The sequence below is a fragment of the Nicotiana tabacum genome, chromosome 9 (assembly GCF_000715075.1).
Source record: "Nicotiana tabacum cultivar K326 chromosome 9, ASM71507v2, whole genome shotgun sequence".
Lineage (NCBI taxonomy): Eukaryota > Viridiplantae > Streptophyta > Magnoliopsida > Solanales > Solanaceae > Nicotiana > Nicotiana tabacum.
Window position 1 is genome coordinate 117,194,733 of NC_134088.1, and position 127,552 is coordinate 117,322,284.

General features: G+C 37.1%; 6 protein-coding genes, 1 non-coding gene and 1 pseudogene across 12 annotated transcripts; 4 read left to right on the forward strand and 4 right to left on the reverse strand.

The window, feature by feature from the left end:
* The first annotated feature begins 31,551 nt into the window (after positions 1-31,551).
* On the forward strand, positions 31,552-34,549 carry LOC107809974 (actin-like). Of its 2 annotated transcripts, none has more exons than XM_075222113.1 (5): positions 31,552-31,760; positions 32,249-32,317; positions 32,887-33,280; positions 33,437-34,050; positions 34,332-34,549. In XM_075222113.1, exons 2-5 carry the CDS (start codon positions 32,258-32,260, stop codon positions 34,395-34,397), a joined length of 1,134 nt encoding a protein of 377 aa, XP_075078214.1. In that variant the 5' UTR covers positions 31,552-31,760; positions 32,249-32,257; the 3' UTR covers positions 34,398-34,549. The 2 variants fall into 2 exon arrangements, with proteins under 2 accessions (XP_075078214.1, XP_075078215.1); XM_075222114.1 differs by having other exon boundaries at positions 31,641-31,760; positions 32,252-32,317.
* Positions 34,550-38,214: 3,665 nt separating this feature from the next.
* LOC107795437 (U-box domain-containing protein 33-like) lies at positions 38,215-47,230 on the forward strand. The gene is made up of 7 exons (XM_016618074.2): positions 38,215-38,574; positions 39,546-39,664; positions 42,225-42,331; positions 43,575-44,160; positions 44,696-45,238; positions 45,523-46,245; positions 46,774-47,230. The coding sequence occupies exons 1-7, from the start codon at positions 38,286-38,288 to the stop codon at positions 46,966-46,968; spliced, it is 2,562 nt and encodes an 853-aa protein (XP_016473560.2). The 5' UTR covers positions 38,215-38,285; the 3' UTR covers positions 46,969-47,230.
* Positions 47,231-47,675: 445 nt separating this feature from the next.
* Positions 47,676-50,132, reverse strand: LOC107795438 (epsin-3). Of its 2 annotated transcripts, XM_016618075.2 has the most exons (4): positions 49,923-50,129; positions 49,623-49,745; positions 49,130-49,291; positions 47,676-48,478 (listed from the first exon to the last, which is right to left on the reverse strand). In XM_016618075.2, exons 1-4 carry the CDS (start codon positions 50,063-50,065, stop codon positions 47,917-47,919), a joined length of 990 nt encoding a protein of 329 aa, XP_016473561.1. In that variant the 5' UTR covers positions 50,066-50,129; the 3' UTR covers positions 47,676-47,916. The 2 variants fall into 2 exon arrangements, with proteins under 2 accessions (XP_016473561.1, XP_016473562.1); XM_016618076.2 differs by lacking the exon at positions 49,130-49,291 and having other exon boundaries at positions 49,923-50,132.
* A 5,005-nt stretch (positions 50,133-55,137) lies between these two features.
* On the forward strand, positions 55,138-68,031 carry LOC107795439 (xanthine dehydrogenase 1). 3 transcript variants are annotated; one of them, XM_016618078.2, is made up of 14 exons: positions 55,138-55,414; positions 56,715-56,814; positions 57,534-57,642; positions 57,786-59,294; positions 60,261-60,503; positions 60,581-60,895; positions 61,681-61,920; positions 62,515-62,799; positions 62,938-63,159; positions 63,681-63,842; positions 64,510-64,644; positions 66,394-66,630; positions 67,150-67,323; positions 67,628-68,031. In XM_016618078.2, exons 1-14 carry the CDS (start codon positions 55,279-55,281, stop codon positions 67,697-67,699), a joined length of 3,939 nt encoding a protein of 1,312 aa, XP_016473564.2. In that variant the 5' UTR covers positions 55,138-55,278; the 3' UTR covers positions 67,700-68,031. The 3 variants fall into 3 exon arrangements, with proteins under 3 accessions (XP_016473564.2, XP_016473563.2, XP_016473565.2); XM_016618077.2 differs by having other exon boundaries at positions 55,139-55,414; positions 67,657-68,031; XM_016618079.2 differs by having other exon boundaries at positions 55,274-55,414; positions 56,690-56,814; positions 67,657-68,031.
* On the reverse strand, positions 68,032-68,393 carry LOC142164512 (18S ribosomal RNA; annotated as a pseudogene).
* A 5,191-nt stretch (positions 68,394-73,584) lies between these two features.
* On the reverse strand, positions 73,585-73,691 carry LOC142164450 (small nucleolar RNA R71). Its single transcript, XR_012695219.1, has one exon. It is a non-coding gene; the product is annotated as a small nucleolar RNA R71 (small nucleolar RNA).
* Positions 73,692-75,460: 1,769 nt separating this feature from the next.
* LOC142164107 (uncharacterized) lies at positions 75,461-77,767 on the forward strand. Its single transcript, XM_075221284.1, has 5 exons — positions 75,461-75,670; positions 75,779-75,866; positions 76,782-77,070; positions 77,197-77,281; positions 77,477-77,767. The coding sequence occupies exons 1-5, from the start codon at positions 75,461-75,463 to the stop codon at positions 77,765-77,767; spliced, it is 963 nt and encodes a 320-aa protein (XP_075077385.1).
* Positions 77,768-105,989: 28,222 nt separating this feature from the next.
* On the reverse strand, positions 105,990-111,956 carry LOC107802741 (1-acyl-sn-glycerol-3-phosphate acyltransferase PLS1-like). Of its 2 annotated transcripts, XM_016626296.2 has the most exons (11): positions 111,689-111,956; positions 110,867-110,989; positions 110,105-110,144; positions 109,920-109,993; positions 108,968-109,027; positions 108,452-108,529; positions 108,205-108,363; positions 107,874-107,999; positions 107,300-107,392; positions 106,969-107,055; positions 105,990-106,873 (listed from the first exon to the last, which is right to left on the reverse strand). In XM_016626296.2, exons 1-11 carry the CDS (start codon positions 111,764-111,766, stop codon positions 106,658-106,660), a joined length of 1,134 nt encoding a protein of 377 aa, XP_016481782.1. In that variant the 5' UTR covers positions 111,767-111,956; the 3' UTR covers positions 105,990-106,657. The 2 variants fall into 2 exon arrangements, with proteins under 2 accessions (XP_016481782.1, XP_075078216.1); XM_075222115.1 differs by lacking the exon at positions 108,968-109,027.
* Between the last annotated feature and the right edge of the window lie 15,596 nt (positions 111,957-127,552).

Here is a 127,552-nt window from a genome sequence, read left to right on the forward strand (position 1 = left end):
TCATTAATGGTGTTTCTACACCCAACAACCCATTCTCTTGCTCCTAGATAAATTCTAAAACCTCAAATTGTTATAATCAATATCATTGTTCATCACCTATAAGATAAACAACACCCTTAATCAATAATCAACAACAAATAACCCAAATCCATATCCGTTCATGTTTTCTATCAAACCCATCAATTCATATCTCATGAACTTATAGTCTATAATCATTTAGCCAATGTTATAATCAATTAGAGGGTAAAGGTATTACCTTTTTGACGTTCAATCCTCTTGAATACGAGTTCTACGGTTTCTTCTCTCAACAATGATGTCTCAATCCAATATCTAATGATTTGAAGGGTTTATAGATGTTAATAATGTATTGAAGAATTGAAGTTAATTTAGAATCACTATTAGAACTCACCTTGGATGGTGGAGGGACCTTGGGGGAGTTAGGTTCGTGAGAGCTTCCCTTTCTAAAGCATGTTTTTGTGTTTTGGGGGTGTGGGAAATGAAGTGGGGCTTTAAAAAAGACCCCCCGGGCGCGCTCTAGCGCAACTAACGCGCAGAAAGGCAGTAGCATTGCCACAAGTGCACGGACGTGCACGGGACCATCCGGGCGCGCACCTGGCATGCATACTGCATATTGCTCAGTACAACGCACATAACATTTTGCACAGAGATCCGTTCAGGCTCCACAATATATCATTGGAAAGTTATTGCAAAGGGATACAACTTTCATGTTCGGAGTTTTCTCAAATTCCTTACACATTTTTCACTACATCCTGTTGCAAGACTGGCCTTTTGTAAATTAGTCGATTTTATCGAGTCTTATACACCTCACTCTCCATCTTTATTCTAAAATAACTATTTTCACCTATACTCATGCCGATAGAACTTCACATGTACAAAATATAACATTACTACTCACTTAACACATTCATACCTAAGTCGAATTTACGGGATGTTACAATACCAATATCATTTAGTTAAATTCCCCCCCTACACTCTTACTAACAATGGTAAAAGAGTTGGGGATTATTTTTAGCTCGTGACAGAAACTATTTATATTTCGTAGCCGCAAAAGTATATAAAATTTGTATATAGCATAATCAATGTATATATATACAAAATATATCCAAAAATATATATTTTCGGCTATTGTTCTAAGAACGGCTATACAATGACATTTTTCCAAAAGGATTTAAGCTTGATCCACTATTAACATAATTAATGTTTAAAGAATTATATCACTATAAACTGATTACAAGCAAATTTTTATGATAGAAATAATAGAAAACTGATAAGAATGTAAGTAATCTGTTGTAACGAATTAATCTATATTAATCGTATATAAAAAATATTTATACTATCAACTTAAATTCATGTTAAAATTTAAACCACTAATAATTGAAGAAACAAGGGCTTTGCTAAAAATATTTTAAATATCTATCCAGAAATTTCATAAATATCCATAATTAGAGTAGTACTATTTTGGCACCATTTACGAAAAATATTATTTTTCATAACCCTACCCCTAAAAGTACCGGATAAAATTCACAAATAGCCAAGTTTCATCCCCCTGTAATTGAAAAATATTCGATATCGTAAAGTTTTACGTGTAGTTTCAAACTCTATGACAGTGATTTATCCCTTTTTTTAGGAATTTACATAGAATACTATATTTTTAACACTTATTTAAATTTCCTACAACTACTATCACAAAATTACATACAATACAATTTGTTTTAAAATTTATAACTTTTCATATCCTTAATATATTTCTCTTGAGATTCTCTCACCTATACTATATCCTAATATATCTCTATTAAGATTCTCTCTCACCTAATAGTACATATCATACCAGTTTTTCCCCAATTTCGTCATTAGTGTATCGTATACTATATAGTTCTTATATCAACTATATGTTATATAATCAATATTTGCATACTGTGTATATGATACATTATATACTAGATATACTATTCGTAATATATATATCTCGTATAGTATATAATGTATAATTGTGTATTTTTATATTTATATAATATAAATTGTACAAATACGAATGTGTATCCTGATAGAATGATAATTATTGTATATTGTAACAATATACAATATATTATATACACATCTAAAATAAATTAACCTTTTTTTATACTACTTATGACATTACGAAGTATACTTTTTGTATTAAATGCGTTGTCTGAAAAAGTTTGATGGCTATCTAGATTTAGAATACACAAGTATTTTTTTTCTCTACGCAAAAATGGTGTAATTACTCGACGGGCACCTACTGAATAAGGAGATTGTAAATATTAGCTAAAAGGAAAAATTAATTATATATATAAACTATATATCGAATGACAACCTAAACTTGGTTTCTGATGGAAAAACAATGAAAATGAATTAGAATGCTAGCCAATTGTGTTCAAGTTTTTTTAGGTCAGTAATTATTTTATTTTGATATGCATTTAATTATGTTATCAGCAATATAAGGAATCTCCTTATTTTTAGCCTTTTATTCGCAGCAGTAATCTTGATTTTAGTATTGTAGATAATAAAATATTAGCAGATTAAGATAAATCCTAAATTCAAGACGACTCTTGAAATATTAGGAGTCTATTAAGGTTACTTGGTGGCTACTCCACTCAAACCCTAATTCATGGCTATAAATAAGGCTACATATGTCGTTCAAAGAGGATCTCAGAAATTTCATAAACTCCCGAAATATGCACAATAAAATCAAATATACAATCTCCGAAATTCCATTAAAATCTTGGAATATTCATTAAGAGATCAAAGGCATGTCAAATATGTCTTGCTTAAAGCTCTAGCAACATTCAAGATCCAAATGGAGTATTGCTACATGCTTCTTGATCATCAAATACATCAAGGAGATGCATATCATCATACGTTTGAGAAATACGCCCTTAAGGCCCTCAAATTACGGATAACAAATGGGAGGGAAGAATCAAGGGATAAATAAAGTTGTAACCCACAATGTTTATCAAAAAAATCCTTTTTTTTCTTTATAGTTATTTGTAATTGCAATTTTCTTTTCCTACGAAAATTCATTGCAAACAAATTGGCACGGACAGTGGGACCAGTTCTGCCCTTCATCTCTTCTTCCTGCAAATCAAAAACTACAAGTTTCAAGATTATGTGATGTGATGGTCAGGTACTTCAAGTCTTGTCTTCAAGTTTCAGAAAGCCTACACCTCGACAAACCTTGAAGTAGGGGCATTTGTAGACACTGAAATTTTAGCAGATCAAGATAAATCCTAATTTCAAGACGACTCTTGAAATATTATGAGTCTATTGGGGTTACTTGGTGGCTACTCCACTCAGACCCTAATTCATGCCTATAAATAAGGCGACATATGTCCTTCAAAGAGGATCTCATAAATTCCATAAACTCCCAAAATATGCACAATGAGATCAAATATACACTCTCCAAAATTCCATTAAAATCTTGGAATATTCATTAAGAGATCAAATGCATGTCAAATATGTCTTGCTTAAATTTCTAGCAATATTCAAGATCCAAATGGAGTGTTGCTACATGCTTCTTGATCATCAAATGCATCAAGGTGATGCATATCATCATACGTTCGAGAAATACACCGTTAAGGCCCTCGAATTACGGATAATAAATGGGAGGGAAGAATCAAGGGATAAATAGAGTTGTAACCCGCAATGTTTATCAATAAAATCCTTTTTTTTATTTATAGTTGTTTGTAATTGCAGTTTTCTTTTCCAACGAAAATTTGTTGTAAATAAATTGTCACGCCCAGTGGGACCAGTTCTGCCCTTCATCTCTTCTTTCTGCAAATCGAAAACTACAAGTTTCAAGATTATATGTTGTGATAGTCAGGTACTTCAAAGTCTTGTCTTCAAGTTTCAGAAAGCCTACACCGTCGACAAACCTTGAAGTAGGGGCATTTGTAGACACTGAAATTTTAGCAGATCAAGATAAATCCTAAATTCAAGACGACTCTTGAAATATTAGGAGTCTATTAGGGTTATTTGGTGCCTACTCCACTCAAACCTTAATTTATGCCTATAAATAAGGCTACATATGTTATTCAAAGATGATCTCAGAAATTATATAAACTCCCGGAATATGCACAATGAGATCAAATATACAATCTTCGAAATTTCATTAAAATCTTGGAATATTCATTAAGAGATCAAAAGCATGTCAAATATGTCTTGCTTAAAGTTATAGCAACATTCAAGATACAAATGGAGTGTTGCTACATGCTTCTTGATCATCAAATACATCAAGGAGATGCATATTATCATACGTTCGAGAAATACGCCGTTAAGACCCTCAAATTACGGATAACAAATGAGAGGGAAGAATCAAGGGATAAATAAAGTTGTAACCCACAATGTTTATCAAAAAAATCCTTTTTTTTCTTTATAGTTATTTGTAATTGCAATTTTCTTTTCCTACGAAAATTCATTGCAAACAAATTGGCACGGACAGTGGGACCAGTTCTGCCCTTCATCTCTTCTTCCTGCAAATCAAAAACTATAAGTTTCAAGATTATGTGATGTGATGGTCAGGTACTTCAAGTCTTGTCTTCAAGTTTCAGAAAGCCTACACCTCGACAAACCTTGAAGTAGGGGCATTTGTAGACACTGAAATTTTAGCAGATCAAGATAAATCCTAATTTCAAGACGACTCTTGAAATATTATGAGTCTATTGGGGTTACTTGGTGGCTACTCCACTCAGACCCTAATTCATGCCTATAAATAAGGCGACATATGTCCTTCAAAGAGGATCTCATAAATTCCATAAACTCCCAAAATATGCACAATGAGATCAAATATACACTCTCCAAAATTCCATTAAAATCTTGGAATATTCATTAAGAGATCAAATGCATGTCAAATATGTCTTGCTTAAATTTCTAGCAATATTCAAGATCCAAATGGAGTGTTGCTACATGCTTCTTGATCATCAAATGCATCAAGGTGATGCATATCATCATACGTTCGAGAAATACACCGTTAAGGCCCTCGAATTACGGATAATAAATGGGAGGGAAGAATCAAGGGATAAATAGAGTTGTAACCCGCAATGTTTATCAATAAAATCCTTTTTTTTATTTATAGTTGTTTGTAATTGCAGTTTTCTTTTCCAACGAAAATTTGTTGTAAATAAATTGTCACGCCCAGTGGGACCAGTTCTGCCCTTCATCTCTTCTTTCTGCAAATCGAAAACTACAAGTTTCAAGATTATATGTTGTGATAGTCAGGTACTTCAAAGTCTTGTCTTCAAGTTTCAGAAAGCCTACACGTCGACAAACCTTGAAGTAGGGGCATTTGTAGACACTGAAATTTTAGCAGATCAAGATAAATCCTAAATTCAAGACGACTCTTGAAATATTAGGAGTCTATTAGGGTTATTTGGTGCCTACTCCACTCAAACCTTAATTTATGCCTATAAATAAGGCTACATATGTTATTCAAAGATGATCTCAGAAATTATATAAACTCCCGGAATATGCACAATGAGATCAAATATACAATCTTCGAAATTTCATTAAAATCTTGGAATATTCATTAAGAGATCAAAAGCATGTCAAATATGTCTTGCTTAAAGTTATAGCAACATTCAAGATACAAATGGAGTGTTGCTACATGCTTCTTGATCATCAAATACATCAAGGAGATGCATATTATCATATGTTCGAGAAATACGCCGTTAAGACCCTCAAATTACGGATAATAAATGAGAGGGAAGAATCAAGGGATAAATAGAGTTGTAACCCGCAATGTTTATCAATAAAATCCTTTTTTTTCTTTATAGTTGTTTGTAATTGCAGTTTTATTTTCCTACGAAAATTCGTTGCAAACAAGTATAACTAGAATAACATGTAAAACTTGAAGTTGCACAATTTGTAATATCTAAAGTAGTAGTAGTTTATATAATTAACTTTTATAGATCTTGTATTTATGAAAGTTTCCCTTTATTTTTCAATAATAGGGGCTGAAAAGTGGCTAGCCCACATTACTAATAAAAAGTGGCTAGTCCGCGTTACTAATGAAAAGTGGCTAGCCCACATTTGTCATTTTGTACATTGGATTCATGGACCGGTACCACTTGAAATTTCAAGAGTGATATATAAAGTTGGGCTAGAAATTGACTCAACAAGAAAAAAGCAAAGACCTAATATTGGGTTAGACCAAACAGCACGATCCGAAATGTTAATCAAACCCTTTCCACTTCTGTTGCAAAGGTGGGCAAAAATCAGTTAAATGAAAAAAATGAAGATTTTTTTTTCAGTTGTAAAATAATAAAAGAGCTCTAACATGAGAAAATAAGGATGTATATTGTGGAAATTTAAATGATTTATTGAAAAACAAAAGAAAAACAAACAAAAATTCACCAAAAGCAGCAAGAAAATCAAAGTCTTTTGACTTTTTCTAAGTTCAATAAAATATAAAATATTCTTTTTCCAACTTAATAATTGTGTTTTCTTTATTAGTTTTTTATGGATATTTTCGAATCTAACGTGTAAATTTTATAAATATACCGCTTTGAAAAGGAAAAAAAAAAGAGAAAACAAAACTTCCTGTTTTTGTGCTTCTACAATAGTCCATTTAATGAAAGCGTGAAAATAGTATGGACTAGCCAGTTTTTGGACTAATAATTGAAAAATAGTCATAATTTACAAAGTCATTGAAAAATAGCCACTATTTTGCTGCAACACGAAAAGTTCTAGCATAATATACTGGAGATTGGAGCACCTGTATATGAATTTTCAGCGTATCATGCTGGACCAGTATATTATGCTGGAAATTCACATGTAAAAAATTCGAACTCCAGTATATTATGCTGGAAATTCACATGTAAAAAATTTGAACTCCAGTATATTATGCTGGAATATTTTTTGGAAATTGAACAGTGTTTTCGTTCATATTTATCTTTACATGAACAGTGGCTAAATTTCGATTACTTTTGAAATTGTGACTATTTTTCAATTATCACTTGTAAATCTGGCTATTTTTTAATTTCACCCAATGACAACTTTTGGATAGAAATGACACCAAATAGCCACTCTAAATTGCTGATATCTAAGAATTAGTCAATAATAACAACATACTCAGTGTGGTCTTACAAGTGGAGTCTGAGGAGGGTAGAGTGTACGCAGACCTTATCCCTGCCTTTAAGACGGCAGAGAGACTGTTTCCGGTAGACCATCGGCTCAAGACAGGGAGAGGGGAAGGGTAATAACAAGCAAACCGATCTAACAATCATTGACGGATCCAGGATTCCGAACAAGGGGGTTCAATATTATAAAGAAGTGAACAGTAAAAATTTCATCAAATGGGTTCATCGAAATTTGTTGAATCCAAATGTAATATTGTCAAATGGATGCATAAAAAAATTAAATCTAAATAGGAACTAAACTATCGTCGAAACTCATGCTAACGATATGTTGAAACGCACACGTACTAGCGATTTATGTTTTATTCTATTTTATTTGGATAGTAACATATTTGAGATTCTCGAAACAGCAGAAAGAAGACAATTAGTCTGTGCCCAGCAAGGGCACAAGCTTGTCGAGGGTAACAGATGCTTGCCATTTGGGCATTTATTACAAGTTTAGTCAAAATCTTATTACTTATCATTTAATTAATTTGGACGTGTTTACTCCATACTTATCATTATTTATAAACATTCTTTAATATTAATTACCTATCCGTTTCGCTTTACAATACTACCATGGCCGGCTGCAACTTATGGATTTTCATGTCAAAGCTTCCAACAAAAAGATACTACAGTTCATCGCATTAAGTTTTCGCTAAGCGTAACATCTGGTAAAGAGTCAAATCACATTGAATCTCATATATACGCAGCCTTATTTTATATTTTTATAAAAAGTTGTTTTTGCCGCTTAAACATGTGATGTTCATACGACAACATCATTTTACTATTGCGTCAAAGCTCCCTTCCGTCAAAGCTTTCAACACATCCGATCAAAAATAATATATTCGTATTAAACAAAATTATCATTTAGGATCTTTTTCTTTCTTTTGTTCTTCAAGTAGTTTTTTCCATAAGCTTGGTCAATCATAATTGATTTTACATTAAAAATCAGTCATGGAGTTGGTAGCCGCATATTACGTACGTGCCTCAAGAAAGCGAAAAAAAAAATACAATACTAATAAATTAATTTCTTAACAATTACTTATTCAAGTAATTATGGTTACATATACGTGATTAATGATGACACAAGGACAAAAAAACTACTTGGTTAGTGTTTAATAATTAAGATATATATCAAAAGATAAATTTTAATAAAAGAATGAGGACTGGCAAATTTTAATCGCTTATTAGACTCTCACTAATAGCCTATTTGGTCAAGCTCGAGAAATCAAACTTATTTTGAGAAGTGTTTTTTTTAAAAGTATTTTTGAAAAAAGTACTTTTGGAGAAAAGCAATTTGTGTTTGGTTAATCATTCTGAAAAGCACTTTTAAGCAATAATTTGTGTTTGGCCAAATTTTTTAGAAAGTGCTTTAAATATCAAATTACGAATAAGGACATGAATAAATTTACTTAATAGTTAATATTATAAGTAAATAAATAATCTTAAAAATTTATTATTACATGCAATAATTAAATCTTTTAATTTATTTAAGTAAAATATGAACAAAAAAAATTAAAAGTACTTAATTCTTTTAATATAAGTTAAATATATTAAAAATCATTCAATAAATATAAAAGCATTCACCCCTAAAGTCACTATATATTAGAAAGTTATCCTAAAAATAACAAAAAAATATTTATACATTAATATCCTAAGTATTAAGTTTAACGGTTATTTTGGTATATCCTATATTTTGTTAAGGCTATTTTTGGTAAGAAGAAAAGTCAAAACTGTTTCTGCTTCTGCTTTTGGGAAGAAGCTATTTTCTTCTGCTTCTTAGAAACTGCTTCTTCCCAAAAGTACTTTTTTCCCAAAAAAAGCTTTGCCAAACACCTCAAGTTAGGGGAAAAAAAAGTGATTTTGAGAAACCTAATTTATAAGAGAGTTGGAGACTTTACCGGGAGTTGGTTGTACACTTATTTTTGAAGTTTTCTCTAGAACATGATCCATATTGAAACCTAATTTAGTTTCTTAATTTAAGCGCAAAAGAATTATATAGATTAAGAGATAGTGTAAAAGTCTTACATTATTTGTGTATTTTAACTTATTGTGTCAAGTAATCACCTTGCATTTTCTAGTTTGCAATAATCGACTGCGGAGATTTTTACAATTAATTGGGTAAGTCTTTAGTATAGTTCCGTTGTCACGGTTAGTCGGTTATGCTATTTATTGGAGTAATCAATTAATCTCCTTGATGGTTAGATTGTAAGGAAGAGAGAACGATTATACTTTTTGAGTTAAAACGTTAGGAATCTTAAATCCCAAGAAAGCATCTAAAATAGTAGAGAAGTTCAGACATAGATTTAACGAAAAAATTAGCTCATTTTCAGGTTACTAAAGCTACTTAATATAAATGATTATATGTAATTATGTGTTAAGTTATCTTATCGGAGTAATATTTTTTATATTATTAATATGTAATAGTTAAACTCGAAGTTTAATTGGTGAAGTATATTTTCCATTTTCTTTTGCATGTGAAGACTTGCAAAGGAACTATTAGTACTAGTACATTTTAAAGTCACATGGCGTGGGTTATTGCAATAGTACTTTGCACCAAAATAAGAGGTTGTCTCATGTGATAAAAAGTGAAAAGAGTCTGAAAAGTTAATGATGAGTGCATGGGAAGTGAGGCCAACCATAAAACAACACTTAAAAACTTCCCTTTTTCCAATTAAACTATACTCTAAGATCTAAATTAAAAGCAATAAGTATTATTGTAACCTTGAAGTTAGGGAAAAAATATACTTCCTCCGATCCATAATAATTGATTATTTTATCTTTTTATTTTGGTCCAAAATAAGTGTTCATTTACTTAATCAAGAAGGAAAAAATTTTATTTTTCTAAAATTTGCCCTTATTTACATATTCAAATGTGTCAATGTAACAATTAATTAAGGTTAATTTAGTGAATATAACTTTTTTTCTCTAAAAATTTGTATTCTTTTTAATGAATATGCTAAAAGTAAAATGATCACGTAATGTGGACGAGTACAGTAGTATTTGGTTAAATTTCTGGCATAGAGAATATACTCTTTCACGGTTTTCTTTACTTCTATTGGCATTTGATGAAAACTATGCAGTAAAGGCATATTTGCGTCTTGGTGAAGTCAATGCTGTCTTTTGTGTTCCTCCATATCTTGGTAAAAGTCATATGCCAAAAATATATCTTTCATTTTTCTATTTTGTGAAACATTAAAAAAAAGAAGTAGGAAAAAAAGCAAATAAGATGCACCCTAATCAACCCTAAATACCCTTTCCGTTTCATTTTATGTTACAATATTTGATTGGATACAGAGTTTAGCAAAAATAAAATTTTAAAATTTAGGGTATTAAACATGGTGTGATATTTCTATACATTGCTATAGATATATGTGATTAACATTAAATCAAATTAGAGAATTTAAAGTTGGATTGTTTTCATATATAAAAATATGCAGAGAAGTATTTCGTATCCTATATTGTCTTCTTTAGCATGCACAATTGTAGAGATTTGTACAGTGCAAATTCAAAATATAGAATCAGCGGTTCACAATATAAAGTGATCTCATTATATGAATATATTTTAATTTTCTTACATAGCATACATAATTCGGGTTGAAGATTGAGTTCAGTTGAATTCATAGAACTCGCGTCCTAGATCTGCATCAGCTTGTGCAGATCCAGTTTTAGGGTTGCAAAGATTGACCATTCATGAACATATTAATGAAAAAATGAAAGTGAAAAGGAATATATTACTAGATTGGATGATAGAAATGAAGTAAATGGAATATACATGAGTAACAACATAACATCAATTGTTGTCAATACGGTTAATATATATGGAATCAAATTAAACAAAGTTACAGAAACCTGAGAATTTCCTTTTTCTTAATTAGTAGGGTTGAGTACACAGTAAAGATCTATCATATGTAAGAAACTAAAATAAAAACTTATAAAATGGAACTTTCTCTCCTAACTTTCTTGATTTTGTTACCAAGATCTGCTAATAAAGCTGGAGGAAACATTGATTTTACTTCATCATAAACATCAAGAAACACTCTTTGTTTTCTCTTTGTAATTTGAATTGACTTTGGCTTCTTTGGAGCTGGTGGACAAATCATATGTTTAGTATTACATTTTGGTGATGTTGGAATTTTCACTTCATCTTCTTTAACTTTCAAACAAGAATCCTTAACATCTTCAAATTCTTCTACTTCTTCTTTCTTGTCAACTTCTTGTTGTGTATGTTCTTGTCTTTGATCTTCTTGATTTTGAGTCACTTTTGTGTCTTCTAAATGTGAATTTTGACACCCATTTTGAAAATCTAAAATGGGTCTTGACAAGAAATTGCAATCGGTACTCGAGTTCGAGAGAAACATAAGGGAAGATGAATTGAATTGTGAGCACATGAATATGTTTTTGAGTGTAAAGTACAAGTCAATGAGGCAATTGAGGGGGAGAGGAATAAAGATATGGAAACAGAAAATAGATGACAAGAAGAAGTAAACTCAAAAAGATATTGAGTGATACTAGAGAGAGACTTTGATAGTGATGTCTAACTTAGAGAAATATAGCACCTTAGAAGAATGCAGGTACATATAGATATATAATATGAAAAGGGAGAAGGTGGAGAGGGAAGCAAAAGAGAATATAATGATGGGATTTAATCTGTATAAGCTAAGAATAACAATAACTAAGCTTTCATGCCAAACAAGCTGGGATCGGGACCGATAATATAAACAAGCTTACACAAGCAAAGTTATAACAGATAATCTATCTTATTTTTTAGATTATAATTAATTCTACATATTCTGAATGCTTATCTGTAATTATTTTTAAAAATAATTATAGCATAATTATGTTAATAGTGTGAAGCGGATCCTTGGATAAACAGTAAAGTTATCTTCGTATGACCTGTAGGTTATAGGTTCGAATTGTGAAAACATCCCCTAATGCTTGCTTTAGGGTAGACTGTTTACATCACACTCTTTAGGGTGCGATCCTCCGGACCCTGTGGGAACACAAAATATTTTAAGACAGTGTTAAAATATTTAAAATGGAGCAATACTAGTGAATTCTTTTTACTGGACTTTGTTGGAATTTAGCTTTTCCAACATTTTGGATGTGTGTGACCACCAAAAGGATGCGGTGGAACGAATGAGACTGTTCTTTCCTTAACTATCAGTCTCGAGTTCGAGTCTTGGGTATGGAAAAATCTTTGGTAGGCCCCCGAATAGGATCCTACTCGGTGCGAATTCGAATATAATCACGCTCCAATACGGGTACCGGACACCGGTGGAAAACTAAAAAACCAAAAAAAAAAACATTTTTGATGTGTGTGTGTGATAGGGAAATGCTAGAAGTTGTTCCTTGCATAATAGTCCTACTTCGGCGAAGGATCCAATGCAAATTTGCATCTTCATCTCTCTCTATCTTTATCTTTTTCTTTTCATTTTTAATTGCAATACAACTAAGTTCTTTTTTTTAATATTATAGGGACGGATTAGTCAGACATTAAGTAACTAATAAAATCTCAATTGCATCGCTTTTGTGATTTTTACGAAGTTCGATGCATCTAAGCACGTGCTTGCCTCACGCTGAAGCCATCTCATGTCAACTTAATTTTTCTTGGTATTATTATTTACGCAATTATGGATTTAAGTTATATATATATTATTAAAAAAACAAATTATTAGTGAATTTAATATGTTATAATATGTTATTATTTTATTTTTCAAGTTACTATATTGATCTTGCTATCATGTAATTTATCTTGCTGTTATGAGTTAACTTATAAAGGGCAGCTCAGTGCACAACGTATCTCGCGTTCACGCAGGGTCCGAAAAAGGATAACATCCTATGAGGGTGTGATGTAGGCAACTTACTCTGATGCAAACATCAATTACTGATTTCATTGCTCGAACCTGTGATCTATAGATCTGAGACAACTTTACTTTCGATTCAATGATCCCGTTCTAATTAACTTAACTTAATAATATGGAAAATTTATACGCGATTAGTGCACGGAACTTGAACCGTATTTATTCTCTTGCATTGGACAAGTACAAACATGTCTCTTATTTCCCCAACCTCTTGCAGCATGATGGAAATTAAACCAAAATTCATGGAATCTAAGAATTTTTCCAAAATTTATGGTACTTTAGGATCCATCAGAATATTGAGCCAACCTGTTCATCATCATTAATAATCCATAAAATAATGTTAATAATATTTTTAAGGTCTGATCATAGTACGTTAAAGGGATATATAGATGAATACTATTCTAACAAAGTTAGCAAATTGGATACATCATATATCCTCTTGCCTATAATCTTTTCTATTCAATTATTTTCACAAAATCTTAACATGACACCACGTTATGAAAAAGACCCCTCAAAGTAAAAGTTCAAGATTAAGGAAATAAGAAGAGATCGACCCTTTTCTTACTTCATTTTTGTGTCTAATGTTGTTAGTTTAGGGGCTGGTGAAAATGTTTTATAATCGAATTCAAGATGAAATCGCAAACTGCTCAAACTGAAAATAACAACCGATATATAATTTATGTATAATCTTTGTATAATATGCATAGAACCGTATATAATGAGTGAGTAATCTATGCATACCGGCTAAAAATAGTAAATGAATTTAATCAGCTGTTTATATAAAAATTCCAATAACTAATGTGTTCAAGTTCAACTGAAAATCACCGATTAATAAACACCCGATTTAAATTAATTCCACCCTCACCACCTTCACTTAGATCTTCTTCACAGATACCCTAAAAAACTTTCAATTTTACTGATAATAATAAAAAGATTTACTTAATAAAATATTTGATGACTATCTAACGATATTATTAGTGTTATTATATATATCCAACAGACATGCATCCATAACTGTAAACAACTTAAGATTGTCTAGTACCTTAGGCTACCATTCTAAACTAATTGAATTGGATGCTCTAATGACTGATTAATCTCATCAAATCTAATTAAGTCATTAATTTTCTGCCACGCTCCTTACTCACATGGCCCGCCGCTAGCGACACACAGCATGTCTATGTCGCATTTTGTTATGTAGAATGGGCAACACTAACATTCAACCACTCTTTCTCAAGGGCGGAGACACAATGCTGTTTACGGGTTCGGTCGAACCAAGTAGTTTTTGTTCAAATTCTGTATTTATATTAAAAAATTCAGTAAATATGTACAAAATATTAATTTAGAATTCAATAACTTAAAAGGTTTATAATCTCGCACCCATAAGGTTCAAATCCTAGCTCATCCTCTGCTCTTCCCATCACTCCTAAGAGTATTGTGATAAGATTTTTAACTTTGTGTGCAGTGACAATGTATAATTTCTCACAACTTAAGTAAGGCAAAGTCAAAATTTAAATTTGATGGATTAACTGGCCTTTAAGGTTCTTAGACTAATAAAATTATTGTGCTATTAAAATTATGGGTTCAGATATTACTATTTTTGTGATTTTTCATATACATATTTATATTTCACATATAAAAAATACTAAGTTCAGTCTATCCCCATCGTCCAAAGGTTATATCCACCTCTACCATTTAGGTTAAGCTCAGTGATTTTTGACATTGAAATATAGATATATGTAGGTGAAAACTCACTAATTTTCAAAAAAATTAAATTTTGAACCCATAATTTCAAAAGTCCAATGCTTTATTTTTAAAGAAAAAGGTTATGTTGAACTCGTCAAAGATAAAGCCTGAATCCACAAAGATTACTTACATTTCAATTTTAAAACATAAAAAATGTAGTAATAATCTGCTACTATATATATATGGGTGTACAAAGAAAATCGATAAACCGCACCAAACTGATAATTCGAGTCAAACCGTGAAAAACAAATCCGATGTGGTTTAGTTTGATTTGGTTTGGTATTGGAAAATAAAACCTGATCATAATTGGTTTGGTTTGGTTTTAACTAAAAAAGTCAAACCGAAACCAAACCAACCCGATAGTACATTTATATGATTTTTAAAAATATTTTATACATATAAATATTTATTGTAATATAATTTATAAATATTTCTTAAACTTTTTTACAGTTATATCTTTTAGCGTATTATTTCAAGTTTAGACTTAACATTCTTGAATGGTAAATAAATTTTATAGCTCATAAATATAGTAACTCAAACAAAGTTCAAATCAATACTAATGCTAACAAAAGAAATTCAATTCAATACCAGGAATGACGATAGTGTTGGATAATTATTTTAGTTTTACATTGGTTTATAATGAAAATGCATTATTTAGTTTATCTTTTTCTTTAGTGCTTAGTTATGTAATTAATATTAGTACTTATTAGCTATATCTATTTTAGCATGACCTATATATTATTTTTAGATTATGTTAATTTTTATTATGGCCTATTAATTAGCAATATTTATTTATGTAATTTAATTATTTTATCTTTGTTATTGAATATTTTAGTATAATGCTATGACTTATCTCATATTATTGTGTTAGTTTCTTGAAAAATAATTATATTGTTGTATTTTACTCGGACTTAAGAAATATTTGGAGTACAAATTACATATTTTATGCTATGACGACTTTACCAGAAAAAAATCCGAAAACCCGAAAATCTCGAGAAAAACCGAGATTGAAAAATCCGACTTTGTTGGTTTGGCTTGGTTTATAAATTTAAAAATCCGACACCATTAGTTTGGTTTGATAATTGAAAAATTCGAACCAACCCGAACATAATACACCCTTATATATATATATATATATATATATATATATATATATATATATATATATATATATTAGATTCTTTTATTTGCATGCATAGGATACTTGTCTTGCTAGCTATATGTTATATGCACGCTTAGGATTCTTGCCTTTATGCTTAGGCTTTTGACTTTTGTGACTTGGTTTTGGGAGAATTTTCTTGAATTTTGGTTACTCAAATAGTTGTTTTCCCATGATTATTGTCATCATCTCAAGAGACGAAAAAAATAATCATGGGGTTGTATGACTTTAAGTGTTTTTTTGTGAAAAGAGAGAAGAAAGTGGAGGGACCCTAATTTATAGTTGAGGGTTAGATATTGGATTGCTTGGATTTCAACATCATGAACGTTTGAGCCATGAGAGTCTGCAAAAAAGTAAGTACGTTTGGTAGTTTATACTCGAGCATTTTTGTGCCTTTTTTGCTCTTTCCGGATTTTGCATCATTTCCTTTTTCACTTGTGTTGGGGCGAATTTATAGAGTAGTTTACTAGACACGTGAACTTTTATATTATCAAGTCACTTAAAAGATAATAATTGTAAGTAATTACTCAATAAAAAGCTAAATTAGTAATTCTGAGAAATAAAATAGACAATCTGTTACAATCAGTTAAGTAACATTGTCAGTGTAAAATTTTAATTAGTGTGATAATGTAATGCAATGTGAAAGTATGGCTCTTCCTCACCCAAGGAAAAAAAAAAAGGAAATGAAAAGAGGTGTTCCTCTTTTAGAAAATTGTACTACTAAGTAAAGAAACTAAGGCCACGGTCATAACCACATAATAAGGAAAATTAATTGGAATCGAAGTTCCTAATCTTTTAGAAAATGTTACAAACTAGTCTCAGAGCAAATATATTTTTTAAGAAAAAAGAGGAAGTTAAGATTAAAATAATTGAACATACACAACCATATGAAGTGTAAAAAAAAAAGATTAAAAAGAGGATGTACGAGTACGACGCAAGCTCAAAGCTAGAAACTAAATAGTCCACCTTTGGCAAATTCTTTTTAGTTATTTAATTATGTGGAGTTGAATTTATGATAACTGAGTAATAATTAATGCGTAAAAGGTACACTAATATTTGTTTGATAACGTGGGGTATAATATATATATGATGGGGTTACATAGCAAAAAAGTGAGGAACATTTATACAAACTTACAGAGTGATATATTATAAGATGGAGACATAAATAATTGCATATGAAGGTCATGCTTAATTATATTGTTTCCTCTCTAATGATCAGTGTCCCTACCCCTCCCATCCTTAACAATCATATCACTCTCTCCCTATATTTCAACACCCCCTTGTCCTTTGCTTGTTTTTTTTTTTAACATAGTTCGGTGTCCGCTATCTGTATTGAGATTCGTTGGACAATCTCACATTTGGAGGATAACGTAAGGTCTCGAATACGAGACCTCTGATTAAGGATAAAGAAGTACTTACCACTCCACCACAACCTTTGTCGGTCCTTTTTTCTTTGTTGATCCTTTTCCTTGCTTTTCTAAAATGTACATTTTGAAAAGAACAAAATTTATACCATATTTGTAGATTATTCTATTTCACATTTGGTTGGATTTTTTATTCCAATATAAGCAATCTAAAAAATAAGGCAGTTAACTAGGAGTCTAGGACTACAACATGTTTACATCATGTTAAGATTGTTTCCACTGTCAAAATTGTGTAAGTTAAATCTTTTGAAAACTAGTTAACATATATAGACCTCTTCTCAGCATTTAGATCGATATCATCGGATGTGAAGCAAGGATTTCCAGTTTATTAGTTCAGGATTCTAATCGTTTTAAGCTTGGGTTTTAAATAATTAGTAATTTATATATATTCAATAATTTTTTTAAAATAAATACAGGGTTCGAACCAAAACTACTGGATTCGACTAAACCCGCTCCCAATATTCTAGTTCCGTCCCGAATATTATGCACTTAAAATATTTTAGAAGGAATGATCAAATGAGCAGCTAAAGGTCATCAGGTCACAAATATAAAAATGGATCCTGTAGCATTAATTAAAAGTTTAGCATCATCAAGTATTTTGCTTTTCCTTAAAAATACCGAATAAATAACATAGACACGGTACCAATATTTTTATGTTTTTAAATACCTAATTCCCATGGTTCTTTCTTGAATGAAGCAGATGACTAAAAAGAAGGAAAATAGTAGAATTTTTTTCCCTAATGAAAGTCAACTACACTTTCCTATAAAGAGATACTATTTCATTCTTTGTTTTGTAGAATAGAAGTGTATTTTGAGTTATCATGTTCCATCTAAAATCAGTTAAAGCAAATTCAAATTAATTTCAATTCATAAATAATTCACGTCACTTATTATTTTTTAGTGGCGAGAAAGGAGGTAGTCCCAGGGTAAGGGTAAGACTACGTACACATTATCTTTATCAATCTCCACTTGTAAAAATTATACTGAGCATATTGTTATTGTTATTGAAAGTTTGGAGGGAGCCTAAATATTATTTAACTAGATAGATTTTTTTTTCCTTCTCTTAACCCGTAAAAAAAATAGTTTTAATATATAAAGCATCATCGGATAGTCGGCATCTTTCAAATTGTGAAAACTTTATGACTTTATCTATGTTCTATCTTCGAAATAATTGCTAATTGGCCTCATTTCTGACTTGTTACTTGAGTTACTTCTCTCAGCTGGTTGAAATTGGAGGAAAATAGAACTCGCAGGAATAAAAGTAAAATATTTCTAATGGAATCTTCTTTATCTATGTTTCCATCTTTGAAATGATTGCTAATTGGCCTTATTTCTGACACATGACTTATTTACCTCTCAAGTTGGATATGTAAAATACAAAGAACAAATGTACAAACACATACTACCATTGCTAGGGTGTACATGGACAGATTTAATTCGATTTCAAAATCGAACTAAACCAATTATATCGGTTTGGATTGATTTGGTTTTGTCGAGTTTTTCGGATTTTTTTGTTATATGAATATTATTTCAATGTTACTTTGTTAAATTTTTTATAAGTAAATATATGTTTAGTAAAATTTTAAAAAAATGACATATATATGATCTATTAAAATATTCTTATGGAAGAATTTTTATGGTAACACATGATGATTATTTTTTAGTCGTCTCAGAATAATTTTACTTTGATGTACACTTTCAAGGTTAACCGAATTTAATAATTTAACATAAAAATAAATATGAACCTATAAAATGATGTGTTCTTTTTAATTTTAAATTATCGAAATACCATTTCAAATTCGAAAAAGATATAAGAATTTAATAGAGCTTGACATATGAATATGGAAGAACAAATAGATTGACACATTTTACTAACACTTGATAAGAAAGTGATCATACAACCCATTATTTAAAGTTAAAAAATATGGAGCACTTCATATTTAACTAAATATTACATTCCAAAATACCGTTAATGTCACAACCAAAACTGATGGGCCGCGACGGGCATCCGGTACCTTACTCAACCGAGTACCAACATAACGTATCTTTCGTATCATACTATCATAGGTAAATGAGCCGGAGAGGCTGTCGTGAGATAAGTAGAATAAAACATGAGGAAATACTCGACATTGGATGACCCAACATGTAATACAAACTTATACATATGACATATGGGCCTATAAGACCAAAATGATCACTTGTACGCTAAACATATGTCTACAAGCCTTTAAGAGTACATAAATATCATAAAGGTCGGGACAGAGCCCCGCCATACCAAACAATACATATTCAAATCATACTGACCAAATAGGCAACTTCGGAGCAAGTGCAGTTCACAAACACCTTCTGCTGAGCTGATAGCCTACTAGGAGAACTCTCAACCTGTCTATCGGGACCTGCGGACATGAAACGCAGCGTCTCCAGGCAAAAGGGACGTCAGTACAAATAAAGTACCAAGCATGTAAGGCATGGCAGTAGTATATAAAAGATATGAAAGAAACATGGAGTAAAGAACTCAACCTGAAATTCTGAATAGCTCTGTGAATCATGAAAATTTATAATGTCATGCATGTGCGTATAAATTCCATACCATGCATAGGTATATGCGTACATAACATCATCAAGCCTCTGAGGGCATCCCATCATATCATCTTAGCTACTGTGGGCAAAATCATCAACGTATACCAATTGATCAGGTGGTGGTGCGTATATAAAGTCATACCCTTTTTTCATATCCCATATACATATAATATACGCGTATATAACACCTTCTGGTCGTGGGTCAATGTACATGTATAAATGCATGAAATGCATAAGAAATACGTTAATAAGATTTCTCGAATATCATAAAATCAATATGCCTTTCGAATAAACTTTATCAAATATATATTTTTCTGAGACCCATGAACAAAGGATATAATAATAATTCACATGGGGAATCAAGAATATAGACACCCCTAGTATTTCTATGAATAGAGCCATTTATAAAAGTTGCGTATTTTGCTCGTTTCGTTTGTATCATTTGGATCATGCCGAAAAGAAAGAAGGGATAGCCTTAACATACCTTAACTTCGTTCAGTCCTTAATACCTTCCAAGAAATTCTTCAAACAACTCAATTCAATCTATCACATCATAAGGAGATTCAAAATTAGTGTTGAGTAAAGGCTAAGTCTGCAACTTAAACTAGTAGCTCGTTTACGTAAATTTGGGCAGCATCTCCCCTATAACTAGGCCCTCTTCCAATACCATATACCAACAACAACAAGAACACAACAATAACAACATGTAAGCATCATTTTTCAACCTTATCTCTATCACAATATACCACAAAATAGCCCACGCACCCTAATCACTTCATACATAAAACGACAACCAAAATAGTGTCAAACAACTTAAAAAAATATAACTTAATCGGTTTTTCCGCAACTTAAATCCGATTTTTTCCAAACTTCATATTTTCTATCCAAACATCATATATAGCCATATTATGACTTTAAAATCATTTAAATAATGATTAACAAGTCTCATATTCATTACGTCACATTGGGACACACAAGGTGTAACAATCTTACCCCCTTAGAAACATTCGTCCTTGAATGTTAAACTCCCAAATCTATAAAAATTTTGGCAGAGTCTCATCTGTAACGGTACTACTACCAACTTGTCACTCAGCAAACCCAACAATACAAAGCCACATAGGGCCACAATCATCAATAACATCAATGGCCTCACACGACTAATAACAGTAACTAACATAAGAATCAAGTACCATATACGTACCTAAAGGCTGTGATGTCTCAGTCTGATCCTCCTCCGGAAGTTGAAACAAGTGAGGATACCTAGTCTTCATTTCTTATTCAGCTTCTCGAGTCATCTCCTCCACATTATTGTTAATCCAAAGTACTTTAACCAAAACTACATCCTTAGTTCTTAATCTCTGAACTTGTCTATCTAGTATAACAATGGGAGCTTACTTATATGATAGTTGCTCTGTAACCTGAACATCGTCAACTGGAATTACTTTAAAGGGATCTCTAATATACCTACGGAGCATAGACACATGAAATACTAGATGTACAGACTCCAATTTGGAAGGCAAGTCTAATTCATATGCTACTTGGCCTACTCTGCGTATAATCTTATAAGGTCCAATGTACTGAGGGCTAAGCTTTCCGTTCTTACCAAATCTCATAATGCCTTTCATCGGTAATACCTTTAGGAATACCCTTTCATCTACCTGAAACTCCAAGTCTCGTCGTCGATTATCTGCATAGGACTTCTGACGACTCTGTACTGCTAATAGCCTTTCCCTTATAAGCTTAATCTTCTCAACTGCCTGTTGTACCAACTCTGGTCCTACTAACTTAGTTTCCTCAATCTTGAACCATCCTATAGGAGACCTACACTTTCGTCCGTAAAGAGCTTCGTATGGAGCCATCTGAATACTGGAATGAAAACTATTATTATATGCAAACTCAATAGGTGGAAGATGATCATCACAACTACTCCTGAAGTCCATCACACAAGACCATAGCATATCCTCTAGTGTCTGAATAGTACGTTCAGGCCGACTGTCTGTCTGGGGATGAAATATTGTACTAAGACTTACCTGAGTCCCCAATCCTTTTTGGAAGGACCTCCAGAAATTAGTTGTAAACTGAGCACCTCTATATGAGATGATAGATATATGGACACCATGAAGTCGTACTATCTCCCTAATGTAAAGCCTTGCATAATCCTCTACAGAGTAAGTAGTCCCGACAAACAGAAAATAGCTAATTTTGTAAGTCTAGCGACAATAACCCATATAGAATCGAACTTACGCTGGGTACGAGGTAAGCCTATGATGAAATCCATATTAATCACTTCCTATTTCCAAGTCGGAATATCTATAGCCTATAATAATCCACCGGATTTCTGATGCTCAATCTTAACTTGCTGACAATTGGGGCACTGAGCAACAAACTCTGTTATATCCTTCTTCATTCCGTCCCATCAGTATATTCCCCTGATATCATGATACATCTTAGTCGCTCCTGGATGAATAGAATAACAAGAATAGTGAGCTTCTCCCATAACCTGCTGGCGCAACCCTGCCACATTAGGAACACATAATCGACCTCGATATTTGAGGACTCCATCTCCTGTAATTTCAAATGGTGTATTCTCCTTTTGAGGGGATGTATCTCTGTAATGAGCTAGCACAAGATCCTCATACTGGCGTTCCTTCACTTCAGTTACTAAAGAGGATGTTGCCGTGTCCTAAATAGTAACTCCGGTATCACCCGAGTTCAGTAATCGAACTCTAAGACTAGCTAGCTGATGAATCTCATGGGCTATTCCACACTTCTCTGGCTGTAAATATGACAGGCTACCCATAGATCTACGGCTGAGGGTGTCGACTACTACATTCGCCTTCCCCGGATGGTATAAAATATCAACGTCGTAGTCTTTCAGTAGCTCCAACCATATCCTTTGGCGTAAATTCAATTTTTTTTGATTGAAGATATATTAAAGGCTCTTATGATCCGTATAGATATCAACATGAATGCCATACAAATAGCGCGTCCACATCTTTAGTGCATGAATCACCGCTAACTCTAAATCGTGGGTCGAATAATTCTTCATGTGCTTTCTTAGTTCTCTTTAAACATAAGCAATTATTTTTCATAGTCGTTCTGCCACTTGTTGCATGAATACATGGCTTATCTCATTGCCCACAAATACTGGAATTTCCTGTAACTCATATGATCTCAAATATTATCTTTTGATTTTTTTTTTCCCGTTCATTAGCCACGATAGGTGCCACTTTCTTATGGAGTACATACAATGTTGTTGTGAGACTGTTGTTACAATACTATTTCTTCATTATGTCATTATGCTTAAGTTGAAGCCTTCTTCCCTATTCCCTCAGCTAGTCTTTCTTTGTAGTACTTAAGAGAGACCCTTTGACTTCTGTAAAGCTGCGAGCTTATTACATCGTATACCCGAAAGAATTTTTGATGTTCTTACTCACCAATAATTATCCTTAATTACTTACCTCCGCACCCTTGTGCTCGTAAGGTTGATTCTGAACTGAAATTTTTTGACTGTCTTCTCAGTGGCACCATTTTCTTTTCGTAACATTTATGCGGTACCTTTAAAAACCCCAACTCCTATCTGAATATTTTTCAAGGATTACGATGTCATCATATTTGCGAGACCGAATTCCCTATGTTGGGTTTCGCTATGTTTATCTTGCACAACCTGCTGATTTGTCGGTACCCTCTTATTTAGCAATAGCTAGGCTCTTCCTGAATCAACTACTAACTATACGTTAGTCCATTGTCATATCTATATTCTGCGTAATCTCTCGTGGGTTATATCCTTTGTCTTAACTTACCCCGCACACTTGCTCCTTACGTATCCAATGTTCATTTGCACTTATTTATCAATAATATCTAGTGATGGAACCCTTACTGCCTCTCCCCGTCGTCATGCTTACATAATGTTCTGGAGTCGTATCATATCCGTAGGATCTGAATAAATGCAATCTCATTCCTTTCGCCTTTCTACCACCTTCTTCCTTTAATATTCCATAGTTACCTTAACCACATAACTCCGACTTAATACCATATCACACCATTTTCCCCCTTTAGGGGAGTACTAACATTTATTGCTATGAAGATTTACCTATAAATATTTCACCTCTTCATATTTGGCGTCTTTTCACATCTTCACGGACTCTTACTTGCCTTACGGTAACCCTTCTGTAGCAGGGATAATTTAATTTCTTACACATAAAGGTGACACCTAATGTAACTGTCACATTTAGTCCTTTAGCTTAACTCTGCTCACAACTCTTATTTTAGGGAAACGTCTTCCTGAATGACCTTTAAAGGTTATTCTTCTGTTGTCCATTCAATTATCGTCAGAATGTGACCTATAAAATTCTCACGATGTCAACTATTATCAAATCCTTCGGTCCCGAATTCATGTTAAGTTTATCGTATTCACTATCCCCTACTAATTTCTATTACTCCGGGGTCTAACTTTTCCTTCTCGTAATCATATATGAGTCACCAACTCATTTCTCGAAATGGGGACATGAATTTATGGCTTATACTCTTTTATTGTCTCAAGGCTTGTAGCTTCTTGTCTTTTCCTTCACTTGACAATAGAATCTGTAGTCTTGTCATGTTTTAACTTACCGTTATCACCCATATATCACATCTTACTCATGATACTTCATTTACTCTCTTCTTATTCTCCAGATAATATTTCTGTCTATCGCCTTATTATGAAAACTTCTTAAACATTCTTTCATTTTTAGCCCCCTTGATTTAACTCACTAGCTCTTCGGGTTACCTAACACTCTCTCTTTACTAGGGACGAGAGCCATACAAAGGTAAATATTTATCCTTTCTAGGATTCCAATGCCAATCTTCTCAAATTTTTGAACATTTTAGTAGTCATATCTGATTGTACTATTCTAGAGTGCACCATCTGGGTGTCTCACAAGGAGAACCATTACCACGTTTACAATATCCCTCAGAAATGCGAGCTAATGATAACAATCCATCCACAATTTTGGGTTACTCAAACCCAAGCTGGATGCTAATACCCCATCCTTCTCTTAAATTATATCTGTTAGCTCCCACAGGGCATAACTGAAATGGGTGTTGTCAAGTGAATATATCTTTGTTATTGTTGAAAGTAACTCAGAATGCTTATATTTCTCTGCCTGAATTGTAAATACAGATAATCTCACTAACTGCGTACCTCGTATCCTTCTTCACCTAGCTTCTTTTACTTGTTAAAACTTGTATCTCCCTTATAATTCTCTCGTTGCTTTTTACCATAGGGGTAGATAGATATTCATGACTTAGGGCTCCTTATCAAGAGGCTCACATGTCGTAGTACACACATATCTATTGAAAGCCTTACATTTACTCATCATAAGCATGATGCAAAATCAAGTTCCTCTGACTCAACTCTTCCACAACCATATTCAATCTCTTACCAACTGTCTTTCTGGATGTAGATGTCATTGTATAACTAATAAAATAGAATTTAGGAATTTGAATTTCTTACAACTGAGCTCTACCACACGATCTAGAGTAAGAACAAAAATTGATAGTCCTTAATGCCATGTAGCCTCCTGCTTATAAGTATGGTGCACAATACACCCATTAGCAAGACTCTACTAGACACGGCTTGTAGACTCCCTAGGCCAGGACTGCTCTAATACCACTTTTGTCACGACCCAAACCGATGGGCCGCGACGGGCACTCGGTAATTTACTCAACCGAGTACTAACGTAACGTATCTTTCGTATTATACTATCATAGGTAAATGAGCCGGAGAGGCTGTCGTGAGATAAGTAGAATAAAACATGAGAAAATACTCAATAGAGGGTGACCCAACTTGATATACCGACTTATACATATGACGTACTGGCCTATAAGGCCATACTAGTATCCGTATATATGACATTTGTCTACAAGTCTCTAAGAGTACATAATTATCATAAAGGTCGGGACAGAGCCCCACCATACCAAACAATACATATTCAAATCATACTGACCAAATAGGCAACTCCGCAGTAAGTGGAGTGCACAAACACCTTCTGCTGAGCTGATAGCCTACTAGGAGAACTCTCAACCTGTATATTGGGACCTGCGGACATGAAACGCAGCGTCCACAGGCAAAAAGGACGTCAGTACAAATAAAGTACCGAGTATGTAAGGCATGACAGTAGTATATAAAAGACATAAAAGAAACATGGAGTAAAGAACTCAACCTAAAATTCTGAATAGCTCTGTGAATCATGAAAATTTATAATGTTATGCATGTGCATATAAATGTCATACCATGCATAAATACATGCGCACATAACATTATCAAGCCTCTGCGGGCATCCCATCATATCATCTTAGCCACCGTGGGCAAAATCATCAACGTATACCAGCTGATCAGGTGGTGGTGCGTATATAACGCCATAACTTTTTTCCATATCCCATATACATATAATATATGCGTATATAACGCCTTCTGGTCATGGGTCAATGTACATGTATAAATGCATGAAATGCATAAGAAATACGTTAATAAGATTTTTCGAATGTCATAAAATTAATATGCCTTTCGGACAAACTTTATCAAATACGTATTTTTTCTGAGACCCATAAACAGAGGATATAATAATAATTCACATGGGAATTCAAGAATACAGACACCCCTAGTATTTCTATGATAGAGCCATTTATGAAAATTGCGTATTTTGCTCGTTTTGTTTGTATCAGTTGGATCATGTCAAAAAGAAATAAGGGATAGCCTTAACATACCTTAACTCCGTTGAGTCCTTAATACCTTTCAATAAATTCTTCAAACAACTCAATTCAATCTACCACATCATAAGGAGATTCAAAATCAGTGCCGAGTAAAGACTAAGTCCGCAACTTAAACTAGTAGCTCGTTTACGTAGATTTTGGCAGCATCTCCCCTCTAACTAAGCCCTCCTCCAATACCATATACCAACAAAAACAAGAACACAACAATAACAATATGTAAGCATCATTTTCCAACCTTATCTCCATCACAATATACCACAAAACAGCCCACGCACACCCTAATCACTTCATACATAAAATAACAACCAAAGTGTGTCAAATAACTTTAAAAAATGTAACGACGAACGACCAGCCCACCATTCCGTCATTATGTGGTATTTCTCCACACAATTTTTCCTCCAAAACTTTATTAAATAGTAGAAAAATATACAGCCCAAAGGCAACATAAAACAGCCCACAAAATAGTCCACTACAAGTCAAATAACTCGAACTCACGACTTCCGATCACCGTCCCGTAAGTTCTAACTATAAGAAAACGAATTTATCAACATCCCTTGATATTTAAACACTTAAATACAGAAAGTACACGTTTTATTAACTATGAAATACCTTCCAAAATTCAAACTACAAAGAAAAAGAGAGGCGATATAGCGATACTTACGTCGTAGGGACCGTTTTAATGTTATTGCTTCTTGATTTCGTGCCAGGGATGATAATCTTATTTGAAGCTCTTGCAGAGAGCTTAAGAGTAAAGTTAGGGGTGTTATTTGGGTGTGTTCTCTGGAAAAATGGAGAAAGAGACGAGATGAGATGTAAATATCCCATTTTTTTTAAAAAAGTATAAAAAAGGTGCTACTTGGCACACTATGATTGACCCTTTTTCCAACGCTTATAACTTTTTATCCGGGTGTCGTATGAATGAACGGTTAAGAGAGTTAGAAACTACATTCCAAGGCCTTCAATATGATATATAATATGTCTCAAAAAGACCTCATATAGCACACAAAATTTATTTCTCAAAAAACTTTATTACAAGGCAAATCCTTAGTCGGTTTTTTCGCAAATTAAATCCGATTTTTCCAAACTTCATATTTTCTATCCAAATATCATCATATATAGCCATATTATGACTTTAGAATTATTTAAATTATGATTAACAAGTCTCATATTCATTACGTTACCTTATGACGCACATGGTGTAACAATCTTCCCCCCTTAGTAGGATTTTCCGATTCATTTACTGAATACCAAATCAAACCAAACCTAATCGGGTTTTCAATCAGTTTGACTTTTTGGTTTGGTGTGATTTTCCGGTTCGGTTTGACTTTTCGGTTTGGTACGATTTTTCGATTGGGTTTGTACACCCCTAACCATAGCTATACTCAGAGGCGCGAAGTAAGAATTTGAATTTGATGGGTTCAGAATTATAATTTTTTTAAGTTACTGAATTTTAAATTAATAATTTATACATATTCAATAGATTTTTTAAGACAAATATAAAGTTTGAACAATAACTAATGAGTTCGGCTGAACCCACATCCCATATTCTGGCTCCGCGCTCAGCTATGATCCATGCCTTGTAGAAAGCTCTACACATACAATGAGAGTTCTTTTGTCAAGAAAGCGTTCAACTTTCATGAACTGATAATGTAAAAAGTTATTATATTAAGTCACTTAGAAAATACTTGTAAATACTTCGTAATAAGTGAGAATAGTAACCTGAAAAATAAAACGTATAAGTTAAAATCAATATATAAGTTAAATCGGCCGTCAAAAACTTAAACATTGCATTTAGAGTGACTAAAATGGTTTTATAAAAATTGCACGGTGCACCCTATTTGGTCGCCCCCATTTAACCTATACCCACTTTTTAAAATTTTTTTAACTTGTACCCACTGTTTAAATAACTTCAGGCCTCTTTCTCCTCCTCCTTCTCCTCCTCCTTCTCCTCCTTCGTTAATAGTTGTACCCACTATCTTATTCATCTCGTTTCTTTCTTTCCTCTTTTATTTTCTCTTTCTTTATTTATTTCCATTAATTTTGGCTCTTTTGAAACTTAAGATCGCCGATTTTCCAAATATCTTACATGGAGCGTAGTTATATATTTCTACAGCGTGAATATTCTATCATATTTATTTAACCTACGGGTTAAGTCAAATTACTATTTTTCCCTCAAAAATAAAACTTCAGGCCTCTTCATGTCGAAAATATTTTTCAGTCTTTAATCTTTGAAATGAACAGTATCAATCGCTGCTAATCATGATCTATTAAATTCATTGTTGTTTAGAACTTCATCTCTAAGAATGCTGAAGTTCAGCAAATATAAACAAAAATTTCAGCTCTTAGAATGCTGAAATTTAGCAAATAAAAAATAAATTTCAGCCCTGAAGTTCATCACAAACAGAACAAAGCTTCAGGTAAAATATGCTGAAATTCAGCAAATACAGAACAAAGCTTCAACTAAAACATGCTGAAGTTCAGCAAATACAGAACAAAGCTTCAGCTACTAGAATGCTGAAGTGCAATAATTACAAACAAAAACTTCAGCCAAAACATGTTGTTGTTTTATTGAACTGAAGTTTGCCATTTGCACTAGAATGCTAAAGTGCAGCAACTACAAACAAAAACTTCAGCCAAAACATGATGTTGTTTTATTGAATTGAAGTTTGCCATTTGCACTATGAACTGAAATTTGCGTGATTGCCTTTGCAAGTCAGGCCAAACTTCATGCAAAAATATCTGAAGTTTTGCTACACGTCAGGCAAAATATTCTGAAGCACAAACTTTAGACATAAATTTTTGCTACTTCAGGCCCGTATGTTTGAAGTTACGCGAAAAGTGAGTATGCTTGTAATTTTTATCGCAAAGCGGATATAAGTTAAAAGGTGACCCAAAAAGCGGGTATAGATGCAAAACACACCAATGGTTTTTCCTATCTGAATTTAAAGTTGATGTACTTATACCAGTTTAAGAAAACAATATTTATGCAACAATACTTCATTAAGGTCCAGATTAATATTTCATATATTATGCATCCTCTAGACCACTCCTATTTGCTTCCTACTTCCATAATTAATGATCCCATTTATTGTTTTCTTTGTATAATTTTTGTCAAATATCTCACGGATCATCATAATCTCACTTTAATAAGAAAATATCCGAAGATTTGACTAAACCAAGAATTGTTTGGGTACAGATTTTAGATTAGTAGAAGCCGTTTTGAATTTAAACTGATTTCATTTAAACAAATAAATCTTGGATAATCAATTTTATTGGAAAAAATAATATATATATATATATATATATATATATATATGGTATGAAAATATCCAAACTTGACAGGCCCTAGAATCTGATCCTAGCTTCCATAATAACCTTTAAATAAACGGGTCAAGATCTGAGGCTGCTGGAGAATTGGAGGCAAAGGCAGGTGCATGATGTAAATTTAATGGGTTCAAATTTTTTAATTTTTAGTATTAAACTCATTATATTGTTAGAATTCGGGTTCAAATCTAATAAGTATTGAGATTTTAATAGATTTTTACGTATAAATCGATACTCCGTATTATAGTTATAGATTCAAATGAACTCATAGCTGAAAAGCTACATCCGCCCGTGATGGGAGGTCATGATCAAGGCACTAAGAAAATGATGGATACAACACATCTCTTCATATAAATGTACTAAGACCAGGCATAAGGCATTGTTATCATACTTATGAGGAGACAAAAAATTTTTAAAAAAAAAGAAAAAAAAAGATTTGTCTTTTTGAGATCACATGCATGAAACTAAAAGATGAATAAAAATCAGATCAGAGAAATAAGGACAATGTAACAAGTAGACTGATGGGTTTATTATTAATATTAATTGTGATGCGAATATTTTTGCAGTGGGATTCCCACAGATCTTCCCCACGTTAAGGTCAAGTGCATCTTATGATGTTTATCTCAATGTAAGATCTACTAAATTCTAAAAAACAATTTCTAGGCATCTATCTCATCATTGCCTATATAAACATACTATATAAGTACAGCTAATGAAGAATATTCCAAGTTCGTAACTATTCTACTTTTTTATACCCCTTTATTTAAGAGGAGTAATATCTTTACTAATTTATTTTTCCTTTTCTTTTAGGTTGAAAATAGTACTTTAACCTAAATTAATTAAGAGCATGTGTCGGTTTATTCATGACTCATTGGAGCTAAGACTGATTTTGTGTACCTCGTATTTTAATGGGAAAATGACACAATATAGCCCTCTCAAAATAATAACTGAAAAAAAAATAATATTTTTTCAGTTACGAAATATAAATAATTTCTGGCATATGCTAAAAGTAATTTTTTTTAATTTTAAGTCTTTTCAATAGTACCATGGCACATAGGTAAACTTGGGATTATGTGTTTCTTCAGCTAATAGTAAAAAAGAAAAAAGAAAAAAAAACAAATTTTCAACTTTTTTAGTAAGTATGCCGTTTCAAATTAAGTCTATTCTGAATATCGAGAAATTGGGAGAAAGAGATGAATATTTCTAATTACTAATTACAGTTTAGAGTATGAAAACAAGAGAGAAAACTATGTATTATAGTCGCTCCAAAAAATAATAACCGGCAATATATATATATATATTATACATAAACTTAATCAGTATATATTTTTTTATATATTTGACTAACAGATATAATTAATTTGTCGATCGGCCAAATGCATAACTTGCCCAAAAAAATCAAAATTTAGAGGAGCAGGCCATGCGGTTTAAATGGGCCAAAAGAAAGGGGAAGCCCAAACAAGAAAGCAGTTAGCAGTTACTAACGACCACTGATGAATATGTGAAACGTGGCAACAATGGACAAAAGCAAAAACCAAAACCAAAACCAACGAATAACTAACGGACAGCCAGGTTTTGAGATAGCAAAAAATGCGGGTTTTTTTAGCATTTAAAGAGAATACCATATGATTGTTTTTTAGCGTTGGGTTTCATTTGAATTTTTCTTGTTTTTGCATTTGGAACTCATAGCCAACCGTGGGCACCACTAACTAATTCCTCCTACGACCTCTTCCTAAAGCTCCCTGTTTTATACACAAAGGTAATTTAAACGAATTTAGAATTTAAACTTAGTAGGTACTATGCATCGATTGCCTCTGTTGTGTCAATGTTTATTTTTCTGTGCGTTCATTATAGACAAACATCGCTATTAATGTGAGTTGAAGCTGTATTTTTTGATTTCTTGGGTTATACTTCGAACTTGATTCTTGATTGTTCATAACAATCACATTATGGTGGACAATTGGATAAACTTATTAGGTCTGTTTTTTATTGGTTTCAAATGTAGGAATGTAGTTGGATTGAAGATAGATTCTTGGATCCTTATCCAACGGATTTGATAATTTATTTAGCAATACTATCAATGTTAGTGGGAAGATGAATCTTGTTCTTTGTGTGTTACTGCTTGATTTGGACTGCCAATTCCACTTGCTCTTGGTTGATTAATGGTGTTTTGGCTGTTATCTATTATCTGTTTGTTTCCGTTTGATGATCTTTCTAATTTGAGGCTGTCAATTTTGTTCACGGCAGTAGATAAAAATGGCAGACGGTGAGGATATTCAGCCACTCGTCTGTGATAATGGGACTGGAATGGTCAAGGTATGTACAACAGAATTGAAAGTATCCAAAAATTTAAATGTTCGCTATTATTAAAAGGGTAGCCCACCGTACTAAGCTACCACTGTCCACGAGGTCCGGAGAAGGTCTGACCACATTGGTCTATTGTACTCTATATTGCTCGGATCTTCTAAAAATACTGTCGCAGCCGCGCAAGATCCGACATGGGTGCGGCAGCATTTCTAGAGAGGATCTAAGCAACATAAATTGTACTAAACCCCCACTATACACGAGGTTCGAGTAAAGTCGGACCACGTTGGTCTATTGTATGTTACATTGGTCGGATCTTCCAAAAATATCGTTGCACCGGCGTAAGATCCAACATGGGTGTTCAACACTTCTAGCAAGGATCTGAGTGGTATAAATTAGTATATGAAACCTTACCTTTAAGAAGTTGTTTTCACAGCTTGAACTCGTGACTTCTTGGTGTGAGAAATTTTACCTTTGCGCCATGCTCCCCTTCAATTGTTATGCTATTATAAAGCATAAAAAAATTACCACTGCTTTGGTAGTTATTTATTCGTCTTTTGTATTACGTGCCCATTTTATAGGCAGGGTTTGCTGGAGATGATGCTCCAAGAGCAGTATTTCCGAGTATTGTTGGTCGCCCACGCCACACAGGTGTGATGGTTGGCATGGGGCAAAAAGATGCATATGTTGGTGATGAAGCTCAATCCAAACGTGGTATTCTAACTTTGAAATATCCAATTGAACATGGTATTGTTAGCAACTGGGATGATATGGAGAAAATCTGGCATCATACATTTTACAACGAACTTCGTGTTGCGCCAGAGGAACACCCTGTACTACTCACTGAAGCACCTCTTAACCCGAAGGCTAATCGCGAAAAGATGACTCAAATCATGTTTGAGACATTTAATACTCCTGCTATGTATGTCGCCATTCAAGCCGTTCTATCCCTTTATGCCAGTGGCCGTACAACAGGTGAACACTTTCTCCTGTATCCAAACTCAAGGTTGTTGTAGGAACCCATAAAGTTTAAATTCTGGATTCGCCTCTGCTCCTGATTAATTTTTTCCTTGAAATTATCTAGAGCTTGGACGATTCTGCTTTAACATCAGATGTTTTAATGTTACGTAGGTATTGTCCTGGATTCTGGTGATGGTGTTAGCCACACTGTCCCAATTTATGAGGGATATGCTTTGCCACATGCTATCCTCCGTCTTGATTTAGCTGGTCGTGACTTGACTGATCATCTAATGAAAATCTTAACAGAGCGAGGCTACTCGTTCACCACTACTGCTGAACGAGAAATCGTGAGGGATGTGAAGGAAAAACTCTCCTACATTGCTCTTGACTTTGAGCAGGAAATGGAAACGTCGAAAACTAGCTCTTCTGTTGAGAAGAGCTACGAATTGCCCGATGGTCAAGTGATTACCATCGGTGCTGAACGTTTCCGATGCCCTGAAGTCCTTTTCCAACCTTCAATGATTGGAATGGAAGCTGCAGGCATTCACGAAACGACTTATAACTCGATCATGAAGTGCGACGTGGATATCAGAAAGGATCTGTATGGAAATATTGTACTCAGTGGCGGTTCGACTATGTTTCCTGGAATTGCTGATAGGATGAGTAAGGAAATTACTGCCTTAGCTCCAAGCAGTATGAAAATTAAGGTGGTAGCTCCACCTGAGAGGAAGTATAGTGTTTGGATTGGAGGTTCTATTTTGGCTTCTTTAAGTACTTTCCAACAGGTGAGTGAAAATTTGGAATTTGACATTAACATTAACATTTACATCTATTGACAATATTCTGTGTTTATAGTTGTTAGAATAGTCTCATATCGGCCGTAGATAAGGTAATTGGTCTCCTTATACGATCTTGGCTATCCTCATGAACTAATTTTTGAGATCCCCATCTACACAGCCGATAGAGGACTATTTCGTTTCGTAACTTGTTATATAATGATTAAACTATACTTATATAATGATTAAACTATACTGACTATAATTCTATGTTGTTTTTTGAAATGCAGATGTGGATTGCAAAGGCAGAATATGATGAATCTGGACCATCCATTGTGCACAGAAAATGCTTCTAATTCTTTAGACATGTGATATTTTTATTATGTCTCTTTATCGCTGTAACAATGGCAAACAAAATTTTCAGAATTGACAGTAAAACCAGATACTTCAATGTAGATTTTCTTTTGTTGTGAACTTTTGTCCTTCAATGCTAACTCCAATTGTTTTCCATTATGTCCGTATGTAAGTACGTAACATATTACATAGAGAAGTAACTATTTTTCATAATCATGGTGTTCGGGTCAACTTGCGTGCATCTCGACTAATTCCACGGTATCTTATAAATCGGATCCATCAAGATTTGGTGGATGGGAAAAGATCACTTAATGTGTTTTGTATCTGCTGAGATTTGAACTTAAAATCTCATAATTTTCACACTCACTCTATTAACTACTATGTCATATCCGTATGGCCGTATATCTTCGTGTTAATATAGCACTCTAGTGTTGTAAGCTCTTAAAAATAAATGGTGTTATATAGAATAATGAATAAATTAATCAAAAGAAAAAGAGTATATCCATATTAAGAACTAAAGTATCGATTATAGATACCAGGTTACGATCTTTCAGACGTTCGCCTTTCTTTCGAATAAGGATGAAAAACAAACTTAGTTCTTTGGTGATGTTTCGAATAAAATAAAAGTTGAAACAATTCAAAAGAAAGTTTTCGAAAATAGCACATAAATGTTTTCCAAAAATATTTTCTCAATAACTAATTTAAACACACACTCAAACTTTTCTCCCACATAATCTTTCAAAACTCAAAGTCTTTCAAGAACAAAACTTTTCAAAAATTAAACCAAATTCAAATACTGAAATATATTTTTCTTACCAATGCAACCATCTCATTCAAATGTATAGCCAAGAAAAAAAAAATACTTACGCCACTTTCTACTTTTTGAACAAATCTGGCATTTTCTATATACCCCAAAACAAAAAAAAAAAAAAAAAACGACAACAACAACCCAGACTTCATCGGTCTTGATTATCCAAGATTTATTGCTTTCATCACTGCTTTTTGACAAATCAAAAATTAATAATTTTTCATAACCAATTCCCTTTTGGTTGCATTATGCCACTTTTCGTTATATGATATGATAGAAATATTAAAATTTGGTGCTTCCGAGGATCATGGTCCACAAAAGTTCATTAACTTTTTTCATAGATAATTAATTTTGATTGGATTGATGTATAGCACACTGTTGGAAATTGACTTTTGTATTTTAGCTTTGTGGCAACAGGTGCAAACATATTCACCGTATTTAACTCGAAATAGTTAATTTTAAAAAACAATAATAGTATATATTTATTCTAAATAAATTTAGACTTATCATCAAGAAAATAGCACGAGCAAATATATTTTATATTCAATAGCTTAAATTGTGAAGGGAAAACTAAAGAGTATAACCGTTCTAAAAAACAGTATCTGATTTTTTTATTTCTTTTTGTAGCGAATGTAATTATTTTTGGCTAACTGACCAAATGATTAACTTGCCCAATCGCAAATCCGTCTATAATTAAAACTAGTTAGACTTGATAATATGTAAAAAGTAGAATAGCAATATGACATGAATGTCCCGAAGGGACGGCCCAGTTGGTTTGGAAGGTGTTATCCACACGAGTGACGCGGGTTTGATCCCACCCTCAATGTTCTCTGGGTCTAAATCTGTCACACGGGGCTTGCCTAGTGCGGTTTACATCCCTTGTGTGGTTTGCAGGCTATTACACAGTGGGGGTTTACCCAGTGCACACATAGTATTCACCCGAAGGACAGAGGCCGTAACATCTGCGGATTTTCCTGGGGTTCCAAAAAAAAAAACATGAATCGTCACAATTCAAAGCAGGTAAGAAAAAGAAAACTCTTCGTCATTAGTAGTTTAGTATTAGTACTATTACATTTCGGAATTTTTTATTAAAAACCTCACAAGCTCTTGGGGGAGAAGAAGAGGTCGAAAACAAAAGATAACTTCCTAAAGTCAACAAACCATACCTAATCTCAATTAATTATGTACAAATTAAATTAGCAAGAGCTTAGTAGTTCAAATAAATTTAAAAGTAGGTAGACGGATTCAAGATTTAAGCACGATGAATAACCTTTAAATTACTATTTAATACTAAATTTATTGTACTTTTAATATTATGATTTCAGAATATTATATTTGTTAATCTTTTTAGTTATTTTCACATATACAAGGGCGGATGTACGCAGAACGGAGTGGTGTCACGTGACACCAATTCGTCGAATTTTTTTATGAAATATATGTAGTAATACTATACAGATACAATAAGATAAAGAAAATGACATCACTTGATGCATATTGCAACTTGGCATGCTGATTAAATTTCTAGTTTTTTCCAAGGAGGTGAGAGGTTCAAATCATAACTAGATCATATTTTTGTCAAATATTTGAGAGAACTTCTATGTTAAAAATTGTAGTTTGGCATAATTGAACTCGCGATCTCTTCTAACTCAATAAAACAAATTGACTAAGGTTATTTCTTGTCATGTAATATGATAATTAATATTTTTTATTCTCCGTTCTTCTATAAATATTGACATCGCTTGCGTAAAATCCTACGTACGTACCTGCACATATATACTTATGTTCAATATTAAAATATTAAGTTCAGTTGAATATGCATCTAATAAGCTACATTGTTTTACCAAATGTCATACTTAAAACCAAACAACTAGCTGGCCGTCACATATCTTACTAATCAAGAGTATCTCGCTTTAAATGCGAAACTACTAAATAATAGTTATAGATTTGGCTCTTCGTGGAGTAGTTAGTGTTAGCTCATTCATTCTTTATTAGGTGGAACTTTATAATATTTTTTAATTTAATAAAAAGTGAAGTATTATTATAAAGTACTAAACTGCGACACTCAACTTTCCTATTCTTTTTTCCCGTTTGCTCTAATATCATCTTCAATTTGTTACAGTTTTCTGATTAATTTCTTTTTAAGGCAAAAATATTTGAAGAAAAGCTGTATGTTTGAACTAATTGTTAAGCATGGCACTTTCTTACTAAAAATTATTATAGAGAAATCTCTGTTAGCTTTGAAAACCTAGGTTGGATTAATTTTCTTTCTATAAGATTACGATTTAATATTTGAATATATCCTTTAATCTAGACATCATTGTATCTAATAATTTTAAGGATATTTTTCTTACAATAACTTTTAAGGTGAGCGAACTTGCAATAAATAGGACCTCTAAACCGCTTTCCCTCATGGATCGCGAGGCGGGAAAAAAGCTCATTCTTCTATTTTGAGATGTTTAAATTCATAAAATTATACTAATAAAGTTCATTTATCTTTTAGAAACTATTATATTAGTCCAGCACTAACCGCCAACTTCAAAACTTACCTAATAGAAATTAAGAGCGTTATCTAAAAAGTAGAAAGATTACGACTTAAAAGTTGTTGCTTGGTGCTTGTTATCTATTTTATTTTATTATCTTATTACGGTAGTGTCCAGAATAACTTGTATGCATTATATTATTTGTTGTCTATTTTACGAGCATTCATTATTATGTAAAGTGAGGTTCAAACCATTAAGCTGCAACTCTGATCTAAGAACATACCAGTATTATTTTGATGGATTTATAAGTTAAGATTAAGAAATCAATCTAAGAACATATTATTTTGATTGATTTTATAAGTTAAGATTAAGAAATCATCATTAGTTTTGGCTTTTTAAAAGTTGAAAACCTTTTCTAGATTTTCTCATTATTTAAGGATATTTTCATTTAAGTCGTGTGATGCAGACACGAGCCAAAAAGACTAAAAAGTCCTCAAATTACACAAAAAACGTCAAAAACGAACAAAATAAACAACTCAACAAGTCTTAAATGTGTCTCTCTGTAATGTAATATCCCAGTTCGTTCTTGATATTCAATAACAATGGAGTTGTTAACCCCTTCTACTCCTCCTCTTACCCCTACTTCAAATTCTATTTCTGGGTTTTCTTCTATGGCCACTTATCGACATGGGTTTTACAGAACTTGCCAAATCATCACTCCTCAAACGAGAGAAATCGTAGAAGAACAAAATGAACCTAAAGTGTATATAGCAGTTGGAAAATCTGTGAATAAAAATGTTGCTTTGGTTCAATGGGCTTGTAAAACATTTGGGAACTCAGAAATTTGTATTTTTCATGTTCTTGAACCTTCTCCTTATATACCCACTTTGTGTAAGTCTCTATTTATATATACATTTATCATCTTTTGCTAAAATGTTGTTACATAAATTGATAAAGTTTTGATCTTTAAGGTGCATTTGTTACAAAATAAAAAATGTTTATACTTTCTATGAAAAATGTTCTAGCTTAAAAGATTGTTTTTTGCATCATTTCTAGTGTTTTCTAGGGTATACAAGTTGATGATATATCATGTAATTCATGTTCTTTTACAAAAATGTTAATCAGTAAATTGATAAAGTTTTGGTCTTTCAGAATGTTTCGTGATTATAAATCCATCTTTTTTTTTTTTTTAAAACTAAAATGTTGTTTAATAATTGATAAAGTTTTGGTCCGTAAGGAATGTTTGATTACCTTAAAGGCCAGCCCGGTACACAAAGCATCCCGCACTTACGCAGGGTCTGGGGAAGGGCCGCATCCAAAGGGTGTATTGTAGACGGCCTACCCTAATGCAAGCATTAATGACTGCTTCCACGGCTTGAACCCGTAACCATAGGTCACAAAGAGACAACTTTACCGTTGCTCCAAGGCTCCCCTTCGAATGTTTGATTACCTTGAATAATGAAAATGTTTTGTCCAGGAAAAATATTTTCTACCAGAAAGGAATGAGCAAAAGTTTCCTTTATAACTATCCTAATTTTAAGTCCATATCATTTGCTTCAGTCAACATTAGTCACTGTTTCAAATACTCATAAATATCACTAAAAATATATCCTTGTACCAAATATTGTTCCTTGTACAATTACCACATGTCATATATTTTGGTAAACCTAAATGTAGAAAATGATCTAGATTATGATTTCTTGGAGTATGATAAACGTTTTCCCTCCCGCCAAATGCACACTTGAAAACATTTTCCGCCATACCTAACACATTTTAATTCAGAGTAGAAAATTCTGGAGGAATTAATGATTCTTTCTACATACATTCATGTGTAATTGTCCATACTTGTAATATTTATGCAGTAGGAAGATTGCCGGCTACTCAAGCTAATGCGGAAGTGGTATCTGCATTTCGAAATGCGGAGAGAGAAGAGGCTAGGAAACTTCTATCTCGTTATTTGAGCATATGCTGCAAATCAAAGGTATAGTGTCTGATTGGTGTGGAGTGTTGTGGACTGTTACTACGATGTCTGAAATGTCATTTTGTACGTTATATATCGTTCTTCCACTGTTTCCTTCTCAACGTGTAGAATGATTGTTCTGTCTAGGTCGTGCATTATTACTTTGCTTATCTAATTTGCTTTGAAAGTATGGTCTATTCTAACAAAAGGTCATTTTATTACTCGCAATTGTCGTTGATGAACTCAAATTAAGGGCATCTGCAATATTTTCTACTGAACTTAATTCAGTAATGTTATTCTAGTGAACATACTTATTTTGGTGTGATTTGCATAGAACTGTTAAGACTGTTACAGAGGCAAGTGTCTGAATGCGACATCTCTAAACAAGTCTGAGTACGATGAACTAGATTGGACCATTTCCTTTTATGATTCTTATGTGGTATTAATGATCATCGAGATCACTTTAAAACTTCATATCTTAAATGGTAAGAATTCTTATCCTATATCATTAAAAGCTGCTAGAGGATTTTGTACATTTTGTTTCAAAATGACTTCTGAGCCAGATGTCGACAACTCATTTTTGTTCAAAAACTTTGGGCTGGGGTTATTTCAGGGCTCAGGTTCAGGTCTGGATTGTGTATTTGTGAGATTTTCGTTGAGAAATTTTACTTAATAGAATGGTTGTGTCGGTTGCTCAAATTGGGACCACAATCAGTTATCTTAACTTTTAACTTGTTGTCTTAATGCATCATTACAATCTTTTCCACAAGCATTAACTCAAATTTGCCGATTAATGTTGAGGATGAGCAAAACGTTAAAACAGCAGTCGCGAGAGGATACGTTTCCGTGCTTTCTGCCGAAAATCCTGGCTCTTATGGCACCAATATATGAATACCATCTTTGAGTCCTTCCATGTACAGTTTCTCTTATTGTCCAGTCCCCCCTACCTCCTCCCCTTGGGTTCATGTGAACTTTGGAATTTCCGTCCTTCTATCTTACTGAATGTCACCTTTAACAAAAATGAAATAATTTCAATGTATTTGCCTGCCCCTCTTCACCAAAATTCCTTGTCCATCCTAACTTTTACTATCCCTTTAGTAATTATAGAAGCTTGAGCACCATTGTAAATTTTCACCATATTCCGTCGAGGTGTCGTTCACAACTGTGTCACATCTTTATCCTGATTTGAATTTTCAATCATGGCGAAGTATTGATGGACTAACGGGAATGCTATCAGAAGAGAAAGGTTCAGTCATGAATGCTGTTTGGCTTTTCTCTCCTATTTTACTTTTTTTCCTTCTGAAGAACACATGTCGAATTTTCAATTAAAAAACACTGAATGTGGATATGAAAACGAACAGACTTATGGGTAAAAGTTATCGAACAATTTAGAGGAATTAAGATAGAAATAGTTTTTCTACTGATCCGAAAGAAAAAGAAAGAAATAAATTTTCTTCTGATGATTGGAATTATACCATATGTCTGGATCAGAGGACGTGCTGAACGAAACGAAAGGCAATTCTAAAAAAATTATTCTCTTTTTTTGGATGTCAAGAAAATCCCGAGGAAGTGAAAGCATCAGTAAAAAGTGATGCGGTTGTGAAAAAATTTCGAAGAAAAGAGGTGAGGATATGAAAAAAGTTGAAAACTGTTGGGCTCCTGGATCTCGACTCTCCATCTCAAGCACCTCATGTCTGAATGCTTGTCTCTCAAGATTGCTCCCCTCTTTTTTTTTTTTTTTTTGGGTGGGGGTGGTGTCCAGGCCAGCTTATGTGTGCCTAGACTATTCCACCGAGTACCTGTTACCTTCCACCAGCATAGGTATCTCAACTATGCCTTTAGGCAGATAGGAAGAAATCACCTAGTTTTTTTTTTCTTCGTATTCGCTGGGATTGAACCTGAGACCTCATGATTCTCCACCACTTCATCGATCACTAGGTCACGCCCTTGGGTGCTCGAGATCGCTCCTCTCTTCTCTAAGTATTCTTCATCTGCTGTCTCTCCACCCTCCTATCCCTTTAAAAGTCAACTCCTTTTATTCTTCCCCACCCCTCTTTTTCATCTTTGTAATAGCGCATTATTTAAGCTATCAATGCGTGGAAAAGAGTCAACATGACAAAAGCATTGGTTCATTCCATTTCACTGCTTGAAAGCTTGAATTGGTTAAACCCCAAAACGTATTCTTTTCTTTTCTCCCTTTTCTACTTTTTAATGTCTTCTGTTACATCCAAAACAAAGAATAGAAGTCCCTTGTATTAAATTATTTTTCTAATACTTTCACGTTGTCCTTCCTTGCTACACTTTAACCAATGTTTGTCTTATAATTTTGTTAGTCTCTGTTGTGATGGTATGTCCCTAGATTTGACATTCTATTGCTGCTATACTACATTCAGGAACATGTCTAGGTATTTGTTACCTCTGTGACACTAGTGTTTTCACAATATCATGATCAATGTACTGTAAAATCCCGCTTATCATTTCAAAATTAATGATGCATATGTAATGCCAATGATTTGAATATTTACCTTGTATCATGCTACCTATGCAGTCACTTACCGAAGAAATCTTTAATCTTTTTCAGGTTAAAGCAAGTGTTGCTATAGTTGAAGCACATTTTGTCCTTAAAGGAATTCTTGATTTTGTGAACAAACATAACATCAGGAAGCTTATAATTGGGGCTATACCAGAGTAGGTCTTCAGCTTTTCTTCATTTAATTTACTTTCAAGTGCGAGTTAACTGTTTTAACTGGTGTAGATTATGATTGCACTTGTGAATTCTGAATTATGTTATATGATTCAAATTTTAGGAGCTTTGTCTTTTCGAAAAAGACTTCTGGACACTAAGTCTCAATTCACGTGGTTGTGTTTGTGTGCCTAGGATCTTAATGGAAAGTTGTAAATTCTTTTGGTAAACTTGATATCATTTTTCCTGAGCGACCCAATTAGCGAAAGAAAATAATTTTTTTTTTATTATAAAAATAACGGCAATGTCCGGGCCAGTTTGCGTGCGTCTCAACTAATCCATTGGGTACCTCTACCTCCCACCCATATATGTATTGTACCGGGAACTTTGTCCAATGAGAACAGATCATGTACTAAGATTTCTCACAGAAAGCACTAGTAGGCTGGTCATTTTTTTCACTATAGGAGAACTGGGAATAGAGGTCGAATTAATAGGTCTAGAAATCTGGAGTGGTTGTCGTTGCCTGTAGAACTGGGGAAGTTCACGATAGAAGCTATATCCAAAAAAATTGCTTCACCTGTTTTATAACGATGACGACGATAGCAACGCGTCAACCCTGAACTAGTAGGGTCGGTTATATGAATCCTCAATTTCCATCTGCTCTGTTCAGGACCACTTCAAGTTCATTCCAACAACAACAACCCAGTATAATCCCACTAGTGGGGTCTGGGGAGGGTAGTGTGTACGCAGACCTTACCCCTACCATGAGGTAGAGAGGCTGTTTCCAATAGACCCTCGGCATCCTTCCCTCCAAGAACTCCCCACCTTGCTCTTGGGGTGACTCGAACACACAACCTCTTGGTTGGAAGTGGAGGTTGCTTACCATCAGAGCAACCCCTCTTGTCAAGTTCATTCCAACATATAACAATATGTCTTTTAGTACAAATCAATTGTTCTCTAAACTAAGGTTCTCTCAATCTGTCTTCTTTTTATAGTAACATACAAATCTTTAAACAAAGATGAAAAAATTCTTGCTAAAAACTGAACTTAATGTAAGGGTTTAACATGAAAGAGCCTTATGCCATCTAGTTGGTATTGTGTCTGTGGATCTTTTCTTTCACCTTTTCTTTTTGCTTCACCAGTATTTACTGGAATAGAATGTATAACAGTTTCTGCAGTTTGCATCTTTCTGAATTTTGCATCATATGGATCTTGTCCATTATACCCGAGCTTACCAGTTATATACAGTTGTGTGAAGGTCAAGAAAAGCTCCCAGAAAGCAAGTTATGCTGCTGCAAATTTCCCTTCATTCTGTGAAATATTCTTTGTCTACAAAGGGAAACTAGTCTGGACTAGACAGCCTCCTGATTGCTCAAGCTTCATTGGACCTATTTCTGCTAATACTCGAGCAGTGATAGCTGATGCATGCGGTTTAAGATCTCGGTCTCTAAAGTCCTGCAAGAGGGAGGTTATCCTCTCGCCAGAACGTGCTCGGTCAAGCTCGTCTAGGGACCTACTGTCATCTGGAATCAAAAGTTTAATATTTGAGGAGGGTATTTCATCAGATACTAGTTTATGGCCCAAGAACTTTTCTTCTACTAGCAGAAACAATCCAACCAGTTTCCCTAGTTTATCTATTTCAACAAGCCCTAGCACTGATAGCAGTTGTGCTTCTTCTGGTGAACAAATGGAGTCCCCTGATGTCGAGATGGAAAGTTTATACAAACAGCTTGAAGAAGTCAGCATAGAATATGAATCATCAAGGAATGTAGCTATTGCAGAGATGCTTAAGCGCAAAAAACTGGAAGCGGAAGCTGTGGAAGCCATGAGAAAGGTAACTGCAAGTCTTTGTATTCCAATTAAGGAGCTCGTATTCTTATTGCTCTAGAGATCAATCCATTACTTAATCTTTTGAAGAAGAACTATATTGATGCATGCTAAATTTGGTTGCTGCTAGATATCACAAACATGCTACCTATAGAGCGCTATGAAGCTAATTACAGTTATTAGCTTTTCTTATATTCTGGCTTCACATTCACTTGTGGACCAAAGTGATCATGTCTAATTTACCCGTAGACCCACTATGCGCTTACCCAAGCTTAAAATTTTGAAGTTGCATTCTGTCCATTACTGCATCACTTATAGAACTACTATACTCTACGTTTGCGACCAACTAATTTGCTACTACAAGTACATTTGTATTACAAGAGTAGTCACTCCTAGAGCCAGTATGTAATTTTATTTAGAGCACAAAGTATCAGTGTAAGAGGAATTGTATGTGGCTAGTAATGTCATTTCTCCTTTTTGTAACATAATGGACTGAAAGCACTTCTTAGGCTGCTAATGTCAGAATGTTTGCTTTGTTATAGGTAAAAGCATTTGAATCTGCTCGTGCGCATGAAGTTAAACTGAGGAAGGAAGCTGAGGATGCTTTGAAAAATTTATTGCTGGAAAAAGAAAAACTCTTGAAGGAGAGAGAGGAGAAAACTAGTGAGCTGCGCAAGGCCATGAGAAATATAGCCCTCCTAGATAGTCGTGCACAGGAGGCCAATCAGCGGTGTGAAGAGATTGCTGAAGAATTGACGTTTATTCATTCCTCCATAGCAACTCTCTGGCAGGAGAAGCGCAAACTTATGCAGCAAAATACTGAAGCCATGAACTGGATTAATCGGTGGAAGAATCGCAGAAAAGATGGAGGACTAAGTGCAAGTGGCGAGTGCTCTGCATCACCTGAGTTGTTGGAATTTTCACTGTCCGATTTGCAGACAGCAACATGCAACTTTTCTGAGAGCTTTAGGATTGGTCAAGGAGGATATGCTGATGTGTTCAAAGGAGAACTGTCAGATAAAACAGTTGTTATTAAGCAATTGCATCCACATAATATGCAACAGCAGTCACAGTTTTTTGAACAGGTCAAAAATCTCCTTTATATTCACAAACTGCATTTAGATAGGATCTGGAATTCCACTCTAAATTTCTTTATTTCAGAGTTCCCTTTTAGCTATATAAATCAATTGGTCTCATAATGTCTAGCATGTGATTTTCCTTAATATCATCCAACTAAAGTGCATGGACATTTCCTTGAATCGAGTTTGGTCACTCATCATAAGCTAAAATGGAACCTCATAATTTTCTCTGCCAACAAATTCTATGATTTTTATGTGCTTGCTCATATAATTATCTTTTCCATATGCAGGTGGAAATTCTAGCTAAGTTACGGCATCCTCAACTGGTCACTTTACTTGGTGTATGTCCAGAAGCCTGGTGCCTTGTTTATGAATATATACCTGGTCGGAGCGTCCAAGACCGCCTATTTTGCAAAAATAACGTTAGTCCCATGAATTGGAAGATGCGAGCACGAATTATTGCTGAAATTGCAAGTGCTCTTCTGTTTTTGCACTCTTCCTACCCTGAACAGATTGCACATGGGGATCTGAGGCCTGAGAATATGCTCCTTGATTCAACAGACAGCTGTAAAATATGTGATACCGGGATATCTAGCCTGATTCCTCAGCAAACCCTGCGTTGCCCAAGTTTTGGTCGTCAGAGTGAACCAAAGGGTCTCTTTTCCTACACTGATCCTGAATTTCATATAACCGGAGCACTGACAACTAAGTCGGACATTTACTCATTTGGACTAATTATCCTTCAAATACTCACTGGAAGAACTCTAGCAGGATTACTGAGTGAAGTACGCAGGGCAGTCTCGTGTGCAGAATTAGAGTCTCTTTTGGATTCATCTGCTGGAGAATGGTCTACATTTGTGTCAAGGAGATTAGCAGAACTGGCTTTGCAATGCTGTGAAGTTAACAGTAGGGATAGGCCTGAGCTGACACCGACTCTTGTGATGGAGCTAGAGAACTTGCATGCACTGGAAGAGCAATCAGTGCCATCTTTTTTCTTATGTCCAATTCGCCAGGTAAGTTATGCTTTCCGCACTATTCAATCATATGAACTATTTTGGTCCTCTAGGGAGCAGGATAGCAAGACATAATGATAAGTTAACTTAGTTTTCTATATTTGGATATAATCGTATATGTATAATAAAAAAAGAATTGAACAGGAGCAAACTGATAATGCTGCTCTCATTCTGCATCTTAGAGGTCCAAGGTTCAACATCCAGCTCTATCGTTTCTCTTCACCCTACAAGGCCACCCCTTCCAATAAAAGACAGAATTAAAAAACTTACTCGTAGGCAGTGAGGTTAATGCATTGAGCTGTTCCACTTGCATGACTTCGTAGGTCTGTCGACGTTAATTTATGCCCAAATTTAGTCACTAGTTAAATTGAAGATGATCAAGCTAGTGTGGTATGTTTATTGCTATTGCCTGTCAGCCTCTATGGTGTACTTGTTTTTATATATTCATCTCTGATTTGTTGGTAAAAACAATTTCTTTGGTTTAATGTTTGCTGCAAAACGCTCAAATCATTGTGAATTTTCTTTCAGGACATAATGCTTGACCCTCAGATCGCTGCAGACGGGTTCACATATGAAGGAGAGGCCATTCAAGGATGGCTGGAAAGTGGTCATGATACTTCTCCAATGACCAATTTGAAACTAAGCCATTTGGAGCTAACTCCTAATCATTCCTTGCGACTTGCTATCCAGGATTGGCTATGCAACCTAGAATTCCTCACATAGTAATAACATAGACTATTGTAAATCCAAATGTATGTATTCTAGGAGCCTAGGATACAAAGGTAACATAGAAGTATAGACAGTGACCGCATATCGTAGATCTCTAATGCAACAAAATGGAAAGACATATTGTTGACAACAGTCTAGAGAACATTGAAATTGTCTCAGAAGCACTGTAGTAGTTATTATGAAATATATATAGACTGATATTATGTACTCTATAACTTAAGAGTTGTTTCATTTGCCATTTTCCTGAGATGCTAAATGTTGCTGAAGGTAGAAGCAACAGGAATGCAATTTCTTAAAGGTGCTATTGGGATAATATAATTTCTTAAATCGTTGATTTTGCAATTGAAGGGTATCTCCAAGAGAGTAAAACCCAGTTGGCCAATATTAGGAGGACGTAATGAAAATATCAGACGCCTTATTCTTTTCCTTTTCCTGTCGTGCGATGGATAATTAAAATAGCCAGATTTACAATTGAACAAAATAGCCACAGTTTCAAAAGTAATTAAAATTTAGCTATTTTTCATGTAAGATAAAATCTGAACAAAAATACTCTTAAAAATTCGGAAAAATTCCAGCATATTGTGCAGGAATTCGGACTTTTTACAAATGAGATTCCAGCATAATGTGCTGGAACTTTCCGTGTTTCACCTAAAATATCGGCTATTTCTCATTGACTTTGCAAACGATGACTAACTAAGCTCTTTCAAGAAAGTTGCAATTATTTCATGAACATGAAATAGCAGTACAGTTGCATTTCTGCATTGTTGTACCCTGTAGGTTACAAAATGAAGCTCAAAACATCTAGTAGTAGTGGTATAAGGGAACAGCCAACGGCATGTTCTTAGCTCTATATATCAGTCACACGACTGCTCCTGATAGATAGATGTACGCATAAAACAACTATTTAGCATATGCATTAGAGCGATTAAAACAAGAGCGTCCCTATTGACATTCTTGGAGGACATGATCTCCAGAAGAAAGTAGGGAGGCTGATGTTAATCGGTCGGTTTCAGTAAAAGGGTGATCCTTTTCTGAGGAAAAACCTATTCTTGGATCTGTTTTTTGTTCATCCAAAAGTGATTTTGATTCTCCTTTGAAGTTCCACTTATGCATGTCTTCACTTGGAGCCATATTTTCTTTAAAACTAATACTAGAAATCCCAGAAACTAAGTACTTATCACTAGTGTCAAGATTCCAAGAAACTGCAGCATCCTCCACTTTCTCCATTTTTGTGCTGATCAAATCTTGAGTATTGAAGTTTGAATTTTCATCTTCCTCATTTCCATGATCATTAAACTGAGAATTAGACCTTCCATAAGGTTTGATTACTGATTCCTCCAAAATTCCTTCCCCTGACTTAATCCTAATGTTGAAGCTCCCAAAACCTTCAATTCCTCTTGATATTTTCCTGGCTGTGTTTCTCTCATCTTTAAGAAGTTGTCCATTTTCTAGCAGCTTCAATATCCTCTCTGATTTGTTTCTAACATTTAGTCCCCAGTTGAATCTGCAGAATCATTCAAAATACCTTAACTTGTATTACCAAATATAGATTATTAAAAAAAAAAAAAAAGCAGCCCGGTGTACTAAGCTCGCGCTATGCGTGGGGTCTGTAGAAGAGCCAGACCACAAGGGTTTATCATACGCAGTTTTACTTTGCATTTCTGCAAGAGATTGTTTCCACGGTTCGAACCCGTAATCTCCTGGTCACATGGCAGCAACTTTACCAGTTACGTCAAGAAAAAGAACCACAAAGAATAGGTAAAATGGTAAAAAGCACCCCTTTATTGTACGAAGTATCTTAATTTTATCGCATGTTATGTTTAGGAAACATTCATACCCTTGCCGTTAGCATTATCTGGTACTTGACCTTGACCCTAATGGAACTTCAAAGTGGATCCTAGCCATGTAACGGAGGAAAATTTTAAAGCATAGTCAAAAGTAGCTAGAGGAGTAAATTCCGACCTTTTTTCCCGAAGTATTTTGACACATGGAATCCACACAGTCTATGCTGTAGCTTCACAAGGTCAAGGATAAATACGAAACGATTTGCTAATGATAGGGGTATGAATAACCCTAAAGTATAACGAAAAGTAAAATTTAGATATTTCGTATGGTTTTCTAGTAAATTTGAACCTTTTCCAAAAGAATAAATTACCCTTTCTCATCAATGAGTTGAAAGTGTCCCATTTCCTTGATAACATCTTTGTCAATTTGGAATTCCTCAGCAACACTTTCAGGTCCATGAGTCAACAAATGTTCTAGCACAATCACAGCCTTATATGACACCCTCCAATTCTTTCTATCAAAACTTGACAATCTATATCATAAATAAAAATAACAATCAAAACATCATCAAGCCTGAAAATATTATTCAAGAAACTGCAAAAAGAAAAAAATTAAATTTTTTATATATATAAGAAGGCGAGCCTTGACATAACTGGTATAGTTACTGTCATGTGACCAAAAGGTCACGGGTTCGAGCCGCGGGAACAACCTCTTGCAGAAATACATGGTATAAGGCAGCATAAAATAGACCGTTGTGGTACGGCCCTTCCGCGGACCACACGCATAGCGGGAGCTTAGTGCACCGGACTGCCCTTATATAAATAAATAAATAAATAAAAAATAAAAGGAATAAATAAACAGACTTTTTGTGAAGGATCCCAACAATTCTCCAGTAATCATCAACTTCAAAAGCTGCCTTTGATATCATTTTCAGTGTTCTTGTGTCTGGTGCACCTGGATTTCCATTTGTAGCTTCTTCTGCCAATCTTCAAACAACATCATCAGTTATTCAACTTAGTATCTAACTTTATCCACTAACAGTAAAGTCGCAAAAACTATTTTTTGTCTCGCTAAAGTAACTGAACTATGCATGATTTACTCAAAAATTACAAATGATCAGAAAGTCAAAATTTTAAAATCATAGTACAAAGTAGAGAACTTACAGTTGAGCTGGTGTAACATCAGTCAAGGCTAATCTAGCTGTCTTGATCTTCTCCTTGAGGAAGAAGGATGCTTGTTTCTTGAATTCATAGAGATATGGTTGAGACATTTTGCTACTGTTTTCCCTGCCGCCTAGGATTGACATATTCTTGCTACAAGAAAAATAATGAAGGATTGTGGACTTTTTGGTAAGAAGTAGAAGAGGCTTAATAACTTAAATGATGCAACAGTACACACCTACTCTTTGTCTTTTTTAAATGATGGGTATCTGCGTTAGGAAGGATACTTACCTAAATGGTAAAGTTATTGTCATGTGATTAGGAGGTTACGAATTCAAGTCGTGGAAATAGTTTCTTGTAGAAATACAAGATAAAACTACATACAATAGACTCGTGTGATCCGACCTTTCTCCGAATCCCGCACATAGCGATAGTTTAGTGCACTGGACTGCCGGCCATATCCGTATCAACTTGTACGCAACTAAACTATATTACTAATAAATATTATTTTCTATATTCTATCCAAGTCCTCAACACAGATATCAAACAATTCTACTGGTGGAGTCTTGTGGGATTTAAATATAATTTTCTACGATTTTTAACTAATTTATTGATCACTAAACCAACCATAGAGATTAGGACTCAACACTCGGTAGAGATGAAAAATATCAAGTTGTTTTTTAAAATTTGTTTATGTTTTGATGGATAAAATTATCTTGAAAGATAATAGTAATTCGATAAAGTTAATCGAGATATACAATATGATTTTTATGTATGCAACAAACAATGGACAGCTATTTCTCATCTAATATTAGTGGCCACTGCCTACGTAATGAGAAGGACACAGGAGGGGACACTTGTTGAAAGATATCAGCAAAGGGATGAAAAAGTCAAAGGAGGAGATGTATAATATTAGATGGTAATGGATTTGTTGACCCTTTGTTTATGTCTTGTTCAAAGGTTGAATTTTCATAAGATGGCTAGTGGAGTGGTTCTTCAATATATCATATATAATATACTATCTAGTAATTATCATATTATAATAAAAATGGGAAGCTTCTATCTTTAAAGTTAGATTACAGTTTTACCTCTAATATAACTTAAAATGTATTAAAACATCTAATATAATAAATATTAATAGTAAAACCTTTTATTAAATGCAGTTTATCCTTCATAAAAATCTTTTATTAAATATTAATTTCAAGTGCATTGAATTGATTAATAAAGAGGGTATTTCAACTGCCAGAAATTATTAAAAGATGTAGCAATTGTAAAAGTTTTCTTAATTACATTATTTACACCATAGTCTTTTCACATTTCAACCTCATACGTTTTATCCTTTGAGCTTCCATATGTAATTAGTAGTACGGGGTAGTATTTACATATAATCTTTTATATCTTTCTTGTACTATATATATAAAGGTGCACAACAAAAGTGGTAAATCACTAATTCTTTTCTTCCGGTAAAGGTTTACTGTTATGGATTTTGCTCAATACTACCTGGACAGGTATTTTTTTTTCCTGTCTAAGAGCTTATATTTATAAAGTAACATGTACTATGATATCAATTTCTGTTAAACTATTGGTGATAGAATTTATACTTTTTATTTAAATTGTTAAATGAGTTCTTATCTAGAGTACATGGTACAACACATAATAGTAAATTTGAAATTTTATATGCAGATTATATTTGTTCATTTGCGAATTGATGTTGATATACATATGAAGAACTATTTTTAAAAAAAAACTGTTCAAGCATGCTTATGCTTCACCAGAAAAAGCAACTCGGGATTAAAAAATTTCAATACCTACTTCTCATTTGAAAATCTGAAAAATAATATCTTGACATGTCATGCTCTTAACCTGGTTAGACGGATTGACACTTAGTGCCTTAACTTGACTGAGTGAACTAACATGTAACATTCTAAATGACTATCACATAATCCTAAGATATGTGATACTGGTATAAGTTTATATATATGGTTGATTCACTCAGTCAGGTTAAAACATCGGGTGTCGATCAGGCTCACTGAGGTTTGGAGCATGACATGACACTTGCGTTATGCTTATTAAACTTTAAACAATTCATAATTTGACTCTCTTCTAATAGTTATGAAAAGCTAAACTGATAAATTTAATCTCAGCCAATAAGAGTAATTTTTTATCATTATATTAAAGGTGATATGATGATTTTTGTTTTTATGAGCCTATTATGTCATTCCTTCTACGTATAGAGACGAATCCAGAATTTGAAGTTTGTGGATTCCCACCTATCTCAAACGATAAAATAAAAAGAAGTCTTCATGGTGGCTGATGGAACTTAAACTCAACCAAGAGGGCAGCAAAGCCTTACAAGTCCTTTTTCTACCACTGGACCAAAAACAAACTTTGTTAGTGGATTCCCAACTCATAATTTTTATATATTTACTGAATTTCTCGATATAAATATAGAATTCATACAAAACTTAGGGACAACCTAACAGCCTAAATCCATCCCTCCTACACACACATGTGAAAACAAGAAAATTACACGAAGAAGCTAAGTTGGAGAAGAGATTATTTCTGCGATTTAGTTTAATTTATTAAGGAATTATTTCATGTTAGTGCTTTTCTTCAATTTCAAAAGTTTGATTTGTTTTAATATTTCTTCAAGTTTATATTAACGAGAAAATTATTAAATCATATTATATGATGCTCAAATACATATTTGTCAATTAACAGGAAAGAACTTTTAAAGTTGCATATGCCATATTATGGAAGATTTTCTTTTAGAAGAAAATTTAGCAATCAATTGCATATATTAACATAAGAAAAACTAAACAGTAAAAAATGATAAATAAAAAAAGAGGCAATGAAGAAAAGTCATTTTTCTAAGTTTAGAATCAATCTGAATATATGTTATATTAGAAGAATTGTTACTCATTAGTTATATGTTTTAATATTATTTATACTATTTTAAAAATATGTATAAATCGATATGGGACACACGTGCAACGCCTGTGTCCAGAAACTAATTTTATTATAAATTTGACGTAATAGAATGTGTGCCTAAATTAAAATACTATCTAGTAATTTTATTAATTGTTTCCAACTATATCCTTAATATTAAAGAAGTAGTAACTCTTTTTAATACTATACTCAATTATCAAAAAGCATTTAATATAGGAATTTAGTAAACTATATATATATTTTATATTTATTATTTTTCTTAACGGACATAAAAAGAGTTAAAGCAGCAATTAAAATGGAACCGAGGGAGTAATAAACAAAAAAAATCTACACTGAAATCCATGGATAAAGGAACCACATTTGGAAAAACTAGTAATCCAAATGCTCTTTACTTTTGTTGAAAGTCTTGAGACCAAATATTGATTGTGTTTTTTCCTTTCCCACAACACACTTTTTGCATTATGTAACAGACAAACAAAAAAGATAGAATCTTTCCATTCTTCACTTTATTTCTTCTACTTGATCTTTCACTATTGTTAGTTTGATTAAATAAGTTGTTTAATTTGATCATTATTTCTCTTATATACACAAATTAACATAAGATTTTGCCTTAATATATTTGATCTTCAAGATTTACTAGTCCGGTTAATAAGATCGGGGTTGACCTACTAAGAGAATGTTTTTGTTAAGAGATTTTTCATTCTTAAAATTTGAATCCTAAAAACAAAATGCTTCCAAGGAAAACAAAATTGAGAAAAAGAATTTTTTTAAGAAAAAAAATTAGTTTATCATATCACGTGCAATCCACGTGATTACACCATTTAGTTTGGAGAAACAGTTGCGAATCAAATCTGAATTACTTCTAATAATCAGTGTTTTAAAAGGCGTGGGCGTAAGGCGGGGCATTTTACATATGCCTCAGAGGGATGTAAACCCCGAGGCGTGGGGCGTAAGCCCCATATATATTTAATTTTTAATATTTTATAAAATAATATAATGACAGTTAATATTTATAAACAGGTAAAATTTCATAAAAATTGAATAAAACTATATATATGTGTGCTCCATCCCAACAAAAAACTAATCAAAATAATCTATTATACGTTACTTACAAGCACAAGTAATTTGAGTCTAAAATAATAAAGTTTTCTATATGGAGGAACAAAAAGGATGATTAACCTGCAATTTGAACTTTGAATTTGTTGCTATGAAGAAAAATGTACTTCTCTTTGTATTTGTAAAAAAAATTAAATATTTGTTACTTTTGGGAGATATTAGCATATTAGCGAACAAGATAAAAAATTGAAAAAATCATAAATTATGACTTAAATCAATAAAAAAAGTCTTTACTTTTAAATTTAATACTTTTGAATTCCTTTTTAAACCTTTTGAGTAATTACCAAACTGACTTTTGAGAATTTGGGGTATTATATGAAGGACTAATTCAACAAATTTTGTTTTAATTTGAAAAAGTCTCTGGGGCTTACTCTTTACTAAAAAACGCACCCCGAACGCCCGGGCGTACACCCCAAATTGCGGGGCATACGCCTCTTGAGACTTTCACCCCACACCATCGCCCCGGGGCGTTTTTGGTACACTTCGCCCCGGGACTCGCCCCAGAAACGCCTTTTAAAACAGAGCTAATAATACAAGCCCATATTTCCCTTTTTGTATACATCAATCATAAAAAACTTTATCTATTCTCGGTCCATTATCTTCTTTCCTTTTCCTCTTTCATAATTTCTTATATTAAGAGTTAGTGCATGAACAATAATAACAAGATGGTTATGAACAAGATGAAAATGTAATTATTGGACCGTAATTAGTTGTCTTTTTGGCTTTTAACATATTTGACCGGTCAACTAAAAATAATTACTTCGCTAGCAAATATATAAAAAATATATTGCTTATATACAAAAAAAATATATGTTATATGTATTATCATATATTAACATAAAAAAATTATATTCACCGACTATTATTTTGAGAACGATTACATTGTATTATTTTTTATTATCTTTTTGTGATAAATTATCTTTCTTAACCCATAAATTTAAAATTTTAGGTCGATTTTCTACATTTCGTGTTAGAACTTTTTTAGCTTCGTCATTAATAAAATCATACTCATAACTCCAACTCGGATGCTTGATTTACGCCTCTAAAAATCATAACCATCCCATCACTAAGTGTTAATTAATTGTAGTATCGTAACAAAATTGGTCAGCTCGTTTCTATCTAGTGGACTAACCGACTATGATTCCAATAAAATCCCATGTATCTTACGTGACCCTTTTTAAAATCTTTTTTTTTTCCCAATGATATAAAAGTTTTTCTCTCCTTTAATCGTTAAAGCTAAGCAAGTTTTCAATTTCATTTTCATTGCTGAAAAAAAAGATCAAATCTTGGAAAAATGGGCTCATTGATGAATGAGAGTGAAATGGAAAGGATAGGAGATGAGTCAAAGGAAGCAATTTTATACGTTAATGGAGTTCGTAGAGTTTTGCCTAATGGGTTAGCTCATTTGACTCTTCTTGAGTATCTTAGAGGTCAGTTAGTTATTTGAGCTTTAAATTTCTCAGAGTATAGTTTCTCTGATTTACTACTTTTTTTTTTCTTGATAATTGTGAACAGTTTAGTTTTTTGGGGTTCTCTTTTTTCTTGTCAGTAACTTATAGAAAGAAATGGATAATCAAGTTCATAATCAGATTAAATAGTAGGAGTATCTTGTTAACCCAAAAAAGAAAGAAAAAAGATTGAATCTTGAGCATTACTAATAGTTTAGTTTTGTGGGGTTCTCTTTCTTCTTGTCAGAAACTTAGAGAGAAATGGATAATTCAAGTTCATAATCAGATTAAGTAGTAGCTATTAACTCAAACAAAGGAAAAGATTGAATTTTGAGCATAATTTGTGGTCACCCTCTTGCAAATGACGGCGATTCTGAGGAGTTCTTTTTTTTTTTTTTGTTGTTGTTGGTTAGGAGAGGAAAAACCTGCTGTGATTCCCATTTTTCAAATAAAATTGACATCTTGACAGGAAACCATGAGGTTGTAGCTCAAATTAATAATATACATACATAAATTTAAAAAAGGAGGATATGCTACCTTTTCAAAAGTTAAATGGGTAAGAAATAAGTTTAGTAGGTAATGAGTCATTGTGTATGCAATTGATCATTATCACTGGTTCACTTTTGTCACTGACCTGTGATTCAAAATTGTTGGCCTTTGTTGTAAAATTTTGAGATATTAGTGGGATAGCTGTTTTAACCTACCGGGAGGACTTCCAACTGTTCAATGGCAATTGGCATACAAGTGAATTAATTAAGTTTTCTATAGTTGTAACTTCTGTTGGTGTTTGACCTTGTAAATTGCTTCAGGTTGAACCTTATGACCTTCTTTATTGTTTTACTTATATTCAAAAATTTCAACATTGAATTACCATTTACTTCCTTTTCTCGCTTTTCTTTCCATTAGACTTGGACATTATCTGTCTTCTTCTATCTCCATATTCATAAATGTTTGGGGCTTGCTGGCTTGGCAATCAATGTGTTTGTACTTCCCCTTTAGAAACGCAGTCGTATTCAATATGGTGTTAAAAAGTTTAGTGAGTTCATTTTTGAGTTGCTGCCAAAGTTGTAGCATTATGTGGTCGTTGGTACTTGTTAAATGAATATGTTTTGTGCATTGTGGCAATCCCTCACTACACCTCTTAGCCTCTATGTTTCGCCCAATTCTTCAGGAATTTGTAGTATATATTTCTGTTCAGATAATTGATCTGGATTTCTATGCTCTCTCTCTTAATTTGTTTTGGTGGTTTCTCTGAAGTTGCGCTTTCTCTTTGGCGGTACAGAGATAGGCCTGACAGGCACCAAGCTAGGCTGTGGTGAAGGTGGGTGTGGGGCGTGCACTGTTATGGTCTCTTATTTTGATCAGAATTTGAAGAAATGTGTGTGAGTTCCATCTCTTTATCTATTGGATGTTTTTCTTCTGAACAGTTGCGTGATTACTCTACGAGCTGAGGCAGTACAATTTTAATAGATTTTTTTTCTTCTCAATTGATTTTGTATCCTTCAAGGAATGAGCCAAGCTTTCTTGTAGAACTAGAGAGGTGGAAAGTACATACACTTTAGCATTCTGTATTTGTTCAAGGAGACTAAAGTGTTATAAATTGTGGACTCCCTGGCTTCGAACTCACCTAATACTAGGTTAACCTAGAAATCAGTGTGCAGGTACATGAGAAATGAATAAAATGTTCTTGTTTCTCATGATTACTATGCAAGGCTTTGGCTTGTACATACCCCCTGCCCAAAAGAAAACACACACCACCAAAAAAGAGAGGCCGCTATTACCAAAACTTGAAGTGACCAATTATGTACTTTTAGTGCCTTGGACTTTGGTACCATTTCTTTGTCTGCTATAAGTTCTTTGGGGAGTGGAATGCGAGCGAATGTGTTGACTTAGAGAGTAAAGAGAAACTAGTGGAGAATATGGATAGTTAAGAGATAAAAAAAACATAATGATGATACTATTATTAGCAATAATTTGGTTAACATGAAGTCAGCTTGATTTGATTGGCCTCCGGTGCAACCATTCAATTGAGGTAGTATATGACGATAATAAAATTTTCCATAAATCATGTCCGGTTTCTCATTAAATATCTTCTCTATAGGCACCATGCAATTAATGCGTGCTTGGCTCCTCTCTATTCTGTGGAAGGGATGCATGTCATCACAGTGGAGGGAATTGGGAACCGCAAAGCTGGTTTGCATCCAATTCAGGTGTGTTAATTGGCTTCACATGTCTGTTTTTCATCGCATGGTTTTCCAACATAGTTTGTGAATGCAAATATTACCTTTTTATGGATGATGGATGTATGCAATCTTCTTTTTAACTCCTCTGCTTTGTCCATTACATTCTAAAGGAATCATTGGTTCGCACGCATGGCTCACAATGTGGATTCTGCACTCCTGGTTTCGTGATGTCCATGTATGCATTACTACGATCATCTAAAGAACCGCCTTCAGAAGAGCAAATTGAAGAAAGCCTTGCAGGAAATTTATGTCGATGTACTGGTTATAGGCCAATTATTGATGCATTTCGAGTATTCGCAAAAACTAATAATGCTTTATATACCAACACATCTTTACAAGGCATTAGTAGTGGTGAGTTTATCTGTCCTTCAACGGGTAAGCCCTGTTCATGTGGGCCAAAGGCTGGAAGTAGTGAAGAAACTATTGAACAAAATTTGAGCAACGACTGTGGCTGGCGGCCATTTTCTTACAACGAGACTGATGGAACCACCTACACCAGCAAAGAACTTATTTTTCCTCCCGAACTTCTATTAAGGAAATTGACTTATTTAAGTTTGAGCGGATCAAATGGACTGAAGTGGTATAGGCCCTTAAAACTTCAACATTTGTTGGATTTAAAAGCAAGATATCCAGATGCCAGGTTAGTTGTTGGAAATTCAGAGGTGGGAATTGAAGTCAGGCTTAAAAGAATTCACCATCCTATATTAATATCTGTTGCACATGTTCCTGAACTTAACCATATGAGAGTTGAGGATGACGGCTTAGAAATAGGTGCTGCAGTGAAATTATCACAGCTTGTGGATATATTAAAGAAGGTAAAAAACGAGCGTCCTGAGTATGAAACATCATCATGTCGAGCTCTCATTGAGCAGATAAAGTGGTTTGCTGGAACACAAATACGGAACGTTGCATCAGTTGGTGGGAATATCTGCACTGCAAGTCCAATATCAGACTTGAACCCTCTTTGGATGGCAGCAGGAGCAAAGTTTCGAATAATTGACTGCAAAGGAAATGTTAGAACATGTTTGGCTAAGAATTTCTTCCAGGGCTATCGTAAAGTGGATCTCGCAAGTAGTGAAATTTTACTGTCAGTATCATTGCCTTGGAATAAGCCATTCGAGTTTGTGAGAGAGTTTAAGCAATCTCATAGGAGAGATGATGATATTGCCATTGTCAATGCTGGGATGCATGTCTGCCTTGAAAAGAAAGACCAGAAATGGATTGTTTCAGATGCTTTGATTGTCTATGGTGGGGTTGCTCCTCTTTCATTTGCTGCATCGAAAACTAGTGACTTTTTAATCGGGAAAAAATGGAATAAAGAGCTGTTATATGGTGCTTTGAAAATTTTAGGGGATGAAATTGTGCTGAACGAAGATGCACCTGGCGGGATGGTTGAATTTCGAAAATCATTAACGTTTAGTTTCTTCTTCAAATTTTTCTTGTGGGTTTGTCATCAAATGGATGGACAACCATCGTTTCTTGAGAAAGTTCCAGCTTCGCATGTTTCAGCTGTAGATTCATCTCTTCGACCATCCATTAGTTCAATTCAGGATTTTGAGATCAGGAAGCACGGCACTTCGGTGGGTTCCCCTGAGGTTCATATTTCATCAAATCTTCAGGTGACAACATTTATAGCATGAAAATTATACGTACTTTTTATGTCTATTCGAGTACCGTTTAGATTTTGGAAGACAATGATTAAAGTGTGAATTGAATAAAATTCTAGATTGCGCGTGGACAGATAAGAAGAAAAAAGCTGTAAATGTTTAAAAGAGTTCTTGATCTCCTAGCATGGCTCTAATTCTTACGCCATAATAGACATAATGGCTGGGATGACCTTTGTACTAATGAGATTCCTGACGTCTCTAAAAAAGCTGTAAATGTTTAAAAGAGTTCTTGATCTCCTAGCATGGCTCTAATTCTTACGCCATAATAGACATAATGGCTGGGATGACCTTTGTACTAATGAGATTCCTGACGTCTCTATTATTATGCTTCTGATGAAGAACAAGCACACATTCATCTCTTATTGGTTCATAACAGAAGTGAATTTTGGGTTTTTAGGTCCTTCCTGCTGCTCCTCTCCTGTTGTATATATTGGGATTGAATCTGTACTAACAGCATAGGAAACATGGTGTCACTTTTGAACTTTTTTTTAATAAGATAAATCAGCTTTATCATTCAGAAATTGTGTTTTGGGTAGTGGTGTCACGTTTTACTTTTTCCTCTTTATTTGTTTTGTGGCTTGTGTAGGAGCATATTTCTAGTGATAAACGACGTTTCCTTTAGGATTCTTGGATCCCATAAGCAAATGGATCACTGTATTGCTTTATTAATAATTACTAACAACATTGGGTCCCTTTATTGCTTCTGATTTTGCTTTGATATAGCTCTTTCTTCTGAGAAAAAAACTTTTTCTATAATCATGACGTCTATAGTGTACGAGCTGCGTCTACACATAGGTGTTGGTATTTTTAATTTTGGCTATTTTGAACTGGCACAATGATGAAATAGTTATCCTTTATCAGATCTGTTTGGCCAAAATTGCCACTTATATTTTGGCTGGATAACTTGACCATTTTCAGGTTTCAGGAGAGGCAGAATATACTGATGATGTGCCAACTCCACCCAATAGTTTGCACGCTGCTCTGGTATTGAGTAAAAAACCTCATGCTCGTATACTTTCAATAGATGATTTGGGAGCCAGGTCCTCTCCTGGATTTGCGGGTATTTTTCTTGCCAAAGATGTACCTTGTAAGAATATGATCGGACCAGTTATTGCTGATGAGGAACTTTTTGCCACGGAGTTTGTCACTTGTGTGGGTCAGGTATGATGCTATGCTCTGAGATTTTCTTTCTACCTTCTTTTGCAAATGTTAAGTGGATGAATACTATTCTTTTGTAGGTTATTGGAGTGGTCGTAGCTGACACACATGAAAATGCAAAACTTGCTGCTAGAAAGGTTCATGTTGAGTATGAAGATCTACCTGCAGTTTTATCAATAGAGGATGCTATACAGGCCAACAGTTATCATCCTAATACGGCAAGGTGTCTGACAAAGGGAGACGTCGAACAGTGTTTCCAATCAGGTCAATGTGACAATATTATAGAAGGAGAAGTTAGGGTAGGTGGTCAGGAACATTTTTATTTGGAGCCTCATGGGACTTTAATATGGACAGTGGATAGTGGCAACGAGGTGCACATGATCTCGTCCACCCAGGTACTTCAAGTTAACTCTAGTAATTCTCTCTTAGTTTCTCAAATATATCTAGGTTTATAGGACATTTGTTGTGGTGTTGGGCTCTTTATTTTTTCTCCCCCATAACACCTGTAGTTTGCTGGTTTAGATGTAAGTGTTAATAATCCTTTCAAAAAAGGTGGTAATAAAGGAAAATGCTAGTTATCGGCCATTGAGTTGACAAAGTATGTCTCCGTAAAGCCTCGATCCTAAGTTAATTTCAGTTAATAAGTTGCTAATATACCCAAAGAGCAGTAGTTGTTAATATATGTATAAAAAAACCACCAGCGTACCCTGCATGTGTTTGCCACACTTGAAAGTCTCAGATGACACATATTTGGGTATTTGACCATTATATGCATTTTAACATGCGTATTCTATGACTACTATTACTTTTTGACACAGAGTCAAAAATGTTTCAAAAGCTATCTTTAACTAGAAAAGGCATAGTTACCCTACTAAAGTTCTTGATTTTGCTCTACAGACTCTTTCTTTTCAGACTCACATGATATATGAATAGTCAACCATAATCATCTTAGTTTGGCATTGTCAGTTTAGATATATTATCTTTGACTTCGGTTTTAGATAGTTCCTTAAAGCTGGTTAAGATTTCTTCCAGATCATTATTATGCTGTGAGCCAAGTTTGGTTTGCCATGTGGATTAGGTTAAATCTAGCTTAAAAGGCTGCACAATGTGATTTACTTGTTAGGGAAGGGGGAATGTCTTTGCTGCAAATTCAGTGACGGAATCATTGTTTATCTTGCAGGCTCCTCAGAAGCACCAGAAGTATGTTTCTCAGGTTCTTGGTCTTCCAATGTCAAAGGTGGTTTGCAAGACTAAAAGGATAGGTGGTGGATTTGGAGGCAAGGAAACAAGGTCTGCTTTCCTTGCGGCTGTAACTGCTGTTCCATCATATCTGTTGGATCGTCCAGTGAAACTCATTCTGGATAGGGATATAGACATGATGATAAGTGGGCAACGACATAGCTTTCTTGGAAAGTACAAGGTGAATAGTTTGTGATCATGTTATACACAGCTAAACTCGTCCTAACTGACATTTTGTGGCACGGAAAAGTTTGTGTAACTCATTCACTTCAGTGGTATTAATTGCTCAAATGTTTACGCGAAACACATGATTTAAATTTGAATCATTGTGACTAGTATCTGGTGAACAGTTTTTTGTTATTTGAGTGTGTCAAACCTTTTGGGATGTTTTAAATTAGTAAGTGTATCATATATATTGGGATAGACGAATGTGTATACCTACCAATTTACTGAAAGACATTGTTGGGCTGCATAAACAGATAAGAGTTAGGGTTTTGCGGTGCACAAAATAACAATCGGAAAGAGAATTGATTAGACATTGCTGTTTGTTTTTGTTACATGAGCCCAATCAGTGTAATACTTGACAGATACAGATAAGTAAACTATATAAACCTCCTCAACGAAGGGTGATAGAAAGGGCATGATCTAGTTTTGTTCTTTTTCCCAATATGTCTTTGATAGACATTGCTTTGCTGTCATTTTCTATTTTGTTTTTTATTAGCATTTTCTTTTGGATTTGTGGAGAAACAATTTTAATGTCCTCTATTAATTTTAGGTTGGGTTTACAAATGATGGGAAAGTGCTTGCCTTGGATCTTTGTATCTACAGTAATGCTGGAAATTCATTGGATTTATCACTTGCTGTACTTGAACGTGCTATGTTCCATTCGCACAATGTCTATGAAATACCAAATATGAGGGTTAACGGAAATGTCTGCTTCACTAATTTTCCTAGTAATACAGCTTTTAGAGGATTTGGAGGCCCACAGGGTATGCTAATTGCTGAGAATTGGATAGAGAGGATTGCCGTGGAAGTTAACAAAAGCCCAGAAGAAATAAGGGTATGCCTTGTGCTTTTGATGATTGTCTCGATATCCTTTCATCAGGATGCATATCAGCAGCTCCTCCATTCCATGTTTTCCTTAGTATTTTAGGTAATGATGTATTCATATTGTTTCTCTTTTTCTTTTTTCGACCAGGAAATGAATTTTATTGGCGAAGGATCAGTCTTGCATTATGGTCAAAGAATTGAAGACTGCACCTTGGGACGTCTCTGGAATGAATTGAAATCTTCTCGTGACTTCATTAATGCTCAAAATGAAGTTGAAAATTTCAATCACCAGAATCGGTGGAAGAAGCGAGGTATTGCCATGGTGCCGACCAAATTTGGGATATCTTTCACTACAAAGTTTATGAACCAGGTGAGTTGGTGTCTTTGTTGTACATCCTAGAGTTCCTAACCAACTCAAGCGGCTGGATATATTTTTAAGCTGTTTCTTTTAGTACCCATGCTGTTGACTGACTGCTGTAATTGGTTAGGTTCCACTTTCCTATAGAAAAAATCACAAAAATGCACTTTGATTTGCTCATGGAAAATTTCATACCCTTAAGTCCCATCTGTTTATTTTCCAACCATTTTCCAACTAGATGATTCATACCATTTTCCTTAAGTTCCGATTTCCAATAGTGAGCTGCTTAAATTAAAAATTTGTTTCTGTGCAGAAATTGTTTTTTTCTTCCCTAGGTTAATGGGACCGATGGAGGTGAAGTGCACCTGAATAAGACGAGTAGTAGATGAGAAGAGTTCCTTAGGGAATATATGTTCCGTTTCTTTGTAAAGAGCACTTTGTTGGATGTTGAGTGTTTCATATTTTCGTTTCTTATGAAAAAATTAATAATCCCAAAGATCTGTGTTGGTTATTCACTGACTGATCGACTACAGGCTGGTGCTCTTGTTCAAGTTTACACTGATGGAACTGTGTTGGTCACTCATGGGGGTGTCGAGATGGGCCAAGGTTTGCATACAAAAGTTGCCCAGATTGCTGCATCTTCCTTTAATATTCCTCTAAGTGCAGTATTCATTTCTGAGACAAGCACTGACAAGGTATGGTGTGACAAGAATATCAATAAATCATTGCTTGAAGGTTCTAATTTCTTCTTGGTGAATAAGCCGAAATGATACATGGGAATAATGTGGCGTAAATGTTGTTCTATTTCTATATTAGGGTGCGACGAGGGACAGAGCTAGGCATGTACGAGATGACAATGAGAGAAAATGAACTAACCAAATGTGAATATCCAATATAAGAAACTTGAAAATATTCTGTATTTTATTCAGCTTCAGAAGGGGAGCCTTGGCGTAACCGGTAAAGTTGCCTCCATGTGACCAAGAAGTCACGGGTTCGAGCCGTGGAAACAACCTCTTGCTGAAATGCAGGGTAAGGCTGTGTACAATAGACCCTTGTGGTCCGGCCTTTCCCCGGACCCCGCACATAGCGGGAGCTTAGTGCACCGGGCTGCCCTTTTCTAATGTTGAGCTTTACAATTGCTACCTAAAAATTTGGAAGTATATAGTAAATAATTGGAGTCTGGAGAAGGCAAAATTGATCTTCCTCAGCCATGCGGTGGTTTTGTTCCTTGGTTTGGGGGTGGGGAGTTTTCTAGCACGTCATGTTGTTTCATTCAAGTTCCTTGTGTTGCATGTCAATTTTTGTTTTGCAGTTTATGAAAATTATGAGTGCGTCTCTCATCTGCTTTTTCGCCAATTTTAGGTTCCTAATGCTTCGCCAACAGCTGCTTCTGCAAGTTCTGACATGTATGGAGCTGCAGTACTGGATGCATGCGAGCAAATAAAAGCACGAATGGAGCCTATTGCATCCAAGAATAACTTTAGCTCATTTGCAGAGGTATCTCTTCTTGTCCTGTCTTTTAAATAATCTTTTTCTATTTTGTATGTGTTTTATTTCATTCCTCATCCCGTTGACTTCCTTGCCTATCATTTGAAATGTGATGGTGACTTATACAAGAACAAGGACAAAATAAGGCATGAGGACGAAATAATAAATATGCCCTACTGGTAAATTTCTTTCATTTAGTGGCTTAGTGGGTACAGTAAGCGATACTAAATTGAAGAGCAAACATACTGGGCTGTTGTCAAATCAGTTGTGGCTTGTGATCAACTTTATCATATTGTCTGTTTAGTTTCTTTTCCTCTTCTTTTCTCCATTTTTCTTGATCTTTGAAATCTGACCTCATCTTTCAGATAGGGAAGGGTATATGTGTATGTCCTGATACACCTTCCTTTCCCACCTTCAAATTAATTTAATCATGACCACCAAACAATTGTTTCCTCCCAGTCTCTGACACGAATAGAGTGAACTCCTTATGTGCTAGTCATACTTCTTCAGGGTTAAGAACCAATTGTGCATAAGATGGCATGGCATTTTATTATTTGAAGGAGATAATTTATCTTTATCACCGTAAAATATATTAGAGTATTGAAAACCTTAAATTTGTATTACCTTTTGCTTTTACCTAACTACTTGAGTTTGAAAAGTCCAAGGAACTGAAACAAACGACCAATACATATGCATTTACATCCCTTATCTTCAGTCAAGATGCATATGTATTTTGTAAAAACAAAATACATATGCATTACAAAATACATATGCATCTTGACTGAAGATAAGGGATGTAAATGCTGTAATTAGCTAAGTGAGGAGGTACCAAGTTCTAGGCATTATTAGTCGATGCATTTATCCACTATCTCTTCAAGCATAGCCTTGTGTGGGCTAGTCTTTGACCAGGCTTCTTTGGTTAATTCCATATAATTAATTGGGTTCTTAGGTTGCCGAGGAACCAAATGTGAAAACAACAGAATTTTGCAGTGGCCTAAGATGAAGTGTGTTAGATATCCTAGATTGGAAGAGAACGAGACGCTAGATAATAACAGTGCATGGAAAGATATGCGTGCGCGAAAACCAAATAGATGTTGACTGCGCAAACTATATTGCTTTCAAGTTCTTAAATAGCTCAACCTCCTGCATTTAAAGTCAAAGGATCTAATTTTCCACACCTTGTGTCAGTTGAACTAGGGACTAGGCATGCAAAAATTTATGAAGGGACAAGGGGAGGCACTTAAAAGAACAGATGGATAAGTGATTTGTTCATCTAAGAGGGCAGATTTTATTTTGTATTAGATGCAGTGAGTATGGCAACAGACGGAGGACTTAGTGACATGGATATGTAGCAAAAGAGAGTGGTAAAACCGTAAAAAGATACTTTAGGTGAAATGCTATTAGGCTGTTAACTTCAGAAATAATATATTGATGGATCATGACATTCCTAGTCATGAGATTATAGAAAGGCGGGATTAATGAGAGATTTTTTCAAAACTTGACCTTTAAAGAAAGAGCTTTTTCACCTTAATCACCTGCTTTATTCCTTGGCTCAGTAACAAGGCTGACATTTTAGCCTTGGTAATTCTGTACATAGTGATCAACACAATATACTTTATTTATCTGTCTTAAATTTTATTTCTGCCTCAAAACTGGACTCTGAGATATTGTACTTTGTCTTTTTCTCCTGATTGTGATGATGATGCTAAAGGAGATTGACCATTAATCCACATGTCTTGTTCTTTGATTTACTATCAGCTTGTCAGTGCATGTTACATGGAGAGAATAGACCTTTCTGCTCATGGGTTCTACATTACACCTGATATTGGCTTTGACTGGAAATCTGGAAAAGGCACTGCATTTAGGTACTTCACCTATGGTGCTGCATTTGCCGAAGTTGAAATTGACACATTGACAGGCGATTTCCATACTAGGAGAGCAGACATTATCCTAGACCTTGGATTCTCTCTCAATCCAGCAATTGATGTTGGACAGGTCATTAATGCTCTCTCCGTACTGTTACGTGTAAATTCTGAATTTTTCATTGCTTAACTGGCCTGCTTATCGACATAGTTTGATTTATATGAATTTTAAAAGGTGACTATTGATTAGTAAATGCTGAAGTATTTGATGATTGAAGGTCTGCAAGTTGTGGCTTTTGTCAGATCTATCTATGAATACATAATGTTTCTGTTTCATTGTTTTGAATAGTAAGCCAGAAATAAGAATAGAATTAACTTTAATGTGTAGATAATGTTTCCGTTTCATTTTTTGTACTGCACTCAATTGGGAAATTTCCAGATCTTCTTTTTGTTTCCTTTTTTCCTAATGTTCATATATTTACAAAGATGACCTGCAAATATTATGTCTAGTGCCATTAGATCCCAGTTGTAGACTTGAAGCTAATTGTCTATATTTGGAAAGAAATAGAACCACTACCTCACTGGATCTTGTATCTTTCAATCTGAAATGGCGCTTGCTAACGTTCGTGCATACTCCTTGTACTTGATGCAGATTGAAGGAGCATTTGTACAGGGTCTTGGATGGGTAGCATTAGAAGAGCTGAAATGGGGCGATAAAGCGCACAAGTGGATTCCACCTGGATGCTTATTCACATGCGGACCTGGAAATTACAAGCTTCCATCATTGAACGATGTGCCTTTCAAATTTAATGTCTCTCTTCTGAAAGTAAGTTGCACCACCATCTCTTTCTTGACGTTAGGTGTCTAGATTTTCTTATTCAGTGGCTAAAAACTTCTCTGTCATTTTCTTATTTGTTACTTTTTTTGCCCTTTGTGTTTCACAAGACTTGGTTAAGCATAATACATCATTGGTGAGCTGATATTCACTGTTTCTTGAAATTGCTTATAATTTAGGTAGATTGTTGTTGGTTCTAGCTGCTGTTTGTTTTTCTTGAATAATTGTCGACATAGTACTCTCTATTTTATTTGGAAGTCGATATGCTTTTTCACATGAAGTCGTGACTTTGCAGTTAACAAATTTCTGGACATTTGCCAACAGGATGCGCCAAACACCAAGGCAATCCATTCATCTAAAGCAGTAGGGGAACCACCTTTCTTTCTTGGCTCAGCTGTCTTATTCGCAATCAAGAACGCCATCAGATCTGCAAGGGCGGAAGCTGGTTACAGTGACTGGTTTCCTCTTGATAATCCAGCCACTCCAGAGCGTATTCGAATGGCTTGCACTGATGAATTTACAAAGTTATTAGTGGAGTCTGATTTTCGGCCAAAGCTAAGTATTTGATGGTTGAACTATACTGCCAAGGTGGAAGAAGGCTTGGAGCTTCTTGTATGCCCTCTGTACATTTTCCTGTAACATTATGTAAACTTTAACTTTATAGTAACATGTCAAATGAGAATGTAACTTTGATATGGATAACGCGTGCATCCTCTGTATTACCGCGGCTGCTGGCACTGAGTTAGCCGATGCTTATTCCCCATATACCGTCATTGCTTCTTCTCCAAGAAAAGAAGTCCACGACCTATGGGCCTTCTACCTCCACGCGACATAGCTCCATCAGGCTTTTGCCCATTGCGAAAAATTCCCCACTCCTGCCTCCCGTAGGAGTCTGGGCCGTGTCTCAGTCCCAGTGTGGCTCACCATCCTCTCAGACCATCGCCTTGGTAAGCTATTGCCTCACCAACTAGCTAATCAGATGCGAGGCCGTCCTCGGGCGGATTCTTCAATTTCTTGTGCAGCGCGAATCTGAATTTATTGGTCCAATGAATCTCGAGTTAAAACAAAAAAAGTTCAGATCAATCATTGGAAGCTGTCCCATGCCATCCAACCTAAGTCTTGAAGAAAACAACATAAGAATAGGGCAAAGCCTATAAGCCTCCTGGAGATAATTGTCAATGCAAATAATGTGGACTCAACAAAACAGCTAATTTATCTTGTATTTTTTTTTATTATTTTGGTTGAGGGTTCGTCCTTGTTACCGAAAGAATAGCTCATTTTCTTTTTCTTATTTCTATTTCTTAAGACAAAGCAAGGTGGAGTTTATAAATTCATCCTTCTTTAAGCGGAATGAATATACAAAATAACTTAGTGGGTGTTTGGACATAAGAATTGTAAAATTCCGAAAAAGTGAAATTTTTCTTTCAAGTGAAAATGACATTTGAAAATTAGAGTTGTGTTTGGACATGAATATAATTTTGGGTTGTTTTTGAATTTTTGTGAGTGTTTAGAGTGAATTTTAAAAAACAGTTTATTGGAGTTTTTCAAATTTGCGAAAAATTTCAAAATTCATCTTCAATTTCCAAAAAAAGGAAAAAAAATTCGAAAAGAGTGATAACGGGCTCTTAATATTAATAAGTAACCTTAGGTCTTCCATTATGCCAAAGACTTGCTAGTGGGATCATATATATATATATATATATATATATATATATATATATATATATATATATATATATATATATATATATATTTTATTTTTTTTATTTTTTTTTGAAAAATAAGACAGAACAACGCTAGATCCGCCCTGCTTCCACAACTTACAAATTTTGCTGAACTAATTTAAAACCTAGACAAATTTAATAAGATATTTGCATAGAGCATGAATATTAATGAAGTGTTTTTTTGAACTTTTAAAGCCGTCCTTGGAAGTTCTTCATAGATATATAAACAACAAAGAATCAAATTAAAAGTTTTATATGGTCATGACATGTTCAATAAATTAAATTTATAGTTGGTCCTTTTCTCTTTTCATGCCGAATGCACATTTGGCTAGCTCCATTTGCCCTTTACATATATGTCAATTGACTTGGTCTCACTTTAGACCTTGTCACTATTGAAGAACAAGTCTATTAATTAGAGGCTTTAAGCTTCATAATTCACTAAAATATTGTACCAAAACTTGATGAGAAGACTATATAAAGGGGACTTAATTTCGCCTCTTTATCATCAAATTCAGCTTATTCTCTTCATACCTCTTAGAAATATGGCTTGTCTTTGGCCAAATGTTATATGGTTTATGGCAATACTTTTCATATCCAAGAATGTAGAAGCAAGTCATAAACCCTATGACTATTCATGGAAAAAATATTATAGTTACAAGTCATCTCCAAAGTCAGCACCAGTATATGCGCCTTCTAACTCTAATCAGTCACCACGTCAACCATCTCCATCACCACAACCACCAACCCAAAAGTATTATACTTCGCCACCATCACCTTCAGAATGGTTCTCTCCTCAGCCTTCCCCGGTGCCTTCGCCTACTTACAATGAGAAGAATACTGCAAGTTCACCAACCATATCGCCATTATCGCCATCTCCATACAAGTATAGTTCCCCGCCCTCACCTTCAGGATGGGCTCCATCCCCATATCACTATTCATGGGCATCATCTCCTCAATCATTGCCCGTACTTGCGCCTTTTTACCCTAATCAGTCCCCACCATCACCTTCAGAATGGTTGTCTCCTCAGCCTTCCTTGGTGCCTTCACCCACTCACAATGACAAGAGTACTGCAAGTTCACCAACCACATTACCATTATCGTCATCTCCATACAAGTATAATTTCCCGCCCTCGCCTTCACGATGGGCTCCATCCCCTTATCACTATTCATGGGCATCATCTCCTCAATCATCGCATGTACTTGCACCTTCTTACCCTAATCAGTCCCCACCATCACCTTCAGAATGGTCCTCTCCTCATCCTTCCCATGTGCCTTTACCCACTTACAATAACAAGAATACTGAAAGTTCACCAACCACATCACCTTTATCGCCAACTCCATACAAGTCTAGTTCCCCGTTTTCACCTTCAGGGTGGGCTCCATCCCCATATCACTATTCATGGGCATTATCTCCTCAATCATCGCCTGTACTTGCGCCTTCTTACCCTAACCAATCCCCACCATCGCCTTCAGAAGGGCTCTCTCCTCAGCCTTCCCCAGCACCGTCGCCTTCTTACTATGACAAGACTCAAAGTCCACCAACCCCATCACCACTTCCAAATTACTATTATAAATCGTCACCTCCTCCATATGTTTACAACTCTCCACCACCGCCATCACCATCCCCGCCTCCTCCTTATTACTATAAATCTCCTCCCCCACCGTCCCCTTCTCCACCACCTCCTTATTACTATAAATTTCCTCCCCCACCCTCACCTTCTCCACCTCCTCCATATGTTTACAACTCTCCACCACCGCCATCACCATCACCTCCTCCTCCTTATTACTATAAATCTCCTCCCCCACCATCACCTTCTCCACCTCCTCCATACGTTTACAAATCGCCACCTCCACCGTCCCTTTCCCCACCTCCTCCATATTATTATGTGTCACCACCCCCACTATACCCTTCGCCTCCTCTCGTTTACTATTATAACTACCCACCTCCACCTCCATCGTACTAAAATTTTTACATTTTCTCTGTTCCTAAAACATAGCAGTGTACTATTGCAAATCAGCCTCCTTTTGAAGTTTTATTCTATCTACTTATGATGAATTTTGTCACAAGCAATATGGATCATATTTATCTGCAGTTCGGCTCTAAATTATCAGCCGTGTGCAATACGAGGAATTAGCTCGAGAACAAGACCAGCTTCAGCAGTTTCCTTTTATTTGTCTAACAGATCAATTATCATTTGCGTGTACTTCTTTTGATCTTTATTTTTTTCAATTTATGTATTGGCCTCCATTTACTTTTGTTAGTATGAGATAAAAAGTTGTTCTGAAATGAAGATCTTTTAGTTCTTCTAATTTTTGGGTTTGCTCAATCACAACAGTAATAAACAAGAAAATGAGCTGACATAAAATAATTAAATAAATTCAAGAAACCTAACTAAATGAAAATTATTCTAGCAAGCACATTATATTTGCCTGGCTACAAAAGCTTGTTATTAGGATAAAATGAGAAATTTAAATTGAATTTGTTTACTCGTGAAATGGTACAATTGAATTTGTTACATGGTTTATAGACAAGCGAACTGATTTAATCCAAAAATAATTAATTAATTAAATAAAATGCATGACTTAGCGTTGAAATCGAGATAAATAGCAGATAGCCTAGTTCTGGGAGAAAGGCTTCCGAAGGCAGCAATAAGAACAATGTTAGATAGAAAGTAAAGTATTATTTAGCTTGGGAATAACGTATAGCATAATGATGTTAGGCTAAAAATTCATATTTTCGCATGTAATTTGCCTTGAATTATACCTCAATCTTATTAATGCTAAAGTCCGGGTAGTTTAGGACTCAAAGCATGAATTACTTGTGTAAATTATATTCTTTGTTTAATTAATATTAATTGATATATATATGAATATATTGTGAATTATCAGATAAAGATATTAAAGGTTTGAAACCTCATATACTTGATTTTCTGTTTAAATTAATTAATTGTTAAAAAAAATTATTCTTCCTCCCGAATTTAACTTATAATAAATATACTCTCCTTCCAGAGGTACATAAAAAAAGTCCTCCTTTGTTGTGGAGCGGGGTTATGAATTCTAGTATTGTAGTTATGCATACTATTATGAATAGCTAATTTGTTATCTAAGGTTTGATGGAACCTATTGGAGGATAATATTCTACTGCATTTAATATAGATTTGTTTTTGATTTTTCTCTACTTGTTCAACTATATTTTCATTGTTGTTAATTGAAGAGCTCTCAATTAACTGGGCCTATTTAGTGTATATATTGCTCGAGAGAGAGAGTATACATTTAGGTAATTGTTGAATAACACCACTCCTAACGTAGTTGAGAGATCGATACAGAGGGTTTAAAGGCGGGATTAGAGATAACAAAGCCTTGGTGCTATCAAAGTGAGCGGTAAATTAGTATCAGCTAGCATAGTTCGAGAGAATACGTTTAGTAAATTATAGTAGTTGCTCGAGAGAGAGCAACGACAATTAAAGTACTCACGATTGGTAGAGAATATTTAGGCAAATTTATAGAAAACGTAGTGGGAAAGATTCCGACAATAGGGGAAATCATAACCTTAGACTTTACCAAATCTTGTCTACAATATTTGCTTTGTTAGCTATAAATTACTGTATTTTTAATTACTTTGATCTTAGTTAGTAAACTCTAAAATTATTATGTAATATTTCTGAAGGTTGATTACTTGAATTCGTGCAAAACTATTGGTTGTAATTAGTATGTTATTTCCCTGTGAGATTCGACTCCGGACTTGTAAACCGGATTATATTTGCAACGACCGCTAGACCTCTTAGGAGGCATAGTTAGGCATGATCAAATTTTGGCGTCATTTCCGAGAAGCAACAATGTTATTAATTACAGCTAGAAGAATTGCTAGGATTCTTAGTTTAGTCAATTTTCTTCATTTTAAATTCATTGTATTGAAATTCTAACATTTGTAGTCTTGTGTGTATAGGTGCATACGTAGAAACTCCTCAAGAACTGGTGAATTATTTGAAGCATTACCGGATCCTGAGAAAGCTTTCAAGGTATTAAATCGTGCAAACAGGAAGGACAAACGACAACAGCACCCAAGTGAACAAATTGAATTTGACATGGGTGACGTTTTGGATAATCAAAACAATCGAAACAATGTGAATAACCCAAATAATCAGGGTGTGACACCTCTTGTGCCAGAAGCAGCTTTGTATGATTGGGCACAACCCACCGCTGAAAATTTGGCAACTACAATTGTAGTTCCTCAGATATAAATGGAGTCATTTCAAATCACAAACAACATGCTACACCTGTTGTAAAACAAGGGGTTGTTCTCCAGGTCCTACATTGAAGATCCACAACAGCATCTGAAAAATTTCTGTCAATTTGCGTCACGCAAAGGCAACCGAATGTGACACCGGAAGCAATAAAACTGTTGTTGTTTCCATTCTCAGTGACAGGAGAAGCCCAGACTTGGCTTAATCCCATAAATTCCATCACCACTTGGGAGGAATTAGTCAAGCAGTTTTTGAATAAGTTCTACCTACCCAATAAGACCGCCAAGCAAGTTGATAAAATATTGAGCTTTAGGCAGAAACCAACTAAAATATTGCAAGAAGTGTGGGAGAGATTCAAAGGTATGCTGGTTAATTGTCCACATCATGGCATTCCAGATCAGATGTTGGGACAACGGTTTTACATGGGATTGGCGGATAACTTGAAGGCTAATGTTGATGCTTCAGTAAGTGGAGCATTTTTGAGCAAGTCATTCAAAGAATATAAGGTCCTGCTAGATAAAATGGCTCAAAACTCAGGCTGGATGATAAGAGACACTACAATCACCCATATAGTTCACTCAGTAGCATTGGACCCTAACAACTCCAAAGCCGAGAATATGGCCACTCTGATGACGTAAATGAGTATCCTCACCAAGAAGATTGATGAATCAGGCCAGAAGAAGGTACACATAATTGACACGACTAATGGGGGATTATGTACACCATGCATTAACCAACCATACGTGTGTTCGTGGAGTGGTGAAAGTGAAAACCAGAACTATCAAGAGAACATGAACTATGTGAGCAACTATGGAGGCCAGAGGCAAGGTGGTCAGAATTGGGGGTAGCAGAATCAACAGTATAGACCAGCACAACAACAATACAATAATACCAACAATCCTGGAGCTATGCGACCACAGGGTCAAGTAGTGCCTTACCAAAGGCAACAGGGATATAGTCAGCAAAATTAGCAGCTAGCTTATCAACAGCCTCAACAATAATAGCTAGTGAGACAAGATGATGGGTTGTCTGAAATTAAATAAATGTTGCAACAACTGATTGGGTCTAATGGAAAAATGCGAGAGAAGGTGGAAGAACACGAGTCAGCGATAAAAGGCATTGAGATTCAATTAGGGTAGATATCTATGGCTCTGAATAATCGTCCCCAAGGGACTTTACCTGCAGACGCACATGTCAATCCGAAGGAGCAGGGCCCGAGTCAGCTTATGGTAGTGAGTTTGAGAAATGGTAGAGATCTTGATTTAGAGAAAGAAATCGCTCATGAGAACCGATCAATTGAAACACTTGTGTAGTGCCAATTGAGGTAGATTAGTCAACTGAGCTAACAAAAGTGAAAGTGAAGCCAGCCCAGGAGGAAATAAACAAGGAAAAATAGGTTGCGGGGGAGATTGAGAAAGTGCAAGAGAAGGCATTAGAAAAAGTGCTTGAGCAAGATCTAACTCAAGCCACATGAAAGAAGCGAGCTCCAGCACCTTTCCCACAAAGATTGGCCAAATATCAGAAGGATGGGCAGTACAAAAAATTGATGGAAATGCTGAAGCAAATTCAGGTAAACATTCCTCTAATTGATGCTTTGAGGGAGATGCCCGGTTATGTAAAAATGATGAAGGACTTGGTAAGTTCGACTTTCAAGACTTGGCAACTGTCATATTGACACAAACATGTAGTGTTGTTGTGACAAGACCTAAAGCTGAGAAGCTATTCGACCCTGGAAGCTTCACAATTCCATGCACCACAGGTAGCTATGCATTCGCCAAAGCATTATGTGATTTGGGGGCAAGCATAAATCTGATGCCATTGTCCATCTATAAAAAGTTAGGTATTAGAAGAGCAAGGCCCACATCCATGTTACTATTGTTAGCTGACCGAACGGTGAAAAGGCCATTAGGTATACTTGACGATGTACTTGCACAAGTTGGAAAATTTGTGTTTCCAACATATTTTGTCATTTTGGACTGGCAGGTTGATGAGGAGATTCCCATAATTTTGGGAAGGCCGTTCTTGGCCACAGGAAGAGCTCTGATTCATTGTGAAATGGGGGAGCAAAAAATGAGACTGAATAATGAAGAAATACCATTTAATGTGCAAAGGTCTATGCGGTGACCCAGTGAGTTTGCAAATTGCACTTTGATAGACGCAATGGATATGATCATGGAGGAAGATGATGAGGTACTTAATGCAAAAGATCCTCTAACAGCCTGCATCATGAACTTAGAAGAAGCAAATGGTGAGGACTTAACGGAATGGGTGTTAGCTCTTCAAGGGCAGGGGTACTGGAAAAGAGAGCTCGAATTCGAGCCTTTATACTCGGAAGAAAGAAAGATTCCTCCAGCCAAGCCATCGATCAAAGTGTCACCATAATTGGAGCTAAAACCGCTACCATCGCACCTCAGGTATGCTTTGGGACCTAACTCGAATTTACTTGTTATTATCTCATCTAGTTTGTTAGATGTGCAGGTAGAACAACTTTTGCAGGTGTTGAAAGAGTGTAAGACTGGAATCGGTTGGACTATCACAAACATTAAGGATATCAGCCCGGCCTTCTGTATGCATAAGATTCTACTGTAATATGGGCACAAACCTTCTAGAGAACATCAAAGAAGGTTGAACCCAAACATGAAAGAGGTTATAAAAAGGAAGTGATCAAGTGGTTAGATGCGAGAATTATGTTTCCCATCTCTGATAGCAGGTTATCCCAGTTCAGTGTGTGCTAAAGAAAGGTGGGATAATTGTTGTGAAAAACTAGAACAACGAGTTGATATCAACTAGAATAGTCACGTGATGGACAATTTGTATGGATTACAGAAGATTGAACAAGGTCACCCGAAAAGACCATTTTTCTTTGCCGTTCATTGATCAGATGCTAGATAGATTGGCAGGGAGGTCTCATTTTTGCTTCTTGAATGGATATTTGGGGTATAATCAGATATCTATTACCCCAGAGGATTGAGAGAAAACGTCATTCACCTATCCATACGGAATTTACACTTTTCGGAGAATGTCGTTTGGCCTATGCAATGCACCTGTCACATTCTAAAGGTGCATGATGGCCATCTTCACAAATATGGTAGAGGACATAATTGAGGTTTTCATGGATGATTTATCAGTGGTGGGAAACTCTTTCGATGATTGCCTTAGAAATCTGAAAAGAGTGTTGCAGAGATGTATGGAGACTAATCTGGTGCTAAACTGGGAAAAATGCCATTTTATGGTATAGGAATGTATAGTCTTGGGACACCTAGTGTCAAGAAAGGGCATTGAGGTGGACCGTGCTAAGATTGATGTAATAGAGAAGCTTCCACCACCCACTTCCGTCAAGGCAATAAGAAGTTTCGTTGGTCATGCCGATTTTTACAGGCGATTCATAAAAGATTTTTCCAAGATTGTTAACCCTTTGTGTAAATTGCTTGAAAAACATCGCCCTTTTGTGTTTTCTGATGACTGCATGGTAGCTTTTAAGGGATTGAAGAAGAGGCTAGTGTCTGCACCTATCATAGTTGCACCCGACTGGAGCAACCATTTGAGCTGATGTGTGATGCAACTGACCATGCTGTGGGAGCAGTACTTGGACAGAGAAAAGATAAAATCATGCATCCAATCTACTATGCAAGTAGAATATTGAATGGCACTCAACTGAATTACATAGTGACAGAAAAAGAGATGCTATCAGTGGTGTTCGCATTTGACAAATTCTGGTACTACTTGATAGGCTCAAAATTAATTGTTTATACTGACCATGCTGCTCTCAGGTACCTAATTGATAAGAAGGAGGCAAATTCACGCCTGATTTAATGGGTTCTACTACTGCAAGAGTTTGACTTGGAAATCCGTGACCGAAAAGGAACGAAAAACCAAGTTGTCGACCACTTGTCCAGGCTTGAAGGAGCTGAAACGAAGGTTGAGGTGGAAGATATCATGGAGACTTTCCCAGATGAACAACTATTGGCCACGAGCCTTGAGGTAGCGCCATGGTATGCAGACATTGCAAACTACCTAGCAAGCAGTATTGTTCCCTATGACTTGTTTTCTGTGCAGAAGAAAAAGTTCTTTCGTGATTGTCGCATGTATTTATGGGATGAACCATATTTGTTTAGGATTTGTATTGATAACATGATCCGGAAAATTCCCGAGATAGACCAAGCTTCTGTTTTGCAGGCATGTCATGCTTCATCTTATGGAGGCCATTTTGGTGGAGTCGGGACAACTGCAAAAGTGTTGGAGTGGGGCTTTTATTGGCCGACGTTGTTTAAAGATGCACACTTTTGGGTAAAGAGCTGTGCGGAGTGCCAACGGACGGGGAATATTTTCCGTCAACATGAGATGCCCATGAACCCAATTCAAGAAGTAGAAGTATTTGATGTATGGGGAATCAATTTTATGGGACCATTTGTCAGCTCATATGGCAACAAGTACATACTAGTAGTTGTAGACTATGTCTCGAAATAGGTTGAAGCCATGACACTCCCAACAAATGATGCAAAGGGAGTTATTGATTTTCTAAGAAAAAATATCTTCACCCGATTTGACACTCCAAGAGCGATCATCAGTGATGGAGGCACCCACTTCTGCAACTGAGCCCTTGCAAAGTTGTTGGAGAAATATGGCATTCTCCATAAGGTTGCCACTCCTTATCACCCCTCCCCCCCCCCCCAAACAAGTGGGCGAGTGGAGGTGTCGAACATAGAAATCAAGAGTTTAGGTGTTTCTTTGATTGTCCATTGAGCTATTATGCCACCATATATAAAATTATCCGTAGATAGCCCATTTGAGCCTATAAGCCTTTTCTTTGGCAACTACATTACAAGCTGATTCCCGTTTTGTTCTTAATTAAATCTTTTCGAACCTTTACCTCCATAATTACTTAAGTCGCTAGAAGAGTAAGGTGAGAGTTGGGGTAGCTTTTGAGTGGAACCATAGAAAGGCCAAAGGTGCATGTATGTTTTGGAAGATCATTAGCTGGGCAACCTAAATTTATGGAGAGTGTTGAAGGAAAAACAAATAAATAAATAAATATATATATATATATAGAAAATACACCTCCTATTCATCGTGATCCGGGCTAGTGAATGCATAGTTGTGCTTAAAGAAAAAGGGCCAAGTTGTATATGGTTTTGTGGCATTGCTTGAATTGGTTATGAAAAGTATGTATTGTACTGTATTAAAGTGCTTAGGAGGGTTAGTCATTATGCCCAAAATATATCCTACCCGTCCCTTAGCCTATATTACAACCCGTAAAAACCTAATTGATATTAGACTTTGCGAGCTTAGATTAGTGGAGATATATACTATGGGCAAGCCTATGGTACAGCCATGGAGTGCACATGATTTTCTTTATGAGAGTGAGTGGTTATTTGTTCATATATGTGATGTCCTTAAATTATATTCGAATGCATATTTGAATATATGGACGAAATACCCTCTTATTCTTTGGTGAGGCACATGAGTCCATGACGGATATGTGATGTTATTAAACATATCTTGTTGGGTGAGTGCACGTGTTGAGAGTGCTTATTGGCGATGAGTCGGTCTTTGAGGTTGGGTAGTTATGGGCAGGTTGTTTGAGTGTTTTTAATTGGTCACTAATATTCCGACATGTGAAAGTTGGGAAAGGTATGAATACGTATGCAAGGTCTCAATTGTTGGTATCAACCATGGTCATAGGTGTAGTGTGTTGAATTGCCAAATGTTCCCCCATTGGGGCAGAGCTAGTATACATGTTACGGGTTCGGCCAAACACAGTAACTTTGGTACAAACTTTGTATTTGTCTTAAGAAATCGATTGAATATGTACAAATTCTTAATTTAGAACCCAGTACTTTAAAAGAACTAGAATTTCGAATCCAGTAACTTTAAATCCTAGCTCCACCTATGTTCCCCCATTGTATGATGTCTTGTGTGCATTGTTTGGTTAGCAAGGTTTTAGGTTGATCGAGGACGAGCAAGAGCTTAAGTGTAGGGTGATGATGTTGGGCTAAAAATTCATATTTTCGCATGTAATTTGCCTTGCATTATACCTCAATCTTGTTAACTTTGGTGTAAATATTTGTGACTCAAGCGTAATAATGGGGTTTATATGTGTAGGAGTCAATTTGAAGTGATTTGGCAAGCTTGCATGCAAATTGAAGTAAAAATAAAAGAATTTGGAGGGAGTATGAGTTTGGTGCCCAAGTTGGTGCCAGGCACCAACCAAAATGCCAAAGGCAGGATGTGGAAAATTTTGGTGTCCTGGTTGGCGCTAGGCACCAAGCGAGACGGCTAAGGACGGGTTTCACCCTACACGCCCCCATCATGTATAAAAGGGGTTTTAAACCTATTTTTTAGGGGGGAGACGATTAGAGAGGCAAAGAGAGCCGCCACTCTTGAGGGAGAGCCACCATTCTTGAGGTATAGAATACTTTGGGGAGGCAAGAACACCATAGGAGCAAGGAAAATGATTCAACTTCAAGTTTTTTCCCTCTTTCTTCCTCTATTTCCATTATCGGTTATGAATTCTAGTATTGTAGTTATGCATACTATTATGAATAGCTAATTTTTTATCTAAGGTTTGATGGAACCTATTGGAAGATGATTTTCTACTGTGTTTAATATAGATTTGCCTTTGATTTTTCTCTACTTGTTCAACTATATTTTCATTGTTGTTAATTGAAGAGCTCTCAATTAACTGGGCCTATTTAGTGTGTATATTGCTCGAGAGAGAGTACACATTTAGGTAGCTGTTTAACAACACCACTCCTAACATAGTTGAGAGATCGGCACAGAGGGTTTAAAGGTGGGATTAGAGATAACAAAGCCTTGGTGCGATCGTAGTGAGCGGTAAATTAGTGCCATCTAGCGTAGTTCGAGAGAATACATTTAGTAAATTGTGGTAGTTGCTCGAGAGAGAGCTACGACAATTAACGTACTCACGATTGGTAGAGAATATTTAGGCAAATTCATAGAAAACGTAGTGGGAAAGATTCCGACAATAGGGGAAATCATAACCTTAGACTTTTCCAAATCTTGTCTACAATATTTGCTTTGTTAGTTATAAATTATTGCATTTTTAATTACTTTGACCTTAGTTAGTAAACTCTCAAATCGTTATATAATATTTCTGAAGGTTGATTACTTGAATTCATGCTAAACTATTTTTTGTAATTAGTACGTTATTTCCCTGTGGGATTCGACTCCGAACTTGTAAACTGGATTATATTTGCAACGACCGCTAGACCTCTTAGCAGGCATAGTTGGGCGTGATCATATAGGTTTGTCACAGATTTTCGTGTGTTAAATGGTTGTTGAAGCCACTATTTATAGTTATACCTAGGGAACAAGGTCCTAGGATCAAGCCTCTCTTAAATGACATTAATGGGGCCATTCATGAATATGTAACGGCAGACCATGAATGCTAAAATTCTCTGTAACAGCTGCATATTTAATACTGAGGAATACTTTTCATTGAATGTCATCTGGTGACAAATATTCGTTTGCTACCGTTGATTATGTTCCCTTCGGGATCTACCTGGTGTCAACCGAAGCTGTTGTCCTCAGTCTTGATTTTCATTCGCTTCATCTTCCGTTTGCCTTTGGTTCCACGTGCCACGTTGTCATTCGAGCATTTAATATGAACCAATTTTACCCTATACAGAATTGCTTCTAAATTTAGAAAGATATTATTCTATTTTGGAATAGACTAAAAAGAAAATAGAAACACATCGAATCGAGGAATGAAGTATTAGTCTTTACTTCTCATATGAAAAAAGAAAATAAGAGGAGTCCATTACTTAAATGGTCACTCAATTATCCTAAATTATCTAGTAAAGTCATCTTTGTTTCATTTGTAACATACTAACAAAAAAGTCACTTAACTATACCTATAACACTCAGAATGTCACTCAACTAGATTTCTCAAACTTTTGATTGTCAAATACATATTTTACCCTCTAAATCATCAACTTTTATCTCCTTTTTTTTTTCTCTTTTAATATTATGATTTTTTCTCGTTTTAATCTATATTATAGATTTACCTATAGAACAAATAAAATTTATTTAAACAATAAGCAATAAAAATTAGTTTTCTAGCATATATAATGTAATTGGAAATGACTGTCGATTCAAGTTTAATCTACATGCAAATTTAAGTACAATCACTAAAATACGTGGTGCAAAATTGTGAAACTTATAAGACTACAATGTGAAAATTTCTACCAAACAAATTTTATAAATGTTATATAGCTTAATATAAGTGTTTACCCAAAAAATCAGATAACGTTAAATTTAGATATGGTTCTAAGGGTATACAAATTTCTTTGATACAAAATGACGATACAGGTATTTTTTGCTATGAAATAGGAAATGATGGACGGGAAGACTGAAAAATATTAGAAGAACAAGCACAATGAAATCTTAATGTTCGCCCCCTCTATTGCAGTCAATCTCCCTTTTTATAGTAGATGGTCACTACTTTATTTGTAACAACATAAAATAATACATATAATGGAGAACCCATGATGGTTTGTCTCTCCCTTGATTCTCGCCAAGATTCTCTCCCTTGGTGCGATTGTAACGACTCTTGTCTGCGAGCTTGGCACTTACTCGAGCTTGGTGCTAGATCGAATCCCCAGTTTTAGTTCGAGCTTGGTTCTGCCTTGGAGCATCGATATTCGGGGCCTGTGTCGGTCGTCGTTACCCCGTAGTCCGATTCGAACGCGGGCTCGATAATGATATCGAGTTTTGCGATTGATTGGTCTTATAGCTCGAAGCTCGACATCGCTACTTCGGAATTCGTCTGAGCTCGCATGCGGATACCCTTCGATTGAAACGTCATTGTCTCGACCGGTCTTTATGACTGAGAATCGGTTTTGACCGTACACAGATAGTCCCCTCGTTTCTCGTAAAGGATGTGGCGAGGAACGATATTGTTTCCCTGTGGCTCGCTCAAATTTATGCCGACGTTTCTATCGAACCCGATCTCGACATATGTGATAGCTGTCCCATTGACTCGGTTTTACCGAGACATTTAATATTCGTCAGACGGTGGTCGGCCACCGCTGATACCGTACCGTCAGGCCTTAGTCTATAAATGATCTTTCCACACAACTTTTACCATTTTTGCGCCTTCTCTTCTTCCAGACTTTCCTATTTATCCTCTCTACTTCGCTGTTATGGGGCCGTCCATACCAGAATTTTGGTGCTGTCTATTTCCTCCTTTGCACTCTTTCCTTTCATATCCATGGCGAAAACTTCCAAAACCGTACCTCAGAAGGAAAAAGCCTCTTCCTCACGACCGTCTGATGATAAGGCGTCGGCGGAGCCGTCAGTTCATGACTATGTTCCTGGCCCGTGCATTTTGAAAACTGATTTTAAGGTGGAGAACCCTTCCTCCATTCCGGGTCGATGCTCTATAACGAAGGATCACCTCGAGGCCGTCAGAAAAGACTGCAACTGGGGTTCCGAGGTCGTGTTGCAAATTCCGTCTTTCGATGAGGATGTTACCATTTACGTGGAGGGGTTTTTAAGTGTTTACACTTATCCCTTCACACTAGGATCTGTCGACCCGGTGATTATTGATTTATGCAAAAGGTATCAAGTCACCCTTGGCCAAATCCATCCCTCTTTATGGCGTATAGTGATCTTATTGCGCTTCTTCTCCATCAAAGTCGGGGGGTTGGATTTTTCTCTGAACCACCTCAAACGACTGTATCGGCCTCAGATCTTTCGAGGGCTAATCAGACTTCATCATCGGGCATCGAAGGCGTTGATGTCGAGCATCGATGAAGACAAGGATCGAGGTTGGATGGGTCGTTATATCCGAGTGAGGACCCGTGATCTCATTACGGAGGAGAAGATGTCGTTCCCTGAAGAATGAAATTTTGACCGTAAGTGATTTTTGTTCACTTTTCAGGTGCTTATCCGATTTTTTCTGATGTCCTTCCCTGATGTTTATCTGCCCCTTGGATGCCACAAGCAGTGCCCGACCTCGAGGACTGGGTTCGGAAGCTGGCCTCGACCTCCTCTTATGCCGAGCGCGCTTGGCGTGATTTGGCAAAAGGCAGATGGGAGGCCAAGAACTATGGTGAGGTTTGCTTCTTGTTTCCTTCGAAGTAGTCTTTGCGTTCTATTCGTTACCGATTTCCTCTTGTGCAGGCATAACCAGGGATGCCGCTTGGAGGCCTTCGAGCGGCGAAGAAGGAAAAAAGTCCCATATCCCTAAACATGGGGAAGATAAGAAGCAAAAAGCTTCCTCTCGGTCGGGGGACTCCAAGCCCAAAACTCGCAAGGTGAAGAGAAAAACAATTCCCCTTTCGATCGACTCGGTCCAACGACTGAGAGAAGAAGAAGAAGAAGAAAATAGCTCCTCGGCTTTGGTAGTCCGATCTACGGAGGGCATCGAGGTTGCCAGAGCTCCTGAGCTGATGCTGGCTGTACCTGTCGGGGTTGTTCCCGAAGACTAAAATCTCGACTGGAGTACTCTGAGCGATTTGCTCGGGGCTATGACAATGGGTGATTCGCCTTCTCTTCCATCTTTTCTGAGGAGGCGCTGAAGGAAGCTCGAGAATTGAAGACTCTCGATATCGGCGCAGGCTCTGGTGTAGGGGATCCTTTCAGGGATTGTTTTACTGGAGTCGACGATGGTTCCGATATCGGTGATGCTTCTCTTTTATTGGAGGAGGCTCAACGTTTCATTACTCGGGTAATGATTCTTCCATACTTCGTTTATTTTTTCTTTTCCATACTTTACTCGTGTTTCTTACTGTGCAGGCCATTAGTAGGTTTCGAGTCGATCTTAGCCAGAGTGAGGCCGAGCTCCGAAAGGTCTCAGGTGAGAGAGATGCCCTGTGGCTTCTTTGCAGCCAAAAGGGCGAGGCTATAAAGGACCTCCAAGCGGATTTGGCTAAGGTCCGTGAAGAAGGGGTCGAGCTCGATAAGCAGGTGAGCCTCGTTCTGTTAAAGTATGGTTCTGACTCAACCGTGGAAGTTAACCCTTCGTTATCTCAGTTGCAGCAGAATATCGAAAAGATCGGGTTACTTCGAGAAGAAGTCGATCAAATCCGAGCTGAATGCAATCTGTGGAAGGAGACCCTCGACCGCCTGGCAGCGAAAAAAGAGACCATTTTGACAAAATTATTATCGGCCGACGTTCAACTTCGAAGTGTCAAGCAAAAGGGGTCGGTTCAAGCTAAGAAGATTGAGGATCTTGAAACGTGACTTGCTGAGGCTAAGGCGGAGGTTGAGTCGTCGAAAGTCTTGGCGGATAAGTCCATTGCTGTATATCGGGCTGATGTTGAGGATGCTCAGATGGAGGCCCGGGCAGCGGCGAAGGTCGCCGATACTCGAGCTCATTGGGTTGCCGAACTTGCTAAGTGTAGGTCTCGGAGGGAGACCCTCGAGGAGATACACGCTCGAGGTTTCGACCTTACCGAAGAGGTGAAAAGGGCAAAACAGCTCAAAGCGGAAGCTGAAGCCTTTGCTTATGATGATGATGATGATGATGATGATGATGATGGTAGCAAAAGCGGATCCGAGGACGGGGAAGAGCTCGACCAGGAAGCTTAGTTTCGAATTCTTCATGTTTGTACATTAATCTTGTAGGCAATTTTCATATATATATATATATGTATAATCAGGTCGACTTGTTTATGTTCTGTGAAGGCTTTTAATCGAATTTTGACCTTGTAGTCTCTCTGATCGATCAGGTTTGTAGCCCCTGAGTTTGCTATATGTATAGCGTGCTTGCTCGAACTTGAGATAAAGGTAGCCCATAGGCTTAATATTCGAGTGATTATTTCGAACTCGGAATGTAAGTAGCCCGTAGGCTTAATAGTTGAGTGAATGTTTCGAACTCGAAATTTAAGTAGCCCGTAGGTTTAAATGGTAGATTGAGTGCTTTTCTCGAACTCAGACTAACAGTAGCCCGTAGGCTTAAGAGTCGAGTGAATGTTTTTGAACTCGAAATTTAAGTGGCCCGTAGGCTTAAATGGTAGAGTGAGTGCTTTGCTCGAACTCAGAATAACAGTAGCCCGTAGGCTTAATAGTCGAGTGAATGTTTCGAACTCGAAATGTAAGTAGCCCGTAGGCTTAAATGGTAGAGTGAGTGCTTTGCTCGAACTCAGAATAACAGTAGCCCGTAGGCTTAATAGTCGAGTAAATGTTTCGAACTCGAAATGTAAGTAGCCCGTAGGCTTAAATGGTAGAGTGAGTGCTTTGCTCGAACTCAGAATAATAGTAGCCCGTAGGCTTAATAGTCGAGTGAATGTTTCGGACTTGAAATGTAAGTAGCCCGTAGGCTTAAATGGTAGAGTGAGTGCTTTTCTCGAACTCAGAAAAATAGTAGCTTGTAGGCTTAATAGTCGAGTGAATCTTAATTCTGGTTCCACAATAAATCTCAAGTCATTGCACATGTGTTTATGTTTGGGCCGATCTATATGAGCATGGTTCATTTTGACCATTTGGCTCTTATAATTTTTCTTGGAACCTTGTTGTGATATGACTATCTTGCATCTGAACTCGATGTATTTGATGGCCCTGATGCTCCCTCGGTATTTGAGGTATGTCGGAAAGAGGCCTCGGATATTATTGAAAGTGCAGCACGATCGATGGTTGCCTCATTAAAAACCTTGCCGAAAAAACCATTTGGGAGAAAACCGGTCTAAGGGAAAAAGAGTGCAACGCGTGCTCTTGATCAAAAGATCTTCTTCAGCTCTTGTTCGGACTTCTACATGGGTTAGTTAGATAAATATGGAAAGGTCGTGCCTTAGCAGTAGTATCATTTTAGATGTGATACATTCCAACTGCTTGATAGCTGTTTGCCGTTTATGATGCCGAGCCTGTATGATCCTTTTCCAACGTTCTCGAGCACCTGGTATGGTCCTTCCCAATTTGGTCCTAATTTTCCTTCGTTCAGATTCCAAGTATTGATGGTGACCTTTCTTAACACTAAGTCCCCGGGCTTGAAATGGCGGAGTTTAGTTCTTCGATTATAGTACCTTTCGATTCGTTGCTTTTGGGCGGCCAGTCGGATGAGGGCAGCTTCTCGTTCTTCGTCCGATAATTCAAGGCTGGTGTTCATAGCCTCGTTATTTGATTCTTTTATCATGAATCGAAATCTGGGACTAGGTTCACCGACTTCGACTGGTATCAATACTTCAAAACCATATACTAAGGAGAACGGGGTCGCCTCCGTACTGGATTTTGACGTTGTTCGGTATGCCCAAAGGACTTCGGGCAGGATTTCTCTGCACTTTCCCTTCGCGTCATTCAATATCTTCTTCAGGGGTGGTATGGTGTTGATAATATCCTTCTTGTTTTGTGATCTTCGAGGAATTTTGTGATTTTGCTGCCAACGAATTGCTTCCCATTATTGCATACTATTTCGGCGGGTATCCCGAATCGGCATATGATATGATCCCAAATAAAGTTTATGACTTTTTTCTCTCTTATTTTCTCGAACGCCTGCGCTTCAACCCACTTAGAAAAATAATCAGTCATAAATAAAATAAATTTGGCTTTACCTGGGGTCGAAGGCAGAGGGCCAACGATGTCCATCCCCCATTTCATGAATGAACACGGGGATAAGACCGAGTGAAGTTGCTCCCCGGCTTGATGGATCATTGGCACAAACCTCTGACATTTATCACATTTACGAACAAATTCTTTCGCATCTTTGCCCATATCGATCCAATAATATCCCGCTCTGATCACTTTTCGGACTAATGTGTCGGCGCCGGAGTGATTGCCACAAGTGCCCTCGTGTACTTCCCGGAGGATATAATTGGTATCTCCCGGACCCACACATACCGCCATCGGTCCATCGAATGTTCTTCGATATAGTGTTCCGTCCGCAGCCAACGTAAATCAAGCAGCTTTAGTCCGTAAGGCCCTAGAATCTTTAGGGTCTGAAGGGAGCTTTCCATTTTTTAAGTACTCAATATACTTGTTTCTCCAATCCCAGGTTAAGCTAGTAGAATTTATTTCGGCATGCCCATCTTCGATTACCGATCTTGAAAGTTGGACGACAGTCCCCGAGCTCAAATCACCTACCTCGATTGACGATCCCAAATTTACTAGAGCATCGGCCTCATTATTCCATTCTCGTGGGACATGCCGTAGGGTCCATTGTTTGAAATGGTGTAAGGTGATAAGCAGTTTGTCCAGATACCTTTGCATCCTACCTTCTCGGACTTCGAAGGTTTTGTTTACTTGACTCACCACCAGCAAAGAGTAACAGTGCGCCTCAATGACTTCTGCTCCCAAGTTTCTAGCTAGTTCGAGACCTGCAATCATGGCTTCATACTCGGCATCATTGTTAGTTAACCTGATAGTTTTAATAGCTTGCCTAATAATGCTACCCGTGGGGTTTTTTAAAACTATGCCTAACCCGGACCCCTTTATATTCAAAGCACCGTCCGTAAAAAGGGTCCATACCCCGGGCGATATACCTGATTTCAAAAGGAGTTCCCTTTCGACTTCGGGTATGAGGGTTGGCGTGAAGTCGGCCACGAAGTCTGCCAAAATTTGAGACTTGATAGTCGTGCGGGGTTGATATTCGATATCGTACCCACTGAGTTCGATGGCCCATTTGGCCAATCGGCCTGATAGTTCGGGCCTATATAAAATATTTCGGAGTGGGCAGGTGGTTAATACGCTTATGGGGTGACATTGGAAATACAGCCTTAACTTTCTAGATGCGCTTACCACAGCAAGTGCCAATTTTTCTAAGTGCGGATACCTAGTTTCCGCTTCTCCTAAGGTCTGATTCATGTAATAAACGGAAAATTACGTACCTTGCTCTTCTCGAACTAGGACGCTGCTTACGGCGACTTCCGATAATGCCAAGTACAGGTAGAGTTGCTCGTCCGCTTTCGGAGTATAAAGCAGTAGCGGGCTCGAGAGGTATCGTTTCAATTCCTGTAACGCTTGTTGGCATTCCGGTGTCCAGGCGAAGTCGTTCTTCTTTTTGAGTAGGAAGAAAAATTTGTGACTTCAATCCGACGATCTTTAAATGAACCGGCCTAAGGCTGCAATTCTTCCCGTTAACCTTTTTACAGCTTTCACGTTGTCCACGATGGTGATGTCTTCAATGGCCTTGATTTTGTCGGGGTTGATCTCAATTCCCCGATTTGAGACCATGAAGCCGAGGAACTTGCCTGAACCGACCCCGAAAGCATATTTTTCGGGGTTGAGCTTCATGTTGAATTTCCTCAGAATCTTGAACGTTTCCTGCAAATGGGCCAAATGGTCCTCTGCGCGCAGGGACTTAACTAGCATGTCATCAATATAGACTTCCATCGTTTTACCTATTTGTTCTTCGAACATTCTGTTTACTAGGCGTTGATAAGTAGCTCCTGCATTTTTTAGCCCGAAGGGCATTACGTTATAACAATATGTTCCATATCGGGTCACAAATAAAGTCTTTTCCCGATCGTCCGGGTTCATCTGAATTTGATTATACCCGGAATAGGCGTCGAGAAAGATGAGAATCTCGTGGACGGCAGTGGAAAGGAATCTTTGGGGCATGCTTTGTTCAAATCCTTATAGTCCACACACATTCTAAGTTTATTTCCTTTTTTAGATACAACAACCACATTGGCTAACTATTTGGGGTATTTTACTTCCCGAATGGACCCTATCTTAAGAAGTTTGGTTACCTCGTCTTTTATGAATGCATGCTTTTCCTCGAACTGGGGCCTTCTTTTTTGCTTCATCGTTCTGAACAATGGGTTCAAGCTTAACTGGTGCACCGTTATGTCCGGCGAGATCCTTGTTATATCTAGATGGGATCAGGCAAAACAATCGATGTTATTGATAAGAAATTGAATGAGTTTCTTCCTGAGTTCGGGACACAAACCCGTTACCAGGCTTTAGTTCGGGCCGGTGTTCGATCAGTACGATTTGCTAAAGTTCCTCAATTGTTGATTTGGTGGCATCGAAATCATCGGGTGTTACGAAGGATCGAGGGATCCATCGATCATCATCGTCCTCTTCAACATTTTACTTACCTGGACGGGTCGAAGCCGATGTCTGTGATTGCTATTTGGCGCTCTGCTTTGAACCTGATCCTTTTATTAGTGAAGGTGAGGATATTGATTTTGCTTCTTCGACGGAGAACATTTCCTTTACGGCCGGTTGTTCCTCGTGCACTATTTTGACACCTCCCGATGTTGGTAATTTGAGGACCTGGTGTAGGGTCGAGGGTACGGCTCTCATGTTGTGGATCCACGACCTTTCGAAGAGGGCGTTATATCTCATATCACCTTCGATCATGTGAAACTTTGTTTGCTGGATGGTTCTGGCCACGTTTATCGGTAGGGTAATCTCGCCTTTAGTGGTTTCACATGCCATATTAAATCCGTTTAGAACCAGAGTTGCGGGTAGGACCTAATCCTGCAGGCCGAGCTGTTCTACGACCCTCGATCTGATGATATTGGCCGAGCTACCTGGATCAATTAACACACGCTTAATCTTAGTTTTATTCATGAGTACGGATATTACCAGCGCATTGTTATGGGGTTGGATGATTCCCTCTGTATCTTCATCACTGAAGGATAAAGTCCCTGTGGGTGTATAATCTTGAGTTCGAGATCGCTTCACAATCGACGTTTTAGTGTGTTTAAGCATCGGTCCCTGGGGGGCATCGACGACGCCGAAGATCATGTGAATGACGCATTGCGGTTCTTCTGGCTCGTTTCGCTTACCGAATTCCTTGTCTCTAAAATGGTTCTTCGCCCTATCGCTCAGAAATTCCCGAAGGTGCCCTTTGTTAAATAAGCGGGCCACTTCCTCTCTTAGTTGCCTGCAATCTTCCGTTTTGTGACCATGGGTGCCATGATATTCACACATTTGATTAGGATTCCTTTGGGCAGGATCGGTTTGCATGGGTCGAGGCCATCTAGTGTCTTTGATGCGTCCGATGGCCGATACGATGGCGGATGTACCAATGTTGAAGTTATACTCCGATAGTCAAGGGATTTCTATAGGATCTGTATATTTATCAAAGCCGCTCTTGCTCATAAGTCCCCGAGAATTTTGCCCCCGATCAATCCTTCGGTTGTTCCGAACCGTGTCACGTGCTGAACCGTTGTTCATCTGATTTGTGTCGTACGGTTGGTATCGATCTCTGTTCGACCTTTGTTCTCTGTTGGTTTCCCTTTGACTTTTAATGGTTGTGTGGTTCTGACATACGGGCCCATACGGAGCTCCCAATTGATCATCTTCGACCCTGATTTTTGATTGGTACCGGTTGTGTACATCTGCCCAAGTTATTGCTTGGTACTCGATCAAATTTTGTTTCAGCCGACGTGACGCTGTCGAGCTTAGCCCGTTCAGTCCTTGGGTGAAAGATTGTATGGCCCAATCGTCTGTGACCGGTGGCAAGTCCATACGCTCTATTTGAAATCGGGATACGAATTCCCTCAACATCTCGTTACCCATTTGCTTTACTTTGAAGAGGTCCGATTTCCTTGTTGCAACCTTTATGGCACCGCATGTGCTTTTATGAATGAGTCTGCTAACATGGCGAAAGAATCAATGGAATTCGGTGGTAAGTTGTGATACCATATCATCGCTCCTTTTGCGAGGGTCTCTCCGAACTTTTTCAACAACACGGATTCGATTTCATCATCCTCCAAATTGTTGCCTTTGATGGCGCATGTGTAGGAGGTGACGTGTTCGTTAGGATCGGTCGTACCGTTATATTTGGAAATTTTGGGAATACGAAATTTTTGGGGGATTGGTTTTGGGGCCGTGCTCGAGGGAAAAGGCTTTTGTATGAATTTTTTCGAATCGAGCCCTTTTATCATTGGCGGAGCCCCCGGAATTTGATCGACCCTAGCGTTATACGTTTCCATTTTTTGTCGTTGGCTTCGACTCGCTTTGTGAGTTCCTCGAGCAATTTAGCAATTTCAGAAGCAGTCCCCGATTTCTGCTCGTTTGATTTCATTACGGCGGGTTCCGTTCTGGGGGTGAGTTCTCAAAGAAGCGGATTGGAGTTCGGCCCGCTTTGCGTACGAGTTAGGCTTTGCAACTAAGCTATCGCTGCTTGTTGGGCTTGCAACATTTCGAAAATCATATGCAAGCTGACCCTGATTTCCCCCGTGCTGTAGGTGTCTCGGGCTATGGATCGAGCACCGCCCTAAACGCTCCTCTCTGGTTCAGAACGCTAATTCGCTTCTAGAGCTATTTGCGAATTGATATCCAGTGGTACTTCGGCTCGAATTTTGGGTTCTTCGATTCGAGCCTCGTTGCCGTTGTCAGGTAGCCTTCCGGCCCCGGGCACCAAGTTGTTGGTTTCATCTTAAAGGCCGGCTTCGAGGTCGATAGGTAGAGCCATGGCTGATTCGAAGTTGTAAGCTGGAGTGTACTGCAGATTTATATCAAACAATCACCGTTACCCTTTGCCCCACGGTGGGCGCCAAACTGTTTACCCGAAAAATTAGATAACATTAAATTTAGATTTGGTTCTAAGGGTATGCAAATTTCTTTGATACAAAATGACGATATAGGTATTTTTTGCTATGAAATGGAAAATGACGGACGGGAAGACTGAAAAATATTAGAAGAACAAGCACAATGAAATCTTAATGTTCGCCCCCTCTATTGCAGTCTATCTCCCTTTTTATAGTAGATGGTCACTACTTTATTTGTAACAACATAAAATAATACATATAGTGGAGAACCCATGATGGTTTGTCTCTCCCTTGATTCTCGTCAAGATTCTCTCCTTTGGTGCGGTTGTAACGGCTCTTGTCTGCGAACTTGGCACTGACTCGAGCTTGGTGCTAGATCGAATCCCCAGTCTTAGTTCGAGCTCGGTTCTGCCTTGGAGCATCGATATTCGGGGCCTGTGTCGGTCGTCGTTACCCCGTAGTCCGATTCGAACGCGGGCTCGATAATGATATCGAGTTTTGCGGTTGCTTAGTCTTATAGCTCGAAGCTCGACGTCGCTACTTCGGAATTCGTCCGAGCTCGCCATGCGGATACTCTTCGATTGAAACGTCATTGTCTCGACCCGTCTTTATGACTAAGAATCGGTTTTGACCGTACACAATAAGAAAAATAAGAAAAATGTATAATTGGTTTTGTAATTTTAGGTTTCAAGAATTCTATGTACGCAATCACGACCTTCTTCAACTTACAAATTTGGCTGAACTATTTTTAAATCTGAGCAAAATAATAAGATATTTGCATTAGGTATGCAATATTAATGAAATGTTCCTTTTTAACTTCGGAAGTCGTCCTTGGAAGTTGTTCACAGATATACAGTAAACTACAAATAGGTAAAAAATGGTTTTTTGGTTGCTGATGTTTTCAATAAACTAATTTTATACTCCGTCCCAATTTATTGATGCAGTTACTATTTGGAGAATTAAAGAAGTTTTTTATATCACGATTTTTATGTCTTTTAAATATTGTAATTGTTACTTATTATGACTTATAGTATTTTCTATGTAGTTGCTAAATATGTAAATGTTATTTCAAAAAACATCAAAATTCTATGTTTGAAACTTTGAATCTGTATACGGTCAAAATAGATTTCGGCTTTTCTACGTTCGATCGAGATCGAGTGGCAAGAAACCGGAGTAGGATTTTGGGAATAAGCTCCGAAGAAGGTACAAACGAGCCTTGAGTCCGAAGGCTGCTCGAGGACTCAGCTCGATAATCCTATCGAGCTCGTGACCGAGCTTCGAGGTCGGAAGTGCATCACGCCCACCCCGAAGGTCGAACTCAAGCCAAGACCGGAGGGCCGACCCAGTGACGGGTTCGAGCCAGTATCGAGTTCGAGCCAGTATCGAGCTCACAGACAAGAGCCGTTACAACCGCACCAAGAGAGAGAATCTTGGCGGGAATCGAGGAAGAGACAAATCATCGTGGGTTCTCCACTATATGCTTTATTTTATTATTTTATTATAAATAATGTAATGACCCTCTATTATAAAAGGGGGGATCCTTGCAAACACGGGGGAGATGGAATAGAATGAAAAACAATAGACTTTTTCTTATAGATAAAGATATCTCCTTGTGCTTGTCTTACTTCGTCCTATTCATTTTTTCTGTTCATCATTCTCATTCTCATAGTCAAAATACTTGTATTGTTATCTTTGTATCAAAGGATATGACATATCCTTAGAACCATACATAAATTTAATATTATCCGATTTTTCGGGTAAACAGTTTGGCGCCCACCATGGAGCTAAGGATAACAGTGATTGTTTGATATAAACCTACAGTACACACCAGCTTACAACTTCAAATCAGCAATGGCTTTACCTATCGACCACGAAGTCGGCCATCAAGATGAAACCCACAACTTGGCACCCGGGGCCGGAAGGCCACTCGATAATGGCATTGAGGCTCGAATCGAAGCACCTGAAATTCGAGCCGAAGTACCATTGGATGTCAATTCACAAATAGCTCTAGAGGCGCATCAGCGTTCCGAACCGAAAAGAAGCATTCAGGGCGGTACTCGATCCGTAGCCCGAGACACTCATAACGCGGGGGAAATCGGGGCTAGCTTGCGTATGATCTTTGAGATGCTACAAGCCCAACAAGTAGCGATAGCTCAGTTACAGAGCCAAACTCATATACAGAGCAGGCCGGATTCCAATCCGCTTCGAGAAATCACCCCCAGAACGGAGCCCGCCGTAGTAAAATCAAACGAGCAAGAATCAGGGACCACTCCCGAAATTACTAAATTGCTCGAGGAACTCACAAAACGAGTCGAAGCCAACGAAAAAAGAGTGGAAACATACAATGCCAGGGTCGATCAAATCCCGGGGGAACCACCAATGATAAAAGGGCTTGATTCGAAAAAAATCATACAAAAGCCTTTTCCCTCGAGTGAGGCCCCAAAGCCAATCCCCAAGAAATTTTGTATGCCCGAAATTTCCAAATATAACGTTACGACCAATCCTAACAAACATGTCACCTCTTAAACATGTGCCATCAAAGGTAACGACTTGGAGGACGATGAGATCGAATCCGTGTTGTTGAAAAAGTTCGGGGAGGCCCTCTCGAATGGAGCAATGATCTGGTATCACAATTTACCACCAAATTCCATCAATTCTTTTGCCATGTTAGCAGATTCATTCATAAAGGCACATGCTGGTGCCATAAAGGTTGCAACAAGGAAATCAGACCTCTTCAAAGTAAAGCAAAGGGGTAATGAAATGCTGAGGGAATTTGTATCCCGATTTCAAATGGAACACATGGAATTGCCACCGGTCAGAGATGATTGGGACGTACAAGATTTCATCCAAGGGTTGAACGAACTAAGTTCGACAACATCACGTCGGCTGAAACAAAATTTGATCGAGTATCCAGCAATAACTTGGGCAGATATACACAACCGATATCAATCGAAAATTAGGGTCGAGGATGATCAGTTGGGAGCTCCGTATGAACCCGTGCATCAGAGCAGGACATCTACTAAAAGCCGAAGGGAGATCGACAGAGAACAAAGGTCGAACAGAGACCGATACTAACCGTACGTCGCAGACCAGATGAACAACGGTTCGGCACGTAATACAGTTTGGAAAAATCAAAGGATTGATCGAGGGCAAAATTCTTGGGGACTTATGAGAAAGATAGGCTTTAATAAATATTCTGATCCTATAGAAGCACCTCGATTATCAGAGTATAACTTTAGCGTTGATGCATCCGCCATTATGTCGGCTATCGGCCGTATCAAAGACACTAAATGGCCTCGACCCATGCAGACCGATCCTGCCCAAAGGAATCCCAATCAAATGTGCGAATATCATGGCACCCATGGCCACAGAACGGAAGATTGCAGGAAATTAAGAAAGGAAGTAGCCCGCTTATTTAACAAAGGGCACCTTCGGGAATTTATGAGTGATAGGGTGAAGATTCATTTTAAAAATAGGGATTTTGGCAAGCAAAACGAGCAAGAGGAACCGCAGCACGTCATTCACATGATCATCGGTGGTGTCGATACCCCTCAGGGACCGGCGCTAAAATGCACTAAAACATCGATTATGAGGGAAAAGCGATCTCGGACTCAAGATTACGCACCCGTAGGGACTTTGTCCTTCGACGATGAAGATTCAGAAGAAGTCATCCAACCTCATAATGATGCATTGGTAATATATGTACTCATGAATAAAACTAAAATTAAGCGTGTGTTAATCGACCTAGGTAGCTCGGCCAACATCATCAGATTGAAGGTCGTGGAACAGCTTGGTCTGTAGGACCAGATCGTATCCGCGACTTTGGTTCTAAATGGATTCAATATGGCATGTGAAACCACCAAAGGCGAGATAATCCTACCAATAAACGTGGCCAGAACCATCCAGGAAACAAAGTTTTACGTGATCGAAGGCGATATGAAATACAACGCCCTTTTCGGAAGGCCATGGATCCACAACATGAGAGTTGTACCTTCGACCCTACACCAGGTCCTCAAATTTCCAACATCGAGAGGTGTCAAAACAGTATACGGAGAACAACCGACCGCAAAAGAAATGTTCACCGTCGAGGAAGCGAAATCAATATCCTCGCCTTCGCCGATAAAGGGATCGGGCTCAGAAGGAGAACGGAACACCAAATAGCAATCACAGATGTCGGTTTTGACCCAGCCAGATAACCAGAAGATCGGAGAAGATGATGATCAGAGGATCCCTCGATCCTTCGTGATCCCCGATAATTCTGACGCCACCAAATCAACAATTGAGGAACTGGAGCAAATCATACTAATCGAGCATTAGCCCGAACGAAAGGTATACCTAGGAACGGGGTTGAGCCCCGAACTCAGGAAGAAACTTGTTCGATTTCTTATCGTTAACATTGATTGTTTTACCTGGTCCCATTTAGATATAACAGGGATCCCACAGGAAATAACGATGCATCGGTTAAGCTTGGACCCTAGGTTCAGACCGATGAAGCAAAAAAGAAGACTCCAGTCCGAGGAAAAGATGCATTCATAAAGGATGAGGTAACCAAACTTCTCAAGATAGGGTCCATTCGGGAGGTGAAATATCCCGAATGGTTAGCCAATGTAGTTTTAGTGCCTAAAAAGGGAGCAAACTTAGAATGTGTGTGGACTATAAGGATTTGAACAAAGCATGCCCCAAAGATTCCTTTCCGCTGCCCAATATCAATCGCATGATCGATGCCACGGCCGGCCACGAGATCCTCACTTTTCTCGATGCCTATTCCGGGTATAATCAAATCCAAATGAACCCGGAGGACCAGGAAAAGACTTCGTTTGTCACCAAATATAGAACATATTGCTATAATGTGATGCCCTTCGGACTAAAAAATGCAGAGGCTACTTACCAATGCCTAGTAAATAAAATGTTCGAAGAACAAATAGGTAAATCAATGGAAGTTTATATTGATGACATGCTAGTTAAATCCTTGCGCGCAGAGGACCATTTGACCCATTTGCAGGAAACGTTCGAGATTTTGAGGAAATACAACATGAAGCTCAACCCCAAAAAATGTGCTTTCGGGGTCGGCTCGGGCAAGTTCCTCGGCTTCATGGTGTCAAATCGGGGAATTGAGATTAACCCCAAAAAAATCAAGGCCATCGAAGACATCGCCATCGTGGACAGCGTGAAATCTGTACAAAAGCTAACTGGACGGATTGCAGCCTTAGGCCGATTCATTTCGAGATCATCAGATCGACGTCATAAATTTTTCTCTCTACTAAAAAAGAAGAACGATTTCGCTTGGACACCGGAATGCCAACAAGCATTAGAGGAACTAAAACGATATCTATCAAGCCTCCCACTACTTCACACTCCAAAAATAGACGAAAACATTTGCTTGTACTTGGTAGTATCGGAAGTCGTCGTAAGCAGTGTCCTAGTTCAAGAAGAGCAATGTACGCAATTTCCTGTTTATTATATAAGTCGGACCTTAGGAGAAATAGACAGGTATCTATACCTAGAAAAATTGGCGCTTGCACTGATAAGCGCCTCTAGAAAGTTAAGACCGTACTTTCAATGTCACCCCATATGCGTATTAACCACCTACCCACTTCGTAATATTTTGCACAAGCCCGAACTATCAGGCCGATTGGCTAAATGGGCCGTCAAACTCAGTGGGTACGATATCGAATATCAACCCCGTACGGCCATCAAGTCTCAAATTTCAGCAGACTTCGTAGCCGATTTCACGCCAACCCTCGTACCCGAAGTCGAAAAAGAACTCCTGTTGAAATCGGGTACATCATCGGGGGTATGAACCCTTTTAATGGACGGAGCTTCGAACATAAAAGGGTCCGGACTAGGCATAGTTTTGAAATCACCCATGGGTAACACTATTAGGCAATCTATTAAAACTATAAGGTTGACTAACAATGAGGTCGAGTATGAAGCCATGATTGCAGGTCTCGAGCTAGCTAGAAACTTGGGAGCAGAAGTCATTGAAGCCAATTGTGACTCTTTGCTGGTGGTGAGTCAAGTAAACAAAACCTTCGAAGTCCGAGAAGGTAGAATGCAAAGGTATTTAGACAAACTGTTTTTCACTTTGCACCATTTCAAACAATGGACTATACTGCATGTTCCACGAGAACAGAATAATGAGGCCGATGCGCTTGCGAATTTGGGATCGTCGGTCGAAGTAGATGACTTGAGCTCGGGGACTGTCGTTCAACTTTCGAGATCGGTAATCAAAGACGGTCACGCCAAGATAAATTCTACAAGCTTAACCTGGGATTGGAGAAACAAGTATATTGAATACTTAAAGAGCGGAAAACTCCCATCGGACCCTAAAGATTCCAGGGCCCTACGGACTAGAGCAACTCGATTCACGTTGGCTTCGGACGGAACGCTATATCGAATGACATTCGATGGACCATTGGAAGTATGCTTGGGCCCGGGAGATACCGATTACATCCTACGGAAAGTGCACGAGGGCACTTGTGAGAATCACTCCGGTGCCGATACATTAGTTCAAAAAATAATTAGGGCAAGGTATTATTGGATCAATATGGACAAAGATGCGAAGGAATTTGTTCGAAAATGTGACAAATGTCAAAGGTTTGTGCCAATGATCCATCAACCTGGAGAACAACTTCACTCAGTCCTATCCCTATGGCCGTTCATGAAATGGGGAATGGATATCGTCGGCCCTCTGTCATCGACCTCAGGTAAAGTCAAATTCATTTTATTTATGACTGACTATTTTTCTAAATGGGTTGAAGCACAGACGTTCGAGAAAATAAGAGAGAAAGAAGTTATAGACTTTATTTGGGATCACATCGTATGCCGATTTGGGATACCCGCCGAAATAGTATGCGACAATGGGAAATAATTCGTTGGCAGCAAAGTAACAAAATTCTTCAAAAATCACAAAATAAGAAGGATACTATCAATGCCATACCACCCAGTGGGAACGGACATGCCGAATCAACGAACAAAACTATCATTCAAAACCTAAAGAAGAGGTTGAACGACGCTAAAGGAAAATGAAGGGAAATCCTGCCCGAAGTCCTTTGGGCATATCGGACGACGTCAAAATCCAGTACAGGGGCGACCCCATTCTCCTTAGTATATGGGTCTGAAGCGTTGATACCAGTCGAAGTCGGTGAACCCAGTACCAGATTTCGATTCACGATGGAAGAATCAAATAACGAGGCTATGAATACCAGCCTCGAATTATCAGACGAAAGACGAGAAGCTGCTCTCGTCCAATTGGCCGCCCAAAAGCAGCAGAAGTCCGAACAAGATCTAAGATGGATCTTTCACTTGAAAGCACGCGTTGCACTCTTTTTCCCTTAGACCGGTTTTATCCCAAGTGGGTTTTTCGGCAAGGTTTTTAATGAGGCAACCATTGATCATGCTGCACTTACAACAATATCCGAGGCTTCTTTACAATCGACCTCGAATACTGGGGAGGCATTAGGCCCTCAAATACATTGAGTTCAGATGCAAGAAAGTTATTCGCAACAACAGGGTTCCCATAGGAAATATTATAAGAGCCAATTGGTCAAAACGAACCATGCTCATGTAGATTGGCCCGAACCCGGGCGCAAAACGTGAACACATGTATAATGACTTGCAAAGAAAGTCCTCCCTATTTACCGACGTCCAAGAAAATTCCTCTATTTTTGAGATTTATTGCACAATCAGAATCAAGACAAATTCGACAACTAATAAGCCTACGGGCTACATTACTTCGAGTTCGAAACATTCACTCGACTAATAAGCCTACGAGCTAGTTTGATTTCGAGTTCGAGCAAGCACTCACTCGACCTTTACGCCTACGGGCTACATCACTTCGAGTTCGAAACATTCACTCGACTAATAAGCCTACGGGCTACTTCTATTTTCGAGTTCAAGCAAGCACTCACTCGACCATTATGCCTACGGGCTACGTTACTTCGAGTTCGAAATATTCACTCGACTAATAAGCCTACAGGCTACTTTCATTTCGAGTTCGAGCAAGCACTCACTCGACCATTACGCCTACGAGCTACATTACTTCGAGTTCGAAACATTCACTCGACTAATAAGCCTACAGGTTACTTTGATTTCGAGTTCGAGCAAGCACTCACTCGACCATTACGCCTATGGGCTACATTACTTTAAACTAGAAACATTCGCTCAACCATTACGCCTACGGGCTATATTACGTCGAGTTCGAATCATTCACTTGACGGCCAATAAGCCTATAAGCTGCTTTCATTTTAAGTTTGAGCGAGCATTCACTCGATCATCATGCCTACAAGCTATATTTGTTCAAGTTCGAATCATTGAATCAACTAGAAAGCCTAAGGGCTACATCACTTCAAGTCTGAAAAAACAATCGATCGATCATAGAGACTACGAAGTCAAAACTTGATTAAAGTCTTCACAAAAACAAGTCGACCAAGTTGTATATATACAAAATTGTCTACATGATTGATTGGCGTGATATATACAAAATTGTCTACATGATATACAAAAAAATTAATTAAGAACTAAGCTTCTTGGTCATCCTCAGGGGCGTTCGCTTCTCTGTCGGGCTCTTCCCCGTCCTCGGATCCGCTCTTGCTACCGCCACCATCATCATCATCAGAAGCCAAGGCTTCAGCTTCAGCTTCGAGCTCTTTAGCCTTTTTTATCTCTTCGTTAAGATCGAAACCTCGAGCGTGTATCTCCTCGAGGGTCTCCCTCTGAGACCTACATTTAGCAAGTTCGGCAACCCAATGAGCTCGAGCGTCGGCAGTATCCGCCGCCTCCCGTGCCTCCATCTGAGCAGCCTCGGCATCGGCCCGATACACAGCAATGGACTTATCAGCCATGACTTTCGACGACTCAACCTTCGCCTTGGCCTTAGCAAGACGTGTTTCAAGCTCCTCGATCCTCTTATCCTGAGCCGACCCCTTTTTCTTGATGCTTCGAAGCTGAACATCGGCCGATAGTAATTTGGTCAAAATAGTTTCCTTTTTCGCAGCCAGGCGGTCGATAGTCTCCTTCCACCGATTACATTCAGCTTTGATTTGATCAAATTCTTCCCGAAGTAACCCGATTTTTTCAACCTTTTGCTGCAGCTGAGACAACGAAGGGTTAACTTCCACAGTTGAGTCAGACCCATACTTTAACAGAACGAGGCTCACCTGTTTATAGAGTTCGGCCTCTTCTTCACGAACCTTAGCCAAATCCGCTTGGAGGTCCTTTATAGCCTGATCCTTTTGGCTGCAAAGAAGCCGCAGGGTGTCTCTCTCACCTGAGACCTTTTGAAGCTTGGCCTCACACTGACTAAGATCGACTCGAAACCTACTAATGGCCTGCACAGTGGGGAAAAAACACAAGTCAAGTATGGAAAAGAACAAAGAAACCAAGTGTAAAAAAATCATTACCCGAGTAATGAAACGTTGGGCTTCCTCTAGAAGAAGAGAAGCGTCACCAATATCGGAAGCATCATCGACTCCAGTGAAGCAATCCCGAAAAGGGTCCCCTACACTAGAGCCCCCGCCCATATCGGGGGTCTTCAATTCTCGAGCTTCCTTTAACGCCTCCTCGGAAAAGGTTGGAAGAAAAGGCGAATGACCCACTGTCATAGTCCCGAGCAAATCACTCGGGGTGCTCCGATCAAGACTCAGGATTTCAGGACCGACCCCGACCGGTACAATCGCCATCGGCTCAGGAGCTCTAGCAACCTCGATAGCTTTCGCATATCGGATCACCAAAGCCGAGGCATTATCTTCTTCTTGTTGTTCTCTCAGTCGTTGGACCGAGTCAATCGGAAGGGCAATTGCCTTCCTCCTCACCCTCCGAGTTTTGGGCTTGGGGTCCTATGACCGAGAGGCAGCTCTTCGCTTCTTATCTTTTCCCGGTTTCAGGACCGGGGACTTGGTTTCTTCTTCACCGCTCGAAGGCCTCAAAGCGGCATCCTTGGTTACACCTGTGTGAAAGGAAATCAGTAACAAATAGAACACAAAGAATACTTCGAAGGAAATAAGAAGCAAAACCTTACCATGGTTCTTGGCCTCCCATCTACCTTTAGCCAAATCACGCCAAGCGCGTTCGGCATAAGAGAAAGTCGAGGCTAACTTCTGAATCCAATCCTCGAGGTCAGGTACAGCTTATGGCATCCAAGGTGCAGCTGAATATCGGAGAAAGACATCAGAAAAAATAGGGAAGAGACACGAAAAACAAACAAGAAACACTTACGGTCGAAATTCCATTCCTCGGGGAACGGCATCTTCTCTTCCGGAATAAGGTCACGGGTCCTCACCCAAATATAACGACCCATCCAACCCCGATCTTTGTCTTCGTCGATGCTCGACATCAAAGCCTTCGATGCCCAGCAATGAAGTCTGATTAGTCCTCGAAAGATTTGAGGCCGATACAATCGTATGAGGTGATTCAGAGAAAAATCTAGCCCCCGGCTTTGATAGAGAAGAAGCGAAATAAGATCACTATACGCCATAGAGGGATGAATTTGACCGAGGGTGACCTGATATCTTTTGCAAAAATCAATGATCACCGGGTCGACGGGTCCCAACGTAAAGGGATAAGTGTAAACACTTAAAAACCCCTCCACATGAGTGATGACGTTCTCTTCGGGGGATGGAATCTGCAACACAACCTCGGGACCCCAGTTGCAGTCTTTTCTGACGGCCTCGAGATGACCCTCCGTTATAAAGCACATGTACATCGACACGTGCTCGCATCGACCCGGAACGGATGAAGGATTCTCAACCTTAAAATCGATCTTCAGAGTGCACGGGCCGGGAACATAGTCGTGAATGGACGGCTCCACCGGCGCCTTGTCGCCGGACGTCCGTGAAGAAGAAGCTTTCTCCTTCTGTCCTACAATTTTTAAAGTTTTAGCCATTGATATGAGAGGAATAAAGGCAAAGGAAAGTGAAAAATTGACGTCACCTAAAACTCTGGTGTAGATGGCTCTAAGGCAACGAAACGGAGGGAAAAGATAAGAGAATTTGGAAGAGTGAAGGCGTAAAAGTGGTAAAAGTTAGATGGAAGGGTTATTTATAGGCTCGCATCACGCCGATTCAATATCAGAAATAGCCGACCATCATCTGACAAGCATTAAATACCTTGACTAAATTGATGGGACAGCTATCACATACGTCATAATCGGTCCCTGATAAAATGTCAGCTTGTTGTTCAATCGAACCGTCGAAGATCATGTCGATTCTCACCATATCCTTTATGAGAATCGAGGAGAGTATCTGTATACGGTCAAAATAGATTTCGGCTTTCCTACGTTCGATCGAGATCGAGTGACAAGAAATCGGAGTAGAATTTTGGGAATAAGCTCCGAAGACGGTACAAACGAACCTCGAGTCTGAAGGTTGCTCGAGGAGTCGGCTCGATAATCTTATCAAGCCCGTGACCAAGCTTCGAGGTCGGAAGTGCATCACGCCCACCCCGAAGGTCGAACTCAAGCCAAGACCGGAGGGCCGACCCAGTGATGGGTTCGAGCCAGTATCGAGTTCGAGCCAGTATCGAGCTCACAGACAAGAGCCGTTACAACCGCACCAAGAGAGAAAATCTTGGCGGGAATCGAGGAAGAGACAAATCATCATGGGTTCTCCACTATATGCTTTATTTTATTATTTTATTATAAATAATGTAATGACCCTCTATTATAAAAGGGGGGATCCTTGCAAACACGGGGGAGATGGAATAGATCGAAAAACAATAGACATTTTCTTATAGACAAAGATATCTCCTTGTGCTTGTCTTACTTCGTCCTATTCATTTTTTTCTGTTCATCATTCTCATTCTCATAGTCAAAATACTTGTATTGTTATCTTTGTATCAAAGGATATTACATATCCTTAGAACAATACATAAATTTAACATTATCCGATTTTTCGGATAAACAGAATCAAACAAAAAAAATAGATTGTTTAACCCTTGTAGCGTATTTATTTATTTACTATTTGTGGCGACTTATATAAAGGAACTTAATTTCTCCCTCTTTTTCCACCAAAATTTTTCACTAACAAGACTTAATACTTATTGTTCATTCATTTGACTAACACATGAAATGTCCCGTCTTTTGGATATTTGCGTGAAAAGCCCCTCAAAAGACACATATGACTAGCACATGAGATGTAACATTCATTTTGGTATATCAAATAAACCATTAAAATTTTACCCACCAATATTAATCAACATCAAAAAATATAAAGTAGTGTATTTTATTGTTAATTATGACAGTTATCCGTGGTAGAAAAATAAAATGTCTATATGTATTTTGTGGGGCAATTTTGTTGTCTATATAAATTGAAGTGCTACTCATAACTACAAATTATTCAACTAATTTCGTGTCCTTTAACATTTTGTGAAGTATTTTTATACAATGTGTGGTCTAACCAGCTTCTTGACGAAATATAAAGTAAGGTTGCATATAATAATTCCAATATTTCGAACTTCATAAAGCGGGAGATTAGTGTATCGAACTATCTTTTTTATTGTATGCTCTACACAATTTATAATGTTAAGTTAGTATCATTTGCCTAACTTGTTGAGATGATATATCACTATATAAATATCTACTATAGTAGCATTTTATTCTCAGTGTCACTTCACAATTATGGTCAGCTTTTGCCTTCAACTAGTATTTTCAATAGCAGTAAATCTCATATTTGTTGTAGCAGCTCGCAATCACCCTACTACTAGCCTGTCTTCTTATTTGCCTAAATTTTGGTGGGGGGAGTTATCTAGTAGGTGTGCTGGTGGAATGCTGAACACCATCATTATTATTATTAAAAAGAAGAAAAGACAAACTATTATCCGCTATATCCGTCATCACAACTTCCACACGTGCCCGAATCTTCATCATTGCGACCATTGATTATTCGTCTACCTTCCTCGCATCTCTTGAAACTACCTTCATATGATTTTGAAATTTCTTTGTTGCAATACTTGATGGTAAAGTTGTTTCTTGTCAAAATTTTGTTACTTTTTGTAGCCATAATTGATGTATGTGATGGATTTGAGTAGGACGCTACTTTTTTCTCTTCATTAAGTTAATTATAGGATTTTTATTTTTGGGAAAATGACACTTGTGTAGCCGCTCTCCAAATCATAGTCTAAAAGAAAATATTTTTGTATATATATATATATATATATATATAATTTTTATTTTTATTTTTTTTGTATGTTATAATATACAAAAAAAAATATGCAAATTATATACTTTTACGGCTACTGAATGTAAATAGTTTCGGTCGCGGGTTAAAAGTGATCTTTGCCATCTTCTTTTTGGTGTTCCTTCGAAAGGATTGAAGTGCAAAGTTTAATTAAAGGCCCAAACTATGAAATTCCTCAAAGTCTATAACCTTTCATGGTGGAAATGGCACTAGGTAGTCACTTTTAAGCAAGTTGTTTAAAATATATCCACAATTTACTATATATCTAAAGATTAGCCAATTCACTCAAAGTTCAGGACATGGCGTCCTGGAGTTTAAACCTCAAAGTTCAAACTTCAGGATATCGTATCCTCAAGTTCGAAAATTGTGCCCAGAAATTCGAATCTTATGTCCTGAATTTTAAATTAGCAGTTTTGAAATTCAGGACACTTAGTCCTGAATTTCAAATTAGCACCTCAAAAATTCAAGACACCAAGTCCTGAATTCCAAATTCAGGATACTTAATCCTGATATTTGGGTGAATTGGTTAATCTTTAAATACATTATAAATTGTAGATATATTTTAAATAGCGGGCTTAAAAGTGGCTAATGGTGCACTCCGCCCCCCTTTCATGGCTCCTCATGCATGAACACTTGAACAGTTCTAGCTATATGTGTAGAATTATTAAAACACATTTAAAAATTAAAATAGGATTAATCATAAAGAAAAGAAGAAATTTTTTTACAATCTCCTTCCTACTAAAGCAACACATAACAGTGGTATCACAACTTCAGCTAATATTTTTCGAGTTTTTGGCTAATATTGTCCCTTATCTTTGAGGGTAGGTCTATTTTGGTCCCTCAAATATAGCCCTGAGCATATTTAGTCCCTTAACTATGTTAAAGTGGAGCGCCTTTAGTCTCACTGACACAATGTGTTCAAAAACTAATAATGTTACCCAACTCTGATTCATGAAGCAAATCTTCTGCTCTGAAGCAAAACGTTTCCTCTCCTTTTATTGGATAACGCAAATTATCACTTTAAATTTTATCTAAAAATGAGGAATTAAAGTGATAATTTGCGTTATCCAATAAAAGGAGAGGAAACGTTTTGCTTTAGAGCAGAAGATTTGCTTCATGAATCATAGTTGGGTAACACCATTAGTTTTTGAACATATTGTGTCAAGTGAGACTAAAGGTGCTCCACTTTAGCATACTTAAGGAACTAAATATGCTCAGGGTTATATTTGAAGGACCAAAATAGACATACCCTCAAAGATAAGGGACTTGGTCAAAAACTCAATATTTTTCTGTCACATAATTCTTTTTTGATAAAATAAGCGAAATTTTATATATTGCATCCAGAAGATGCAAGGTGTACAAAAGAGAGTACTTAAAAAAAACAGTCAGCTATAAACAAAAAGGAGCTAAGCAAGAGCTAAAGAGCTGACAAAATAAAAAAAACTTCATATGACAGTCATTAGGAACTAAATTTTTCTGTCACATAAATTATACAACTGCAGAAACTTTTCAAATACAATGGAACACAAATTAAGATACATTTGGATATTTTATAAACTACTAATCTAAACATATTGCTGATATTTTCATAAGAGGCAAAATCATGAATAACACATCAAAAGAAGAAAAAATGAGAAAGTTAGAGCCACCAAAGAATCAATTGAATCTTGATCTTCAAACATTTCTTGTAAAAACCAGCCCTCCTTAGTCTCTCCTCTAATTTGGATGTTCAAATTACCCCTATATAAACCAGTTGAACCATCTTAAATTGCAACGTATCGTCATGCTGGAAGTAGGTTTTCCTCCAATGTATTTGGAGAAGGTACTTTTGGAGCAATAGATTTTTCTGACTTGGAAAAGACAATGAGAATCTGCATCAAAACTAGGACCAAAACCAAGAAAACTGCACAGAATACAACTCCTCCCCAAGAGAATGGACACCACTCGAAAAACTTTATAGCGCTGAAGAAAAGGAAACATGACCAACAGATAACAACCTGCATATCAACAACATAATGTAGTTGTTGTTAGACAGAAGAACAGAATGGAAGCAACAAGCTGTGGCTATTTTATAAATTAGCTCTTTCCTCACCAATAAGGACTTTTTTGGTCTTCCAATATCTTGACATTCTTGATCACCAAATGTACCCGTAACTAGATGTCGGTCCAACAAAGTATCCTATCGTCAGTGAAAAAAAGCATCAATGGGTATATAATAATTAACATGAGTAAGTGAAAGCTAAGAAGGGGGCCTTGGTAAAGTTATTGCCATCTTTCTAAGCGAAAGCTAAGTACTTTTTGACTAATTTACATGCCATACAAGTTCCATAGATTAGCTTGACATTGTTTTCTGTAGAAAGTTTATCTTGTTTGTAATCAGATTCTACAATCAATAAACTAGGTGGCATTGTATCGCATTCTACCTTTACAACAAAAACATCTTTGCACCATTGTGCAATGCCACTTTCATCTTCTGGTAATTCATGCATCAAACGACGTTCAACACGCACATGGACCTACAAAGAAACAAATGTCAAAATCGTCATGAGCAGGAACTCAGTCATATGTCCACAAACTGCAATGTATAGAAAATTTGTTATTGTCAGAAACAACAGCATAACTGCAGCCTCAGTTTTATTCAAGCACCACTTGCCTCAAGTGCGAACAAGAAACATTGAGCATGAAAAGAGGGAATGTTATCCAGATCTTAAGGAGTGAAGAGAGACACAGCAAGGTAGGTGGACAATATAAATGATATCCTAATCAATCTAGGCCCAAAAATTACTGATGAGAGGAGCAATTCCAAACTAATTAGTAAATTTTAAACACGACTTGGACAGCTGCCAAATGTGCAGATTGATGCACAAAATGTGCATCTTTGCAGTCTCAAGCATATACCGGAGAAGTCTTATTTCTCAATAGAGTATACTATACAGTATCGTGTATACTAAAGATATCAGTTTCGGAAAGTAAACAAGTATGTAGGTATTAGCTTACCACAGAAGAACAGCCTCTAAGCATTCTTAGCAATGTCGGTCGAGGCTTATCTTTAGGAATTGCAAGTGTTATATTATAAATTGCTGGAACAAAGGAACGCAAATGGCTTACTGCTGCAACAAAACCCTGAAGAAGAGAATGCGAGCAGATGAATATCGATGGAAAACTCTCTTGATCATATATATATAAAAAAGATGCCATAGTTAACTAGGCTACATGTAAACAATGTTGTCAGTGTTACGACTCATTCCTCTGAAGTTTCAATCTAGGATGAAAGAATGTTAATGTCACCACATTCAAATCAGAAAGATGTTACAAAAGATTATGTCACCTTGGTTCGAGGAATCAAAACATTCCTTGGGATAGGTAATCCTGCAGAAGTAGCATATTCTTGGGCTGCTAAAAGCTTTGTGTGCGTAAAGCGAGTTCCTTCTACAAAAACAGCCAACCAAAAAGGTTGGTGGAAATCATTTAGCTGTTGGAAGCCTGACTGCAGTGGAAGACCGAAAGAAGAAATAAATGCAACAAACAAAAGTAGAAGATTACAATACGAACTGATAAAGGTTCGATAATAGTACCTTCAAGGTGTTTTCATCCTTGGCCCAGCTTCTCTCGAGACTGATATAACCAGAAAACCACATTGACCATCCCAAAACCTGAAAAGTAAATATTTCCTTTACCATTATATTGAGCTTATGAAGATGGATAAAACGCATTCTTCTGCCAACTAGCAGCATTTTTCCCCTACTGCTATAGCACAACGATGAGTTGACTGTATATCAACTCACGAGGTCATTTTACTAGAGATCTGTTAAAATTTTGCCCCAAATATGTCTCTTTGATATCATAACACTTACAACTAAAAATTTGACTGCTATACTTACTGAAATTAAATGTTCGAAAAATGACAAAAAATGGTCTAATATTTCTGTGTCTTTGTAAAGCAATATCTGATGTTGCACTCTTTAACCGAACACTATAAATTTTAAAATTAAAAAAATATAACTTGCATTCAGTTGCAAAATCCAACTTAACAACAACTAGCACCAGGGAACATAACGTAGTGAATAATTCTGAAGGTGTCAGAAGCTTACGGGAAGATATGATAAAGATTTCTTTGCCAAAGCAATTGTGCTACCGAGGCAACCTACTCTCTGTAAATAACCATAAAAGGAAAATATCAAAAAACCATATCCTTCTACAATTCTGCTTCAAGAGGGAATAAGAATAGGTTGTCTTCCCCGAAAGAGCACATGAGAATAAAATCAAGAGATTATAGTGCTACAATCGTACCGATGCTTAGATCGAAAACCCAGTCTCCCAATCTATAAAATAATCATTTACAAATATATCCATCACAGTTCTCCATCTTTACTATTTTGTTTTATTAATTTTTCAACTTTTTATTCTATAGGAACGCTATTCTAAAAGATGAATGAATTGTTCTTGAGCAATGACAACAGCATGAGTAATCATCCCACCACATTGTCCAAGAAGCAAGCAAACCAGAAGAATGATATGCTATGATACGATGTTTCCTAATAAGCAATCCTTGCCATATTATCATTTATCTCACATATGTTTCTTTTCCTTCAATGGAAATTCTCAAAATTAAAGAGAAAATAAAAAAGAACCATTTATGCTTATCAATAGAAAATGGAATATCTTTATCTTTAAAACGCTTCTGAGTTATGTCTCTGTTAACGTGTATATGCTTAAGCAAAGATCATCATTTTATAACATTCTTTTTTATAAGTTGAAATCATTTCATTAATTCCCCAAGATGTATCCCAACATTTTTTAAGCAAATTATCAGAATGATACCTAAATAAACCTCTTCCATCAATCTACTATGCCGCCAACCTGGCTGGCTGGCCCTTCTTGAGTTCTTAATCAAATAACTATGGGGATGATTCAAAGTTTTCTAAGGCAAAGAGAGAAAATGACATGTCAGGGTTTTCTTAAATTAAGAAACGGATGCCTCTAAAAAGAGAGAATTCCGATGCTTCAAGAAAGAAAATTTTTTAAGTTGAAGTAGACAAGCACCTGAGCTATAACCCATCCGACAAGCCAGTCAATGTCACTTCTATGGTTGGAGATTACTAGTGCATGTTCTTTTCCTGAAATCGGTTATTATCAAAGAATCAATAAAGGTTACACATGAAAAAAGAAGATACGGACAACCTTAGTTCGCAAAAGAATTCAGGTAACAAAACTGACAGTTTTCTTACCCATCAAACCATAAGTTTCTTGATCTGTGTATAGCTCAACCTAGCAGGAACCACAAAATACTACATAGTTAGTCTTAAAACACAATAGAAATCAATATGATGGAATGTTTCCAATGCAACCTTTTTCTCGCCTAATCAAGAAATTCTTCTAGAAAACAAAATACTTTTACATGCATAAATAAAAGGAGACAACAATCTCCGTATCACTTTATCACCTATCTCGTTGTTGTCCCAATTGTTATTTCTGCATCTTTTTCTTTTTTCTTTGGGCCGCGGGTTTATCGGAAACAGTCTCTCTACCTTCACAAGGTAGGGGTAAGGTATGCGTACACTCTACCCTCCCCAAACCCTACTATATAAGATTATACTGAGTTTGTTGTTGTTGTAAATAAAAGGAGACAACACCTGCTGCAAAATGGGATGAACTTCTCCTTTTCTTCCTACTACAGACCAGCATATAGTCCTTTTTATCTAATGGAAAAGATTGTATCATATTTTTCTTGAGCTCTTAAAGAAAGCAATAGTGAATGCTCAAAATCGATACCTATGGATATGTTACTTCAAATGTGGAATCTAAGTTATCACATTTATCTAGAAGCACATTTAAGTTATCACCAGGAGCATTGTGATTCTCAATTCCAGTAACTTATTTGGAAAAAAAGAAAAGCAGTAACTCAAATTATGAAATCTAGCACAAAATGCAAACAGTAAGAAATGCATATAAGTAAACAATCATATTTAGTACTAATAGTCTTCAAACACCTTAACATTTGCCCACCAGTCGAAAAGCCATATGAGTTCCAACCATAACAATTCTGTAACTTCTTTATTGATCCTTCTGTACATGTTTTTCGAACAGGGTCGAACTAGAATGAAGAGAAGTGCCTGAAAATAAAAACAAGTTGAAGATTGTAATGGATGAAAGATGTATCGTCACCAAATTACATTAACATGCTATAGCGCCCGATATCAAGGATTCTCTTCATAAGTATACGCCTATATTTTTAGTTAATTACATTTGTTGGTTCACTGATTTTCTGGAAACTACATAAATAGCATAGCAAACTGCAAAGCCACTTTGCAAACTTAAATCAATTTAAATAAAACTCTAAGAAACAGGTTGTCAAATAACCAAAGAAAAAGTTATAATTATATATACAGATAGTAACTAATATTTTTGACAAAAAATGAGCAACTAATCATAACATTGAACAATGATAACCATAAGGTCTCAAATTCAAATCTCAGCGTGAACAAAAAATCATCACTAGGTTATTCTTCCCATATGCCTAAGCCTTGGTGGGTAGAGTTATCATGTACCAGTGCTGGTGGGAGGTCGCAGGTACGCGGTGGAATAGTTGAGGTACACGCAAGTTGCCTCGCACACCACCGTCATAAAAAGATTCATTGAACAATGTGGACATGAAAGGGACAATTCTTTAAAGAAATAAATCAAGAATGTTGAAGCCATAACATGCATAAAACAGCCCAAAACTGCATAAAACAACGTGGGATCTAATCCAAAAACTAATTACATTCCAAAAAAAAAAATTGTTACAATAATAAGGATAAAATGGGTAATACCTGAATGAAGTTGATAATGAGGCCGGATAAAAGGAAGAGAAGACCAATAGGAAGAATAATGGCGGCTGCGATTGCCATTTCTGAGATATTAACCACATCAATTAAAGAATATTGGATATAGAGATTCAAGAAATGGGAGAGAAGTTGGGGGTGGTGGAACAGAAATGTGTACAGTTGGCAATCTGACCGTTTGTACGAATGAATGATTAGTTAAATGGGATTAATTCCCAACTGAATATGATTAAAACTGCGACTGGCGCACGTTGCACTGCTAGCTTTTAAGAATTTAAAACTTTAATATATACACTCCTTAACAGAGGCGGCTCAAACGTGAAGCAACTTCCTCCAAATTTGAGGGGCCCCATTTTTAGAAATAGTAGGCTTATATGATTTTTTGTATGGAAATTTAAATTACTACTTAGAAGAAAATATTGAGTACTATTTGTAATAAATGCGTAATATATAAAGAAATAATTTGATGTAAATATTGATAATAAAATCACAAAGTCTCTTGAAAAATCTTTTAGAGTTGATTAGGTATTATACATAGTAGATCAAGCCATTTTTTCACTTCAATATAGATTTGAATAATTTGAAGCGTATGAAAGTATTTTTGATTTTCTATTTCGTGGTTAAAAATTGAGTCAAGTTGAAGATAATACTCCAGTTGATATATATTCAATCAGATAAAAAAACTTAATTCTTTTTCAAATACTTATATTGCTTATAGAAGAATGTTCACAGTTCATGTAAAAGTTGCCCCACCGATAGAATTTTTTTCAAAACTAAAATTAATAAAATCTTGGCCAAGAACAAGATAAACAATGTCTCAAGAAAGATTAAAAAGATTAGCTATATTATCGTTTGGTAGAGAATTATTAGAAGAAATCGATTATAAAAAATTATTAATAATTTTGCATCTAAAAAAACTAGAAAAATAGATTTCAAATAAAAATTAAAAGTTTTTGTTTAAGTGTAAGGCCTCCAAATAAACTTTGGCTTCAGGCCACAAATATTGTTAAGCCGCCCCTGCATTCTTAGCCAGTACTTTGTTTTAACAACAATATCATGAACTTGGCTCCATTTATTCAATAAGCATTTAAAGGTAAAAATAGCACGGGCTAGCCAGTTTTCGGACTGGTCATTCAAAAATAGCCAGTGTTTGCCAAGTCATTGAAAAATAATCACTATTTTGCTGCAACAGAGACCGATCCAGCATAATATACTGGATTTCGGTGCACTTGTGTATGAACTTCCAGCATATTATGCTGTAACTCCAACACGTGGAAAGTTCCAGCATAATATACTGGAGATTTGAGCACCTGTGTATGAACTTCCAGTATATTATACTGGACCGGTATACTTTGCTGGAACGCCAGTTGTCACGACCCCAAATTCCCTCTTTAGGAGGTCGTGATGGCACCTAGTCTCTAAGACTAGGTAAGCCTATCAATGCAGAATAATAATAGATATCTGAAATAAATAAACTACAATTCAAATAATTACAACTCCCAAAATTCGGTAGAAATAAGTCACAAGCTTCTAAAAATTTATCTTCAATGTCTCTATATATATCAAGGTCTAAAGAAAATAAGGAAGCAACATGATAATGATAGAAGGGGATTCCGGAGTCTGCGAATGCTGGCAGATATACCTCGAAGTCTCCGTACACCGATAACTCATTGATGTCTGGGCTGGTAAGATGTACCTGGATCTGCACAAAAAGATGTGCAGAAGTATAGTATGAGTACACCACAGCGGTACCAGTAAGTGCCAAGCCTAACCTCGGTAGAATAGTGACGAGGTCAGGTCAGGCCCTACTGAAAAAATAAATAATGGCATGGTAAAATATTTAACAATATAATAAGATAAAATGACAATGGAAATGAGTCAAGTAGTATGTCATCATTTAATTACACCAAATAATGTCAATTAATACTTCGCGGAAACAAAATAGAATTTTTTTCAACTTTAAGAAAAATCACAATAATAATCAAAGGCAACTCTTCCATAAATCAATATCAACAAGGATACTCCCGAGGTACCGCCTCGTAGTCCCGAATCATAAATAAATTCACAATATCTCATTTTCTTATATCACTACGGGAGTCTTCATAATTTATTTAAAGAAAACATATTTCTCAAAATAGCATCCCGCGTTTTTAGCCACTCTTATCACACCGCATGACTTCTAGTAATTTTTCCCTACTAGCCACGCGTATCAAGCCATCTTTATCTCACCGCATACGTTTACCACCGCATGCGTATCAATATCACAATATATCACAATTTGTACCTCAAGTGCCCAATATTTCTATTTGCCAAAATAAATCAACAACAATATTTTTCCATAATAAAGAGCTCACGACTCATGCCAAAATAATCCAATAATAATATTTTTCCACAATAAATAGCGCACAGCTCCATCACAATGAGCACGAAAAATCTCACAAAATATTTGGGAATAAATAACTCAACAAAATAATATTTCAAAATTTTAATACGTTGCTTCAATACCAAATTTAAAATGTCAAATAATTCATATTAATAATATTTAATTTAAAGAAAATCACCCTTCAAATAATGCACATAATAAAAGAAACCAAGTTTCAACTAAATAGGTAAAACAATTAGCAGGAAAAGGTCATACAAATTTAAAGTATAAATATTTAAATCAATGATGAAGAATATAACAAGGTAAAATTATTTAATTAATATGCAACAGCGATCTGCACAATTTAAAGACATAATCTTTCACATTTAGCCCGTGTACACACTCGTCACCTCGTGTACACGACTTTCAACACATTTCAATCTATCACTTCAATACCAATCCCAGGGAAAATTTCCCCCACACAAGGTTAGACAAGTCACTTACCTCGACTTGCTCCAATTTAACCAAGTAGTATGCCTTTTCCTCAATTTTTCGACTCTGATCGACTCGAATCTAGTCATAATTAATTCGATACAGTCAACAAAAATTATAGAATCAATTCCATAAGAAAATATTATATTTTTCAATAAAATTTCGAAATTAACTCAAAAATTACCCATTGGGCCCACGTCTCGGAATTATGTGAAAGTTACGAAATATGAACGCCCATTCAACCACGAGTCTAACCATACCTAAATGACTAAATTCCGATAACGATTCGACCCTCAAATCTATCCAAGAGGGTTTTCAAATCTTTCCAACTTAAATAACCAATTAATTATTAAAAACAGTGATGGATTCAGGTAATCTAACCAAGATTGAGTTAAGAACATTTACCCCGACATTTTCTCTGAAAATCTCCCAAAAATAGCCTCAATCCGAGCTCCAAATCATTAAAAATGGAGAATGGAATGAAGTCCCATTTTCAGAACTTAAACTTTCTGCCCGGTGATTTCTTCTACGCGATCGCGGACCAACTCACACGATCGCGAAGCACAAGTTTTTATTGCCCCAAACCGCGATCGCGAAGCACAGTCTCTACAAGCCTACGCGATCGCGAGCCTTCTCATGCGATCGCGAAGCATTAAGCGCGTGGCCCAGCTTCTGCCTCGTTTCTTATTCGCGAACGCGGTCTTAGCCACGCGTCCGCATAGCACAGCTTGTCAAACCTACGCGATCGCGGACTCGCCCACGCAATCGCATAGCATAAAATTTCAGCTTCCCAATTAACCCTACGCGATCGCATACCTTCTCACGCGATCGCTCAGAAGGAAACCAGAACCTGTAGAAACCAGAACTTCACCTATCAAGCCAAGTCCAAAAATGATCCGTTAAGCATCTGAAACTCACCCGAGCCTCTCGGGACCTCAGCCAAATATACCAACAAATCCTAATACATCATACGAACTTAGTCGAGTCCTCAAATCACATCCAACAACAATTCAAACACGAATCACACATAGATTCAAGCCTAATGAACTTTTAAACTTTCAATTTCTACAAACGACGCCGGAACATATCAAATGAAGTCCGATTGACCTCAAATTTTGCACGCAAGTCATAAATGACAGAACGGAGTTATGAAAATTTTTGGAACTGGATTCCGACCCCGATATCAAAAAGTCAACTCCCCGGTCAAACTTCCAAACTTAAATTCCTATTTTAGCCATTTTAAGCCTAATTTTTCTACGGACTTCCAAATAAAATTTCGAATACGCTCCTAAGTCCAAAATCACCACATGGAGATGTTGGAATCATCAAAATTCTATTCCGGGGTCATTTTTTCAAAATATTGACCGAAGTCAAACTTAGCATTTTAAGGCAAACTTAAGGAACCAAGTGTTCCGATTTCAACCCGAACACTTCCAAATCCCGAACCAACCATCCCTGCAAGTCATAATTTATAAAGGCACATACGAAAATTTTTATTTAGGGGAACAGGATTTTAAAAGTCAAAATAACTGGTTGGGTCATTACACCAGAATATTGTGCTGGAGTTCTAGTATACTTATACTGGAACTCCATTATATTATGCTGGAGTTCCAGTATACTTATGTTGGAACTCCACTATAATATGTTGGAGTTCCAGTATACTTATGCTGGAACTCCAGTATAATAGATTGGAGTATTTTCCGAATTTTGAACAGTATTTTCGTTCAGATTTATCTTTACATGAAAAGTGGTTAAATTTTAATTACTTTTGAAAGTGTGGCTATTTTTGAATGACCACTTGTAAATCTAGCTATTTTTGAATTTCTTCCCATTTAAATTTTAATTTACGCTCTAGACTTGACAAGATAATACTTAAAACCCTCTAAACGTGTCATTTTTAAATAAAAACTTTTTTTGTACTTTTTAAAAATCAATTTTTTGTTGGACCAAACGTGTGAGAAATTTGGTCAAAACACTACTTTATTTTTGCTAAATTTTTTTGTTTGGCTAAAAATAATGAAGTTTTGTCTAAGTTGTTTTCCAGTTTGGCTCGAAAAAGAGAAGGAAATATAAGTTGATCTAAATATTTTATTGTATTTACAAAAGAAATAAAAATAAAAACACCGTTGGAATTCTATAATTTTGGTTAGAACCTTTTTATTTGGCTAAAATAATGGAGTTTCGAGCATATCTTTTTACAAATTTGCGCAACAAATTAGAAATAAACAGTTTGAACAAATAATTACTGCATCTAAAGATTAAATTACAATAAATATAGAACTAGGGCAAGAAAATCGGAATATAATACTGAAACAAATAAATTATTATATATCATAATATAACTATGCGACAAGTAACAATTTAAAAGGTGTTTACCCGAAAAACGGATAGAGTTGAATTTATACGTAGTTCTAAAGATACGTGGTACAACTTAGCACAAATCGGAAAGTAAGTAGAAATATACTGATTTTTGACTGTATGAAGAATGAAATACCAACCAAATTGAAATAGAAAGCTATTTTATGAACAAGCAAGATGAATCAATGTATAAAGCTCACAAGAGGATAATCTCACTATAAATATCAGTATGTTTTTCTCTGTGAATATCAATAATATGAGAGTGTATCAATGCCTTGATGTTCCCTCCCCTATAGAAATAATAACTATCCCTCTTATAGTGGAGGGATCCTACTTTAGATATAATTAAAAATACATAGTGGGGATCCCATGATAGATTAGCTTTTTCCCTAATTTTCACCGAGATTCTCTCCCTTAGTGCGGCTGTAACGGCTCTTGTCTCTTGGTTCGATCTTGATCAGACTTGGTATTGGTCGATTTTCAGGTTTAGAACTCGATATTGGCTCGAGCTCGATATTGGCTCGGGGTCCGGTATTGACTTTGGCTCGGTATTGGTCTGTCTCTGGCTTTTAAGCTCGATAACACCGCCTCACATCATAGTTCGATTTGGAATCGAGCTCGGTACTTAATCCCGAAACTTGAACTTGCTAACCTGGCTTCGGATCTCATACCCGATATTATGAAGATGACCTTCGATCCATTATATTCCAATCTTGACTAATCATATGAAGGTCAAAATCGGTTTAGACCGTATACAGATAGTCCCCTCATTTCTCGGTAAGAATGTGGCGAGAAACGACATGATTTTCAAGCGGTATGACTCGATATACACTGACTTTTGCATCGATCTCGACCATGACGTACGTGGTAGATATCCCGTCAGTTTAATAACCAAGTCATTAAATGCATGTCAGACGATGGTTGGTCATTGCTGACATTGAACCGTCATTGCCAACCCTATAAATAGTTCCTCTTTTTTATCATTTTTTACTTTTACATCTTCAATTTCATAATCTTCTAAGTTCTTTCTTGCGTCTTCTGAGTTATTCATCTGTAAATATGTGATTTTTACTGCAAAATCTCTCTCTAAAACACCAAACCTTCATCATCTCCTTCTATTTTCTATCTTTAAACCCAAATGGCGAAAACGTCAAAAACTGTTCCCCAAAAAGAAAGTGTTTCTTCTTCGCGTCCTGCCAGCGACAAAACACTGGTGGAGACACGGCCGGAGGATTGCGTTCCCGGGGGTGTGTTCTTACTTCCGATTTTAAGATCGATAAAGCCCTGTCGGTTTCCGGTCGAAGTGAACCAGTATCGAGGTATATGTGCTCGATAACTGAGGGACACCTTAAACGGTTAAGGAAAGATTGTGACTGGGAGAACAAAGAAGTGATAATCCTGGCTCCCGAAGAAGATATTACTACCCATGTGAAAGAATTTTTAAGTGTGTACACTTACCCTTTCACGTTGGGCCCCCTCGACCCTGTTGTCATCGATTTTTGCCACCAATACCAAGCAACTCTAGGCCAAATCCACCCTTCTTTTTGGTGGATCGTTATTCTGATCCGCTTCTTGGTGAACAAAGTCAAGGGGATGCCTTTCACCCTCGACCATCTCATTAGATTGTACAGCCACCGCCTCTATCGAGGTGGGTTAATAAAACTCCAGCGCCGGGCTACCAAAGTGATGTTCTCGAGCATAGACGAGGACAAGGACCGGGGTTGGATGGGCAGGTTCATTCGGGTGAAGACTTCAGACCTAATCCCTGCCGAAAAGATGCCATTTACCGAGGAATGGAACATGAAGCGTAAGTATAATTTTACTGTTAGCTCATATTGTTTTGCTCCTTCGTTTCTTTCTCACCGATACCCTTTTTGTGATACAACGGTTGCTTGGATGCCCGCTGTAGTTCCTAACCTTAAGAGCTGGGTATGGGACCTGGATTTGACCTCTACATATGCCGAGCGCTCGTGGCGCGATTTATCAAAGGGCCGATGGGAGGCCCAAAATCATGGTAATCATTTTCCCCATGTTTTTGATGATTCGAACAAAATGTTTTTCTTATACTTAACCAATTCTTTTGTGTGTAGGACTGGGCAAAGATGCGGTTATGAGGCCCCCGTCTGGCGAGGAAAAGATTTTGGCCCTGGTTCCAAAACCGGCGAAGGACGACAAAAGAAAAAGGGCATCTTCCTTCGAGGATCCAACACTTAAGACAAAGACGGCTCGTAAGCCGAAGAAGAACATCATCCCTTTGACTGAAGAATCAGTACGGCGTCTAAGGAATGAAGATGAAGAGGAAGAAGAAAATGATGGGTCCATACTGGTCGCCCGAGTGAAGAAAACCATTGATGCCCCAAAGGCAGCGGGGTCGATGGCGTTTGATGAGGCCCCATCTCGAGCTGAGGGGATTTCGGAGAAGAACTCGGGCAAAGTCCCCGAGTTGTTGGAGATCGAGGATGTCTCCCACCGAAGTCAACAAACGATGGGTATATCTGAAGGGGCCGGCCCTGAAGATCTTCGAACTGAGGAGAACGCCCCAAGCGACTCGCTTGGGGCAATAGTAATTGGAGACTCGTCTACTCTCCCTACTTTTGGGGACCCTCGAGGTAGACAGGGCCCATGAGGGAGAGGATCCTTTTTGCGATTTGTTTACCGATATTGAGGATGCTGCCGGCCCGAGTGACGCGTCAAGTCTTTTCTTTGAGGTTCAACGAACCCTGTATCGGGTAAGTCTCGATTCCCTTTGTCGATGTCATATTTTGCCATTTTCTGCCTAACTTTTTCTCTTTTTCGTATAGGCTTTAGCTCTTCATCAAGAGGAGTGTTCCAAGTCTCGAATGGAACTAAGCCGACGTGAGGCCGACTTCCGAGCTGAGTTGGCTAAGGCATACCAAGATCAGACCGACCTGACCGAGTAGGTAATGATAATCTTAAAAACTCATGGGCTCGATTCGAGAACGGTGGCTAATATTTCGATCTCACAGCTGCAGCAAAAGCTTGAGGTGATCGGGCTGCTTCGTGAAGAGGTCGATACGATAAGGGCGGAGACCTTGGGGTAGAAAGAAGGCATGGACCGCCTTGCTGCAGAAAAATACACTGCTCGAACCCAATTATCATCGGCCGAAAGTCAACTTCAAGGCATGAAGGAGAAGAGCTCAGTTCAAGCAAGAAAAATAGAGGAGCTCGAGGCTCGGTTGGCTTCCGTACTTGCCAAGGCCAAATCTGAAGCCGAAAAAGCAAAGGCCGAGGCGGATGTATTCGTGGCCATCTATCTGGCCGATGCTGAAGGCGCTCAAGTACAAGCAAAAAAGGCAGTCGGGACTGGTCAAGCTCGAGCATATTGGGTTGTTGAACTTGCCAAATGCCAATCTCATAGGGAAACCCTCGAGGAGATCCATGCTCGAGGTTTCGATCTTACTGAAGAGATAAAAAGCTAAAGAGCTTGAAGCAGATGCCGGAGCCTTGGCTTCCGATGAAGATGATGATGATGATGATGGGAGCAAGAGTGGGTCTGAGAGCGGGGAGGAGCCCGATGGAGAAGTGACTGCCCCCGGAGACAACCAGGAAACTTAGGGTTTTTTCCATTTTGATTTTTTTATGTAGGGTCCTGATCGGACGTTGTAAATACTCTTCTATATATATAAAGATCTTTTTCTTTCCCGACTTGTCTCTGCTTTATTCTCTGCCTTGTGAAGATTTTCATAAGTTTGAGACCTTAGGCAATTTGATCGAAGTCGGACCTTGTAGTCTTTATAACCGAGTGAGTGTTAGCTCGATCTCGAAGTAAGAGTAGCCCTTAGGCTTAATAGTCGAGCGATTGCTTATTTGAACTCGAAGTAATGTAGCCCATAGGCTTAGTAGTCGAGTGAGTGTTTACTTGAACTCAAAATAAGGTAGCCCTTGGGCTTCGTAGATAGTCCCCGTGTGAGAATGGTTGCTCGAACTCGAGTCGGGGTAGCCCTTAGGCTTTATAGTCAAGTGAATGTTACTCGAACTCGAAGTGATGTAGCCCGTGGGATTTATGGTCGAGTGAGTGATTGCTCGAACTCGAAATAAGATTACCCCTTAGGCTTAGTAGTCGAGTGAGTGATTGCTCGAACTCGAAGTGATGTAGCCCATAGGCTTTATTGTCGAGTGAGTGATTGCTTGAACTCAAAATAAGATTAGCCCTTAGTTTTAGTAGTCGAGTGAGTGATTGTTCGAACTCGAAGTGATGTAGCCCGTAGGCTTTATGGTCGAGTGAATGATTGCTCGAACTCGAAATAAGATTAGCCCTTAGGCTTAATAGTCGAGTGAGTGATTGCTTGAACTCGAAGTGATATAGCCCGTAGGCTTTATGGTCGAGTGAGTAATTGCTCGAACTCGAAATAAGATTAGACCTTAGACTTAGTAGTCGAGTGGGTGATTGCTCGAACTCGAAGTGCTGTAGCCCGTAGGCTTTATGTGGGCTTGATCTCGTTGATTTTTCGGTTTGGCAGTCCCTGATTTATGGGGTAATGGTCGGCCCTTGAGCCTGTTTGCATAATAGATCACGAAATAGGGGATGGATTCTGAGATATGAGATATCGGTAAAGGAGAATTTTCTCTTTATGTCATTATACATGTATTCATGTTTTTATACCAAGGATCGAGCTAACTACACGAGCATGGTTCGTTTTGACCATTTGGCTCTTACAATTTTTCCTATCGAAACCCTGTTGTCATGAAGTAACTTCTTTGCATCGAACTTTATGATCGAACTTGATATAACTTGATATATTCGATAGTAATGCCCCCCAATGCTCGAGGTTGATTGTAAAGAGGCCTTGGATACTGTTGAATTGTTCTAAGTTATCACGATCAATGGTTGCCTCATTAAAAACCTTGCCAAAAAACCCATTTGGGATAAAACCGGTCTAAGGAAAAAAGAGTGCAACGCGTGCTTTCAGGCCTAAAGGCTTCGGGTTGACTAATCCATCCATGTTCCTGGTCGAACTCCTGCAAGGGTTAGTTTCGAAATATAAATGAACATGGGAGGGTCGTACCTTAGCAGTAGTATCATTTTAGGTGTGACACATTCCAATTGCTTGGTAGTTATTTGTCGTTTATCACACCGAGCTTGTAGGATCCTTTACCGACGATTTCGAGAATCTAATATGGTCCTTCCCAATTAGGACCCAGTTTTCCTTTATTTGGATTTCGGGTGTTGAGGGTAACTTTCCTTAGCACTAAGTCCTCGATTTTAAAAATATCGAAGATTGGTTCTTCAATTATAATACCTTTCGATCCGCTGTTTTTGAGCGGCTTATCGAACGAGGGCTGCTTCTCATTTTTCGTCCAATAATTCAAGGCTCGTGTTCATCGTCTCGTTATTCGACTCATTTTTTGCATATCAAAACCTGATGCTAGGTTCTCCAACCTCAACCGGGATAAGAGCTTCGGCGCCATAAACCAATGAGAATGGTGTCGCTCCGGTACTCGATTTCGATGTTGTGCGGTATGCCCATAAGATTTCGCGTAGTATTTCTCTTCATTTTCCTTTAGCGTTGGTTAATCTTTTCGTAAGATTTTGGATGATGGTTTTGTTGGTCGATTCGTCCTGTCCATTCCCGATGGGATGATATGGTGTTGATAGGATCTTTTTGATTTTGTGATCTTTGAGAAATTTGGTTACTTTGCTTTCGACGAATTGCTTTCCATTGTCACATACAATCTCGGATGACATCCCGAACTGACATATAATGTGGTCCCAAATGAAGTCTATCACCTTCTTTTCTCTGACTTTCTCGAAAGCTCGTGCTTCAACCCATTTAGAGAAATAATCAGCCATAAACAAAATAAACTGAGCCTTACCTGGGGCCGATGGGAGGGGGCCGACGATGTCCATTCCCCATTTCATGAAAGGCCAAGGATCTAGGACCGAGTGGAGAAGTTCCCCGGGTTGATGAATCATGGGTGCATGTTTTTGACATTTGTCGCATTTTCGAACGAACTCCCTTGCATCTTTATCCATATCGATCCAATAATATCCTGCTCTGATTATTTTGTGGACTAATGAATCGGCACCGGAATGATTCCCACAAGTGCCCTCGTGAATCTCACATAGGATGTAGTCGGTATCTCCTGGTCCTAAATATATTGCCAGTGGACCATCGAACGTCCTTCTAAACAGCATTCCATCATTGGATAAGGTGAACCGTGCAGCTTTTGTGCGTAGAGTTCTCGATTCCTTTGGATCCGATGGAAGTTTCCCGTTCTTGAAGTACTCTATATATTTGTTTCTCTAATCCCAGGTTAGACTTGTGGAGTTTATCTCGGCATGACCTTCCTCGATTACCGATTTCATGAGTTGCACGACAGTCCCCGAGTTGAGTTCATCATCCTCGACCGACGACTCTAAGTTTGCAAGAGCGTCGGCCTCACTGTTCTGCTCTCGAAGTACATGTTGCAAAGTTCATTCCTTAAATCGATGTAGAGTCACTTGCAATTTATCCAAGTACCTCTGCATTCGATCTTCCTGGACTTCAAAAGTCCCGTTGACTTGATTTACCACGAGGAGGGAATCACATTTAGCCTCCACGACCTCGACTCCCAAGCTTCTAGCTAGTTCGAGACCTGTAATCACGGCCTCATACTCAACCTCATTGTTAGTCAATTTTGTAGTTTTAATAGACTGTCTAACTATATTACCTGTGGGCGATTTTAGTACGATGCCCAGTCCGGACCCCTTTGCGTTCGAGGCACCGTCCGTAAAGAGGGTCCAGATTCCCGAAGAGGTACCCAATTTTATTAGTAATTCCTTTTTGATCTCGGGTACGAAGGCCGGCATAAAGTCATCCACGAAGTTCGCTAAGATTTGGGATTTGATAGCGGTTCGAGGTCGATACTCGATGTCGTACCCGCCGATCTCTATGGCCCATTTAGCCAATCGACCTGAAAGCTCAGGTTTGTGTAAAATATTTCGTAGAGAATAAGTTGTTACAACATGTATCGGATGGCACTGAAAATATGGTTTTAACTTCCTAGAGGCACTTATTAAAGCAAGCGCTAATTTTTCTAAGTATAGATATCTAGTTTTGGCCTCGCCTAGAGTTTGACTGATATAATAAATAGGGAATTGCGTACCTCGCTCTTCTTGAATTAGGACTCCACTTACCGCTACCTCCGAGAAACTAGATACAGGTAAATATGTTCGTCTGCCTTCGGGGTATGAAGCAACAGAAGGCTCGATAAATACCATTTTAGCTCTTCCAAAGCCTGCTGACATTCCGGAGTCCATGAAAAATTGCTTTTCTTTTTAAGCAAAGAGAAAAATCGGTGGCTCCTATCCGAGGATCTCGAAATAAATCGTCCCAGGGCGGCTATCCGTCCCGTTAGCCTTTGCACGACCTTTACATTATCTACCACTATGATGTCTTCAGTTGCTTTGATTTTATCGGGGTTAATCTCGATTCCTTGATTGGACACCATGAAATCGAGAAACTTGCCCGAGTCAACCCCGAAAGCATATTTTTCGGGATTGAGCATCATATTGTACTCCCTTAGTATGTCGAAAGTTTCCTACAAATGCTTTAAATGGTCCTATGTTCGCAGGGATTTAACCAACATGTCATCAATATAAACTTCCATTGATTTTCTTATTTGCTTTTTGAACATTCTGTTTAATAGGCGTTGGTAAGTTGCACCAACATTTTTTAGGCCAAATGACATTACATTATAATTGTAGGTCTCGTACTTAGTGATAAATGAGGTTTTTTTCCTGATCCTCCGGGTTCATCTGTATTTGGTTGTACCCAGAATAGGCATCGAGAAAACCGAGAAATCTGTATTTGGTATTCTGTTCCTCCTTCGAATCCAATCTTTTTGCTGATGATAATGATGACATCGGAATCACTTCATCGACGACAAACATTTTTTTTGCGCCCGGTTGCTTCCCGTAGACCGTTTTGATTCCCTCCGATGTTGAGAACTTCAAAATCTGGTGGAGGGTCGAGGGTACAACCCTCATATTGTGGATCCACGGCCTTCCGAAAAGGGCGTTGTATCTCATATCGCCTTCGATCACGTGGAACTTTGTTTCTTGGATGGTTCCGGCCATGTTAACTGGCAAGATTATTTTGCCCTTAGTAGTATCAGATGCCATATTGAATCCGTTTAGTACCAAGGTCACAGGCATGACCTGGTCCTGTAAATCGAGTTGCTCTACGACCCTCAATCGAATGATGTTGGCCGAACTACCTGGATCAATTAACACACGTTTAACTTGAGTTTTATTCATAAGTACAGATATTACCAGTGTATCGTTATGTGGTTGCATGATTCCTTCCGCATCTTTGTTATTAAAGGACAAGGTTCCTTCAGGGGTGTAATCCTGAGTCCGGGATCGCTTTTCTCTTACAACCGACATCTTAGTGCGTTTAAGCACCGGCCCCTATGGGGTATTGATCCCACCAATGATCATGTGGATGATGTGTTGTGGCTTTTCTTATTCGTTTTGTCTATTGAAATTCCTGTTTTGAAATGGTTTTTGGCCTGTCACTTAAAAATTCTCGAAGGTGCCCTTTGTTGAATAACCGAGCTACCTCATCTCTTAGTTGCCTGCAATCTTCCATTTTGTGGACACGAGTGCTATGATATTCGCACATTTGATTAGGATTCCTCTGGGCAGAATCGGTCTGCATAGGTCGAGGCCATTTAGTATCTTGTATGCGTCCGATAGCCGATATGATAGCGGATGCATCGATGCTGAAGTTATACTCTGATAACCGAGGTTCTTCCTTAGGTCCGGTATGCCTGTCGAACCCATTCCTGTTAATCAGCCCCAGAGACCCTTGGCCTCAATAATTTCTCTTTTCGCCTCATACGGGGTTGCGTAAAGGTTCGCTACCCCTACGATCTCCGTTATACGGTCGGTATCGATCCTTGTTTGACCTTGCTTCTCGGTCGATATCCCCTTTAATATCGGACCTAGAACCCAACTGGTCGTCTTCAACTCTTATTTTGGATTGATACTGATTGTGCACATTGGCCCAAGTAATAGCTGGGTACTCGATCAGGTTATGCTTCAGCCGCCGTGAAACCATCGAGTTTCATTCGTTTAGACCTTGAGTGAAAGCTTGAACAACCCAATCGTCTGTGACTGGTGGTAGATCAATTTGCTCCATTTGGAAACGAGATACGAATTCTCTTAGCATCTCGTTATCCTTTTGTCTTACCTTGAATAGGTCTGACTTCCTGGTCTTGACCTTTATGGCCCCAACATGTGCTTTTACGAAAGAATCTGCAAGCATAGCAAAAGTATCAATAGAGTTAGACGGTAAATTATGATACCATATTATTGTTCCCTTTGACAGGGTTTCACTGAATGTTTTCAATAATACAGATTCGATATCATCGTCCTCTAGATCGTTCCCTTTGATGGCACATGTGTAAGAGGTGACATGTTCGTTAGGGTCGGTCGTTCCATTATATTTAGGAATCTCGGGCATGCGAAACTTCTTTGGGATCGATTTAGGAGCCGCGCTCGGGGGAAAAGGATTTTGTATGAATTTTTTGGAATCTAAGCCCTTCAATATCGGTGGAGCCCCCAGGATCTGATCAACCTTGGAGTTATATGTTTCCATTTTTTTGTCGTTTGCCTCGATCCTCCTTTCTCCTGACTCTATTCGATTTGTCAGTTCTTCGAGCATCTTAACGATTTCGGGATTAGTCCCCGATTCTTGCTCATTTGACCTTACTATAGCTGGCCCCGTTTTGTGGGTGACTTCCTGGGGTAGACTGAGCTCGAGTATTGTCGGTGCCTGGGTTTGGCTCTGCAACCTGGCTATTGCTACTTATTGAGCTTGCAACATCTCGAAGATCATACGCAAGCTGATTCTGTTTTCCTCAGCGTTTTGGATATTTCGAGTTGCAGCCCGAGTTCCACCATGAATGTTATTTTCAGGGTCGGAACATTGGTTCGCCTCGATGGCCGCATGTGAATTGACGTCTATTGGCTCTTCGACCCGAGCTCCAACGGGATCGCCGAGTGGCGTTCCACCCCCGGGGGTTAAGTTGTTGTTCTCATATTGAAGGCCAGCTCCGTTGTCGATAGGTAGGGCCATTAATTGAGAATTCGTCGTTTTCAACCTGAAATCAAAGATACTTCCAAGAGAAAGTGTAAAATGGTGTGTTTTGTAGAGATTCGTACCAAACAACCACTGTTATCCTTAGCCCCACGATGGGCGCCAAACTGTTTACCCGAAAAACGGAGAATTTATACGTAGTTCTAAGGATACGTGGTACAACTTGGCACAAATGCGAAAGTAAGTATAAATATACTGAGTATTGACTGTATGAAGAATGAAATACCAACCAAATTAAAATAGACAGCTATTTTATGAACAAGCAAGATGAATCAATGTATAAAGCTCACAAAAGGATAATCTCAATATAAATATTAGTATGTTTTTCTCTGTGAATATCAATAATATGAGAGTGTATCAATGCCTTAATGTTCCCTCCCCTACAGAAATAATAACTATCCCTCTTATAGTGGAGGGATCCTACTTTAGATATAATTAAAAATACATAGTGGGGATCCCATGATAGATTAGCTTTTCCCTAATTTCCGCCGAGATTTTCTCCCTTAGTGTGGCTGTAACAGCTCTTGTCTCTTG

Coding starts and splice junctions, on each gene's coding strand:
- LOC142164107 (XM_075221284.1), top strand. CDS start 75,461: ATGGATATGATCATGGAGGAAGATGATGAGGTACTTAATGCAAAAGAT. Junction 75,867..76,781: donor GGATATCAGCCCGGCCTTCT/GTATGCATAAGA, acceptor GTAGCTTTTAAG/GGATTGAAGAAGAGGCTAGT. Junction 77,282..77,476: donor TATTGGCCACGAGCCTTGAG/GTAGCGCCATGG, acceptor TCTGTTTTGCAG/GCATGTCATGCTTCATCTTA.
- LOC107795439 (XM_016618077.2), top strand. CDS start 55,279: ATGGGCTCATTGATGAATGAGAGTGAAATGGAAAGGATAGGAGATGAG. Junction 62,800..62,937: donor AAAGCCCAGAAGAAATAAGG/GTATGCCTTGTG, acceptor TTTTTCGACCAG/GAAATGAATTTTATTGGCGA. Junction 64,645..66,393: donor ACTTTAGCTCATTTGCAGAG/GTATCTCTTCTT, acceptor ATTTACTATCAG/CTTGTCAGTGCATGTTACAT.
- LOC107809974 (XM_075222113.1), top strand. CDS start 32,258: ATGGCAGACGGTGAGGATATTCAGCCACTCGTCTGTGATAATGGGACT. Junction 32,318..32,886: donor ATGGGACTGGAATGGTCAAG/GTATGTACAACA, acceptor CCCATTTTATAG/GCAGGGTTTGCTGGAGATGA. Junction 34,051..34,331: donor CTTTAAGTACTTTCCAACAG/GTGAGTGAAAAT, acceptor TTTGAAATGCAG/ATGTGGATTGCAAAGGCAGA.
- LOC107802741 (XM_016626296.2), bottom strand. CDS start 111,766: ATGGCAATCGCAGCCGCCATTATTCTTCCTATTGGTCTTCTCTTCCTT. Junction 109,028..109,919: donor TCGGATGGGTTATAGCTCAG/GTGCTTGTCTAC, acceptor GGTTATTTACAG/AGAGTAGGTTGCCTCGGTAG. Junction 108,364..108,451: donor AGGATGAAAACACCTTGAAG/GTACTATTATCG, acceptor CTTCCACTGCAG/TCAGGCTTCCAACAGCTAAA.
- LOC107795437 (XM_016618074.2), top strand. CDS start 38,286: ATGGAGTTGTTAACCCCTTCTACTCCTCCTCTTACCCCTACTTCAAAT. Junction 42,332..43,574: donor ATAATTGGGGCTATACCAGA/GTAGGTCTTCAG, acceptor AGTTATATACAG/TTGTGTGAAGGTCAAGAAAA. Junction 46,246..46,773: donor TCTTATGTCCAATTCGCCAG/GTAAGTTATGCT, acceptor ATTTTCTTTCAG/GACATAATGCTTGACCCTCA.
- LOC107795438 (XM_016618075.2), bottom strand. CDS start 50,065: ATGTCAATCCTAGGCGGCAGGGAAAACAGTAGCAAAATGTCTCAACCA. Junction 49,746..49,922: donor GATGTTACACCAGCTCAACT/GTAAGTTCTCTA, acceptor TGTTGTTTGAAG/ATTGGCAGAAGAAGCTACAA. Junction 49,292..49,622: donor GTTGGGATCCTTCACAAAAA/GTCTGTTTATTT, acceptor TTTATGATATAG/ATTGTCAAGTTTTGATAGAA.